The sequence below is a fragment of the Homo sapiens genome, chromosome 7, assembly GCF_000001405.40.
Source record: "Homo sapiens chromosome 7, GRCh38.p14 Primary Assembly".
Classification (NCBI taxonomy): domain Eukaryota; kingdom Metazoa; phylum Chordata; class Mammalia; order Primates; family Hominidae; genus Homo; species Homo sapiens.
Genome location: NC_000007.14, coordinates 124,259,803 through 124,403,981, shown reverse-complemented (window position 1 = coordinate 124,403,981; position 144,179 = coordinate 124,259,803). Strand labels below are relative to the sequence as shown.

The following is a 144,179-nucleotide window of genomic DNA, read 5'->3' as shown; positions in this document are numbered from 1 at the left end:
GCAGAAATTATAATCGCCAAATAAAGAATTTGGTAAGCCCAAACAACTAAATCCTTCATAGATGATGGAGAAAATGTCTCCATGATCCTTTGAATGATGTGACATATTCCATTTTTTAATCTACCAATCTACATAGATTTATTGGCCATCTGTTATGTGCACAGCACTATGCTGTCTCTTTTTGTTTGTTCAGTGGGTGTTGTATTTTCAGCACATATTCTGAAGAGAGAATATAATTTCATAGCTCCATTTTCTCAGCTGCCAATTAGTCATATATAGGCTCCCATTTGCCATATCCCTGTGAAACAGGAACATCCTGTTTTAATTAAAAAATAATGTTACCAGTTGCTTGCTACCTCATTAACTACCCTCCTTTCAATGGAGATATTCTAATTCTAAATAACCTTTTCCTCACATTGAACAGAAATATGCCCCTTTAATATCATGCTGTCTTTGAACTGATCCCTAGAGCCAGAGATAACATCTAGTTTGCTAAAATATGACAGTTCCTTCCAATATTATGGAATACTTTTGTCACTTCCCTGACCAGTTTAGTATTCTGAACATTAAACAGACATGACTTCCAGATACTTTGAACCTCGAGTCAGCATTACTTTACCTCTTCACCTCCCAAAACACTGCCAAACTCCAGATGTAGCTAGAAAATTAGAGCAATAATTCATATATGGATCATCTGATGGCTGCTTGGGCTAGGACAGTATCAGAAAGGTGGCAAGAAGTATTTGGCTCCAAACATAATATAATAACAGAAGCCATGGGATGCCTTTCATAGGTGGGAGTGTGACGTATGAAAGAGTAAAATAAAGAATGACACTACTATTTTCCTGGATGACTAAGAGAATGGAACAACCACTACTGAGTCAGGAAAGATAATGAGAACTGCACGTTTGAGAATGAAGTAGGAGAATTTAGAAACTCAGTTTTAAAAATATTAACTTTGAGAAGCCTACTCAACATACAATCAGAGATGTTGGGTATGGCATTGAATGTATGTTTGGTATTTAGTGGTGAAAATTTTTTGATAAGACTAGAGAAATAATTTTGAGTCAATCACCCCAATAGATGATATTTTTGAGCCATGAAACTGACAAATATACTGAGTAAAGGGAGTTGACAAATTTTAAGTGTTTAAGTACATACGTAAGTAGTAAATTCATAGCAAAGTACACACATAAACAGTTATCTATGCTTATTGAAAAAAGAGACTTTGGTTATATTGATTCTGACTTGTAACAAATTCATTCATACTTACAGTCCAGATAAGCTCAGCTAACTCTATCATACCCAAATTTACCTTAACCTGCTTCTGAATTCATTTGGAACTGAAAATAATTTAGCTGCTCCTTAAAAAATAGAGCAGAATTTGGTTGTCCTGAGTACTCAAGGTAGTTGGATAGGGAAAACAATGGAATGCTCTTCATCTGGGAACATAATCTAAAAGAAGCCAAAAATAGTTTTGGGATCATAAATTATTGTATATTCAGGCCTTGAGATTTTAACAGTTAATGTTGCCACATTAAAGTGATCTGTTTTCTGTTACTTTACAAATAAGTACATTTAGCTGTTGTTATAAAGAAACAAGACAGGGAATTCGGAATGAAAGGTCAGGATAATAAATCTGCTTACACGAACCCAGTCTATCCCGGTACTATTGATTTTGTCGTCTGTATCTGCTCCAAACATTTCCTGTAACAACTTTAAAGCTCATCAATCAAAGTTACCCTATACATAAAACATGTACAAGCCAAAGTGAATAGGAAATCCTTACTCTTTTCAGAACTTACAGTCCTGCCTACTTAGCAGTATTTTGTAATTGGTGACATATTTCACATATGAGGGCTAGTACACGATCTGGAAAATGACTATTCTGAATCTGGTCATACAATTTTGATCATTGTGTCTTCAGTGCTGAGCTAGCTCTACCCATGAAATAACAGCATGAGCTATTTCCATGGATTCTATTAAAAATTAAATTACTAATGACCTTAAACCAAATCAGACAAGAAAAAACACAAAGATTTTAAGCAGAAAAGATTAATTAATTCAATTATATCACATTGAAAAAGCTTAAAGTAATATCATAAACAAAGCTAAAACTAGGTACTAAAGATATTTGAAAAATGTATAGCAGACAAAAACCAATATTGAGAACATACTTATAGTACTACATTATATATATATGAAAACAGTTCATAGTAAATGTATATAAACCGGAAATTCACATAAGATAATGCATGAATGGTCAATTAACAAATAGTAAGATGCTCAATTTCACTAATAATCAGGGAAATGCAAATTAAGAATGAGATACAATATCTTCCCAATAAAACTGGCAAATGTATTAGTTTAACAATCCCAAGTGTAGACAAAGTATTGGTAAATAGGTATTCTCAAACTTTGCTGGTTGGAGTAGAAATTGGTATTATCTCTTTTCACAGCAATTTAGCAGTAAATTTTCCAACAAGTAAAGTTGGAAATTTCCATACCCTACAACACATCATTTCTCTTCTAAGTATATCAGCCTTGAGAAACTTTTGAACATATGTTCAGGGAGACATATTCGCAAATATTCATCGTGGCATTTTTGGGATTTTAAAAACTAAAAGCGATCTACTTGTTATCAACAGATGAATGGGTAAATAAATTATGATGTATTTATATGATGGAATAGATATATCAAGTATAATGCTAACTGAAAAGAAGTTAGTTCTATGTTGGCAAGTAAAAATAATATAATTTTGATAATGTGATAAAAATGTATCACATTAAATTTTAAAACTCACAAAATAATATTATCTCCTTTCATGGACATATACCTATGTTAAAACATAAAAAATGTAAATACGAATAATAAATAAACTTCATGATAGTGATTGCCTCTAGAAAGGAAATAAGAGAAATGGGTCTGGCAAAATATAGATCAGAGTATTGCTGAGTTTTCTTAGTTAAAATATGATCAGAAGCAAATTCTATGAAATGCTAATATTATTAATTTCAGATGGTAGTATAGGCAAGTTTATCATATTCATACACTTTCTGAGTAGGTTGAAATTGTTCACAATTAAGTCTTTTCTTTACAAAGGAAATTATACTTATGTACTTCCATTAAATGTGAATTTAGGAATTAGTTATATTACACATACATTTATAACTATGTGTGTTTATAACAGTATTTAGCTCTGGTATTATTTATCCGTCTTAAAAAAGTTACAGCAGAACTATCCATTTACTGGTCATGTTTTAAAGCCAGTATCAAAAATTTCCAGCTGATATGCATTTTGCCTAAATTCTACGTGTTTCTGGTAACTTTGACCTGCCTCTGGCCTGCATGTCTTGTTTCGTAGCTCCGCACACTCACAGTACAATCCTTACCCCTCTCTGACATTCACAGCCTTTCTATCCCTCTCTGGGATTCTGGCCTAACCATCAGAACTTTGTCATCACTCCATTTATTCCTGTTTACTTTTTATTCTTTGACAGACCTAAGAGAGAAGGCAGATGCTCCCTGGCTGTCTCTTATAACTAGAAATCCATGCCCACAAACTTCTGCATATCTCATATTTAAACATAGGTCCCATCTCTTCCCAACTCTTAAAATCCATTCTGGACAAGAACCTCTAGAACTCAAAATTGGTTGTCAGCAAATTTCTCCATGTTCTCTACCAATTCTTTGCAAGTTCAATTCACCTTCTTTCTTTAATTGAAATCTGCCCCTCTCCTGGATATATGCATTCTTCTGTAACCTTTTCAAATGGTGGCTTTCTCACCCATGCCTTATTTGGCACGCCCTCCTTGCTTTTAATTTCTATCTCTAGACAGTTACTCCTCCCTCTTCCTGGAAATCCCCAGCATATGTGAAGCTCATGTTGCATAGTCTATTGTTCTTACCCTTCTCATTGCAGGTGTTTAGATGCCAGTGGGTGACTTCCCTCCATACCTTGGAGATTCTAGCTGTTGACTCACTGTCACTCAAAAAATTCTTCTTGTATCTTTCTTGATTAATTTAATATCCTCATGAATGGTTCTTTGAATCCTCTGCCCCCCTCAGTTTTTGGATTTATTACCTCCAATATCCTTGTTCTTCAGCAACTCCTGTACCCCTCCATAGCCTGATTTCCCATTTTCTCACCATCATCTCTTATTCTCTGACTTCAAAATATTTTACTCCTACCTGACTCTAACATCCATTGTTTCAATTCAACTATTTTCCCTATCCCTTACCATCTCCTATCTCTACTTCTCTCAATATCCACATAAGGTATTGGAATCTATCATAAAATTACTCCCCTGCTTATATCATCAAGCTTTTGTCCCTCTCTCTTTTCTTACAGAGTCATGTAGTGCACAACAATGTTTAGGTCAAAGACCAGTGATGACCAATACAATGGTAGCCCATAGATTATAAAAATTTATTTTTACTGTACCTTTTTGATGCTTAGATATATTTAGGTACACAAATACTTACCATTGTGTTACAATTGCCTACAGTATTCATTATAGTAACATGAAGTGGAGGCTGGCAGCCTAGGAGTAATAGACTATACCATATAGCATAGGTGTGTAGTAAGCTATACCATCTAGGTTTGTGTAAGTATACTTTATGATGTTTGCACAATGACCAAATGACCTAATGATACATTTCTCAGAGTATATCCCATTATCAAGCAGCACATGACTGTACATCTCTGGTAAAACTCCAAACTTGGTTAAATCTAACTTTCCACAGATTTTGCACATAGGCTGCTAGACTTTTCTGGGAAAAACAAATAACGAGGTTGTTTCCCACTTTGTATTGATGACCATTCATTTTAAGTGGCTCCATAGTGCTGACAAGGCATTTGTGGTAGGAAGAAAAATGGTCCCTCAAAGATATCTCTATACTTATCCCTGGAACCAGTAAATATATTGCCTTACAGGGCGAAAAGGACTTCACAGATGTGATTAAGGACCTTAAGGTAGGGAGATCATTTTGGATTACCTAGTTGTACTCAATCTAATCCATCAGTTCTTAAAAATGAAAGAGAAAGGAAGAAGAGTGGGTCAGAGAGATGTGATCTGAAAACTTGACCCCACCCACCATTGTTGGCTTTGAAGATGGAGGAAGAGGGCCAGGCACAAAGAAATGCAGGTGACCTCTAGGAGATTGAAAAGACAGGGAAAGGGAATTTACACTAAAACCTTCAGAAAGAAAACCAGCTCTGCTAGCACCTTGATCTTAACCAAGTGAGACCTGTGTTGAACTTCTGGCCTACATAGAACTGTAAGATAATAAATTTGTGTTGTTTTAAGCCACTAAGTTTATGGTAATTTTTAATGACAGTAATAGAAAATGAATACAGTATCATATAAGATTTCCCTTTTCCATTTATTTTCCCACGTTTCTTTTTTTTCTTTTTTTTTTTCCTTCCCTTCGTTCCCTTCCTTCCTTCTTTCTTTCTTTTCTTTCTCTTTCTTTCTTTTCTTTCTTTTTCTCTTTCTTCTCTTTCTTTTTTTGACAGAGTCTTGCTCTGTCACCCAGGCTGGAGTGCAGTGGTGCTATCTTGGCTCACTGCAACCTCCACTTTCCGGGTTCAAGAGATTCTCTTTTCTCCTGCCTGAGCCTCCCGAGTAACTGGGATTACAGGTGCGCACCACCATGCCCAGCTAATTTTTGTATTTTTAGTAGAGATGGGGTTTTGCCATGTTGGCCAAGCTGGTCTTGAACTCCTGGCCTCATGGGATCCGCCCGCCTCGGCCTCCCAAAGTGCTGGGATTACAGACGTGAGTCACTGCACCTGGTCTATTTTCCACACTTCTTTCTTTCTTTTTTTTCTTTTTTTTTTTTTTTTTGAGACGGAGTCTCGCTCTGTCGCGCAGGCTGGAATGCAGTGGCGCGATCTCGGCTCACTGCAAGCTCCGCCTCTTGGGTTCACGCCATTCTCCTGCCTCAGCCTCCCGAGTAGATGCGACTACAGGCGCCCGCCACCACACCCAGCTAATTGTTTGCATTTTTAGTACAGAAGGGGTTTCACTGTGTTAGCCAGGATGGTCTATTTTCCCAGATTTCTAAGCTGTCTTCTTCAAATTTTAATCTTCCATGTACTCACAAAAATTAAAAATTTTAAATTAAAAAAAGAAAAAAACCTTTAATCTTCTGCCTTCATAGTCATGCCAGCAAGGAGTCTACTTCCTGCGTCAGTGAGAATTAAAAAGAAAGAAGAGAGAAGTTCCTCATGCTCCCACAACCACATGTACCAATCTATCTGCCTATGCACCTGAATACCTGACATTCTCTCCTGTTACTATAAATAAATTGTGATATTACTTAAGGATATTACTCCAGCAATTGCCCTCTCCCCTAAAGGAAACAGTTTTTCCTACTAGACCATTAGAAAAGAAAGATATAATTCCAGTTATTTAAAAAAAAAGTCTCCTCATCACACATTCCTTTAAAGTTCACAAGCACTCACTGTGAAAAAAAAGAAGTTCCCTTTCTCATTGGCTCTTCTTCTCAGTTCCTTTGTAAATTCCTTCTGACCGCTCAGACCACTGACTTTAGAATGCCCCAAGTAGGTTTTCTCGGACCTCATTCCTTTTGTAATTGCATTCACTTTCTAGGATCTCATCCTGTCACGTGATTTGATGTATCATCTGTAAGTGACAACTACTCACCGTCAAACTCAATCCCATATCTCTCTCCTAAAGTGAAATTAATAATACTAACTCCTTCCTCAGAATTTCCTTGTGTGTATCTAATTGGCTTCTCAAACATAACTGATCTGGAATTGACTTCAATTTCCCATTTTCCCCAAACCTGCTCCTTCCTCAGCCTTACTTATTTTACAAATGGCAACTTCGTTTCTCCGTTGTTCATACCAAATAACTTGGATTATCCTTGACTTCTTTCTTTCATATGCAATCCATTAGCAAATGCTGTCAGCTGGCTCTAGCTCTTTCTTCTAAATGTATCTAAAACCTGATTCCTTCTCACTCACCCTTCCATTCTCCCTTATTCATTCAACCTCCATTTAACTCCTAGATTATTGCAACGATCTTGCAATTAATCTCACTTTTTCTGCCTTATCCATCTAAAGTCAGCTGTTTCTACAACCAACACATTTCACTTTTAAAACCTAAATCTGATAAGATTCCTCTGCTCATAAACCTTCAGTAGCCTATCTCACTCCCAGCAAAAGCTAAAATTCTTACAATAACATACAGGGTTTAGCGTAATCTTCCCCTACATTACCGTTCTCACCTCCTATGATTCTTCCTCTGGTTCAGTTGGTCTATATACACTGGGCTCCTTGCTGTCTTTCATACACCTAAGCATTCTCTCACCTTGTGGCCTCTGCATTTGTTCTCCTCACCTTCTGAAACTTTTCTCCTGACATCAGCATGGCTCACTCCCTTATTTACTTCAGGTTCCCTGTTTACCTACATAAAATAACCACTCTTCTCCCCACCTACCAGCCCTCCCCATTTCCTGTATCCTGCTTTATACTTCTCCATAGGACTAATCATTATCTGACAAACTAGATATTCACTTGTCTGTTTAATTATGGTTTGCCTCCAACACAAGGCAATATGCTCTTTGAGAGAAGAGACTTTTTCTCTTTTGATTATTCCTATATTCTTAGCATTCAGAAAAGTGCTTGGAAAATAGCAGCGCTCAATAATTTTTTGAATGAATGAATAAGTAATATTCCCTTTCAACGGTGCATATTCTCTTTGCAAAATGTATTAACAATTATTGTGTATTCAGGAACATTGACAACACCAAGAGGATGTCTATTTCTCAAGTAATGGCTTTCAAAATTTGGGAGTAGGTGGTGAGAAAGGGTGTGATACCATCCTTACACTGAAACTTCTATTCAGCTTGTATATATTCACAAACAACCAAAAACTATCAAAATCTCTTTGAGCCTTCCTCTTTGAATATTGAGAAAAGTCTTAGACTTGCTATTAATATTTCACAAGCCAGATGGCATTAGCAAAATGATGGTTGCTCTGGACCAAATTGTGTCTCCCCCAAAACTCAGATGTTGAAGCCTTAACCCTCAATATGACGGTATTTGGATGTGGGCCCTTTGGGAGATAATTAAGGTTGAATGAGGTAATGAGAATAGGGCTGTCATGATAGGATTAGTGGCTTATGAAGAAAAAGAAGGAGTAGAAGGAAGAATTGGAGTAGGAGAAGATATTTCTCTGCCTTGCAAGGACACGGCAAAAAGGCAGAAATATATAAGCCAGAAAAGAGAGGCAGGAACAGAATTGGCCAGCACCTTGATCTTGGACTTCCCAACCTCCAGAACTGTGAGAAATAAAGGTCTGTTATTTAAGCCACCCAGTCTATGGTATTAACATTTTGTTACAGCAACCCAAGCAGCCTAATACAATGATCATGGCTAACTACTGGGTTGTTAAAGGGTTGCCATGTAACAATAGTTTAAAGACAGCCAGGCAGAAAAACATAGTTTTAATCTTGTCCTTACCATATCTTAATAATTCATAGATTGAGTAATTCTGGATTAGATTATTATACATTTGGATATTCATTGTACACTTTATATATTTTATTATCAGCTGAATAAAAGTGCTTGTCCTAACCTTAGGCATTATTTTGCATAAGCCTCTAGATACATATTCACACAGAAGGACTAGATGCAGAGACTATAGTATTGACTATTTCTATTTTGCTGTTCCGAAATAAGCAAAATGCCATTCATTGATTTTACTGAAAATTTCTTGGTCCCAGATGTCATTAATCTTGTACTTCCTAATACTTTCTCCTAAGCTAATGCTGGTTTTCACTGAATTAGTATTGTATAAATATCTGTTGAATAATGGACAAATGAATGGATCACATGAAAACAAAAGATTTACTTTTTGTAACTATTTTTTAAAATATAATACACATCTTTTTATCATTATATAATCTCTGTTTCCATAATGTAAAATACATAATTAGTGGTTTTTTTTTAAAAAATCTCATCTAGTTCATTAAAGGGAAATATTTCCTGTTCCAGTAATTTTTTAATGTCATTCACTCACAAAAGCTCCCACTGGGATTTGGGTAACATACCATAATTTAGAATAAAATAGGACAGAACAAAATGAAAGCCTTCTTTGTAAAATTTGCTTTTTACTTTGTAAAAATTGCTTTGTTTAACCTTCTGATGAATCACAAATATTAATCTCATGCTAGAGAAGAAGAAATTGAGGCTTTGAGGAAGTAACTTGCCCCAAATGGTAAGAAAGAGTATCCAAATTAAGGATCATCTGACTTCATTTTCCTTTCACAACAGCAAGCTGCCTCCCAGGCCTTACTTCTCTCCTTTTCTGACATAGATACAAATATAGATACGTATGAAGTCTCTTCCAGAATTTTCCTCAGATAGGGAGGAGAGGAAAGTTATGCTCAAACATATCTTCTCCTGGAAATATCTCTAATTTAATCCACATGATCTTATTTTAGTTTCCATTTAAAATAAGCTTCACTATTTCTGAGCTGAATTTTCACTCTATTCCACAATATTGTCACATATCCATCCATGTTTTACTTGGTTCCAAGTTCCTCATTGACGTGGTCTCCTCACATTTTAAACTTTAAAACACAATATATATTCCATATATGTGGAATATATGTGATATATATTATACAATATATGTTAATTACATATATATGTAATTATTTCTTTCTGATTAAAAGAAAACATGTTCCTTAAAGATAAAGAAAAGCACAATCAGAAAAACTAAATTCACTTGTCATCCAACTACCCAGAAATAAACAGTATCAACATTTTGGTGTTTTCAGTCTCATATTCTATACATATATTTGCACATTAATATACACTTTTATTTCCAAAATTGTTTCATAGTTTCATACTCTATGTATTTTATATCTGTCTCTATATTTGATTATGTCATGCTATTAAATTCATCTTGTCATCTTATTTAATGGTCCATCTGTACGAATGAAGGAGATAAATCTGGTGTCTCTATGCATCTGTGTTTTTATGTGTCTGTGAATATGCATGTGTGTATATATGTGTGTATGCATGTGTGCATATGTTTGTGTATGTGCAGCAGTGTGCTGGAACTGGCTTGTGCCAGTGAGAACTGTGTGAGAACTACTTGTGAGTATTTTTTTCCTTAATTCACTTTCAATTAAGTCATGTGGGTAGTTTGAAAACCACGGTGGGAAATAGCCACAACTGGAAAATATGCAGTTGCTATAAATCAGGGGTTTTAAGTTCCTTAAATTCCAGAGAATCACCTTTTCAGCACACAGCTAGGTTTGAGTGTGAAGGGTATGCTAACATAATAAAATAAAAGAAGATTCCTATACTTTCATGTTCTGGAAACGTATACATGGCACATACATTATCTATTGCCTGATACTGAGAAACAGGACCTCTTATACATTGCTGATGGTAATGTAAAATGGTACACCCACTCTAAAAAACAATATAACACTTTTAAAGTAAACATTCACTTAACATTTGACTCGGCAATTGTACCCTTGGGATTTTTTTTCCAGAGAAATGGAGACATATTTCTGTATAAAAACTTATATATAAATGTGAGCGTCAGCTTTAGTCATAATAGCTTCAAACTGTAAACAACTGTAATATCCTAGTAAGTGGTTAAGGAACCTGTAGTGCATCCATATCATGGACTACTACTCCGCAATAAGAAGGAATGAGTTATTGTTGCACACAATAACTTGGCTGAATTTCAAGAGAATTATTCTGAGTGAAAATAGTCCCAAAAGTTCACTTAATTTTGATTCTCATTATATGGCATTCTTGAAATAACAGGGTTGTAGAGATGGAGAACAGATTAATGGTTGTGAGGGGTTAGGGATGAGCTAGAGAAAGAGGTAAGAATGAGTATAAAGAGACAGCATGAAGGAGCCTCTGGTGATGGAATGATTCTGGATTTTCTCTATGGTAGTGGTAACATGGGTCTACACATGCAAGAAAATTGCATAGAACAAACTAATACATGTAAAACTGGTTAAATTTTAACAAGATATGTGGAATGTATCAACATCATTTTCCTAGTAGTTATATAAGATGTTACTATAAGGGAAACTGAGTCAAGAGTAAATAGGACCATCCTGTATATCTTTTTTATTATTTGTTGTAGAACTATAATTTTTCAAAATAAAGAGTTTTTTTAAAAAGGAAACCTGCTGTATTTACAGAGATTTTGTATGCATTTGTTTGCTAATAGGGTTATTTTGCTAAGATTGCCATAAGAAAATACCATAGTCTTGGCAGCTTAAGCAACAGAATTTTATTTTCTCGCAGCTTTGGAGACTGGAATTCCAAGATCAAGGTGCTAGTACGTTTGATTTCTTCTGAGGCTTCTCTTCTTGGCTTGCAGCTAGTCACCTTCTTGTTGTGTCTTCATATGATCTTCTTCTGTGTGCTTCTGGTGTCTTTCCGAGCACCCAGATTTTCCCCTGTATATGAGAACACCATTAAAATTAAATTAGGGCCCACCTTCATTGCCTCATTTTCACTTAATTGCCTCTTTAAAGGCCCTGTTCCCAGTAATATCACATTCTGAAGTACTGAAGGTTAGTGTTTCAGCACGTTAACTTTGGGGAGAAGAGACACAGTTTGGCCCACACTACTAAAAAACCATAGAGAAATAGATTCCCTATTTCTCACAATAGATTCACAAAAGATGAATGTCTTATATTGTCATCAAATGTCAGTTTGAATCTGGAGCAACACTGGAGGCTGGGCCTGGAGATTAAGCCATTTATGGTCAGTGGTTTTTCTCTTTTTTCTTTTTTTTTTCTTTTTTGCTTGTGTGTTGCTCAGAAGAAAAATCCTAAAGTTACCTCCTTAAAAAATAATTCATATTGATGCTATTTTTCTGTTCTACTCAATGAGACAACTAACCCAAGATTATAGGTGAAAGTCTGGCCAGTGTTGGGGTGATGCCTTTCTTGTAGCCATCCACTCTTATCAGGAAAATTGCCCACTCACCCAAGAATTCATGGTTTTCTGGATAATCTCATGGAAGTGTATGGGAGCCCACAACCCAGATGTTTGATGCTCACTGTCTCCTTTGTTACTATTGCAGATTCCAGTGAGAAACCACTTTCATGTACGTGTTCCTTCTTTGAGTTATTAAAACATCATTTTATTTTTCTTTTCAACAGTATGCTTTGTCTTACATGTCATGTTGAAAGAGGAAAAATGGATGCTCCCTGATATTTTTAAGTAAATAAAATTTGTGGCCTGGCTTTAGCTTGCATCTCTTTCAGCTGCGTTTTGTTAAAATTCTCTTCTCAGGAATTGATGGGCACAATCTCAGTTCAGACCTCTTTCATTTGAGAATGCATCATTTGTTTGCCTTCAGCATTTGTTCTTAGAACTGTTTCTCCAAGAATGACATGGACGCAGTTAGATCCCCATAATCCTAATCCTAATCCCACGATTTCTACACACTTGCTTTCCAGGCAACACACATACATATGTGTGTGTGTGTATGTGTCTGTGTGAGTACATATGTATATATGTACATATATCTACAAAAGTAAGAAAGGGGAAAAGGCAAACATTATTTTGACCACCTTACAGATCTGTACTTTATCTCCCAACATCTAAAATTGTATATTTATCAGAATATCTGTAGCCAAAAGATATTCCTTGAAATATCAGGTCATGCAGTTTCCTCAAAGCTTCATAGCTCTCCATTCAGCAAACATGTTGAGTGTTTACTGTATGTCTGTCATTTTCTTGGTATGGACAGATGCTGACCATAAGAATAAAAACATTTTTGACATCCTTTGTCCAAAATATAGCTGGTGAATCTTGTATTCAATGACATGGTTTATAGTTAGAAAAGATAATTGTTAAGCATTTAAGAAACAGCTTAATTGAAAAATTATTTTGGCTTATCTTCACCTAGTTTTAATATCAGTGAAAGACATCTCTCTTTTTCTGTGCACTGTGATTTACATATACACATGCGCACATAATATGGTATTTATCTTGCTTCTTCTGTGAAGAAATGTAAACAACACCATTCTCAGCTTAAGTTTTCCAGCCATTTAACTTGATGGTCATTCCATGTTGAAGAAACACCAAGCATGCCAAATTTAATGTTTTGACAGAAATACAACATTTGCCATTTGTTGGTGTGATCATCTATCTGAAATTTGAAGTATCTTTTCTACATATAAAGAAATTATGTAAGCATCATCAACATTATAGTAGGGATACATACATACATAAATGGCCTGTGATCTAGAACATACAGTGTTCCATTCTTACTCCATTTCTGATTCTCTGAAAACCTGCATTTGTTGTGGCTTATAACTATTGCAACAAATTAAAACCCACACTAAACAATAGATTCACAAGAGATGAATGTCTTATATTGTCATCAAATGTTAGTTTGAATCTGGAGCAACACTAGAGGCTGTGCCTGGAGATTAAGCCATTTGTGCTCAGTGATTCATTGTTCTTGTCTAAGAAACAATGACATATTGAAAAATGAACTGATTCTCTCTCTCTCTGTTTCTTTGATTCGTTGTACTAGCATTTTGTCTCTCCTTCATATTTAATTAGTTACATTGCAAGAAGCAGAGAATGAACTTGATTCTTCTAGCAATTTTGTTCTATTTGTCAGTCTACTTAGTGTGTATTTAAAAGATATAGATTCCAGTATAAGAATCATCTCAAAACCATTTAGCATTTAATCAGTTTATCAAATACATATCAAATACTTTTTCTAACTGCAAAATATGTACAGATCGGGCCAAACTGACTCTGGAAAAAGGAAATAGAAACAAATTATTTTTTAATAAATGAAAAGATAAAGAATTTGTGTTTTAGAATATTTCATACAGTATTTTTCCATAACATTATACTTAAGAATTTAAAAAATAATGTTGATGTTTTTAATAAATACTTTAAAAAGAACAATTTAAAAGATAATTAAATCTCTTCACAAAAAAATGTATCGTTTAGAAGTGTCTTTAAGACCACAACTTAATGAAAAATAATATAGCAATAATATTTTATATTCACTAGCACTTGTCAAATTTTAAAACATATTTATAATCATTTCCATTCAAGTAGAAGACAGTCATTGCACCCTACAATTTTCAAAAAAATTAAGTGTGTGGTTTCTCAACATCATATGCAATTTAAATTCAACCTAATGACATCAACCAGAAAAAAAAAAAATGTCCGTCTGATTTTCCTTCATATCTTCTTCACTATTGAGCAAGAACCATCATATTCTTTAACACTGGCAATATTTCAGACTCACTGAAGTAGAAAAAACTAAAAGCAAAGTTACTAATAACCCATAAATGCATCGGTTAATACTGGTTTATCGATCCTTATTTTAAAGAGAACCCTAAAATTCTGAAAGGACATTCCTTACCTACCATTTCACCTTTAGGTCCTAAACTCCAAACATCACTGCTACCAAGTCAGATGGAATAACTGGATTTAGATGGTAGTTTCTTTTTTCTGGAATATGGATTTAAAATACTGTATTAGAGATTATTTTAAGGGTAACGTCATAATGCTATATGTTGCTTAAATGTTTGTGTGTTTTATTTAGGAAGTTTACTGTTGAAATGAATACAGTATATGTAGTTCACACTGGAACCAACCAAATGCATTAACACAATGCATTATACCATAAAATCCTTGTGTTTTATTAAATATACACTTGAGCACATATTTCACATATTGTCAGTGTAGCCCAAATGTCTGCCAGTTGGTGCAGTTGCTAAATGTAAAGCTTATCTATTTGATCTCTAAATTTGTTTAATAATTAAAGATTATGTTTTGTTCATTTTATAACAAGGATAGACTATGAAATAAATTGTTTGTAATTTTGTAAAACCTAAACATCATTGCTTATAAAAATAATTCACTCTTGACTAGGTGATCCTAGTTTGTACTCTTCTAATATATCAGCAATTGTTTTATTAATGACTCACGTTTAGAGTCCTTACAGAGCATTTAACTTAGCTTTCTTGAACTGGGGTTAAAAATCAACCATCCCTTGCTATTTATAAATTCCACTTGTGAGAGGAGACACATCCAGGAAGTCTGAGGAGTGGCCAAGGACATTAAATATCATCACATATATGCTTAGTGTTGGTATATATTAGACAGTGAATATGTATTAGTTCTCCTTCATTCTTGGACCTAAGTGTTTACTGGTGAAAACATCACAACACTCTCCTAAGTTTAATTTATATCCGCACCATTTTACAGACTAGGATACAAACAACCAATTTTGGAAGTCGATATAAACGCTAGATACAGAAAAATAAAAACCTCGCGTTTCTAGCTCTCCAAGTGTTATCTTGCCATCAGGTAGCCTTAGGTTTTTTGGTTTTGATTTGTGTACTTTTGTGTCTTCACATGTGAAGCAAGTTATTTGTTGAACTTCTACTTACAAGATAATTTTGATGAAAGGATTTATTTAATCAATGGTCTTATAATCCACAAAGAACAAGGCGAAGCTGGACATTCAGGTTCAGGATGCTGGTATTATTTCATCTCCCTTCTCCCTTCATCACACATGGGTGCATACACAATAGAATGAATTAACCAATATTCCCAGGTAATAATTTTAGGTATTTTCTGATCAAATGTAGTATACACATATTCAATTCTGATTACTAAATATCTTCCTTATAAAACCATTAACTTTTTCTTGTATGTAAACAATAGTGAACAAAAGTAAACTTTCTCAGGGGAATTATTGTAATGATTTGTAACTAGTTATGTATCTAAGTATAATCTTGGGCATAATTTTTACTGATCACAAAGTAAAACATGTTTTTTTATTAAAAGACATTAGTTTTAAGAGAAGTTTTAGGTTCACAGCAAAATTAAGAGGAAGACATAGAGATTTCCCACATATTGCCTACCCCACATATGCGCAGCCTCCCCTCTTAACAACAACCCCCATTAAGAGTGGTATGTAGGAGACTCCATCTCAAAAAAAAAAAAAAAAAAGAGTGGTATATTTGTTACAATCAACAAACCTACACTGATATTTCATAATCACCTGAAGTCCATAGTTTACATAGGGCTGACTATTGATCTTGTACCGTTCATGGGTTTGGGCAAATGTATAATGACATGTATCCAGCAATACAGTATCTTATAAAACAGTTTCCTTGCCCTGGAACTCCACTGTGTTTCATCTATTTATCGCTTCCTCCTCCCATACCCTGGCAACCACTGCTTCCCAAGGCTATAAACCTCCCTGTGCAGTGGATCCCTCTGTGTGGATGTAAGTTTTCAACTCCTTTGGGTAAATACAAAGGAGTTCAATTGCTGGGTTATATAACATGATTTTTTTTAAACCAAATAGTCTATGGTTTCAGAAATTTTCTGTTTCATAAAAAAATTTGGTTCAGAAAAATAATACTGTATTTTATGTATATACCTGTTTTAAGAACTGATATCACAAATATGCATCATATGTGATTTAATGTCCTGGTTTGTGACGGTCTTTAATTAGTTAACTGATTTTTAAATAAATTTGAAAGCCCTTTTTGATAGTTATGGAATTCAATAATGCTTACACTTTAATAAAAACAGAATTAAATCTCATTTTAAATAGAATGACAAACCCCAATAGCTTAATGAAAACTTGGATGCAAGTTTTAGCCTTCTGGTGGAATTCTGCCAGCAAAGCTTTCACTAGATAACAATCACTGTAATTATAATAGCAACTGACAATGGCTTAAACATGACCCACACACATCCTTCTAAAATCACAAAGCTCTTAAACGATAACATGGTCAATGACAGGGTTACGGGCACGATTGTAAAAAGCCAGGGCGACAAGAAAGGGAAAAGCAGGTGGCTCATACAAAGAAGACCACCAAACCTGCTGGGATAATTTAGATAATTAATTTTGTCCTTGAACTGAAAACATTCTTTTACATCTGATGTATTTTCCACTCTTTTTAATTTTACTTATAATTTTAGAAAACTTGAGTGATATAACTGATTTGAAATGACGCATAAGTGGTGTTTTGATGTGGCCCCTTCCTTTATATTCCTTCAGTTTATATTATTAAAAACTAGCAATCAACTGAAATATTTTAAAAGAAATTTTACAATTCCAGTAGTAGATGCTCTATTAAACTAATGTATAGATGTAGTTATTTTTCTTACTAAATTTAAATCATATTCACTATATATATACATGTGTACACATGTATATAGTATGTGTATATGTGTGCATGGCATGTATCATACACATGTATACACTCATACATGTGTATATAGTATGTGTATATGTGCGCATGACATGTATCTTACACATGTATACACTCATGCATGTACGTAAATACATATACATGTATACACATATACATAACATAAATACATATATATGTATTGAGTGTAACCAAACATCTATGTTGCTTGGGAATTTGAATAAGTATGGAGAGTGAATAATTGGACATAAAAAATGTAAATTAATGGAAACACAAATGTTGACTACACAAAGTCCAAGGTAAGAATTTCAGCAGGTGAGCTGTTTAGGTGTTTGTAAGTTGTCCAAGACGACAAATTGAATCATTGGTGTTTCTGGGAGGAAACATAGCTTTTTGCTGTGGTATAGAATAATGTTCTGAATTTGTCATTTAATAATCAGATAATACTTGCTAAAAATCCTATGTTCAAATATTTCTATAAAATAGGAAACTAGAGTGAAAAAGTCAAGAATGGAAGCAATGCCCACAGTTAAGCAGTTAAATCACTCAAAAGGTCTAGTTAGTATGATCAAGACCCTGCTTTTTTAGTATGTCTTATTAAAATAAATGAAAAACATCAAAGTAAAGGAAAAATCAACTTTATACAAAGGAGAAATAATTGAATTCTACCTACTCTTTAGACCTTAGTAATTGAAACATTGCTTCACTTTCTAACTTGGATAACCTCATTAACTCTTTTCTACCTTATGTCTTTTCATGTTCCATGAGCTCTTCGTCAAATACAATCCTATCTTTTCTGGCATTCTATAGTTTTCAACATAATTTTTAAATCGCCACATAAAAATGCCTTCCCAATTAATTTTGCCCCATTCTGATGTCTCACTTAATTCAGCATTTACATTCCATGTTACTTTACATATACTAATGTGTTTTTAAATTGTTCTTAATTAGAAAATCTACTAAATCACTAAAGAATTATTTTTTATTATTTACTATTTAAAACACACATGCTTATTAATAATTTGTATCAGTTTGTTTTCACGCTGCTGATAAAAACATACCTGAAACTGGGAACAAAAAGTTTAATTGGACTTACAGTTCCACATGGCTGGGGGCCTCAGAATCATGGCAGGAGGTGAAAGGCAATTCTTACATGGCGACAGCAAGGGAAAATGAGGAAGAAGCAAAAGCAGAAACCCCTGATAAACCGATCAGATCTCGTAAGACTTATTCACTATAACGAGAATAGCACAGGAAAGACTGGCCCCCATGATTCAATTACCTCCCCCGGGTCCCTCCCACAACATGTGGGAATTCTGGGAGATACAACTATAGTTGAGATTTGGGTGAGACGCAGTCAAAGCATATCATAATTATTTAGTATTATAAAACAAAGGCATTGCATCTAAAAATGAGTTAATTTTTCTTTCTGCTAGAAATGTTAGAATAAATTCTATCTTAACAGCGACACAATTTTGATGATCAGCTTTTCTAGAATTTAAGGATAATTATTTCTAACATAGAAGTACTTCTTGAAAGAACAGAACCAATTTTGAAAACTAGGTTTAAACATACTAAACTTGGCGGTTAAATTTTTTTTCTGGAAACATCTCAAACTGCTTCTATTAGTATCAATATGTTTATATATGTTTGCAAGTAAAGCCAAAGTTAGACCTTATAGTAGTCTTCTCAACTAAGATGTCAAGAACATCATTAGCTAAAAGATAGTCTGTTCAATAAATGATGCTGGGAAAGCTGGATATTTATATGCAGAAGAATGAGACTAGACCACGATCTCTCACCATACACAAAAATCAAATCAAAATGGATTAAAGACCTAAATCTAAGACCTCAAACTATAAAATTACTACAAGAAAACATTGAGAAAATTCTCCAGGACACTGGAGTGGGCAAATATTTCTACTACTGCAATTTCTTTTGGCATCTTTGTCATGAAATCTTTGCTTGTGCCTATGTCCTGAATGGTATTGCCTAGGTTGTCTTCCAGGGTCTTTACAGTTTTGGGTTTTACATTTAAGTCTTTAATCCATCTTGAGTTGATTTTTGTATATAGTGTAAGGAAGCGGTCCACTTTCAATCTTCTGCATATGACTAGCCAGTTATCACAGCACCATTTATTGAATAAGGAATCATTTCCTCATTGCTTGTTTTTGTCAGGTTTGTTGAAGATCAGATGGTTGTAGGTGTGTGGCCTCATTTCTGGGTCCTTTATTCTATTCCATTGTTCTATGTGTCTGTTCTTGTACCAGTACCATGCTGAATGGGCAAAAGCTGGAAGCATTCCCCTTAAAAGCTGGCACAAGAAGAGGATGTTGAATTTCATCAACATCCCTTCACAATAAAAATACTTTTTCAAGCATTTTGTTGCCTTCATTCTGTGGATAATGATGTATCACCTTCACTATTTGTGTATGTTGAATCATGCTTGCATTTCAGGAGCAAATCCCACTTGGTTATGATGAATGATCTTTTTATTGTTGAATTTGGTTTGCTAGTATTTTTCTGAGTATTTTTGCATCAATGTTCATCAAATATAGTGGCCTTTTTTTTTGTATTTTTGATGTGTCTGTCTCATTTTAGTATCTGGGTAATACTGGCCTCATAGAATGAGTTTGGAAGTATTCCTTCCTTCCCTGTTTTTCAGAACAGTTTCAGTAGGATCGATATTAGTTTTTTAAATTTTTGATGAAATTCAGCAGTGAAGCCATCAGGTCCTGAGCTTTTCTTTGCTGGAAGACTTTTTATTTGATCTCATTACTTGCTATTGGTCTATTCAAGTTTTGAAATTATTCATGGTTCAATGTTTGTAGGTTGTATATGTCTGAGAATTTATCCATTTCCTCTAGATTTTCCAATTTCTTGGCATGTAGTTGTTCATAGTAGCCTCTAATGATCCTTTGGATTTCTGCAGTATTTGTTGTAATGTCTCTTTTTTCATCTCTCGTTTCATTTACTTGGGTCTTCTTTTTTTTTTTCTTAGTTAAGTCTGGCTAAATGTCAATTTTGTTGATGTTTTCAGAAAACAAACTTTTCATGTCATTAATCTTTTGTATTGTTCTCTTCATTTCAATTTTATTTATTTCTACTCTGATCTTTATTATTTCTTTTTTTCTACTAACTTTGGGTTGATTTATTTGCTCTTGCTTTTCTAGTTCTTTAAGATGCATCATTAGGTTGTTTATTTTTAGTACAACTTTTTCTACTTTTTAAATGTAGGTTCTTATACCTATAATTTTTCCTATTAATAACTGCTTCTGCTGTATTACATTGGTTGTGGTATGTTCTGTCCATTGTTTTGTTCCACAAAATTTTTTAATTTCTCCCTTTTTCTCTTCATTGACTCATCAGTCATTCAGGAGCATATTTATAATTTCCATGTGTTTGTATCATTTCCAAAATTCCTCTTGTTATTGATTTCTACTTTTATTTTACTGTAGTTAGAGAACATATTTAATATAATTTATTTTGAGCTTTTTCAGACATGTTTTGTGGCATAATATATGGTCTATTATTGAGAACGATCTATGTGCTTAGGAGAAGAATGTGCATTCTGCAGCTGTTGAATGAAATGTTCTGTAAATATCTGTTAGGTCCATTTAGTCTATGGGCCAGATTAAGTCCAATTTTTTTTGGTTGATTTTCTGTCTGGATGATCTGCCCAATGCTGAAAGTGGAGTGTTGAAATCTCCAGCTATTATTGGAGTCTGTCTCTTTAGTCCTAGTAATATTTGCTTATGTATCTAGGGGCTTTAGTGTGGGGTGCATATATATTTACAGTTGTCATATCCTCTTGCTGAATTGACCCCTTTATCATTACATAATGGCCATCTTTGTCTCTTTTTATAGTTTTCATTTTGAAATCTATTTTGGCTGATATAAATATAGCTATTCCTGCATCTATGTCTGTCTTCATAGGTGAAGTGTTTTTCTTGCAGGCAACAGATCACTGGGTCTTGTAATTTTAGCAATTCAGTCACTCTGTCTTTTCACTGGAGTGTTCAGTTCATTTACATTCAATGTTATTGCTGATACGTAAGGACTTACTCCTACCATTTTGTAATTTGTTTTCTGGTTGCTTTGTTGTCTTCTTTCTTTTCTTCCTTCCTATCTTCCTTTCAGAGAAGGTGATTTTCTCTTGTGGTATGTTTTCATTTCTTGCTTTTTATTTTCTCTGTATCTGTCATAAGTTATTTTGATTTCAGATTGCCATGAGGCTTGCAAACAATATCTTATAACCCATTATTTTAAGCTGATGATAATTTAGCATTGATTGCATAAACAAACAAACAAAGAGAAAACTAATAAAAATTTTATGTTTTAAAATCGTTCCCCTGCTTTTTAACTTTTTTCTATTTATACTTTATTATACTCTCTATATCTCAAAAATTTGTTGTAGTCATTATTTTTATCAGTTCACCTTTCAGTCTTCCTACTCAAAATATATGAGTAGTTCACAAACCACAATTATGGTGTTATCATATTCTGTGTTTTTCTGTGTACTTGCTCTTACCAGTGAGTACTGTACTTTCTGATGAGTTCTAGCCGCTTATTAACATCCTTTGCTTTCAGATTGAAGTGGTCCCTTTAGCATTTCTTGTAGGACAGTTCTGGTGTTGATAAAATCCGTCAGCTTTTGTTTGTCTAGAAAAATATTTATTTTTTTCTTTATGTTTGAAGGATATTTTTGCTGGATATGCTATTCTAGGGTAAACGTTTTTCTTTTTTTTTCCTTCAGCACTTTAAATATGTCATGCCATTCTCTCCTGACCTGTAAGGTTACTGCTGAGAAGTCTACCGTCAGACATATTGGAGCTCCATTTGGTGTAATTTATTTATTTTCTCTTGCTGCTTTTAGGATTCTTTCTTTGTCCTTGAATTTTGAGAGATCATTTAATGTCTTGAGGTAGTCTTATCTGGATTAAATCCACTTGGTGTTCTATAACCTTCTTGTACTTAAATATTAATATCCTTCTTTAGGTTTGTACATTTCTCTGTTATTATCTCTTTGAATAAACTTTCTCTCCCATCTGTCTCTCTATCTCCTCTTTAAGGCAAATACCTTTTAGATTTGTCCTTTTGAGGCTGTTTTCTATATCTTATAGGCATCCTTTATTATTTTTTTATTTTGTCTCCTCTGACTATATATTTTCAAATATCCTGTCTTCAGGCTCACTGATTCTTTCCTCTGCTTCATCAGTTCTGATGTTGAGACTCTGATGTATTATTCTTTATTAAGTCAGTTGCACTTTTCAACTCCATAATTTCTGTTTGATTTTTTTCAATTATTTCAATCTCTTGTTAAACTTTTCCAATAGGATTCTGATTTCTTTCTAACTGTGTTATCTTGAATTTGAATAAGTTTCCTCAAAATAGCTATTTTGAATTTTTTGTCTGAACAGTCACATATCTCTGTCTCTCCTGGACTAGTCACTGGTGTTTTATTCAGTTTTTTTGGTCAGGTCTTGTTTTCCTGGATGGTCTTGATGTTTGCAAATGTTCATTGGTGGCTGGGCATTGAGAAGTTAAGTATTTATTGTAGTCTTTGCACACTGGGCTTGTTTGTACACATCTTTATCAGGAAGAATTTCCCGGTATTTGAAGGACTTGAGTGTTGTGATCTAAGTTTTTGGTCACTGCAGCCATATCCACACTAGTGGACACCCCAAGTCCAGTTACACTGTGGCTCTTGCAGACTCATAGAAGTATTGCCCATGGTGGTCTTAGATAAGATATGGAAGAACTATCTGGATTACCAGTCAGAGACTCTTGTTCTCTTCCCTTACTTTCACCCCCAAATGGAGTCTCTGTCCCTGTGTTGAGCTGCCTGAAGGTGGGGAAGGGGTGACACAAGCTCCCTTGTGGCCACTACCACTATGACTACACTGTGTCAAACCTGAAGCCAGCACAGCACTGGATGTCCCCCATGCCCTGTTGTAACCACTACCTGGCTACCCTCTATGTTCACTCAAGGCTCTGGGGCTCTACAATCAGCAGGTGGTGAAGCCAGCCAGCCTTGTGTCCTTCCCTGCAGGCTTCAAGTTCCCTTCAATCCCAGGTTCATCCAGAGATGCAGTCCAGGAGCCAGAGCTTGGAGGAAGAAAACTTAGGAATCTACTTTGTGCTCTATTCTACTGTGGCCTAGCTGGCACTCAAGTGACAAGATAAAGTGCTTTCCCCCGGTTCCCTTCCTCCACTTTCCACAAGCAGAGGCGTCTTCCCTTATAAGCACCACTACCTCAGGCCCATGGCAAATACTGCCTGGATGCTGCTGATGCTTATTCAAGGTCCAAGGGCTCTTTAGTTAGCTTCTGGTGAATGCTGCCAGGCTTGGGACTGTTACTTCAGGGAAATGGACTTCACTCTGGCCCAGGGCAGGTCCAGCAATGACATCTAAGAACGATGGCCTTGAATTTGTGACCCCAAGAGCCTACTTTGTGCTCTACTCCACTGTGTCTGAACTGGTACCTAAGCTGCAAGATAAAGTCATCTTTATGCTTCCTTCTCCTTTTCTCAAGCAAAAGGAGTCCATCTTACAGCCACCACAGTTGGGTGGAAGCCACCACAGTTGGGAATATGCTTCATCACACTTGAAGCCAGTATGTTTATGAGTCTCACCCAAGACCCACAGCAAGAACTGCCTAGGTACCCACACTGATTATTAAGGACCCAAGGGTTCATTAGTCAGCAGATAATGAATCCTGCCGAAATTAGGTCCATCCTTTCAAGACAGTGGGTGCCCTTCTGGCCCATGGTGTATCTAGAAATGTTGTAAAGGAGTTGGACCTCTGGACTCTGTCTAGTACCCTATTCTACTATGGCTGAGCTGGTATCCCAGTTGCAAGACAAAGTCCTCTTTACCCTCCTCTCTCCTCTTCCCAGGTGGAGAGAAGTGTCTCTCAGTGCCATGGCTGTGCTGCCTGTGGCTGGGGAAGGAGTGGCTGTCGCAGCTGGTGTCTCATTAGGTCGTGTGTTCCTCCAAGTCCATTGGCTCTGAGCTCAGCACAGCACCAGGATTTGCCCAGGAATTGCAGTCTTTGTGGCTTATACTGCCTTTTAAGCTTATTTAGAACTCCAGAGCTGTTTGACCTGTGGTGCTGAGGCTTCCTGGAACTTAGGTTCTGACTGCTGGGATGGGCAATTCCCATCTGGCTAGGGATGGTCTGAATGCTCCCTTCTGGCTACCATCTGAGTTCTGCCCAGTGTATCTTGCTGTTATGACAGAGAAGCAACACTAAGTCCCAATGCAAGGTCCCATGATCACTGTGGTCTCACTCCCCAAAGTGCACAGATTATCTCTCCAGGCCACACAGCCTCTGCTGGGGGTGGGGAGGTATGGTGTCAGCAGTTCATGACTGTGTTTCCTACCCGCTTCAGTGCAGCTTTCAGTGATGTGCAGTGAAAACCAAGTACTGTGATCACTCACCCAGTGTTTTGTTCTTGTGAAAATGTTTTTGTGTGTGGTTGCTCAATTTGGTGTTTTTGAGAGGCAGACGATCAGTGAAAGCTTCTATTTAACCATTTGGCTCCACCTCCACCCCCCTTCCTGGTTTTAATACACTTCTCAGGCTAATTCTAAATGAAAGTTTCTCAGCAAAAGTAGTACTTTGTTCCTAGGGGGTATTGTGGAAATTTATGTTTTTTGGTTGTCACAATGATTAGGGAAGCAACACTTAATTAATGGGAGAATGCCAAAGGTGCTAAATAATGAATAGCACATCATAGTATTTAAAATAAATAAATAGATATAAAAAGATTATCACACACCAGCACCTATACACAACCTTAAAATATCCCACTGAGCTTTAACATATATGTAAAACCTGCTCAGAATTTTGGCCACTTACAATATATCTTTGTTTAACATATAACGCAAAGATTTTCTACATGACTTTAATTAATAGTAAATTTTCTAAGAACAGGAACTCTTTCCAACTTGAAGGAAGATTTTTGGTATTTTGTTTGAAACTTTATTAGGTGTTATTCAATGTGTTGGAAAACCACATTACGAACCACACCACCAATCTATATTTGAGTCACTAATGAAATGTTTACTCTCTCACTCTGTCTTCGTAGCCATCACATTCTGTTAATTTTGTATATCATAAGAGTCTAACTGCTTTGTTGTCTCTTCTTGTGTTGTCATGCCTGAACACTAACATACACACATATATCATTTTGTAATAAATAATTGCTTCTATATTTTTCTATTTTATTATTCTTGTACAATTTTAAAAATTATTCATGCATGTTCATTATATTGTCCATAAGTTTTATTTTAGGAGAGTAAAGCACTACAAAATATTTGTTATATGAGCAGGACATTGGGCCTAATAAGGTCAAGAGTCACTAAATACAATGACAATGGAAGGATTGAACCTTCTTGGAGCTTATGAGGTCAACATTTTGCCCTCACAGTTATGACTTTTCTAACACAGGGATAACCCGGAAAGCTTGTGTTGCATGTGGTGGCTAAGGAGAATAGGAATCTAAGGTATGATTATTGTTAGTCCTGGTAGTTTCTATAGGGAATGTGGATATAAATACAAATTATAAGCTTACAGGGTTGATCTTTCAGCAAGTTAGCAATGGGGGTCTGGTAGTATTGGGAAAAAAATAGAGTGTATTGACAGAAGCACCACAAGCTCTCTGGGTTTCTTATACAGACCTTTTAAGGGCGGTAAGGAGGTAGAGTAAAAGAGCCACAAAAATTATATCTAACGTCTCTTCTGTCGTTTTGTTCATGCTTTATAGTTTTCAGAATTTCCTATTACTGTCTGCTTATTGTTCTTTGTTTGTTTATTATCCATCTAGCTAGCTAGCTAGATGGTTTTGCTGTTAACTTTTCCAGCAATAGTCTCAGTACAAAATATTTTTTAAATTGACGTATCCACTTTTTAAGATATTTTTGTGTTATGTGACTGGAATCACATTTTGAAGGCAAGTCTTAAAAAATCTTTTAAAAGTAGCATGTAGGTGGTATACTTTACAGTCTACATATCAAAGGTGTCTGTTTTCTTTACTCATAAAAGACAACTTAGTAGATATAAAATTCTTAAGATACAAACTTAAAAATACAAGCATTAAGATGTATTTACATGCATCTCCACTGACTTAAGATATGTATTTGGGGAAAAGATGTGTTTGATGGATAATTCTGATTTTATTTAACCTTAGAATTTAATGTTTAATATGAGATGTGCCAGGATGCTTTTGATGAGATTGTCTCGAATGTTCTCAATATTTTTGATATATTTTTACTTCAGAAAAATGTATTTGAATTATATTTTGTTGTTCTTTCCCTATTGCTCAAAAAGTCTACTTTAAACCAATCTATAATGCTGAAGTTGTATTTTCATTTTCCGTTTTTCTCATATCTTATGTTTTCCCTCTTTCTTTTTTTTTTTTTTTTTTTGAGAGAGAGTCTCACTCTGTCACCAAGGCTGGAGTGCAGTGGCAACATGTTAGCTCACTGCAACCTCTATCTCCTGGGTTCAAGTGATTCTAATGCCTCAGACTCCTGAGCAGCTGGGGTTACAGATGTGCACCACCATGCCTGGGTAAGTTTTGTATTTTCAGTGGAGTTGGGGTTTCACCATGTTGGCCAGGCTGGTCTTGAACTCCTGGCCTCATGTTATCCGCTGCCTAGGCCTCCCAAAGTGTTGGGATTACAGGCGTGAGCCACTGTGTCCAGCCAGATCATAAATTTTATCTTTTGAACTTTTCTTCTGCGTTCTAGAACAGCTCCTCAGATCTCATCCTGTTACTCTCCATGTCAATTCTAATTTGTATGTCTCTGATACAGATTTTTAAATTCTGTCATTATGATTTTATTTTCCTTGTCATTCTTATTTATTGTTTCTTTATTGTTATTCTTCTTTATTTACCTTGCATAACTTTATTTCTCATGCTCTTGTCCATTTTTCTCAGCCTTGAGAATTTCTGCCACTATTTAATAAAAAGCTTCATTGTTTTTCATTGGTAACAATCAACAACTTTTCTAAGCTTTCTTTTGAACCCTGAGATCATTATTTCCTGGGGATTGCTTTTTCTCTGATGTTTGATGATACTTTAACTTCTTTGTTTGGGAGCATTCTTCTTTGCTCTTTTTCTTTTTCTGTTGTGTCTTTGGATTTTCCTTACTGCCAAGGTGGTGCTTTCTGGATCCCTCTTTTAGATATATAAAAGCATACATGTAAATAGTTTCTATTTTAATTCCTAATGTCTGGAAAGCTTTCATTTACTACTTGAGATCATTTTCTACACGTTTCCTAGTGCTTTGACACCACAAAAGATACAATACATGAAACTCTTGTTTCCTCAAAACTCACCACTTACAGAGCAACCTCTTGGGTGTCAGGCAGTATGCTACTTCAATTACAACATACTTCTCGCACACTCGTTTTCTGGAAAGAGAGAGAGATGCACAGATGATGAACAGCCCTCTAACTACCCACAGAAACCTTCATCATGCAATAGAAGAAAGGCTGCCAAGTTTTCTATTTCGAACAGTCCTTTTTTCTTTTTCTTATTTAAGAGTCAGACAGTGGCCCAGAGATGATAAAAAGTACATTTCTATGGCCAGGTTTTCTCTATTCTAGACAAAAAATATGAATGGACCACTGAGTGGATATTTCATTTCTATCCAATCAGCCATAATTAGTAAAAATCCTACCACATTTTCACAATAACTTTAATGTCACTCAATGTTATATCACTCAATTTGTCAATGAAATTTTCAATGTAGTAAATTTGCATTTTTTGTTTTTATAGGAAAAGTGTTAAAGCAGTGAATACAGGATATTATTGCACAAATGCCAGAGGTCATAAGGGTCTGGGTACAGGCTGTGGCTATATACCTTTTGTTGTTGAAGATGGGAGATAGTGATTTAGATTTTCACATGCAAACTTTGAGGTCTTATGAAAACCAGCTAAAAGATTAGGCAGTTTGATCTATGTGACTATACCAGAGGAAATGCTGACATTGGAGTTGTGGAGTTAGAAGTTTTGGTGTGTATGTCACATTTAAATCTCTAGGGCTAAGTACAAAAAGCCCGTGACGTACAAATCTTTAATTTATCAAGAAGAAAGTGGAAACAGAAGCAAGAGTAAGTTGTGTGATATAATCTAAGATAAAAGATATCTTCAGAAAGAACATATTTTCAACAAAGTCAAGAGCTGAAGAGAGGTGAAACAAGGATGAACCCGAGAGGGCTGACCTTTTAAAAATCTCAGTAATGTTTTAGAGATGAGTATAAGAGGAGAAGCGGATTCTAAGCCCATAAATCCATAATGCAGTGAACTGATGAGTGAATGAAAAGTGAGGCCATGACTGTTAAATACAATTGCAAAAAATATGTCTTTGATGGAGGAGGACGAATAGGGTAGAAGTTTGTAGGGGAAGGATTGTCAAGAGGCTTTTTTAAAAACATAAAAAAACCTTCACAGTTCATAAAATTGAATTCACCCAAAAGGTTGAAAAGTAAAATAATTGAGTCTATTGTTCTTAAAGTCTGTTTTTCCTATTAAAGGAAACAAAGCCTTTGGCAGAATTAATTTGTTATATTGCAGTGTTTCTGTTATTTAACAATTTAAGTTAAGAGATGCATAGCTGTGGAAATGTATAGTTGGCAAAACAGTGAAGTAGTTTGGAGCATGGACTCAGGAGCTAGAGGGCCTGCATTTGCATCCTGGCTCGGCCACACACTAGCTGTGTGAACACATCTTTCCACCACAAAACTCTGCTAAGCTATCTGCATTTGAAGGGATATACATTGCATTTCTTCCTGTGGCAATGCATGAGCTCTTCCTCCTGCACGATCATCTGCCCCTCATCATCTTCTCTTTATTGGATTATTCATATCAGTGGACAAACATGTTATAAAATCTCCCGTCTACTGAACATAACAAAATGTGACCCCTGCCACAGCACCATTTTTCTGCTTTCTTATACAAAATCCTCAGAGAGTGTTGTCTGTTCCTGCTACTAACATTTCTGTCTCCTGTGTTCTCTCATGAACTTAGCCCTACATGGCTTTGCCTCCACGTCTCTACCCAAATTGATTTTCATTTTTTTATTTGTGAAAAATATAAGGACTCAAACAGAGTAAATTACTCTTTTAAGACAAGAGAAAGATTCTCTGGGTTAGCAAAATGTATTTATTGCTTTAAAAAACACATATAGGGCCAGATGCGGTGGCTCATGCCTGTAATCCCAGCAATTTGGGGCGCCAAAGCAGGCGGATCACTTGAGGTCAGGAGTTCAAACCCAGCCTGGCCAATATGGCGAAACCCCGTCACTACTAAAAATACAAAAATTAGCTGGGCATGGTGGCACGCGTCTATAATCCCACTTACTTGGGAGACTGAGGCAGGAGAATGGCTTGAACTCAGGAGGTGGAGGTTGCAGTGAGCCGAGATCGCATCACTGGACTCCAGCCTGACTGAAAGAGCCAGATTCCATCTCAAACAACAAAAATTAAAAAAAAATAAAAACACATATGAATTAAAAGCAATAGAACCTTGTTCACAAGAATGCAAAATAATATGGCCGTCTTGGAAAACAATTTGGCACTTTCTTATAAAATTATACATATACCTGCCATGTGACCCAGTAATTGCACTTATAGGTATCAAGAAAAATGAAAACACATGAGGCAGACAGAATCCACAATGTCTGCTCCATGAACTTCACCCCTGGAATTCACGTATTTATAGAACTCTTTCCTTAAGTGAAGGCAGAGCCCATGACTGGCTTCTAACCAATGGGACATGGCAAAGGTGACAGGATGTCAATCACTTGTGATTGTGTAACATTATCTAAGACTCCACCCTATTTCTACCCTACTCATGCTAGAGGCTCTCCTTGCTGGCATGATGAAGTAAATGGCCATTTTGGAGAAGCATATTATGCAGCAAGGAACTTCAGGTTCAGCTCCTTAGGATCTAAAGGCAGCCTTTTGTTATTGAACAGCAAGAAGTCAGGGCCCTCAGTTTCAAAACTGCAAAGAAATACTGCTACTCCTTGAGTAAGCTTGGAAACAGATTCTTCCCAAGTTGGGCATAGTAATGAGTACCCAGTTTTGGCCATCACCTTGATTATAGCGTAGCATGGGACCCCCAGCTAAGTCATGCCAGGATTCCTGACCTAGAGAATTTGTGAAATAATAAGTGAGTGCTTTTTACAACTTATACATTTGTGGTAATTTGTTATAAAGCAATCTAAAATGAATGCAACATATACCACTCGGAAACTGACAAGCAAATATTTGTATCAGCATTATTCTTAAAAGTCAAACCTGGAAATAGCACAGATATTTTAAATCTAATGAATAGATAAATTGTGACATATCCATTCAGTGGAATACTACCCAACAAAAAACAGAAACAGACTACTAAATACAGAACAACATGGAGAATCTCCATGATATCATGCTTATCAAAAGAAGCCAGACATAAAGGAGTACCTGAGGTATGAGTCTGTTTGTGTGTAATTCCAGAAAAGGCCAAAATATAGTGACAGAATGAAGATCAGTGATTACCTGAGGCTAGGGGTGAGGGTAGGGAATTGACTGCAAAACGGAACAGTAGAACATTCGAGGGTTGATGAAAATATTCTGTTTCAGCACTGTCCAATAGAACATTTTGATGGACATATTCCATAATCTTCTCTGTCCTATCTGGGAGCTACTAGTCACATATAATGGCTATTGAGCATTTGAAATGTAACTAGTTAAAATAAGAAAATGAATTTTTAATTTTAACTAGTTTTAATTAACTTTCAATATGCACATGGGACAATATGGTGCTGTATCATTTGACTGTGGTTGTGGTTACGTGACTGCACACATTTGCAAAACTCGTTGAACTGCACACTGAAAATGAGTGAATCTTGTTGTATGCAAATTATACTTCAATTAAGCTGTTTAAAAAATAACAATGGAAACAACAGAAATATTTGGTAGTTACAATAATTACATCAGCTTCCTCTTTGCCCTTTTCCTAACCTCTTTGCCCTTTTCCTAACCTCTTTGCCTTCTGTATTTATTTCCTAGGGCTGTCATAGCAAAAAATGACAAATCTGGGGGCTTAAAACAACAGAAATTTTTTCTCTTACAGTTCAGGAGGCTACAAGTCTGAAATTAAATTGTCAATGGGTCAGTGCCTTCTGGAACCTCTGTTCCAGAGGGAGAATACGTTCCCTGCCTCTCTCTGGCTTCCGTTGTTGCCGGTAATCCTTGGCATTCCTTTGCCAGTAGCTTCATCACTCTGATCTCTGCCTCCATCTTCATGTAGAGATTATCAAAGATAATCACTGATAATAGAACAAATTGAATTCATGTGTCACCTAACAGAACGCAGCAAGAGCAAAACTGCACTTTTCTGTGATTCTCCTGCCAAAGATACAAAACCTGAATATAATTATGTGAAAACATCAGACAAAGCCCCAAATAACTGGCCTATAATTTTGTTGAATGTTGATGTCTTGAAGTCAAGAAAAGACAGGAACTCTTTGATATTCAAAGAAACTAAAAATATAAAAAAGAAAATGTGTTATGTGAAACTGAGTTTGATCTTTTGTTATTTAAAAAACATTATTTTAACATCTGATAAAATTTTAATGGGTTCTGAACATTAGGTGATAGTAATACAGCAATGTTAATTCCATGATTCTGAAGGTTTTATTGTGGCTATAGTGGGCAAATGGCCTTTTGGGAGGAAATACACACTAAAGAATACGGGAGTGATGAGGCATCGTATCAACAAAATACTCTCAAATGATTCAGGAAGAAAAAAGTTATTTGTACTGTACTTGCAACTTCTGTGTTCAAGATTGTTTCAAAATAAACCAAATTTTGATTATTTCATAACTTATTTAATTTATTATTTGCAAGTTGTACTTGCAACTTTTGTATTCAAGACTATTTCAAAATAAACCAAATAAGTTATGAATATAAGATAGGCCATACATTGCTTGTGTGTTGAATACTACCATAAAATACATAGGAAAACTGCTAGAAATATATAAGTTTAAAATATTGTATTTTTTAAACAAACTTATTAGAGCTCTAACAGACTTTAACAAAAAAGACCAAAATATAAAGTCATAAAGATGTATATTATCATTAAGCAGGAGTAGTAATAGCTATATTAAGCCATGGTAAGCAATAAAAAATAATATTTTGTAAGAATTAACAAAATATTATAAAAATTATTCATACATTACTTTGCATAAAAATTCCAGATGAATCCAAAATGGTGACATTATAGCAGCCAGATTCTTTCAAGCAATCCAATGCAACTAGAATTAATTTAAAGATATTTTGAAAACCATAAAAGGTGACAAATATTTCAAAGTTTGAAAAGAAATGCTAAATAAAAATGTGGTGAATTACATTAGAACTGTAATTATAGTCTATGTAGGAAATAATAACAGAATATGAAATATCAAAAGGTATAATAAGTAGCCAAATTATAGTTAGGTCAAATTCATGGTCAAAAACTTTCTTTCTTCAATGTAAATTTAATAAATGAGTTAAGCTTTCAACCCCAGAAGCACAACAATAACAATGAAAATCTCTTAGGAAAACAATAAGTAAATCAAGTAAAGATAAAGATAGAAACTAATTAAAAACATATAATGACTAATAATGAGTATATACAAGAAGTGTCTTTGAAAAATAAAGTAGCAATTTATCAAATTTAACAAAGAAAAAAGGAGCAAAATTAGGAATTAAACAATGGATAGAACAAGATTTAGAGAATATGAGACCCAGATAAAGTGTTTTCATGTTTTAAACTATTCATTTTGAAAATATTAAATTGTTGATTTTCTGGTTCAAGAGTTTAAAATTTGAATAGATGGAGAACAATGTAAGTATGTTAAAAGTTATCAATAAATTCACTAAAAAAAACTAAGCCCAGTTGGATACATAAGCAAAGCCTTTAACATTTTTAAGAGACAAGTTTATTGATATGAAAGGTGAACTGGAACATAAAAAAATGGAACATAAAAAGTAGAAAGAAATATTTTTTCAGTATGTTGTTATAAATTAAAATATCAAAGCTATACAAAAATTACATATGCACAAATAATATAAAATATTAAGCATACTTACATATGATTTAAAATAATAAACCACAATTAAATAAAATCCATCAAAATAAAGAAAGAACACTTTAATATTTTATATTATAACTATAACATGAATAGATTAGAAAAGAGAATAATATCAAAAATTATTATAATATTTGAGAAAAAGCCTGTTACCCACTCTTGATATTTTCTCTCATTTGAAGATAATTCAGTTAATATAATATTTGGATTCTCTTTCATTCACTCCACCTAAGGAAAGGATGAGGAGTTTCTCTGGTGAATCTGGGAAAAATAACATTGGCGTGCCTAGCTCAAATCTGGCGTACATCTTCTTGAGACTGGGCCTATTTGAATGCAAAATTGTTCAGAAAATTCTTGCCAATGCAATAATCCGAGAGTGAGAAAGAAGGTAAAATTATAAGAGAAGAGCACAATATTACTCACTATCAAACAATGTCTCCTAATATTCATGATACATTTATATTTTTATATTATATGTTATGTTTATATAGTACAAATAAACTAATTTATATACTTACTGTAATATTTAAGAAAACTTACCAAAAATAAAGACAACAAAAAGAAAAGCACCTTCCACCGGGAAGAATAGTAAAAAACAGGATACAGATGCTGTAAAATCAACAACTTCAATATGGAGAATTCATAAATATTCAAATATGAAAAGAAAAAGATTCCATGCACACTAGAAACAAAGTTCATAAAGTAGCTAGAAAATAGAATAACAAGAAATACTTAAGATCACATAAAGAAAACCACAAAAAGTTATTATGAAAGAGTAAATTTGATTTTTAACGGGAAGACTGAATAACAGAAGTATGCTAATTGTTTCCATATTGAATTTTAAGGTTAATAAAAATCTCAATGTGTTTTTGAAAGATGAAACAACATAGTTATAAAGCTTTCTACTGGGAAAATTCATAGGTGGGAATAGTGAAGAAAAAAGTTATTGTAAAAAAAAATTCCTATCAGTGAATGGTAAGGAAAAGAGTGTCCTGCTAATGGACCATCAGGAACCAAAGGGAAAGCCAGTGAGTCAGAAAAGAAAACTGAAAACACAGACCCCAGTAGACAGAATAGATCTCAGCATGTGCTGACAAAGCACAGCCAGCTATGGGGGAAGGGAGAAATGGCGCAACAGCAATATTGGAACTTGACTATTTTGAAAAAGAAAAAAAAGTATACTATGTATCACCTTGTCCCTGACCATAAAATAAACCTCAAATGAATGAATTTCATTTTTAAATGAAACCTTAAAAGTCAAATTAACTCTTAGTTGAATATAGCTAATTAGATAAAAATGGCAAGGGAAACCAATTCACAACAGAATAAATATAAATACTCCATGAAGATGTGGGAGGCAGAAACTTAACTGGCTAGGAATCAAACATTTGCAAATTACAACAAACACTATTTTTGCACATCAAATTCACAAAGATATTTTAAATATGTTATATAAAAATCAAAGCTGAAGTTATAAATAGATAAAATCCTTCAGGAAAATAATTTTTAAATGTATACCAAGACCCTTAAAGAGTGTATATTTTTGAGCCAGAACTTCTATACACAAGAGGAATTTAATTATTTATTTAAATGAAGTTCACAATGCTATCTATAAGAACATTTTAAAAAATGAAAATGACGTAAATATCCTGTAATGAAGTATAGTTCTATTATGATATGTCCAAAAATGGAATTCTATGCTGTTATAAAAAATTATGTTTGAAAAACACATAATGACATATGAAAAAATATATGTAGGAAAGCAGAAATTCATTTTAATAAAAGGCTATTTTATGTATTCATTTCCTATTAAAGATATTATAATTGTTTAATTAAAGTGATTAAAGCCATCCTATATTGTTATGCAAATATTATTAACAGGTCTAGGCTCAGGTGAAAGTCAGGGAAAATGTCAAAAATACAAATCATCATCAGAGTTTGAGGAAACCCCCATTTAAAAAGTTATAAAATTTTAAATGAAACATATAAAAGAAAAATTGTAAAACATTCCATAATCAAGGAATGTCACAAATTTATCAATGACCTACACTTAGGCCAGGGTTTGTATAATACTGTCTGGTAGACCCAGGAATGAGAACCCTTATATGTTACAGTTTCAATAGTTACAGTATTGCGCTGTGAATTTGCCAAGCTCACTCCATTGCCCATACTGCTTCCCCATGGGTACTAGCTCTGTCACCCAGATGCCTCTAGTGATTCTGCGCTTCCCTTTCTTGAGGAGCAGTTCTTTTATGGTGCCACTTTCTCCCCCTTGCTTCATTTGAGGATACAAGTTCAAGGAGGAGCTACATCTGAGTGACTGGGGATCTTGGTTTCTTTCATGGAGCCAAACACGTCTGTAAATGCTACTCCCACACTAGAATCACATGAATCTTTCCTATGGTTGACTGAATTCAGCCTTCCTAAAAATTACAGAGCTTATCCCTCAAATAACATTTTGGGGATGAAGCCCAACCACACCTACTGATGATGCTTTATACCTGGAAAAAAATAAGCAAAAGCAGTAATCTTTTCTACTTCTCCAACATAATTTTTTATACACAGAAATAGCCATATTGTGTTCATAGAAAATGTGATCATTATAGTTTTTTTTAAAGTTTTTTGTTTGAAGTAATTCCAAATTTACAATGATAGTATTTTGCAAGAAGAGTATGAATTTTTTCTTTCTGCATCTTTCGGAGTAATTTGCCAACATTATGCCGAGTTAACTCTGGCTACCTTTGTGCAGTTTTCCTATAAGTGAGGACATGCATCCATCTAAGTCCAGGGCATCCATCAAAATAAAGTGATTAACATTAAAACAGCAAAGTTTAATTTTTACAATTTCTTCTGTATCTATTAGTTGGCATCATACTATAAAAAAGAGCTGTTTCTTCTCAACTATTGAATTATTTACATCACTACAGACTCATGGATTCCTGTTCTAGTCAATGGATTATAAAAATTTACGGTTATTTATTGTAATGGTCAAATTTTCCCCAATGTGGCCAGTGGTGACCCCTTCAAGCTGGTTTTGTGTTCTTTTAACATATCTCCATCATTCTTAGTTCACTGTCTCACTTCCCAACACAACAGATTCTGGGCATTTTGTATTTTTCCTCCCACTACCCTGAAGTTAGCCATTTCTCCAAGAAGCTCTGATTTCTCTTAGTGGAGAATGATCTTTAGAAGCCAAGATCTGGCACTACGTGTGCTCATTGTGATTGAAATGTCAATGCTACCAGGCCCTTTTAGTGAGCCACGCTAGAAAACACACACACACCTATGCTTTTCTACACTTATCTATACATATTAAAATTATATGTTCCCTCTGACGCTTTCAACTCCAATATAGCACAGAATGCTTATTGTATTTTTTCATCTTTCCATATTTATAACTTTTTCTCTGTCAGTGAGAAACCTAACTCCCACTGTTCTAAACACATGTACCAATTTTATCAATATCACTTATGTAACCAATCTTTTGACCTCACTAGGCTACAACCCAAGATGACCACTTTCCTCACTTGGGCTTCAACCCCTGGCACTTCCCTTGCTCGAGCTCTAAACTCTGACAGGAGAGCCACCCACCGTACTTGGAAATCTACCTTCCTTGGCCTCATCATCAGGCTTTTAGACTAAATTATTCGAAAGAAATGAATAAAAAAGAGGAATAATGAAAAAAAGAAGGCAAGCATACAGGCAGGAAGCCCAGGCAATGTGCTGTTAACATGGGCTTCAAGTTCAAAAATTAAAATGCAAAGAACGTATCTATCTCTAAGAAATTACACTACTAAGAGTAAAAAACACTCTTAATAAATCAAACAGTTAAAATGCCAGGGCACACCAAATTTTGACACCATTTGATAATATGTATTTGATCTTAGTTGTACAGTCTATTGCCTTTATAATTTATAACAAAAAGTATCTGCAATAACACTTTACATTTTTTATGTTTGACATTTTTGCTAAAGTGACTTAAATACATGGATAATCAGCCACAGATAAGTTAGATATATATTTATATTAAACAAATGAGAGGATTTGCATGTGATAACTACTTCCAGCATTCTCTTAGTTTTCTCTTAGTAAATCATCCCTGTACTGTGCAAGAAATTTTTTGATTGCCCTTGCCTAGCTCTGAACTTACTATAAATAAATTATTGAGTCTTTCCATCTCTGTAAAGCACCAAAGAGCTCCTGGGTAAGATGCATTTTTAAAATTAAAAAAAAATCAATTTCTTTTTATGACAGATTGCTAATAGCTTTCACCCATCCATTTAGGGTGTACACATCTCTACCAACACAGGAAGTGAGAGGAAAATTGACAGAATGGTGCCAGGTCACTGGATATTTTTATGCTCAACTTGAATTAGCAATTTCGAAAACTAATTTCCTTCTCTTTTTCCTTCTGTGTTATGCATGCTACAAATGTATTGTTGCAACACACATATTCCTGTGAGGTAACTCCAGAGATTTTTAGAAAGACAGCTTAAAAAGTGTTTTCTAAATTAACAAGACAAAATCTCAGCTGATTTTTTATTTTATTAATTTCTTTAAGCTTAGGAATTCCCTAAGAATTCCCTAAGAAACTTTGGCTTTCAAATAATCAGCATTATCACTTGTAATGCTGATTACAAATAATCAGCATATCATCAACCTTATTACCAAATTTCTGATAGCTTAGGAACTTACTACTGTCCAGACAAATGTACTATAAATCTACAGGCATCAATCAGTGCTTCATCTCTAAACACAATTTTAGCCTAATTCCTCTTTAAAACAGGTTTTTAAACAATGCTAGAGAAAAGTCAACATATTTTTTTCTCATGTAGTAATAGTGCAATGAACTGAATACTTACGTCCTCCTAAAATTCATATGTTGAAATCCTAACCTCCAAGGTGATAGTATTAGGAGGTGGAGACTCTGGGAGAAGATTAACTCAATCGGGTGGAACTCTCATGAGTGGGATTAGTGGCCATATAGAAGAGGCCCCAGAAAAATCCCTAGCTCCTCCCACTATGTGAGTAGACAGTGGAAAGAGCGGAAAGTTTCTACCTTTGAACCAGAAATCTGGCCTGCAGCTGACAGTCTCGCTGGTCCCTTGATCTTGGACTTAGCCTCCAGAACGGTGAGAAATAAATTTCTCTTGTTTATAAGGCACCCAGTTTATCATGTTTACTTATAGCAGCCTGAATGAACTAAAACACACACCAATACTTTTATCTTCCTGTATGTAAAAGCTTATGGTGGCTCGTGCCTGTAATCACAGCACTTTGGGAGGCCGAGGCAGGCGGATCACCTGAGGTGGGGAGTTCGAGACCAGCCTGATCAACATGGAGGAACCCTGTCTCTACTAGCCGAGTATGGTGGTGCGTGCCTGTAATCCCAGCTACTTGGGAGGCTGAGGCAGGAGAATAGTTTGAACCCAGGAGGTAGAGGTTGCAGTGAGCCGAGATCACGCCATTGTACTCCAGCCTGGGCAACAAGAGTGAAACTCCGTCTCAAAAAAAAAAAAATTCCTAAACTCTAACCACAAGCTCATCTGGTTTCAGTGTTTCAGTGCTTCACTCAGGATACTTTGATTTTTGACCACAAATCGCAAATCCCTTGGTCCTTCCCTCTCCTCAGTATACCTCTTGTCTTACTTTCCTCCCTACCCTGTTTAGACTCCATAATTGATCATGTAAAGTAAGAATATGCCCTATCTCCCTTGCCCATTTGCCCCATATTACCGCAAAGAACTCCACATTTCCCTACCCTGATCTGCTTAAGTGCGGCAGGAAAAAGGTCACACAACCTTCAGATTGGTGCAAATACCAATGAGTGTTTTCCAACTTCCTTTGGTTTCTCAACACCTGTGTTTCATTTTATCTTACTTCTATTATATCATCTCCTGTCTCGCTAAAATATTCGAAAACTCCGAGGCTGCCCTTATCAACATTAGTAAATGTCCTTGCAAATTATTTCACTGAGGAAACAGGAGCCAGATAGAGAACACCCTTAACTTCAAATGATCTCCATCCTGCATATCTTATGGTTCCTCTTTCACTCCATTTTCCTCTATTCATAACTTATCTCCCTCTCTATGCCCTGATTGCATGTTTCCTGTCTTCAACACTCTGCTGCGGTTCTCACTTGCAACACTTTACTACTTGTTTGCTCCTCCCCTCTGACTACAGAGATACTTAACCTCTCTTCTAACAAATAAGAAAACAAGTAATACAACTACAATAAACTTCTGTGAGTAAATCCCCTCTATGGAAAACAGTATGGAGATTCCTTAAACAGCTAAAAGTAGAGCTACCATTTGATCCAGCAATCTAACTGTTGGGTATCTACCCGAAGGATAAGATGTTATTATATGAAAAAGACATTTGCACACTTATATTTATAGCAGCACGATGACAATTGCAAAGATGTGGAACCAACCTAAGTGCCCATCGACGAATGAATGAATAAAGAAAATGTGTTTATATCCACCATAGAATACTACTTAGCCATTGAAAAGGAACAAAAGAATGTCTTCTAGAGCCATTTGGATGGTGCTAGAGGCCATTATTCTAAGTAAAGTAACATAGACGTGGAAAGCCAAATATCCTACGTTCTCATTTATAAGTGGAAGATAAGCTATGAATAAGCAAAGGTACACAGTGTCACACAATGAACATTAGAGACTCATAAGGGGGAGGGGAGCTAGAAATTAAAAAAAAACTTTACACATTAGGTATAATGTACACTACATGAGTGAAGGGTGCACTAAAAATCTCATAATTATAGCAGCACAATTCACCACTATATAATTGATCCATGTAACCAAAAAAAACACGTGTACCCAAAAAGCTATTGAAATAAAAATTGTTCAAAAACTGTAAAAAAAATCCCCTTCTGGACATTGATTTCTGTTTCTTTTTTTCTCTGATATACTTCTTCTCTTTTTTATTAATACGTAATAGTTGAACATATTTATGAAGTACATGGGATATTTTGATTATTACACATACACATACATACAATGCATAATAATCAAATTAGGGTAATTAGGATATCCATCATCACCTCAAAAATTTATCATTTCCTTATGTAGAAACATTCCAAACCTCTAGCTATTTTGAAATATACCATAAATTAGTGTTAATCATAGTCCCCACGCTATGCTATCAGACACTAGAAATTATTCCTTCTATCAAACTGTATTTTTATAGCCATTAACCAACTCCTCTTCATTTCCTCCTCCTCAGAACTCTTCCCAGCCTCTGTCAACTATCATTCTATTTACTACCTTCATGAGATCAATTTTTTAGTGAGTGAGAACATGCAATGTTTGTTTTTTTGTGCCTGGCTAACTTCACTTAACATAAGGTCCTCTCATTCCATTCATGCTGCTGACAATGATAGGGTGCCATTCTTTTTTATGACAAAATACTATTTCATTGAGTATAAATAAATTTTCTTCATTTATTCATCCCTTGATGGACACAGGTTGACTCCATATCTTAGCTTTTGTAAATAGTGCTGCAATAAACATAGTGCTGATATCACTTCAATATATTTATTTTTTATATTGTGTATATATATCTAATCGTGGAATTGCTGAATCATATGGCAGTTCTATTTTTAGTTTTTTCAGGAACCTCCATACTGTCTTCCACAGTGGCACACTGTATTAGTTCGTTCTCACACTGCTATGAAGAAATACCTGAGACTGGGTAATTTATAAAGGAAAGATGTTTAATTGACTCACAGTTCTGCAGGGCCAGGGAGGTCTCAGGAAACTTACAATCATGGCAGAAAGGGAAGCAAACATGTCGTTCTTCACATGGCAGTAGCAAAGAGAAGTGCAGAGCAAAGGGGGAGGGGAGAATCCCCTCATAAAACCATCAGCTCTCATGAGAATTTGCTCGCTATCAGGAGAACAGCATGAGGGTAACCACCCCCATGATTCAATTACCTTCCAGTGGGTCCCTTCCACAACACTTGGGGATTATAGAAACTACAATTCAAGATGAGGTTTGGGTGAGGACACAGCCAAACCATATCATGTACTTATTTACATACCCGCCAACTGTGTACAAGGGATCCCCTTTCTCTACATCCTTGCTAGCATTTGTTATTTTCTGTGTTTGTAATAACAGCCATTTTAATTAGGATGAGATATCTCATTGTGGTTTTAATATGCATTTCCGCGATTAGTGATGTTGAGCATTTTTTCATATACCCTTGGCCATGTCTTCTTGTGAGAAAAATCTATTCAGATCATTTGCCCATATTAATCCCTTGTATGAATAGATTGCAATTATTTTTTCTATTCTATATATTGTCTCTTCACTTTATTGATTGTTTGCTGTGCAGAAGCTTTTAACTTGATATAATCTCATTTGTCTATTTTTGCTTTTGTCACCATTGCTTTTGAGGTCTTGCCCAAAAAGTTTTTGCCTAGGCCAATGTCCTGAAGTTCTTTCCTAATGTTTTCTCTAGTAGTTTCACAGTTTAAGGTTTTACATTTAAGGCTTTAATCCATTTTAGTTTGACTCCCATATATGGTGAAAGATATGCTGTAGTTTCATTCTTCTACATTTATGAATATCCAGTTTTCCCACCACTTATTGAAGGATGTGTTTTGGTGCCTTTATAAAAAATAAGTTGGCTGTAAATCCATGGATCACTTTCTGGGTTCTGTATTCTGTTCCATTGTTCTATGTGCCTGTTTTTATGCCAGTACCATGCTGTTTTGGTTACTATACCTTTGTAGTATATTTTGAAGTCAGATAGTGTGATGCCACCAGTTTTTTTGTTGTTGTTGTTCAGGACTGTGTTGGCTATCTAGAATCATTTGTTGTTTCCTACAAATTTTAGGATTTTTTTTCCATTTTTGTGAAGAATGTAATTGGTATTTTGATAGAGATCATTTTGATAACATTAATTCTTCCAATCCATAACCATGAAATACCTTTTTATCTTTTTTTGAAAGAAAACTGTATATTTCTTCACTTTCTATTCACTTCACTGAAGTCTGAGGACCTTCCTTCATTTTATCTACCAAATTATTATGCAAAAAATGTCATCGATTTCCTGTTTATTTCCAAACGCATTGGACAAGTCTCAGCCTTCATTTTCCGAGATTATTTGAGGATGCTGGAGCTTTGCATTACTTTCTCCTTTGTTTTTAACTATTTTCTTATCTAGCATGACACAACTCTCTCCTATGACCTCCTTTTTTTACCCTCTTTTTTCTAATTTTGTGATTTCTTTTCATACTCTCTTTCTTTAACCACCCTTTCTATGCTGTCATATCAAGTTACCTTTAGTTAATGTCTTTATGTTCTGTGGAGGACCAGAGGTTAAGCAGACATGCATCGGGGTGAGGTTTACACCTGGTGTTTACATGAGATTACTTTAAAATAACACATTAAGCTGTTCCTTTATATTTTATGCATTTTTTCTGAGTTACTATGCACATTTCTTTTAAACAAGGCAATATTTTAATTGTGAAACAAACTTGAGGCGGGGTGGGCAGGGCAGGGCGGGGCAGGGCAGGGCTGTACTGACCAGGCAGTACCCTGATTCTTTAGGCCATGGTTGTATCCCTGGTGCCATGGTGTCACCTCCCAGAACAGAGACCATCTGTTTCCAGGTGGGGACACGGGTTAGAGTGTTACACAATGACAACATAAATAGCGTCTAGAAAAGAAGCAGTGGTCCAGGGGCAATTGTTATTTGCTGCAGAAATTGAGACTCCAGTATCTGTCTCCCCATCCGGCCACAGAGAAGATATGCAGCTGGACCTTTGGAGTGTACATGCATGCATGCATCTATGTCCACACACACACACACATGCACACCTCTTTTTTTTTTTTTTTTTTTTTTTGAGGTGGAATCTCACTCTGTTGCCCAGGTTGGAGTGCAGTGGCACAATCTCAGCTCACTGCAACCTCTGTCTCCCAGGTTCAAGTAATTCTCCTGCCTTAGCCTCCCAAGTAGCTGGGATTACAGGCGTGTGCCACTATGCTCAGCTAATTTTTGTATTTTTAGTAGAGACAGAGTTACACCATGTTGCCCAGGCTGGTTTCAAACTCCTGACCTCAAGTGATCCACCAGCCTCAGCCTCAGCCTCGCAAAGTGTTGGGATTACAGGCATGAGCCACCACACCCAGCCCACACTTATTTTATAGTGTTATCTCCACTGACAGTGACTTTAACTGCAGATTTCCAGTGATGGGAGGGCTGCCTGTCCTTCTTGAAGACAGAAGAACACAGGAGAGGGTCTGTCTCAGAAGTATGGGTGGGCTCTTGGGACCCCCACTTGCTTCCATGAATCCAAGTGTTTTTCCCAAAGTCACAGTTCAGTAGTACCTACCCCTCTAACCTCTAGCAAGGAATGCAGTGCCACATGGAGTTACTGTGCACATACTTTTTTTTTTAGGGAGGTGGAGAGTTGACCTCCTACTGGCCTCTGTGGGGCTGGGTGGCCCAAGAGATTCTTAGGCTCGAGAACAGGTCACTGTAAAAAAAAAGCAGAAAATAGAATAAAACAAAATTCACCATACCAATCACCCAAGATGGCAAAACAGAAAAATATCATTGAGGAAAATTACTGGTAAATGCAAATATAACAAAAAAAGTGTACAAAAATATATATATGATTACTTAGGAAGAATTGTAAAATATGTTTAGGTAAAAAAAGAAGATTAAAAATAGTACATACAGATGGATTCCATTTTTATAATTATACATTTAATTTGTATATAATAAGATAGTCATGAGAATAATTGGTTATTTTCCCTGGATAAAAGAAAAAATGATATCTTATTTTCTAATTTTTGTTCACATGTGTGTTTTTTAACTGAATGTTTATGTCTCCCCCAAATTCATATGTTGAAACCCTAATCCCTAGTGTGATGGTGTTTGGAGACAGGGCCCTTAGAAGGTAATTAGATCACCAGGGTAGAGGTTTCATGATGAATTTGGTGCCCTTTTAAGAGAAACACAAGAGAGGTTGCTTCTCTCTCTCTCTCTTTCTCTCTCTCTCTCTCTCTTCATCCATGTGAAGATACAGCAAGGAGTTGTCCATCTACAAATCAGGAAGTGCACCCTCACCAGACCAAAGCTATCAGAGCCTTGATCTTGGATTTCTCACCCTCCACAACTGTGAAAAGTAAATGTCCATTGTTTAAGCCACTCCATCTATGGTGTTTGTTATAGCAACCCAAACTGAGCAAGACAAGCACATGTGCTGAAAAACATGTGAGTTTAATTTTAAGGATTACACCCACAACATTTCCCTGAAATATGATCTATAAAGATGTATAAAATAGTACATCTACAAAGAAACTCTCCAGGTTAAAAACAAAATCAACAAATCATCATTTATCGATGTGGCAAAGGAAAAGTGTTCTGATTTTTACTTCAAACATAAAATTGGATAAGGAAAACAGTAACAAAGTTATCAAGAAAGAATACTTCCATCTTTTAATTCATGCTACTTCTGAAGCAAAAATGAATCAGTTATTTCTTTCCCTGGCCTAAAATACATATCAAATAAAGGGAAGGCTTTGTGTTAAGATTAGGAAAGCTCATTCAATTCTCTATATTCTCTAAAGAAAATTGCTGCATTACCTTATTTATTTTCTTCCTTTCCATGTCAACTACAATCAGACAAATTAATAGCAGTCTCTCATTTTTTTTATTAGTAGCCAGGTGGTATAAGAAAAATGCTATATTTGGAGTTTTGCAACAGTGAAGTTTTGCACAGATATTTTACTGAACCTGTTTGCTCATCTATAATATGACAATAATGATGAGTTCTACCTCATAGAATTGCTTAAAGGCTAAAATAAAACATTGCGGTGGGCAAAAACTATTTTTAAATGGTTAAAATGCTGGAATTTGTTTGCTATAATTATTCAAGTTATGGCAGTCTGATATTCAATAGAATAATTACTTCTGAATCAAAAAATGAATTTCCTGTGTATGGAAACTCCAAATACAATCATTTGTTGCCCATTCTCCACCAATTTTTTTCTCTGGCCTTTAGGGGAAATTGGAAGGATCATAGCAGCCAGAGAAAGTTAGCAAAGAAAAAAGTAAGATTTGATGAAACATTAGAGGCAAAGTCTGAATGCTTTTGCCTCTACTCTGCTCTGGTTCAGTGGAATCAGAAAGATCGCTGTATAAAAATTACAGTTATTACAGTCCTTACTGTTTGCAGAAGAGGAAACCCTGGCCTGAGGAGATAAATCGACCAGGCCGAAGTTACTTTTATGGCAAGTGGTTGATTTTCTATCCTCTAAACTCAGAATCTGAGAGGTTAACAACCAACTTTCATGTACAGAACAGAAAAATAAGAAGTAGACATGCCAGAAGGCACAGATAGTTAATTATTAAGTCAGAATTTCTCATCTATAAAGCAGAAATAGTATTCCTCAAAGAGGAATAAACATATCAAAGAGTTGTTAACATAATTAAATAGAATTATTTAAATAAAAATACTTGAAGCAATGTGTGGTTCATAGAAGTTGCTCAGTTAATGTTCCTAACCTTAATTACAGGCAATTGGTGCCAGGGCTATAAATACAACATCTAATTTACCCTGGCAAAAATAAACTTTTATCTATATTTACTAAGTAAGAAATACTACTTTCCTGTTTTGTGCCCACCGAGCGCCAAAATTCAAATAGTATTCAGGAAAGTATCTAAATGTGGCAAAGTTATAACAATTATGAATTCTTTATCTTGGAATTTGATGAAAAGGAATAAATGATTTATTGAAAATAAATGAACCTACAACTTGGGAGTTTTGAAAACAGTTCATAACATAAAAAACACTAACATATAGTGCTCTGAATATTCTGATATCAGCTTTTGATTGTTTTTTACTAAAAAGTAGGTAATACATTTAGTCTATGTATTTCCCTAAAATGGTTATAAGCAGAACAAGAAGAAGATGAAGGGGAGAGATTTGCAGATTCGCTAAGGGAAAGCATTCCAGGCAGTGCAACAGCCTTGAAGTAGGAGCATGACTGTTAGATGTAAAACAGATTGTGCCCAATGCATAAAAAGGAGAAAGCATACAAGGTCAGGGACACAAAAGGATTCTAAAACATGAAGGGCCTTGTAGGCCAAAGAAGAACTTAAATTTTTACTGTGAGTGAAATAGGCGGAGGAGTGACATGATTTTAGGTTTTATGGAAATCATCCTGACTCCTATGCTGAAAATAAGCTATGGGGAGTATGGGGCAAAGGGTATAAGGAGACAGCTCAGTTAGAAAACTATTACAGCAGTTCAGGCAATAGAAGCTCATACAGAAAATGAAAATGCTTCCAAAAATAACAGTGGAGCAGAAAAAAATAAAGAATAAAGGAGAGTGTAAATATGTGAGCAAATCTAAAAGAATACTGACTTTTTAAAACAACAGTAATAGAGGGGTTTAAATAAATTGAGAAATAAAATGTATGGCAGTAACATCATAAAAGGTGAGAGAGCTTCTAAGGTCCTAGCATTGCTGGTAGGTTATAAAAGTATTAGTATGTTAGACTTTAATTCAAGAAGACTTTAAGTCAAGAAGACACGCTTTTTTGAGTGGTCAGTAAACAAATAGTAAAGCGATATGTAATTAATAACCAATAGACGAGAAAAGTAAAATAAATATTATTAACTCAAAGAAACATAGAAAAAGTCTATGAAATATAGAAAACAAATAAGATAGCAAATTCATACCAATAGATTAGTAATTATCTTAGTCTACACATTCTGAGTGAAACACAAATAATCCAATTAGAAGACTTTGTTAGTCTGCTAAGGCTGCCATGACAAAGCGCCACAGACTGGGTGGTTTGTACAATACAAATTTATTTCTCACAGTTCTGGCGGCTAGAAGTCCAAGATCAAGATACAAGCTATGGAGAGAGGCTTAGACTTAGACTTCTAAGGCCTCTCTCTGCAGCCGGTAGACAGTTACCTTCTCTCTATGTCTTCACATGGTCTTCCCTTTGTCTGTGCCCAGATTTTCTCTTATTATAGGTGCACAAGTCATATTGGATTAAGGCCCAGCCTAATAACCTCATTTTGACTTAATTACCTTTTTAAAGACCCTTCTCCAAATACAATCACATTTTGAGGTACTGGGGGTTAGGGCTTCAACATGAATTTTTTTAAGAGACAATTCAGCCCATTACAAAGACAAACACCATAAAAGCCCTCAGCTTTGTTTATGAGGTATACACCTTTAGTGATAAAAAATGATATACTGTGCAAATACTAACCACAAGCAAACAACAAAAAATGCTGGCCTAGCTATACTTGCATCAAAGAAGAATTCAAAGCAAAAATTGTTATGAAAAGCAATAAAAACCTTTCATAATGATGAAGTCATCAGTCAGCCAGAAAATTATCACACAGTTCTAATTATATTAAAATTTGAAAGCATTAAGAAAAAATAATAGACAAAACCATAATCATAAAGGAAAATGATAACATGCTTTTTATCAGTAACTGATAGAATATGCAGACAAAAAAATCAGTAAGAATATAAATCAGTTTTGATCTAACCTACATTAAACCTTTAAATGCTCAAAGACTACATTACACAATCTTTTCAAGAAATCACTTAAGAAAATTGGAAAGAAAAAAGCAAGTATCAACAGATTTCCAAGAGTTAACTAAAAAGGTTTTGTTCTCTGGCTATGTTAGAATTAAGCTCAAACTCAATATAACTAGCTAGAAAATAGCCAATGGTTTATAATTTAAAATGTATATCTAAATATACATGGATAAAAAATGGGAAATTTTAAAACTGAATCAAAACCTGTGGATGCAGCTAAGTCTGTGCTCAGAGGAATTTTTCTAGACTTAAATATATATATTAGTAAAGAAGAAAGGGTGTAATGGAATGTTCTATGTATTTGTCTCAAAAATTGAAAGTATAGCAACAAATTTAATTCAAAGAAAATGGAAGGAAATAACAACTAAAGTTAATGAATTATTAATAAACATACAATAGAAAGAATCAAAGTAAATTTTGATTATTTGAAAAGACTCATAACAGTGATACACTACTGGTGAAACTAATAAAGAAAAAAGAAGTAGAACAAAGTAAACTGATACAGATGCTTCGGTATTAAAAAATCACAAGTTATTATGTACAACTTCACATTAATATATTTTATATGTTAAATAAGATAGATAAAGTCCTCAGTTAGCCTTATTTTATGTTTTTGTTTGTTTGAGGTGGAGTTTTGCTCTTGTCGCCCAGGCTGGAGTGCAATGGCACTACCTCATCTCACTGGAAGCTCTGCCTCCTGGGTTCAAATGTTTCTCCTGCCTCAGTCTCCCACGTAGCTGGGATTACAGGTGCCCACCACCACACCCAGCTAATTTTTGTATTTTTAGTAGAGACAGGGTTTCGCTATGTTGGCCAGGCTGGTCTTGGACTCCTGACCTCAGGTGATCCACCCACCTTGGCCTCCCAAAGTGTTGGGATTACAGTATTTTAATGCACTAACAATGACACTGCCTTTAGACTGGATAGTTTATCAGCTGTACGAATTGGAAAAATCAAATATGGGAATACAGAAGATTTTCATTTTTCTTCTCTTCTGGTTTCTTTTCCTAGACTTGTCATGTTTTCAATGATTGTTAGGTCCTCTTTGCCTGCTGGGAGATGTTCATTTATTTGATAATGTGTTTTTGTTACCAAGTTTTGGATTTAATTAACAACTACTTAATAAATATTTGTTTATTACCTTTATGTGTCAAATGGTGTGCTAGGAGCTAGAGCAGCTATTACAAACAAGATATAATCCTGTTGGGCTCCCAAATTCTAACTGGAGTAAAAGCAAATGGAGAAAGAGAGGCATATGTAATATGCTGTTGGGAGGAGTTGAGAAGATTGCTCCAAAAAAAAAAAAAATCAGGGAAGAATGCATGATGCTTGACATAAGTTCTAAAGGAAAAATTAGAACAATACAAAAATTATGTAGAGAACAGAACTTTGGATCCAGGAGTGAGAGCAAATCTGAAGGTCTGAAGACATATGTGCATGCAGGTAAAATTTAAGTACATATCTTACAACTCTCCTCCTCTCTGCTATGCTTATTAAATATTGGATTTTGCTTTACTGTTGAGCTAGGAATGGGTTTTGACTATTTACTGGTCCTTGTAGCTGGATGGCTTCCTCCAGCCTGTGTTCTCTTTGACATCTGTGATTTTTTTTTTTTTTTATTTGTGGCATATGGTGGAGAAGGAAACAGATTTACACTTTTGTCTTTGGCAGAAAAAGTCATTTTCTTTTTTGATTCTAAACTGAAAATATTATGCCATGGCACCTCCTGTTTAAATATAATTTTAAAATGTCCCTTTTATCATCCTTGACCCTACACTTTCATGCCACTTAGGTTTACTTAACAATGACTATCACTTGAGGTGCACAAGAAGAATTCAGACTTTTCACCTTTTTCTTCAGAGAAATTTCATAGCTCACAGCTTTATACATTCAATCAGTGAAGCATCTATTGACTTTCTTTTATGTGACAAACAGGACATCACAAATGTGAGTAAAACAGCCTTTACCTCGAAGAACTGCATCCATGATCTTGCAATACTCACACTGTCTTCTTCACCTTCAGGAATTAGTTGTATCTAGAAAAAGTTCCTAGGCAGTTTAGCTAATGTATAAAGTCAATGTGGTTTTAGAGTATTTGCAATGTACAGAAAGGCTGTCAAGTTTTATAGAAACTATTAAAGAAGCAAAACTCACTGGTTTGATGCCTTGCCACTGCTACTGTTAAGAAGTCTGGAGTCTGAAAATGAAATTCTGTCATTGCACTTGTTACAATATTAATATCTTTACCCATGTTGACAAGTGGGCAGAACACATTTATGTTATGCAAGCCTTTTCTGTAATTTAATTGATCTTTCAAAATTTACTACATTGGCCTTGGGTTGCCACTCAGAAAAATTACCCTAAAACTTACATTCCACTGCCAAACATAAGACCTTCCAGGTAACCTAATGATATAATAGAGATTGACAGTACTATTGCCCCCATATAAAAGAGTATGAATGAAAGAAAAATCTGCCCGGTTTCCTCATATCATCTTTTACAGGAAATATGGAGTCTCACAGACTTTTCTTTATGGGGAACCTATCTGTCATTGCTTGTCATCCTATGATAGAGCAATTCAGTCTGTAATCAAATAAGCCTGGAAGTCATTTTTATTTATGTTTCAAATGGTAAAATATGGCTGTCTTAGGGCATAGAAGAATGAAAAATCACAATCTTCAGCTGGTGATCTTTAAGAACTCTGTTCTTGCATGTATCCAGTCTTTTATCTTAAGTCTTATTTTCAGAGTCTTGATTACCAGGAGATAATTCTTCTGCCTTCTTCCTACTAAGTCAGCTGTGTCCTTCTTCAAATTAGCCCTATTTGGTGAGTGTCCTTATTTCCCTCTGTAAATGCTTCTAAGAAAAACAATCACACAGTCAAAAAAGAAACTAAGACATACACAGGAAAATAAAATGACATGATTTTTCTGAACCATCATTTGTTTTTTCATCATATTTATCACTGACGTTTAGCTAAAATCTCAAAGAAAAATGAAAACTTCAATGTGATAAATAAAAATACCAATATATTTATTATTAAATTTCCTTTTTGATAGTGTTAGCAGCTTACAACTACTTGGGAAAAAAAAACGTGTTTTGGTCAAAATTCATGCCATCCAAACAAAGAAAGCTAATGAGATGAGGAACAATATTACCTCATGAAAACAGCAGTCTGTTTCATTTCCTATGACCTGTAATGCAAAAGAAGTAAACGTTTGTCAAGTTTTTAAAGAAATAAAATAGAAAGTTATTTCAGATAAGCCCAAAGATTTTTCCAAACAATAGATTCTATACCATTTTCAAACACTGAAATATTTATTTGAATATTTTATCATTTTACTCTTATTGAATGCTAAATCAATAAGATTTTCTCTTCTTATGTCACTAAAAATGCATATCATCAGAAAATAGAACAGGGCAATGGTTCATTTGGCTCTGCATAAGCATCTCCTTCTATAGAAAAATGAAATGTTCTTCCTTAGATTACAGGAACAAGTATAAAAGGGAATTAAAGGGGAAGAAAAGGTAATCAACAAAAAAGCAACAGGCCGATCTTTATCTGAGCTAGTAAACTTCGACACCTTCTAGAATCCAACCACTTTTCACTGTATATAGCATATGTTCAAGTCTGAACAAGAGCCAGAAACTGGAAACTCAGATATGCCCGCAAAAAACGTATGTGTGGAAAGTCTGAGGTCTACAGAGGTGCATAGGGTGTTCTATCAGCCTGATTTTCAGAAAAGCTGGTGAATCCATCACTGGCTTCCTCTTATCATGGCTGCATGCTAAAAATGGAGGTGATTAATATGCTAAGTAGGAAAACCTTGGCTGTCAGTCGCCTGCATTCAGCTGCCAGAACCTTGAAATTAGGTCATGGCCGCCAGGGAAAATTCCTTCTCAGATGGCAGGCTGCGTGAACATGCGAACAGACCCAGACGGTAGGAAACACCTCCCAAAGTACCCAAAGTGATGGGAATGATATGCACTATTAAAATTACATCAACCTGTGATTCCAAGACCTTTCATTATGGAACCGAAACACAGCTGTAAACTTCACACCTCAGTTTTCATTCTGCCCTTGAAAAGGAACAGAAAGAAACAAATCTCTTTTCCAATTTTTCCAGCTATTTCCTCAATAGCTTGAAGATTTAGCATTGTAAGTATTGGATTTCTCTCAATGAGCACAATTCCTAATAGTTTTAAAAAATATTAAATGTTAGGACTCCATCTTCACATAAGTCATGGCCATCCTGAAAGATGTGTGTCTGTGAGTGTGTAGATATATGTGTGTATGTGTATGCATACCCACATTTATATGCATCTTTATGTAAGGGATGGCATTCCTGAAAGATGTGTTTGTAGGGGTGTGTGTGTGTGTGTGTGTGTGTGTGTAGGGGTGTGTGTGTATATGTATATATATGCAAGAAATTGCTGTTGAAGTCACAAATATTCATGAGGAATCATTTATAATAACTATGCTTTACCATCTTCAAAATAATGAATTATATTTTCAAGTAGTCAAGCTGAAATATTGTTAGGATGTTTTGCTAAAATGCCATAGACTTTGGAGATTAAATAAAGCCTTTTATTCCTAAGTTAATAATATTGGAAAAACTTGAGGCTAAAAGGTACTTTTATTTCCAGAAAGGGAATCAGTGTATAATAGGAGAAAGACCATCAGTAAAAAGTTCAAGAACAAGAGTGTAAGTTCTGCCTTTATTATTCATTTGCTTTTTTTTTTTTTTTTTTTTTTTTGAGACGGAGTCTTGCTCTGTGGCCCAGGCTGGAGTGCAGTGGCACGATCTCGGCTCACTGCAAGCTCCACCTCCCAGGTTCACGCCATTCTCCTGCCTCAGCCTCCCCAGTAGCTGGGACTACAGGCACTCGCCACCATGCCTGGCTAATTTTTTGTTTTTTAGTAGAGATGGGGTTTCACCATGTTAGCCAGGATGGTCTCAATCTCCTGACCTCGTGATCCACCCGCCTCAGCCTCCCAAAGTGCTGGGATTACAGGCGTGAGCCACCGTGCCCGGCCTATTCATTTGCTTTTTAACCATAGGCCTCACTCTATTTATCTGTAAAATAATTAGTTAGAAATAGTTAAAAATAGATTATTTCTATATCTACTTATACCTATAAGCCCTCAAGATTATTTTATTTGAATAACAAACACTCAGGAGAAAAAAATTGAAGCTCCTAGTATTTGCATACACTGTTAATTCATAAAGGGTTACATGTCATCACTTATATTGTATACTAAGGTAATAACAACTGCAATGACAGTTGAATATGGGCTTGCAAAATTTAGAAGGCATCAAGATATCAAATTGGGCTTTAGATTTCAACACCCTTTCTTTAGCAGAAATAATTTATTGTACATGTTTCCCACCCACAACAGTAGAGCCACCTATTGCAGGGGGAAAAATTGTCCCTTTGGCTCAGTTAAGGGTCTCTGCATCCATCAGAGGTGAGCTGTTGAATGCATAGGTATTTACAATGATTAGGTCTACAAATTGTAAATCTGAAAATTCTCATGATGAACATGTTGAAGTATAAAATTCCAGTTCAGATTGTTAAGTGACTACAGTTTCATAATTTGACATGTTTTAGTTTGAGAAGTCCAGGGTTTGCAGGACTGTAGCAACAACCTAAATCCAATCATTCCAAATGCCAACTCACTATGCAGTTTTATTGGAGTAACAGCAGAGCAGCTCTCAATTCTACAAAGAAGACTTGAGAGTCTTTAGGGTCAGTTATATATAGTTAACAAAACAAAACAAAACACCTTAACATTCAGTATTACTTATTGGGCACCAGTAAACGGTGCCCACTCAGAAAACGGTGACTTGGTTACCTGTGAAATAACTAATCTATATACAGGCTGAGGTCTGAAATCTGAGACTGTTTCTCAGCCTGGGAAGAATTTCCAAACTCCCCCAAATGGATTTTCATTTTATAATTCTTCAGATTTTTCCCTTAACAAAATTTCTAGTGGTGGATAGGAGGCAGGACTAGCTTGAAGCTCTGGCTTGGACAGACAAAACAATGTGTAGTGACTTACATGGTGAACTTTTGCTCTAAGAACTTCTGCAGGATGATACCAGGAAAGCTGAGATAAACCACAGGCCATTTGAAGGAACTGGATTGCCGCTGCAGGCTCCCTGAGATGCTGAAAACTGTGAGTCTGTTTGCTTTCTCAGTGGAGAGGCTGGTGGTCTGGGGCTAGTTCTCAGCCCTGATCACTGGCTGCCTGGTAATAGAGTCAGTGCTCTTTGTGGGGCATGGTGGGAATGAGACTGGCTTTTAGGATTGTGGGCTGTGTGGGAGTGGGATGAGGCCTGTGACTGGCAGCTTTCCCGCAATTCCCTGGTGACCTGTATGACTCAGCAGAGGCAGCCATAATCCCTCTGGGAATATAACTCCATTGGCCTGGGAACCACACCCCCATCCTCCATAGCAGCCATAGCAAGACCCTCCAAAGGAGAATCTGAGCTCAGACAAGCCTATCCCTGCCCCAACCTCGTGGTTTTTCTCTACCAGCCCTGGTTACCAAAGATAAAGGACATATCTCTTGGGAGCTCTATGGCCCTGCCCACTGCCTGAGAAACATGAATACTTAACTGGATGACCCTAGGAAAAGTTTGAAACCTTCCTAGAGTACCACAGCTGATGCACTCTTGAAAGTACCACATCTTGGTTGGAGGCCAACTAATACAAAACCAGCACACTGAACAAAAATACAACCAAGGATCCCCACAGAGTCCATTTCACTCCCTTGCTGCCTCCACCATAGCAGGTGCTGGTATCCATGGCTGAAAGACCTGAAGACAGAGCATATCATAGGACTCCTTGCAGACACTCCCCAATACAAGCACAGAGCCAGGGAGCTTCACTGAGTGGCTAGACCCAGAAGAGCAAAAACAATCACTGCAGTTTGGCTCTCAGGAAGCCCCATTCCTAGGGGAAAGGGGAGAACACCACATCAAGGGAGCACCTGTAGGACAAAAGAATCTGAACAGGAGCCATTGAGTCCCAGATCTTTTCTCTGACATAGTCTACCCAAATGAGAAGAAACCAGAAAAATAATTCTGGTAACATGACAAAACAAGGTTCTTTAACACCCCCAAAGATCACACCAGTTCACCAGCAATGGAGCCAAACCAAGGTGAAACCTCTGAATTGCCAGAAAAAGAATTCAGAAGGTTGATTATTAAGCTAATCAAGGAGACACCAGAGAAAAGTGAACTCCAACTCAAAGAAATAAAAAAAACATGATTTAGGATAAAAAAGAAAAAATCTTCAGTGAAACAGATAGCATAAATAAAAAACAATCACAACTTCTGGAAATTAACGACACACTTAGAGATGTCCAATGCAAAATGCACTGGAAAGTCTCAACAATAGAATCAAATAATAAGAAGAAAAAACTTCAGAGCTTGAAGACAAGGCTTTCTAATTAACCCAATCTGTCAAAGACAAAGACAAAATAATTTTTTAAAAAATGAACAAAGCCTCCAAGAAGTTTAGGACTACGTTAAATGTCCAAACCTAAGAATAATTGGTGTTTCTGAGGAAGAAGAGAAATCTACAAGCTTGGAAAACATATTTGAGGGAATAATTAAGGAAAACTTTCCCAGCCTTGCTAGAGATCTAGACCTTCAAATACAAGAAGCTCAAAGAACACCTGGGAAATTCATCACAGGAAGATCATTGCCTAGGTAAATGGTCATCAGGTTATCTGAAGTCTAGATGAATGAAATAATCTTAAAAGCTATGATGCAAAAGCATCAGGTAAACTATAAAGGAAAGTCTATCAAAGTAACAGCAGATTCATCAGCATAAACCCTGCAGCTAGAAGGGATTAGGGTCCTATTTTTAGCCTTCTTAAAGGAAACAATTATTATCAGCCAAGAATTTCATGTCCAGCAAAACTAAGCTTCATAAATGCAGGAAAGACACAGTCTTTTCCAGACAAATAAATGTTAAGAGAATTCACCACTACCAAGCCAACAGTACAAGAACTGCCAAAAGGAGCTCTAAATCTTAAAACAAATCCCTGAAATACACCAAAATAGAACCTCCTCAAAGCATAAGTAAGTCTCACAGGACCTATGTAACAATAACAATGAAAAAAAACACAAATAAGGTGTTCAGGCAACAAACAGCATGATGAATAGAATACTACCTCACATCTCATTACTAACATTGAATGTGAATGGCCTAAATGTTCCACTTAAAAGTTACAGAATGGCAGAATGATAAGAATTCACCAACTAAGTGTCTGCTCTTTAGGATACTCACTTAACACATAAAGACTCACATGAACTTAAGTTAAAGGTGTGGAAAAAAGTATTCCCTGCAAATAGACACCAAACGTGAGCAGAAATAGCTATTCTTATGTCAGACAAAATAAACTTTAAAGCACCAGCAGTTAAAAAAGACAAAGAGGGTCATTATATAATAATAAAAGGACTAGTCCAACAGGAAAATATCACATTCCTAAATGTATATGCGCCTGTATTAGTCCATTTTCACACTGCTGATAAAGACATACCTGAGACTGGTGAGAAAAAGAGGTTTAATGGACTCACAGTTCCACATGGCTGGGTTGACCTCACAATCACAGCAGAAGGTGAAAGCCATATCTAACACGGCAGCAGACAAGAGAAGAAGAATTTGTGCAGGGAAACACCCATTTTTAAAACCATCAGATCTCATGAGACTCATTCACTATCATGAGAACAGCACAGGAAAGACCCACTCCCACAATTCAATCATCTCCCACTGAGTTCCTCACATGACATGTGGGAACCATGGGAGTTACAATTCAAGATGAGATTTGGGTGGGGACACAACCAAGCCATATCAGCACCTAACACTGGAGCTCACAAATTCATAAAACAATTACTATGAGACCTAAGAAATGAGAATGATGGCAACAAATAATAGTGGGGGACTTTAATACTCCACTGAAAGCACTAGACACATCATCAAGACAGAAAGTCAACAAAGAAACAATGAATTTAACTTATACCCTATGACAAATGGACTTAACAGATATTTACAGATATTCTACCCAATAACTGCAGAATATACATTCTATTCATCAGCACATTGAACGTTCTCCAAGATAGACCACGTGATAGGCCACAAAACAAGTCTCAGTAAATTTAAGAAAATTGAAATTATATAAAGTACTCTCTCAGATCATAGTGGAATAATATTGGAAATCAACTCAAAAAGGAACCCCCAAAACCGTGGAAATGAAATAACCTGCTCCTGAATGATCACTGAGCCAACAATGAATCAAGATGGAAATTTAAAAATTATTTGAACTAAATGATAATAGTGACACATCTATCAAAACCTCTGGGATACTGCAAAAGCATTTCTAAGAGGAAAGTTCATAGCATTAAATGCCTATATCAAAAAGTCTGAAAGAGCACAAATAAACAATCTAAGCTCACACCTCACAGAGCTGGAGGAAAAAGAACAATCCAAACCCAAACCCAGCAGAAGAACAGAAATAATCAAGACAAGAACAGAACTAAATGAAACTGAAACAATAACAACAAAAAAATACAAAAGGTAAATGAAACAAAAAGCTGGTTCTTTGAAGAGATAAATAAAGTTGATAAACCATTAGTGAGATTAACCAGGAAAAGAAGAAAGACGATCCAAATAAGCTCAATTAGAAACAAAATGGGAGATATTACAACTGATACAACAGAAATACAAAAAATTATGCAAGGCTACCATGAACACCTTTACACACATAAACTAGAAAACCTAGAGGAGATGCAACAGTTCCTGGAAATATACAACTCTCCTAGATTAAACCAGGAAGATAGAGAATCTCTGAACAGACCAATAACAAGCAATGAGATTTAAATGGTAATTAAAAAATTGCCAACCAAAAAAATCCAGGACCAGATGGATTCACAGCTGAATTCTGTCAGGCATTCAGAGAATTGGTACCAATTCTGTTGGCACTATTCTACATGATAGAGAAAGACAAAATCCTCCCTAAATCATTATATGAAGCCAGTATCACCATAGTACCAAAACCAGGGAAGGAGATAACAAAAAGTGAAAACTGCAGGCCAATATCCCGGATGAATATAGATCCAAAAATCCTCAACAAAATACTAGCTAACCAATCCAACAGCATATAAAAAAGATAATGCACCATGATTAAGTGGGTTTCATACCAGGGATGCAGGGATGGTTTAACATTTACAAGTCAATAAATGTGATATACCACATAAACAGAATTAAAAACAAAAATTACATGATCATCTCAATAATCACAGAAAAAGCATTTGACAAAATTCAGCATCCCTTCATGATTAAAACCCCAGAAAAATCGGCATAGAAGAGACAAACTTTAAGTAATAAAAGCCATCTATGAAAAACCCACAGCCAACATTATACTGAACAGGGAAAAGTTAAAAGCATTCCCCCTCAGAACTGGAACAAGACAAGGACACCCACTTTCACCACTTTTATTCAACACAGTACTGGAAGTTCTAGGCAGAGCAATCAGACAAGGGAAGGAGATAAAGAGCATCCAAATCAGTAAAGAGAAAGTCAAACTGTCGCTGTTTGCTGATGACGTGATTGTCTACCTAGAAAACCTAAAGAAGCCTCCAAAAAGCTCCTAGAACTGGTAAATGAATTCAGAAAACTTTCAGAATACAAAATTAATGTACACAAATCAGTAGCTCTGCTATACACCAACAGCAACTAAGCTGAGAATCAAATCAAGAACACAACCCCTTTTACAATAGCTGCAAAATAATAATAATAAAATACGTAGGAATATACCTAACCAAGGAAGTGAAAGATCTCTAAAAGGAAAACTACAAAACACTGCTGAAAGAAATCATTGATGACACAAACAAATGGAAATACATTCCATGCCCATGGATGAGTAGAATCAATATTGTGAAAATGACCATATTGCCAAAAGCAATTTACAAATTCAATGTAATTCCCATTAAAATACCACCATTATTCTTCACAGAACTGGAAAAAACAATCCTAAAAATCATATGAAACCCAAAAAGAGCCAAAGCAAGATCAAGCAAAAAGAACAAATCTGCAGGCATCACATTACCCGACTTCAAACTACACATGGTACTGGTACAAAACAACATGGTACTGGTACAAAAATAGACATATAGACCAATGCAACAGAATAGAGAATCCAGAAATAAACCCAAATACTAACAGACAACTGATCTTCAACAAAGCAAACAAAAACATAAAGTGGGGAAAAAGACACCCTATTCAACAAATATTGCTGGGCTAATTGGCATGTCATGTGTAGAGGAATGAAACCAGATTCTGATCTCTCTCCTTACACAAAAATCAACTCAAGATGCGTCAAAGACTTAAATCTAAGACCTAAAACCATAAAAATTCTAGAAGATAACATAAAAAAACCCTTCTAGGCATTGGCTTAGGCAAAGACTTCATGACAAAGAACCCAACAGCAAATGCAACACAAAGAAAGATAAATAGATGGGATTTAATTAAACTAAAAAGCTTCTGCACAGCAAAAGAAATAGCAGAATTAATATACAACACACAGAGTTGGAGAAAGTCTTCACAATCTATACATCAAACAAAGGACTAGTATTCAGAATCTACAACGAATTCAAACAAATCAGTAAGAAAAAACAAACAATCCCATCAAAAAGTGGGCTAAAGACATGAACAGACAATTCTCAAAACAAGATATACAAATGGCCACCAAGCATCTAGAAAAATACTCAACATTACTAATGATCAGGGAAACGCAAATAAAAACCACAATGTGATACCACCTTACTCCTGAAAGAATGGCCATAATAAAAAAAATAGATGTTGGTGTGGATGTGGTGAAAAGGGAACATTTTTAATACTGCTGGTGAAAATGTGAACTAGTACAACCACTATGGAAAACAGTGTGGAGATTTCTTAAAGAACTAAAAGTAGAGCTACCATTTGATGCGTCAATCCCACTACTAGTTGATCTACAAAATGCCCATCAGTCAATGAATGGATAAAGAAAATGTGGTGTGTATATATATGTGTATATACATGTGTGTTTATATATAATGGAATACTACTCAGCCATAAAAAGGAATAAAATAATGGAATTCACAGCAACTTGGATGAAATTGGAGACTATTATTCTAAGTAAAGTAACTCAGGAATGGAAAATGAAACATCATAGGTTCTCATTCATAAGTGGGCGCTAAGCTATGAGGATGCAAAGGCATAAGAATGATACAATGGACTTTGGGCACTCGGGGGAAAGGGTGGAAGGGTGGTGAGGGAGAAAAGAATACACATTGGGTACAATGTACACTACTTGAGTGATAGGTGCACCAGAATCTCAGAAGTCACCACTAAAGAACTTATTCATGTAATCAAATACCACCTGTTCCCTAAAAACCTATTGAAATAAAAATAAATTTTAAAAAAGTACTAAATGTCAACCATGGTTGACATGGTGCTTTCATATTCTTCCAAAACATCTTCATAAAATTAGAAAACAAAGAGTGGAAACCTATCATATCTCTACTGGAACATACAAATCTAAAGAGTTTTTCTAAATTTCTAATATTTTCATGTTATATTTGTTAGAGAGTTACTGTGAATCCCTCCACATTCTCTAGTGTATCCAGTCGCTATTGAGGGGGTTTTAAATCTTCTCCTCATCCTGCTCTCTCTTCCCTGAGTATACTTGCCCAAACTCTCCTTCCAGATAAACAGAGTCCTGGAAGACCTAAAGCAAGCTCTGTTTCCAGGGGTAATGGTGGGGGTGGCCATGGGCTAACACTGACCCCACAGTGTGTGGTGAAGAGGGAGAACTGAAAGGATCATCTGAGAGTAAAACCAGAGCCAGAAACCTCATAGAAATAAATTCTTATTATTGGCTTTGGGTAGAGGCTGACTGTCTTGTAAGGGGCTAATGCAACTCGTGATTTTAAGTCAGAGCCAATGCTCATTTACCATCCTGAAAATTCACCATAAGATTACCCAGTATACATGCATTCTGAATGCTGAGTAAAAGGTGAAACCTGAAAAAATAAAAAATAAAATAAAATAAAAAAACAAGGACGTGGTCGGGAAGATGTTAGTCAAAGGATACAACACTTCGGTTAAATAAGAAAAATAAATTCAAAAGATTTATTGTACAATATAATGACTATACTTGATAACAATGTATTTTATTCTTGAAAATCACTAAGAGAGTAGATTTTAAGTGTTCTCACCACAAAAATATAAGTATGTAAGCTAATGAATATGTTAATTAACTCAATTTAGCCATTCCACAATGTATATGTATTTCAAAACATCAAGTTGTACATGATAAGTATATATAATTTTTTTGTCAATTAAAATACAAGCATGCCTCCATTTATCACCCTTTGGTTTCTTGTGTTTTGCAGGTATTGTATTATTTTACAAATTAAACATATGTGGCAACCAGCATCAAGCAAACTATTGGCACCGTTTTCCAACAGCGTTGGTATCTCCGTGTCACATTTTGGTAATTCTTGAACTATTTCAACTGATTCCTTATTATTATATGTTATGGGATCAGTCATTTTTGATGTTATTATTGTAATTTATTTGGGGTGCCAGGAACCATGCCCATATAAGACAGTGAACTTGATAAATGTGTGCATTCTGATGGATCCACGAGCTGGGCATTCCTCCATCTCTCTCCCTAATTTTTTTGGGCTAATCTATTCCTTAAGACACAATGATATTGAAGTTAGCCCAATTAATAACCCTACAATGGCCTCTAAGTGTTCAAGTGAAAGAAAGAGTTGCATACCTCTCACCTTAAATCAAAAGCTAGAAATGATTAAGCTTAGTGAGGCACGGTGAAAGCTGAGGTATGCCATCAACATAGAGGCAAGACCCTTCATTAGCAGAAAAAATTATGATTCACTGAAGGCTTAGATGACCATTAGCATTTTTTAGCAATAAAGTATTTCCTAATTAATACCAGTTGTGAATGCAAAGGAAAAGTTCTTGAAGGAAATTAAAAGCACTACTTCAGGGGACACATGAATGATTAAGCAAAATAGCCTTATTGGCGATATGAAGAAAGCTTTGTGGTCTGGATAGAAGATCAAACCAGCCACAACATTCCCTTAAGCCAAAATCTAATCCAGATGAGATTAGGCTATGAAGGCTGAGAAAGGGAGGAAGCTGCAGAAGAAAAGCTCAAAGCTAGCAGATGTTGGTTCATGAGTTTAAGGAAAGAGGCCATCTTCATAACATGAAAGTGCAAGGTGAAGCAGTTAAGTGTTACGTAGAAGCTGCAGCAAGTTATTCAGAAGCTCTAACTAAGATCATTGATGAAGGTAGCTACACTAAACAACAGATTTTCAATGTAGACCATATAGCCTTCTATTGGAAGAAGATGCCATCTAGGACTTTTCTCGCTAGAGAGAAGCCAATGACTGGCTTCAAAGCTTCCAAGGACAGGCTGACTCTCTTGTAAGGGGCTAATGCAGCTGGTGACTTTAAGCCGAAGCCAATTCTCATTTGCCATCCTGAAAATCCCAGGTCCCTTCAGAATTATGCAGAATCAACTCTGGGCTCTATAAATGGAACAACAAAGCCTGGATGACAGCACATTTGTTTACAGCATGGCTTATTGTATATTTTAAGCCCACTGATGAGACCTACTTCTCAGAAGATTCCTTTCAAAATATTACTGGTCGTTGATGATGTGCCTAGTCACCCAAGGGCTTTGATAGAGATGTGCAAAGAGATTAATGTTGTTTTCATGCTTGCTAACATAACATCCAGTCTGCAGCCCATGTATTAAGTAGTAATTTTGACACTCAAGCCTTATTATTTAAGAAATACATTTTGTAAGGCTATTGTTACTATAGATACTGATTCCTCTGATTGATGTGAGCAAGGTAAATTGACAACCTTCTGGAAAGTATATGGCATCACCAGTCTAGATGCCATTAAAATTAATCATGATTCTTGGGGGAAAGTCAAAATGTCAATATTAACAGGAGTTTGAAAGAAGTAGATTGCAACCCTCATGGATAATTTTTGGAGGACTTCAAAACTTTAGTGGAGGAAGTAACTGCAGATGTGATGAAAACAGCAAAAAAACTAGAATTAAAAGTGAAGCCTGAAGATATGAATAAATGGCTTCAATTTCATGATCAAACCCAAAAGGATGAGTAGCTGCTTCTTACAGATGAGCAAAGAAAATAGTTTCTTGAGATAGAATGTACTCCCGGTGAAGATGCTGTGAATGTTATTAAAATGACAACAAAGGATTTAGAATATATCATAAACTTAGTTGATAAATAAAAGGCAGGGTTTGAGAGGATTACTTCTAATTTTGAAAGAGCATCTACTGTGGGTAGAATGCTATCAAACAGCATTGCTAGCTACAGAGAAATCTTTTGTGAAAGGAAGAGTCAATCGATGTGGCAAACTCCATTGTTTTATTTTTAAAAATGGCTACAGCCATCTCAGCCTTCAGCAGCCACCACCCTGATCAGTCAGCAGCCATCGACATAGAGGCAAGACCCTTCATCAGCGGAAAAGATTATGTTTCACTGAAGGCTTAGATGACCATTAGCGTTTTTTTAAAATAAAGTATTTTTTAATTAAGGTAGGTGCATTTTTTAGACATAATGCTATTGCACACTTAATAGATGACAGTGTAGTGTAAACATAGTTTTTATATGCTTTGAGAAATTTTAAAAAGTATGTGATTTCATTATAATGCTGTGATCTGGAACTAACTTGCAATATCTCCAAGGTATGCCTGTGTTCTGTCCTTGAAAATTGCTAAAAGAGTAGATTTTACATGTTTTCACTACAAAAAAATGATGTTTGTGAGGTCATCCATGTGTCAGTTATGTAAATTTAGCCATTCCATTGTATTTCACCATATTTCAAAACGCCATGTTATACCTGATAAATACATGCACTCTTTTGGACAATCAAAAATTAAATTAAAAGAACAAGGCTATGGAGAGAGAGGTAGAAGCTTTTATTCTCTTTCTCTCATTTTTTAAATGAAAGACTGCATCACCCACAGATAGAGATGCACCATTAAGGACAGAGTCATATTGGGTAATTTTCTAATTTGTCACTTTCTAGGAATGAACAATTAGCAGGGACTTTAGTAGACTTTTTAAGCCTTATTTTCCATGTCATTTATATACTTTCACATCCTATAATTTGTCTGCTGTGACCAGCGATGCCAACATCTATTCGTGCCAGGCTACACTGCTAACTAGTTTCAAAGTTGGAGCCAATCCCTCCTCTTAACCGCTGCTGCTGCTATGTCTGACAGCTTACTGCAGAGAAAATTAATATAGTTATTAATATTTTATTTGTGAACATCTCCTCTGGTGGGTTTAAGAACAAACTGCAGAAGTAAGCAGTTGATAGTACAGTTATTTAAGTTCATAAATGGCAGAATGGCCATGAGCTAAGACTCCTGTTTAGTGGGTCCTTCCCAACTGTTCAAATATTCTGTAGCCTACGCTAGACTCTTTTGTCACTTTCGTCAATATCTCAGTGTGACGTACCAAATCCGACTCAAACGACTCACATGTTACATTAGAGAATCAAGTTACGGAAAAGCAAATAAAATGTTTATGAACTGAATTAAATGAACAGAATAAATGTAATGGGGATAAATATAAATTTTATATCTAACTACCAAAATTGTTTTGCAAATTAGCAGATCAAAATATATACTGTAGAGCAGAACGTATTTTTAAAGCTGAATATTTCAGCTAATTATCCACCATATTATTTTATGGCTCCCCCAAGAAATTAAAGTTTACCTATTTTACAAATATGACTTTATTCCTCTGCTTAAAACTGTGTGCTAAGCAATGAATGGTTAAGACAATAAAGAAATGTTCCCAGGCGATTATATAAAGAATGAATAATTTATGAGTCAAGAGTCTTCCTTGTAAAACTGAAGTTATCCTTAGTGACATCAAAGCATTCCAAAAGTCAGGGGAAGAGAATACATGCATTTTCTGTGCAATTTGAGAGAGAATAAATAGTACATTGTGATCAATTAAGACCTTTTGCAATTAACTCTACTTGGTATCTAATACACCAAATAATATTCATATTAATTGACACCCTGAATACTCCATGGTGCCAGTGAGCCACAGCAGTGTGTGAAATTATGTGTGTGACTCTTTCTCTCTCTCTTTCCTGATGTTTTTCTCCTTGCCCATCTCCTCCTTCTAAAACTTCTGAAATTGAAAAAAAAAAAAATTACATCTAAGAATACAGATGAAAGAAATATCCTACTTTGTTTTTTCTTCCTCTATTCAAACTCTTTGAAGACTCTAAAGAGATAGAACAAAAATAAAAAAGGAAAAAGAAAAAGAGAGCTAGTTTCTGTTTCCTTCCTTATAAATTGTAACAATAGCAATAAACTTCACAAAGGTACAGTGATGACCCAGATTAGGTCTGTGTGGTTGAGGATGAATCTGATTACTCCCCAAATTGCCATAATTTAGCATTAGTTGAGTCACAGACCAGAAAACTGAGAAAACATATCTTAGTAATTACAGAAGTGTACAAAACACCTGAAATAATTATACGCACGTTTTAAAATTTGAGCTTCATCTGATTGTGATTGCAAAGGTTTGAAAATACTTTGGCTGATTGCAGTGGTTCACGCCTCTAATCTCAGCACTCTGAGAGGCCAGTGTGGGAGGATCACTGGAGCCCAGGAGTTCGAGACCACCCTGGGCAATATAGTGAAACCTTGTCTCTACAAAAAATAAATGAAATTAACCCATGTGATGGTCTGTGCCTAAAGCTCCAGCTACGTGTGACCAATGGGAGCATCACTCGAGCTGGGGAGGTCTAGGCTGCAGTGAGCTGTGATTATGCCATTGCACTGCAGCCTAAGTGACACAACGAGACCCTGTCTCAAAATAAGTAAATAAATAAATGAAAAGAAAAAGAAAATACTTTGAAATACATTATGCCATTCCATTCTCTTTTTTTCGGTATTCCTAATTTTTAATTGTAACTGAAAAGGTTGTTCTTTCATTCTAAAAATTTGAAAGAAAAGCATCTAAGAATTACATGTACCTGCTACATACATACATAAGTTGCTGTTGCTTTTCTCTACTTTGTTCCACCAAAATTCTTAAAAGAATGTTTATTCACCGTATAATCACATACATTTTCCTTATAGTCAGCTTGCCACTTACTACTCTCAGTTGTCTTCAAACTCCACACCACTCTATTGAAAACATTTTGCTCCAGCCACAGACTCTTTAGAGCCATATCCAAAAATATTTTTAGTAGTGCTCATTTGGCATAACTTCTCAGCACCAATGAATAATATTGATTAATCTTACTTGCTTCTCACCCTCAGTTTTTATAAAAAGTATTCTCTTAACTGCTGTATAACTTTACTTTCCTTATTCTGCTTTTATCTAATGGCTTATTTCCTTCATTTATTCATTCAGTATTGAAGACATGCTAGAAACTGTGCAACTCCCTGTCCACAAGGAATTCACTGTCAAGTAATAAGCACATAATTATTCCACTACTTGCCATGTCTTAAATAAAACTGTGTTCCAGAGTCTGCCCGTGACTCCCTTGTATTTTTCTTTGTAATGTCTCTATTGTTAATCTTAGCTACTGCAATGGTTTTAACATGTCATTTTACAGAATCGCTTTCCCACACATGTAATTAGCATGTGGCTATCTTCATCAGCATTCATGCTTGAACCTAACGTGTATCAGATCTGCACTTCATCCTGTGCTTCTTATTCATGCTCTGTAATGAGCAGCACTAGAGATATAATAAGGTAAAATGAAATATTAAGCAAGGATATATAATTTATTTGTTCAGAAAACTAATGACAGTGACATTTCTGAAAGGTGAAACTCATTTCTCTTGCCTTTACCTGGACAGCAGCATGTTTATTCTCTTGCCCAAAGTTGCAGTCATTGTGGCTATTGAGCATCATCGCACACACAGAAATGGCAAACTTAACCCATTTGACCTAGTCTATTCTTAGCCATTAGGTTGAACTGAAGTAATACACAGAATTAATGAACATGAGAGTAAGTGGAAATTGATGTCAAGAGAACTTCCAATGAATAATAAGTTGTGTGACCATGAAATGTAGTATTAAGCTATTGTTAGCCAGAGAGCTATGTTCAAATCTCTATAAATTTGGAGTAAAGCAAATAACTAGCTATATAATACTTTCTTCTTGTAGGCAGTTATATTTAGTGGAATGGAAGAAATTTTAAAATTGATAGCTAAAAGTCTAATTTTGATTGCTTCTTGAGTTGCCTTTTTGGAAAAGGAAAGGGAGAACACTGCTTATTAAGCTTTTACTTTCTCAGGTTACCAAATAAATTATTACACAGGACAATGAGTTATAAAAACCAACACTATAGAGTTTTTTATATTGAAACATTGAAAATTAAGTTCTTGGAGCAGGAATTACCAAACAAGTACTCATTCTAGAAGTGTGATAGAGAATATATTTCATCAGCTGAAACAGCAACCCTGGAGTGTTTTGGTCTTAGAGCCCCTTCATATTTTTAAAATTACTGAGAAGCCCAAAGAACTTTGTTTTTATGTATTACCTATACACCTATATTTGCCATATTAGAAATTATAACTGAGAAAATTTAAAAACATTATTAATTTAAAATAGTAATAAACCAAAATATGTTAATAAAACGATATGTTTATAAAGATAATTTTCTAAGACAAAATACTAGTGCAAGAATGGCACTGTTTTATGTTTTTACAAATTCCTTTAATATCTGTCTTTATAAAAGACAGCTGTATCCTTATATCTGCTTTTGTATTCAATCTGCTGCAATATCTTATTCTTTGGAGTCTCTGGAATTGCGTGAGAGAAGAGAGAGAAAGGTGAATAATGTCTTAGTATTACTATAAAAATAGTTTTGACTTCATACAACTCACTAAAATTTCTCAGGGATTTCAGGGAGCTTGGTCACACTTTAAGAATCGCTAGTGTTAAAAGTCATGAATGTGCCCATGTTTTCAAGCATTAGAATCTATTTTTAAAAATTCTTATAACATTTTAAAAACATATTTAAACATTAGAATACTAAACAACAAACATTGTAACAAATATCAAGAGTTTGCTATAATTCCTTCAGAAGTACATAGCAAAATGGTGCTATGAATTATGTAATGTTTTAAGAAATGAATTTTATTCATCATAATATGATTTCTGTACCATTGAAAAACTACATATGAAAAAGATATTAATATTTGTTTCTTAGGCAATGTGCCAAGCAGAGAAGTATTTGTGGACACTATGCACTAATTTTATAGTTTCCTAGGATTCCATGGTCTCTGTGTTAGAAGCAATAAAATTATCTCTAACATATATTTCAGAACATACCCCCATACACACACACACACACACACACACACACACACACACACACATACATATACAGAGATGGATTATTATGTCTATATATAGAGAAACATATGTATATATAATGGATTATTTTATATATATATAAAATCCCTGATATTAATTTTAATCCTTAAAAGCTAAAACTGTGTATAAAACTATACAGATTATATATATAGCTATAGATATATATATCTTTCTATCCTGTTTATAATATTATATATAATATATAGAGCTTTTATAGTTTTATATCCAGCTATATATATAAGCTAAAACTGTATATAAAAGATATATATTTTAGATAGATGATAGATAGATAGATAGATAGATAGATAGATAGATAGATAGATAATCCCTGATATTAATTTTAATCCTGAAAATCTAAAACTGCCTCTGGCATTATGAGGCAAATTAAAAGGGGTATAAATCATCTGGAAGAGCATTATAAGGTAGTATCACCAATTCACAGTTTTTGAATTCATAAACTAAGTGATCTTTCCAACATTGGTGGCCTCATTTCATATCTCAACAGAGAATTTACCAAAAAGCTAAAAAAAATATACTAAAGTGCATCATTAATATAGGAAATTAATGAAAGAGGATAGAAAGATAATTATAGCAATACTGTAGTTTATGCCCCAACATAGAAAAATAGATTAGTGGAGACTTTCTTGTCCGATAAAGTTGAATCTCTTTTTATCAATTTGTAAATACCATTAAGACTAAATACCATAAGACTCTCCTTGTCATTATCGTTACCAGATTTTGGACCCAAATCTTTCCTTTGTCATTAGCAAATACAAATTCTAAACATATTTTCCAGTTTTACATTTACTACAAAAGAAGGAATAAAAAAGACACATAATAATGTCTATAGAATTACAACAAAATATGCCCCAGCCTTATGATTTCAGGTATGTAGATACAGCTACAGACAAATTTTATTACACAAAAGCAAGAGCCTCCTATGTGTACCACAATTGGTTAGGTGCTTGCTATGCTTCGAATATTTGTGTTCCTTACGAAATTTATATTGAAAGTTAATCCCCAACACAATGTTATTAACAGTGGGGCCTTTCAGAGGTAATTAGGTGGAGGCTTCATAGATGAGATTAGTACCTTATAAAAGGGCTAGAGGGAACTAGCAAGGCTCTTTTTACCCTTCTCTTCTTTTGGCCATGTGAAGACACAGGGTTCAACACCTTAAAGGATGTAGCAATAAGGCACCATCTGGAAGCTGACAGCAGCTCTCACAGACACTGGATCTGCTGGCACCTTGTTCTTCTGCTTCCCAACATCCAGAACTGTGAGAATAAAATTTCCGTTTATTATAAATTACCCAGTCGCAGATGGGCATAGCTGGAACTAGTCTGCTAAAACAGCACAAAAAGACTAAGACGGTGTTACTGGAAATATAAAATGGCATGTAAGTTTTCCCTGCATTCAAGGAATTTAAAGTACAGTTAAGGAGATAGGATAAACATAAACAATAATTAAAGATCATTTATAACTTACATAAGATTAATTACAATGCAATATAATTTATTCTGTATAATACTAAATAATTTATTGTTTATAAGATAACTTATAATAATACAAGGACCATTTATAAGAATATAAATTAGTACATAAATAAAACCCAAATAAATCATTCAGCAATTACAAAAGAAATCAGAGCAAAGAGGGTGATCACAGTACCAAATGGTGAGAAAGACTTCAAGGAAGTGCTGGAGGGCTCTTCTGCTGTTGCTCAGTGCATGAGTACTATCTGGGTAGTGAGAGAAGATGAGAAAGGCATTTTCTGTAAATGGAACACCTGTGATGAATGAGGAGCGCCTTCACACAAGTCACTTCTCTTAAGAGAGAAGTGTTCACCACAGGTGTTCCATTTACAGAAGGCAAATGCATTTGGTGCTGGACTGTAAGTGTTCAAAAGCAAATTGTGTTAATGCAACTATATTGCCAGATACTTGCAGGTGCCAGATCTCTTCAGTCAGAAGGCAGAGGTGATCCACGGCTGTTTTCTGCAAGGTCCATACTGCTAAGTGTACATACAAATCTACATCTTCCTTCAGTTTTTTTACTTGGGAAGTTCAGAAACAGCTCATTCCTTCATTCAACAAGTAGTGAAAGAGCACTAATATGCCTGTAAAATGATGTGGATAGAACAATAAGCCAAATAGATCGAATCCCAAGTCTCAGTGTTAGGTCTGGTAAAGGAATTGGACATTACATGGACAAATAAGTAAATAAACTGTAAATTGTATTATATGTTCCAGGAAAAGAACAGTGCACTGTGAGAGACAATAATAAGATGAAAGGCATCTAGTCAATGTTTTATTAAACTTCATTTTAAAAAATTAGCCATTCAGGAAAGTTGCAAGAACATTACAATAAATACTCATATACCATTCACCTATATTTCCACATTGTTAATATTTTGTCACTGTATTAGTCCATTTTCATACCACTATGAAGAAATACCTGAGACTGGGTAATTTATAAAGAAAAATAGGCTTAGTGGGTTTACAATTCTACATGGCAGGGGAGGAATCACAATCATGGCAGAAGGTGAAGGAGGAGCAAAGGCACGTCTTACATGGTGGCAAGGTCTTACATGGAGACCACTTCAGCCTGGACTTTGTTGTTCATATCACTATCAGCATGTGGGTCAAAGCCATTCAACAAGTCTCTAGGAAGTTCCAAACTTTCCCACATTTTCTTATCTTCTTCTGAGCACCCACCCAAACTGTTTCAGTCTCTAATTGTTACCCAGTTACAAAGTCACTTCCACATTTTTGCATGTCTTTACAGCAGCACCCCACTCTCTGCGTATCAATTTACTGTATTCATTCATTTTCATACTCTGTGAAGAAATACTTGAGACTGGGTAGTTTATAAAGAAAAAGAGGTTTAATGGACTCACAGTTCCACATGGCTGGGGAGGCCTCACAATCATGGCAGAAGATGAAGGGGGAGCAAAGGCACATCTTACATGGTGGCAGAAAAGAGAGCATATGCAGGGGAACCACCCTTTATAAAACCATCATATCCTGTGAGACTTACTCACTCTCACAAGAACAAAATGGGAAAATCATGCCCTCATAATTCAATTTCCTCCCACCGAGTCCCTCTCATGACACTTGAAGATTATGGGAGCTACAATTCAAGATGAGATTTGGGTGAGGACATAGCCAAACCATATCAGTCACATTGTTGTCGCTTCTACTCCTCTTCTCAGTAGCAAGAGGACTCCTACTGAGTCCTCTCCTCTCCTCTCCTCTCTCCTTCTCTTCCCTCTCTTTTCCTGTTCTCCCCACTCTTCTCCTCTCCTGTTCTCTCTCTGTGTGTGTATATATATATAAAATATACACATATATGTTTAAATATCTTTAAACATATATTAAACTTAAATACTATGATAGTTATTTGATACTAATTTAATTGTGCCCCTCCTCATAACCCCCAATGTGATGGTATTTAGACATGGGGCCTCTAGAAGGTAATTAGATTTTGATAAAGTCATGCAGGTGGGGCTTTCATGGTGATATTAGTATCTTTATTAAAAAGAGAAACACCAAAGCTCTGCCTCTACCATATGAGGACATAGTGAGCATGTGGCTCTCTGCACTCCAAGAAGAAAGCCTTCACCAGAGCCTGACTATGCTAGCATCCTGCCCTCAGATTTCTAGCCTCCAGATCTAAATTTCTATTTCTTCAGCCACCTAGCCTATGGTATTTGTTATGGCCGCCTGAGCAGACTAATGTATTATTTTTATTCGTGTTTATGAAACACTGAGAGTAGGTTTTTAAACCATTGAAAGTAAGAGATCATAATCCTTCATCATTACATACTTCAGCATGTATCCCCTAAGAAAAAAAGGCGTTCTCTTAATCACACTATAATTTCAAATTTCAGGAATTTTACCTTTGATATAATATTATGATCTAGCAAAGAGTTCATATGATAACTGTTTCAATAATGTCCTTTATAGAATTTTTTTTCTTTAGGATCATGCATTGAATTTAGTTGTACAGTGTCTTTAGTATCCTTTAATCTTGAACTATTCCTTAGACTTTCGTTGTCTTTTGTGCCATTGACATTTTTGAAGAGATTGTCTTCAACCTGGGTTTGTTTTGTAATGGTTAGATTTGAATTAGGTATTTTAAAATAAATATTACATAAGTAATACTGTGTCCTCAGTGTGTCAAATCATGAATCATATAATAGTTTTTCTCATTTTTCGATGATATTAACTTTGATCACTTGGTTAAATGGATACTGCCCAGATTTTGTTTAACTGCAGTAATTTTTTTCCTGTGTAATTATTAACTGTTCTGTGCAGACAATCTGTGAGACTATGTAAATATTTTACTGCTAACCAACTCTCATCAAATGGTTTTGGCTTCCACTGATGATTATTACCTAAATTAATTATTAGTACAATGATTTTAGAATGGTACTTTTCTAACTATACCACCCCTTCTACATTTATTTGTTTACATTCTTGGAAAGAGGAGTGCTCTCCTTATTTATTTTGGAGCTCAAATTGTAGGATTACTTTAAATAGAGCAGAAGAAGCTTATGTAAGAAGATGATAATTCCGCTGTGAACTGAAGGATGAAAATAATCCAGGAAAGGGCATCCTGGCATATAAAGCTGAGAGTGTGAACATTCTCTTAGGTCCAAAATTTTGCAACAGAGCTCTAATTGAACCATCTGTAAATTAAACACTTCAGAAAGAAGCCGTAGACACCAAAAAGCTTTCTTTAAATAGCTGATCAATTGAAAGCAAATTAATTTTTCTGTGTTCACAATCTGCATTCCTTTTTTCCAGGACAGTCCCAAGTTATATCTATTTTCCTGGCCTCATAATTAATAGAAGACCCTTTTCAGTCCACAAAGTGTCAGTTTGAGTGATAAATACCATGATTACCCTCAATTATAAACTCTAATAAATAAACAAATTATAAGTCAGCCCAGGGAAGAGAAGACTTGGTTGTACCTTTAAGACATGAGTCCATACAAAACCGCATTTGACTAAATGTATTTCTTTTTCAGATTCTGAAAATTGAATAATTCTCTTCCTCCTTTAGCTGCTCATTGCATTATTTGCTAACTGCAACAATAAAGAAGTGTGCATTAACCCAACTGTTATTTTTATTGTTACATATTATATCAATCTTATCTTGGTGAATAAATATGGCCACTGTACTATATACAAGATTCATTTATGTGTGTGACTTCTCTACTAACTACAAATATGGTCATGGTTATTTTGTAGCAAAAGAAAACAAACAAACACACAAACTCTACGTTGTAAAAAAGATGAGAGAATTAGTCTGAAATCATTTACTATAAAAAATAGCCTATGAGACATGGTAAAATGTTTCTCTTTAGAACGGAGTTCTCTGAGTTTTATCTGGACATAATGTAAAAATACTAGACAGCTATACGAGTTGCTTTACAGTGCATTCTAACTGCCATGGAACAATTGTGATTTAATCTTTTATTACTGATTTACATTAATGGTCAGTATAAGGAATGGCTATATAAACATGGTTGTATGAATGATTTTCTACATATGTAATAATACGATTAAACATACTTTATATGATGACATCTCTCTTAGACATCAGACTCAGCACATCATGTAGACATCAGAATCAGCAAAAATGTTGGCCTTTGTAGTGAGTTGGCATGCTTCCTTTTAATATCTAATGAGATTATTATGATTTTATGTCACTTCTCTTTTAATTTGACTACCACAAAATTCAGAGGATTTTGTGTATTTTTTTTTAAGTTCTGAAAATTGAATAATTCTCTTCCCCTGTTAATTGCTCTTTGCTTTTCAAGGCCAGTGTTTTTTAGTATGGCTCTCTTCTTTCTTCTATCTACATCACACCTTCCTCACTGTATGTCTCTGGATATTGCTGTATTTGTCATTCAAATCCTTCCTGTAAATAATCAGGTATGTGAATGATAGCCAAAAAATAATTCTAATACAACCTTTTTGATGAACTAATTATAACTAAGATGGGAATATCTTTAGAATGTTGCTATTCAATAGACTATATATATATAAATTTAATGGACATTATTAATATACAGGTAAGGATGAATATTTGGATAATATCAAATTATCAAATTTTGAGTTAATATTTTGTTTTGAAATTGGCATATAACTGAGACAGGAAACATCAGAGAAATTCAATTTAATAAACTACTTCATAGTACTTAGAAATTGATATATGTAAATGCATGATGCTTTGAAATCTAATAAAAACTTGGAAGTGCAAATGAGCAGGAACTTTAAGAAACACTCTTGAAGAGCTTTACCATTACGTTATCTAATGCCACCTCAAGGAAACAGTTGTTTTGTCTATTTAGGACACTTAAAGTGTGCATTAAGACTTGGGGACCTACGCCAGAGGTTGGTAAACAAAATAACTTCATGTAAATGAAGCATATGAGGTAGCTACTGTGAGTAAATTGCAAAGGATAGAAGCAGTTGCTGTTGGTAATCTTTACCTAATTGAATGACACCAAGTGGAGGAAGTCACTCCACAAGCATGTCCCTGGACTTTAGTCACTTTTGCAAGGATTACAAGAGGTAGAACCAAATCAGACAATTTGAGCAGGGAGGAAATCATGCAAAAACATTCGCGTTTAGGACAATCAGTTCAAATAAGTAGCTTAAGGCTATTCAAATAAGGAAGGAAAAACAAAAGCAACAGTCAGGGTTCATTGAAGCCACCTCACTGCAATGTGCCTGATCATAATCTTCAGCCTCAAAAGTTTTCCTTAGCCTGGATAAGGAAAATTAAAGAGCCAGTGTAAATATAAACTATTAATATATGGAGTGTAGTCAAAATAATACAGTCAGTATTTTTAAAGAATCTTATTACAGAATAGCAGTTCCCAAATTATGCTGCACTTTGGAGTCACCTAGTATACTTTAAAAAGATACTAATACCAGCCTTCTACCCCAGATGTTCTCATATAATTGGTATTGAATGAGACCGGGCATTGGGATATTTAAAAAGCTCCCGAGATGTTTCTAAGGTGTGGAAAAGTTTGGGAAGCACTATTTTTGGTTAGCATAAAAACATTCACCTGCTTTATTGTTGGCAATTACCCTGCCCTCCCAGTGTTCCTCCCAGCTGCCCTGCAGCTTTTTCTTTGGGATTTTAGGGGCTCATCCATACTTTTACTTAGGAAGAAACTCTGATTTCCCCATCATGCTGCCACACTTACTATGACAGCAAATCTTCCTTTATCTAACTTTAACTTTTGTCTTAGATTTCTTAAGGACAGAAGTATCAGCTGAAAGAAAAGCTTTGTTATTGTTTGTTAATAAACTTGGAAGATATACATGAAAGAAAAAAATCAATTCCACAACAATGAACAAAGATTTTGATATATGCAAATATGGAAGAATAAGAGTGTAGGGGAAGAATAACCCCCATATGTTCTTAGATGGAACAGCCCCCTAACAAAAAACAGAATAATAAGAGAAAAACAAACAAGATTTATTAATACATATATTACATATATACATGTGAGGCACCAGGGAATGAATAATTCTGAAAGAGGCAGCTTGGAAATCCAGCTTATACAGCATCTTCAACAAAGAACAGTAAATTTTTAGAGAAGTGACAATACAAAGGAAAATAACTTTGAGCTTCTATAGGATAGCATCTTGGGGAAAGACAAATAATGACAGATAAAGGCTAGTTAGTCAAGTTTGTTAATATAAACTCCTCTGGTACCATCTCCAGGCCAGTAAAGGTCCTAAGTCGTCCTCACTGGTTAACTGTTTTTCTCCCTGATAGAAGTGGGGCTGGGGCACATTTTGTCTTTATAAATCGATATCCTGTTTTTAGGCAAATAGAGGTAAAGCAGAGAACTTTCTTGCATCTGCTGCTTCTAGTCTTCAGCTCAACAATCCTTTCTATTTTAAGGCAGCATTTCAGGTCTTCCGGAAGTACTTGTAAAAAAATAGTTAAATGAATTAGCAGAATGTTATCTATATTGAAAATGCATTATCTTCATGAACCCAAGATACAAATACTCTTAAAGAAAAAAACACCCTTAGGTTTGAAATCATATGTAAGCACTCAAGTGCCATAACAAAAATCAACATGTTTCTAATTTTCCTGTCAAAAAAATCTGAAAAATATTGGATTGAGCAAAGTTTCACAGGTTTGTTTACAGTAACAACTTCTTAGAGTAACAGTGATGCTCCTAATTTTTCTCATTCTTAAGCAATATATTGGTTTATAACAAACTCTCCAAAGGAAATATGTACAACAAAGAACAAAAGCAAAATGTCTTTTCATGGCAAACTACTGAGCTGTTTAATAACTTAGCATGTTCCTCAACGTGGTTCCAGTATCTTCTGCAAAATTCGTTTAAACTTAATGGAAGCCATTTCTTTGCCAGCCAAGTATATCAAATACTATTGCAAGATTATGTCTATCTGGGGTACACTTTCTTGCCACTTAACTTCCCCTGTGCCCAGACATTCTTTCACTCAAATCACCTGAGCTCTTACAGACACCTTCAGTGTGGCTACACAGAACCTCTTCAATTGTCTTAGCCTCCCAACATCACTGCACACCATATAACTTTCTCCTTACTGTGAAGGTCAAGAACCTGCACAATTAACTCACTCAACTTCTCTCCATCTATTTTTATCTTGTATCAGAGTAATTCCTTTCAAGGATACTCCCTTGACCCCCTTTTTATAATAAATTTCCTATGTTTTTCTCTGTCCTGATATAACCATTTACATTTTTTCTTTTTAAAACAGATAGTCCCTCCTTATCTACTTCCTCAGATTTATTGACACAGTGCTATGTCTAGCCTGTTCTAAAACTCTACCTTTGCAAACTTTCATAACACTATTACATAACTTATGTTCCCATTTACTTCAGTGACAATTTTCTCACTTGCTCTATTCACTACCAAATCATTCTTTTGATGCTTATAATGTAAATTCTGTTCTTATTTCTCCTGTTTTTTTTTTTTTTTACTGTCTTGTAACCATGTTCACACTGGGTTTTATGACACAAACAATCTGAATCTTCTCTCATCTGTAACTCCTCCTCTTCTATATAGGGCTGGCTCCATTTTCTCCCTAAACAAAAACACTCTCAAGCATTTATTTGTTCCTTTTTCACCAGAGTCTCTCCTTTCCTTTAGTATTTCATTACATTCTAAAGAATTGACTATTACTTCTTTGAAAAAAATTTTATGGGTACATAATAGCTACATATAATTGTAAGGTAATGTGATATTTTGATACAAGCACACAATATGTAATGATAAAATATGGGTAGTTGGGATATCTATCGCCTCAAACATTTATCGTTACTTCATGTTGGGAACACTCCAAATCTACTCTTCTAGTTACTTTGGAATATACAATAAATTATGGTTAACTATAGTTGCTCTATTGTGCTACTGGAAACTGGATCTTATTCCTTCTGTCTAACTGTATTTCGTATTTATTAACCAACCCTTCTTTATCCACTCCTCCTCCATTATGGCTTTCCTGGCCTCTGGTAACAACCATTTTATTCACTACCTCTATGAAATCCATTTTTTTAAGCTTCTCTATATGAGTGAGAATATGCTACATTTGTTGTTCTGTTCCTGGCTTATTTCATTTAACATAATGTCCTGAAGTTTTATCCATGTTGTTAAAAATAACATTTTCATTTTTTACAGCTGAATAATATTCCATTGTGTATACGTACCACACTTCCTTTATCCATCCATCTGTTGATGGACACAGGCTGATTTCATATCTTGGCTAATGTGAATAGTGCTGCAGGAAACATGACAGTGCAAATATCTCTTCAATATACTCATTTCCTTTCTTTTGCATATATACCCAGCAGTGGGATTGCTGGATAATATGGTAGTCCATATGACTATTAATTCTTTAAACATGATTTTCAAATCTGAATCTTTAACACCTTCCTAGCATTCTATTTGTTTTTCTAACTATGCTGTGTACTTCTGTGCTGTTTGTTAGTATTATAAATCTGACATCTTTCCTCTTCTCTTCAATCTACCCTCTCTTTCTGATTTTAATGTTTCTGATAATGGCAAAATTCTCTACCTAAATTAGATGTGAAAAATTAAAGTCTCTTAAATTTTTTTTTCTTCTTGTCTCCATCACAATTTCCTATTGGTTACTAAGTCTTAACAATTCTACCACTATTAGATATTTTCATACATATCCTCATTTCTCGTCACATTGCCACCACTTTAGTTTAGGCCCTTATTATCTCTTGTTACAGATTTAGCAATTATCTAATGAGTTACTTTCAGTCTATCCTATATATTTCTTTTTTTTTTCTTTTGAGACGGAATCTCTGTCACCCAGGCTGGAGTGCAGTGCCATGATCTCCAGGCTGACTGCAACCTCCGCCTCCCAGTTTCAAGCGACGCTCCTGCCTCAGCCTCTCAAGTAGCTGTAGCTGAGATTACAGGCCGTGTGCCACCACACCTGGCTAATTTTTTGTACTTTTAGTAGAGACAGGACTTTACTATGTTGGTCAGGCTGGTGTCGAACTCCTGACATCAAATGATCCACTTGCCTTGGCGTCCCAAAGTACTGGGATTACAGACTATGCTATATATTTCTTTAAGATCGATTTTTAAAAACAATATTTTGTCCTGTTACTCTACTGCTCAAAAACCTCCCTAGGCTCACCCCCCCACCCATATCCTAGTGAGTAATGGGTAAAGGACTTCTACAAAGTGACTTCAATCTACTTTCCATCCTAATCATGTATAATTTGTATTTAATCTGAATTAATTGTTTCTATACTATATCTTATGGTTTTCTCTAATGTAGCTTAAAGTATACTACTTACTCTACCTGTAGTACCTCCTCTTTCTTCCTCTGCAAGTCAGGATACAGCTTAAACTACCTTGTCAAATAATTACATTTTAATTATTTCATTCAACTATGCCTGGAGCTTTGAAAGTTTATAGCCTATTCATTCTATTGGAATTCACTTTTTCCTTTGAATTTCTGTAACATATTATTTCTTACCCATGGTGCTTACTCCATAAAGAATTTTATTATAGTTATTTGTATATGAGTCAGAGAATTATTCAACAAATGGCTTTTACAATATTTTTTAAGCAGTGGCTATCCAAGAAATGTTTGTTAAATGATTAATTTATCAGATAAATTACAAATAAACTATATTCCACCTCCATTTATTTTTTACAATTTGGCAAAGCCTTTTATTAGCTTGACTCTCAAGTATATAGATATGTTCTTCTTAAATAACTAAAGAAATTAAATTATTTCTGGTTTTCTAAATTTTTTCCCTGATGTGCTGTGAATTTCACTAAAACTTTCATTTATTAATACAGATGTGTTAAATATAAAATTTTCTGGTCACAAGCAAATGTACATCTGACCTACACATTTTATTTGCCAATCTCCAGTGTCCTTCAAGGTCTCCCAAGAAATGTTACTTTCCTGATTTCTTAATGCTGCAAAATTAGGTACTGAATTGTTAATAAGTCTAAGGACTCAAAAGAAAAAAGCAGTCAATTATTAACAAGTCTTCTATTTTTTAATGGTCAGGGTTGAGAATACACAGTATTTTTTAAAATTATCCTATGTAGAGCCATTGTTTTCTCACAAGAAACACCCTTACAAGATCCATTAAGGTGGTTTTAAAAACAGAATTGAAAACAGGATCTCAAAGAGATATTTGCATACCCATGTTCACTGCAGCATTATTTATGACAACCAAAAGGTGGCAACAACATAAACGTCCATTAACAGATGAATAAGTGAATAAAATATGGTATACTCATACAATGACATGTTATTCAATCTTAAAAAATAATCTTGTCATATGCTACAACCTGGATGAAACTTGAGAACATTATGCTAAGTGAAGTAAGCCAGAAGGACATAACATTGCATTATTCTGCTTACGTGAGGTATCTAAAGTAGTCAAGTGTGTAGAAGCAGAAAGTATAATGGTGGTTGCCAGGGCTGGGGAGAGGCAGAAATGGGGAGAGATCTGCAGTACATGTATGTAAGTAGATCCCATGTTATGTGTGTTTTACCACAATAAAAACATACTTCTGACTAGACTGTTACTGCTTGAAAGAAAAGGATGTTTTCTGATTTACTTACTTTTAAACTTTTTAAAATTCAGGCAGAGTATAGGGGTCATTGGCTTCCCTAGCCCAAAGGGGAGCTTGCATAAGACAAGTTCAAGTTGGAAGTGTGTGTTGGGGAGAAAAATAAAACCTAGGGAAAAGAGAAAGTTAGGCAGAGAAATTGTGAGAAATAAATGGAAAGAAGGGAAGTGAATCTTAGAGATTTTCCAAGAGGATGTGACATAGTGTATTTTAAGGCACTTGGTAGAAAACCTTCCCAATAATACTATAGTATAATATTGCTGACCAACCAGCTACAAATGTTTTATCCTCATTATCTTTTGTTCATTCAACTATTATTTAATTAATTTATATTAAAATGAATCAGGTAAATTCCTAACTTCACATAGACTATAATCCAGAGAAGAGAAGTCAATAAAGTAAAGGGAAGAATATAATAAATGCATTTTAAATGTAAAAATTAAGGATAATTTCAGAGGTAAAAATAATCACTTGTCTCCGAATTAATTGGACAAATGCCATTAAAACAAGCATCTAGAAATTTGGCCTTGAATATAGGCAAAATTTCCCTAGGCAAAGATGAGGAGTAGAGGCTACTAATTACAGGAAAATAAAACAGGCAGGGCAGGGTAAAGAAAATGAGTCATGGTTGTAGGAATGTAGTTCAGTCATAATAGTGTTCCCAATGAGAATAAGTAAAATTTAAGATAGTTGGATAAAATTGTGAATAACTTTAAATATTAGGCCAGATATTTTGATCAAATTTGGTTTTTATAATTATTTTTTCTTAAATAATCAACATGAACAGAGCTGTTCTCTAGGAGAATTAATCTTACTGAATGTAAAATAGTTTGGAAGGAAAAAAGCTAAGGTTACAGTAATGATCTGGCTAAAACAGTATCTAATTGTGCATTAGTTCATTAATTTAGTCAACATATATTCTCTTTAAATTCTATTCTCTTAAAATTTTTAAAAATAGATGCATAATTGATGTACATAATTTCAGGGCACATGGGGTAAATTAATATATTCATATGATTTGTAAAGATCAAATCAGTGTACATGGGATATCCATCCCCTTAAATGTTTGTGTCTTCTTTATTATGCTAGAACCACTCCAGTTCTCCTCTTCTAGCTATTTTGAAATATACAATAGATTATTGTAAACTACAGTCGTTCTAGTGATCTAACTTTAAGTTTTATTTCTTCCATCAAACCATATATTTGTACACATTATTCATTTCTTTTCAGTACCGCTTCCTTCCTATTCTTCCCAATCTCTAGCAATCCCCAATCTACTCTTTATCTTCCTGAGAGCCTCTTTGTAAGCATATGTGATATTTGTCTTCCTGTGCTTGGCTTATTTCACTCAATATAATGACTTCCAGTTCCATCCATGTTGCTGTAAATGACAGGATTTTATTCTTTTTTAATAGCTGAACGATATTCCATTGTGGAATAGCACAGCCATAAAATATGGTATATAGATAGATTAGATAGATAAATAGATAAATGATAGATAGATGTAGATATAGATATTACATTTTCAAATCTATTCATGTGTTGATGGGCAGTTAGGTTGATTCCATGTTGTGGCTATTGTGAATAGTGCTGCAATAAACATGGGAGACAAATGTCTTTTCAATATATTGATTTCCTTTCTTTTGGATATACATCCAGTGGTGGAGTTGTTGGATCATATGGTAGTTCTATTTTTAGTTTTTTTGAGGAACCTTCCTATGGTTCTCCATAGTGGCTGTACTAACTTACATTCCCACCAACAGTGCACAAGGGTTCCCCCTTTTCCACATCCTGGCCAGCATCTGTTATTGCCTATCTTTTTATAAAAGCCAATTTAACTGGGGAGAGATGATATCTCATTGTAGCTTTGATTTGCAATTCTCTGATGATTAATGATGCTCAACATTTTTTCATATACTTGTTTGCCATTTGTATGTCTTCTTTTGAGAAATGTATTATTTTGTCCATTAATTTTTTTTTTTTTTTTTTTTTTTTTTTTTTTGCTGTCAAGTTGTTTGAGCTCCTTATATAGTCTGGCTATTAATTCTTTGTCAGATGGGTAGTTTGAAAATATTTTCTCCCATTATGTGGGTTGTCTCTTCACTTAGTTGATTGTTTTATTTGCTGCGAAAACAGCAGAACACGGGAAGCTTTTAGGCTTGGTGTTATCCCACTTGTTCATTTTTAATTTGGTTGCCTGTGCTTTTGAGGTCTTACACACATAAAATCTTTGTCTAGACCAGTGTCCTGGAGCATTTCTCCAGTGTTTTTTTTCTAGTAGGTTCATATTTTAATCTCTTAGATTTAAGGCTTTAATCCATTTTGATTTGATTTTTGTGTATAGTAAGAGATAGGGATTTTGTGACATTCTTCTGCATAATCTAGTTTTCCCAGCACCATTTATTGAAGAGACTCCCTTTTTCCATTATGTGTTCTTGGAACCTTTGTCAAAGATGAGTTGGCTGTACATGTATGTATTTATATCTGAGTTCTCTATTCTTTTTCATTGATCTATATTTTTTTTATGCTAGTACCATGTTGATATGGTATCTTCAGCTTTGTTCTTTTTCCTCCAGATTTCTTTGACTATTTGGGGTCTTTTTGGTTCCATATAAATTTTAGGATTGTTTTTCCTATTTCTGTGAAGAATGTCATTGGTATTTAGATAAGGGTTCCATAGAATCTGTAGATTGCTTTGGGTAGTATTGTCATTTTCACAATATTAATTCTTTCAACCATGGGCATGGAATACTTTCTATTTGTTTGTGTCATCTTCAACTTCTTTTATCAGTGTTTTATAGTTTTCCTCATACAAATCTTTCACTTCCTTGGTAAAATAGATTCCTAGCTATTTCATATTCTTTAAATGGGATTGCTTACTTGGTTTCTTTTGCAGATGATTCCTGTTGGCAAATAGAAATGCTACAAAGTTTTGTATGTTGATTTTTGTATCCTGAGACTTTGCTGAATTTGTTTATCTGGTCCTAACAGTTTTTGTGTGGAGTCTTCAGGTTTTTATAAGATCATGTCCTCTGCCATTAGGCTAATTTGATTTCTTCCTTTCCAATTTGGGTGCCCTTCATTTATTTCTGTTGCCTAATTGCTCTGGCTAGGACTCCCAGTACTACATTGAGCAGAAGTGGTGGAAAATGGGCATGCTTGTCTTGTTCCAGATCTAAGAGAAAACGCCTTCAATTTTTTTCCCAGTCAGTACAATGTTAGCTGTGGTTTTCTCATATATGACTTTTATTATATTGAGGTATGTTCCTTCTATACCTATTTCGATAAAGGTTTTTATCACAAAAGGATGTTGAACCTTATTTATTTTATTTTACTTTAATTTCTAGGATATATGTACAGAACATGCAGGTTTGTTACATAAGTATACGTGTGCCATGTGGTTTGCTGCACCTATCAACCCATCCTCTAAGTTCCCTCCCCTCACTCCCTGCTCCCTATTAAACCCCGATGTGTGTTGTTCCCCTCCCTATGTCCATGTATTCTTATTGTTCAGGGATGTGGAATTTTATTGAATGCTTTTTCTGCATCAATTGCAATAATCATATATATTTTTGTTTTGGTTCTGTTCATGTGATGTATCAAATTTATTGACTTGTGAATGTTGAGCCATCCTTGCACCCCCCATGATGAATCCCTCCTGATGATGGTGAATAATCTTTTTAATATGTTGTTGAATTCATTTTGCTAGTATTTTTGTTGAGAATTTTTAAATCTATGTTCATCAGTGATATTGACATGCAGTTTTCCTTTTTTCTTTCTGTACTTGTCTGATTTTGGTATCAAGGTATTGCTGGTCTTGTAGAAGAAGCTTAGAAATGTTCCCTCCTCTTCATATCTTTGAACATTTTGTGTAGAATTGGTGTTAGTTCTTTGTTAAATGCTTTATAGAATTCAGCAGTGAAGCCATCCAGTCCCAGCCTTTCCATTGATGGGAGACGTTTTATTACAACTTTGAACTCATTACTTGTTATTGGTTTACTGAGGTTTTATATTTCTTCATGGTTCAATCTTGATGGGTTATATGTGTCCAAGATTTTATCCATTTCTTATAGCTTTTCCAGCTGTTGGCATATTGTTGTTTATAATAGTCTCTGATGAGTCTTTGTATTTCTGTGGTCTCCGTTGTTATGTCTTTTTATTTGTGATGTCATATATTTGGATCGTCTCTCTTTTCTCAGTCTAGCCAAAGGTTTGTTGATTCTTTTTATCTTTTCAAAAAAACGATTTTTCATTTTTTCAATCTTCTGTATTTTTTTGGTTTCAATTTTATTTCTGTTCCGATTTTTATTATTTCTTTCCTCCTACTAATTTTGTGTTTGATTTACTAGCTCCTTGAGTGCATCATTGTTTATCTGAAGTCCTTCTACATTTTTGGCACAAGTATTCATTGCTATAAACTTCCCTCTTGGTACTTATTTTGCTGTACTGCTTTGGCCTTGGCTTGATTCCTTAGTGACTACAACATTCTTGTTTGTAGATACATTTTTATTGAATCTATAAAGTGAATTTAAATTATCTTCTCACAGTTCTTGTTTGATTTTAAAGAAAGTAACATTTCAAGGAGCCTCCCAAGTATTATAATAATACTTTTTTTTACAAGTATGTATTTAGCAGAAGGAATGTAATGTCTTGCTGCCCTACTTCAATGATGTTTACAATAACTGTTGGGTTCAGATGATATCTATATGTTATATCTAGTATGAAGTTTTCTACCAGTTGTTCACCTAACAGTGTTATCAGCCATTGATGATAGTTGTTTAGATCCATTATTTATTAGTGGTGAAATCCAGAATAAAAGAAATACTACAGGACAAATTACCTGGTTGCTATAAAAACTAAATAGCATGAAAAAGAAAGGAGGGATAATTTTTATACTTTAAATGAAACTATGAATCATATAAACCAAATCTAGTGGGTAGAACTTGTATTAATCCTAATTCAAATAATCAAACTTTAAAAATACTTTTGTGAGACAATTGAGAAAAAATGAAAACGGAATGAGTATTATGTAATATTTAAACACTACTATTAATTTTGTTGTGTTGGGTAGTGGTACCATGGCTGTGTTTTAAGTAATTACTAACAAATAGAGATAAAAAGAATTCTTAACCAGTAAAGCAACATATGGAAGTATCTGCAAATGAAATAATATAAGGTCTTATATTTGCTTTAAATTATGTCAAGAAAAAAAAGTGAGGTGATAATAGATGAAGCAAAAAGGTTGAAAGTTAATGGTTGTTGAAGTTGGGTGATGAGCTACCAGGGTTCCTTTGACTTGTATCATTAGCTTTGCATATGCTTTCATTTTTTTAAGTAAGTTCTTTAAAAAAATTAACAGACTGCAAATGAATGATTTCCAGGTACAACCATGAAAATAGTAGTAATAAATAGTATTTTATATCACTGTTTAATTACAAAGTGCTCCAAAAACTATTACTTCATTTGCTATTCACAGTATCTTCTCAGGCTAATAAAATTAAGACGTCTACTTCAGGTCAGAGAGACCACAAAACTCACCTGAGACAACTGAGCTATTAAGAAGTGGAGGTGAGCTCATATTTTACTCTTCTTATGCCAAATTCTGTAATTATTCTCCACATAGGGAGCCCTGGGATTATATAAAGGATTCAGAGGTCAGTTTTGGATTCTGGCATGGACATTACAATCATGGACATTTGTTAAGTCCCTTTTTTTTTTACTGCATACCAAGTTAATTATATTTTAAAGAAATAATGTTTGATCTTTGAACATTCATCTCCTTCAAAGATGAAGAATTAGTTTCTTTTTCCATACTGCTTTTGACCACCTTATGCATTCATTTACTAAATAAGATCTTGAAATATTATTGGCTGAAAGGAATTACTGACTTTACATATCAGCACCCCCCAGCCCCCCGCTCCAAAAAAAAAAAAAATCAGCAGTGCTTCTTAAACTTTAGAGTTTATAAGAATCACCTTAAGAAATTGTGGAGTAGCTTGGTTGGATTAGCCCTCTAACAAATAACAATTATAAGCTTCTGTACCCTAAATTTAAAAGAAGTATTTGAATCCACTGGACCAGGGCCTAAAGCAGGCAGAAACTTGAAGGGAGTCACCCTTGAAAGAGGAAAATTGCGCTGACTGACACACATTTATTAGCTTTTCACTTGAGTGAGGGCTTTCCTCAGTCTGTGCAACTAAAAAGCTGAAAGTCAAATAGAAAGCTGCAGTCTTATGTGTTTGGCAAATATAGTCTTCCAGCCTGTGGTCTGTTTATGCATTTTATAATGGTGTTGTTTATAATGAACAAAAGTTTTGGGTTGCTGAATTTATTTTTTTATGCTGATTGCCTAGATAAAACATAAAACATCTCCAGTATGTACGCTGAATGTCAAAAGAAAAAAGAACAGCATAAAAGCTAGGTCTATCCCTAAGTTGTGAATATATATTATTGTATTTCTGATAGAAACATTATTGTTATAGCTTTTGTGTTTAAGTCTATGATCCATCACAATTTAATTTTTGTATATGATGTGAGATAGTGGTTGACGTTCATTTTATCTCCATGAGTATCCAGTGGTTGAAATAGTTCCACAATAGTATTTTTATTAAATACCAATTGACTATGTAAGTGTAGGACTTTTTTTGAATTTTTAAATATTATTGATCAATTATCTACCCTAACGGAATACCACACTAAATACTGAAAAGCACTGATCTATAGACTAAATTTATTATTGCATCAATCTAAATATTGAAAAGTATATATGGGGATAAGTTTTCTTCAGTGTCTCATGGAATCGCCTCAACTGAGCTAACTCTGGCCTCATGACATTGGCCTTCATGAAGGTGCAGTTTTTTGAAACTTACTATTATATTTATTTTGGAAATGCTGAGGGCATCATACTATTTCTCCTTTATAAGAAGTCACAGGAGAAATGTTTTACAAATTTCAATGCCAGAAGACTAATATGTCTCCTCAGTAATCCATTACATTCATCTTACGTAGTCTTGACCACTAAGAAGATGAGAGATAATAATAGTTAATTTTATGCATCAACTTGACTAGATCATATGATGCCCATGTATCTGGTTAAATATTCTTTCTGGGTATGTCTCTGAGGGTTTTGCCAGAAGAGATGAACATTTGCATTGGTAGACAGGGTAAGTGGATTGCCTTTCCCAATATAGGTGGGTATTTTTCAGTCTATTGAAGGCCTGAATAGAACAAAATGGTGGAGAAAATGAGGATTTGATGACTCTCTGATGACTGCTTGAGCTGGGATGTCAACCTTCTCTTGTTCTTGGTGCTCCTGGTTCTCAGGCCTCCAAACTTGGACTGAAATCTGTACCATCACCTCTCTGGCTCTCAAGTCTTTAAATAACACCATGAGGTTTCCTGGGCCTCCATCTTGCAGACTGCTGATTATGGAATTTCTAGCTTTCGTAATTACATGAGTCAATGAACTTCTTCATATATTTATAGTTGGTTCTGTTTCTCTGCACAACCCTGACTACTTTATTGGTCAACTTTAACAATTCTGTAGACAACCTTATTGTGAGATGAGTAGGTTGTGAAAATTTTATCCAGAATCTACAATGAACTCAAATTTACAAGAAAAAAACAAACAACCCCATCAAAAAGTGGGTGAAGGACATGAACAGACACTTCTCAAAAGAAGATATTTATGCAGCCAAAAAACACATGAAAAAATGCTCACCATCACTGGCCATCAGAGAAATGCAAATCAAAATCACAATGAGATACCATCTCACACCAGTTAGAATGGCAATCATTAAAAAGTCAGGAAACAACAGGTGCTGGAGAGGATGTGGAGAAATAGGAACACTTTTACACTGTTGGTGGGACTGTAAACTAGTTCAACCATTGTGGAAGTCAGTGTGGCGATTCCTCAGGGATCTAGAACTAGAAATACCATTTGATCCAGCCATCTCATTACTGGGTATATACCCAAAGGACTATAAATCATGCTTCTATAAAGACACATGCACACGTATGTTTATTGCGGCACTATTCACAATAGCAAAGACTTGGAACCAACCCAAATGTCCAACAATGATAGACTGGATTAAGAAAATGTGGCACATATACACCATGGAATACTGTGCAGCCATAAAAAATGATGAGTTCATGTCCTTTGTAGGGACATGGATGAAATTGGAAATCATCATCTCAGTAAACTATCGCAAGGACAAAAAACCAAATACCGCATGTTCTCACTCATAGGTGAGAATTGAACATTGAGAACACATGGACACAGGAAGGGGAACATCACACTCTGGGGACTGTTGTGGGGTGGGGGGAGTGGGGAGGGATAGCATTAGGAGATATACCTAATGCTAAATGACGAGTTAATGGGTGCAGCACACCAGCATGGCACATGTATACATATGTAACTAACCTGCACATTGTGCACATGTACCCTAAAACTTAAAGTATAATAATAATAAAATAAAATAAAATAAAATAAAAAAGAAAAAGAAAACCTTATTGTATGTTCCTATTCTTTACATGGGGACTGTCCTTACTCTAGATTGCACCTTATTTTTTAAACTTCATTGTCAATTTTCTTTTAGTTTACCACACATGATATATTTATATTGTTGTATTATATATACATAGGCACTCCAAATTCAACTCCTTTTTGGAATGATTTAGAATTTAAATAAAACTTTACGTTCAGTGTGTCTTTGGAAATAAATTTTACTATTGAAAACCATAGCACTTGCATTTGGTTTAAATTTATCACATATCTAAATGGTAGTATCTGTCTTTTCTCCTGCCATATCATGAATTGATTAAGAGATGGAGCAAGAGCTTAGTAGGTTCATGTGTGAGTTCATGTCCAATTCACCCTTTTCTCCTTGTCTCCACCACCCAGCTATGGTCCCTTCTTGCCTCCAGTGTGCAGATGAGCAGCATTTAAAGAAAAAAATGATATGTGGCCCTGATCTTATACCGTTAATTCTGAGAAGAATCACCAAAGTTAAAAGATGCTTAATGAGACCTCGAGGATATTTACACTATGCTTTTTGTAAGAGGAGGAAGAAAAAACAAGATGAGCTATAGCACCATTGAGACACATCAGGAAGTACCAGGGAGTTCATAGTGTCCCTGCTGTTTCCAACTTTGCCTGGCAGGAGGGGTGACATGGAGTGTAGTAAATATCATCTGTCTCCTGTCTCCCAGCTCATATAGGGTACCAACATTCAGAAATAAGACATTTGACTCATATTCTCAGAAATATCAGCTGCAGGCTTGCTTCTAATATAATGCCTATTTCTCTTTCAGGCACTACTGCTCTTTCTTTCATTTGAAAAGTTATTGATTATCTTCTGTGTTCTTTGGCATTGCTCTATGTGTTGCGGGTGAAAAAATAAATAAGATATGGATCCAGAGATGAAAGTGCCTGACTCTGAATAGCAGCAGTCATCAGCCATCATAATCCCATCGTCCCTACTCTTTACCCCTGCAGATCAGTCATTTTGCTTTTGATAACTACCACTCATCTCAGGTACCAGACAGGTAAAAGGTGATCTGCACAATGAAATGAAATAACTTAATTAGGTAAGCTTCCCCTAACTCTGTAAAGAAAGAAATGCAAAGCCACGCGAGAAGAAAAAAAATAGTTCATTGAATTATAATCTTTCTTAAACCAACGGAAACAAATTAAAGAAATAACTTCAAGCACAGATACATCAAAGAAACACCAAGGGGACAAAGGCAAGGTTTTGAAACTCTGAAATCCAAGAAGCAATATTCTTTCATATTACATTTCTCTTAATTCCAATCAGCAGAATAATACAGTATGAAAGAATACAATTAGAAATTTCCATGTACTATTCAATAATTGAGTAAGCTGGGTTGTTTATTCAGGCATTGACTGCAAATTGTTTCTTAAGTGACAAAAATCCAAAGTTTGAGGAAGAATGTGCTGCAATGCCATAGATATCTTCAGCTGCAACCCATACTTTCTGCTGCATCTCACCTCATCATCAGTGGTGCATAGCGATTTCCTGGCTGCCATCTCAGGGAAGCTGGCTTGACAGAGATAAGTTATATTGGAATCTAACTGTCAGAGATAGAGAACACAGTGCATCTCAATGGCAACAACAACTCTAAAAGAAGAAAACACATGGAGTTATAGCTATTTATCTCAAAATTTTACAGGCCACCAAATCTAAAATTATCCAGTGACAAAGGGAAGTGATTATCTTTTACTAACTAGATTATTGAAAATGCTTTTGTTTGTAATTGATGCATCAAAATTTCTTCAGGATACTTGAGTATTCTACTTTGTTTTGAGAGATTCAATTCTGATTGCTTGCAAAACAAAGAAAGAAAACTTAAAATTTAAGCCCAACGATCTCACTTTTTGCTTTTTATTTCAAATACCACCTCAAACCAGATTATCTCACTTTTTAAAAAGATGACTTCACCAAGACCAACCATATCACAGAAAAGAAACTTAAAATGGAACAAATATTTGGGATAATGAAAAGAATGAGTTATTGGTAACATGAAAGTATAAAAATATATGTGAAATCTATTTAATATTTAACTATTTTAGAACTTACTGGTTTTGGTGGAAAATAAAACTAAAAATATACAGAAAGAAGCTATCATGAGAAAGCAATTCAATACACATAGCCATATCACAAATTTTGGAAAAGAGCCTGCTATCTTCCCATCACTACCAACCCACTCACATACCTATGGATTCAACAATTGGTATGTGTAGAATAGCACAATAATGAACATTTTAAATATAAATAATACTACAAAAATAAATAGTAGAAACATAAAGCAAAATAATCAGACAACATCAAATTTTCCTCTGTCTATTCTTTATTCATGCCTTCCCTTTCCTCCTTTAGGTTGGAACTATTCTTTGTAAAAGCATCTTGAGTAACAGGTGAATCAGGAACAATGACATAAATATCAATATTAATATTTTCATATTAATATTCACCAAAAAATAGCAATGAATTATCTAAAGTTATCTGGAGTCTTAGCAGAAGCATAGTATACAACAATTGCTTGTTAACTTTAATAGTCAATCCAAAACAGAAAATTTCAAAACATTGTTATATCATAATGAAATGTCTTTGATTTCAGAGGATATTAACCCCTCGAGCGACTCTAGTGGAAAACATTTCAAGTAATTTTTATGCACTGGTAATGAAAAAATACCCTATGAGTCCAAGGGAAAGCAGTTTTCATTCAATTTTTCTGAGGAAAATTCAGGTAACTAAAATCAGAGCATATTTTTCAAATAGGGAAAGTAATAAAAATGAAAATAGTGCACCTTCTTGGTTGACTAATGGTATAATTTCATTAATTTGTAAGCATTAATTGCTAAATTACTATGTGCCAAGAACATTCCTAAGAACTGGAGATTTAACAATAAGCAAGATACTTTGCCATCAAGTGATTTAGAGGGTAGTAAAAGGCACAGACGGGTACTTAGGAAACTACACTGAAAAATAAGGATGCTGCATACATAATGCTTTGGGAACACCATGGAGGATCACAAACCAACTTTACAGAATCAGGAGAGACTTCTCCTCAACTTTCACACTTAAGCTGAGACCTGAAGAAAGGGAGAGTTAAGAAGGTTTAAAAGCAGAAGAATCAGTCAATTTTCTCAATTAACAAATGCCAAGCACCACGATCCTCAGAGACAACGTGCAAAATAATAGAGTATATATAAACACTATTAGACATCTTAGTGTTTCCATATATTCAATAGCTGGGTACAGTGATGCTGAGTATGGTATGTGTACTTCATGAAATAGTTCATAGGCCTTAAAATAAAGATGAACTTTGTGAATTGTGTCCACTTAGGCAGGATTTGTATTTCCCAGAATTCCCTACCCCGCACAGTTTTAAGTTAGAGTGCCAGAAAAAGACATTTTGTATGAGATTGAGATTTGGAAGGTAAAGTGAAGTCACAGAAGGCATATTCTTTCTTCAAGAGGAAGGACAGAGCAGAGTTCTGCAAGTGTCATAGCTCCTGATTCTCCTCCTTGATCTGCTGGCTTCCTGTGTTGGCCTGGATCAGCAGCCAGGCCATAGCTCCTACAGTGCCTGGTAGTTCCCTTTCATCAGCTGCTTCACCTCCTGGGCCTGGAATGTGTTTTGCTTGAGGTGGCTGTCAACTTCTCTGTCCTGGTCATCCCTGTTATCAAAGTTGGAGGCTTGGAGGCCATCAGAAACCAGTGTGTGATCCAGTCCTGCCTCATAGGTCCCAGCTTATCCTTGTAGATTAGATTCCAGCTTACCCTTACCCCATCTGTACTTTACTACTATCCTTCCTTCTCAACTACTCACCCAGATGACTTCAGCCTCTTGCATCAGACACAGAGCAGTAGCTTCATATAGACTGTTTATCCTGCTTTCTCAATTGCATAAGATCACATCGTTGTAACTGGCTTCTCAATATATAAGATACATATAATATGGTTGAACTATATTATATATGGTTTATATATAATGTAAATATATGGTTTATATATAATATAGTATATTATATAATACATAAATATATTTATAGATCATATAAAGAACCAGATATATGTGTGTGCATATGTATATATGGTTCTTCTTCCTTGATTCAGCTCTGAATGCTGCAATGATGTTTATACATCCTGTATGATTATATTGAAAAAGGATTATGGCATAATATTACATTTTAAAAGCCTGTATGCAAAACTGATGTAAATTTTAATTTCAATAGGTTAAACATAAATGGATTTAAAATTCACCAAAATATTAATTGTGATATTGTTTGGATCAGTGGGACAATGTGTGAATTTTTGTCTTCCTTTTATCCTTCAGTGTTTTCAACTTTTAAAAAATGAGCATGCATTAATTTTATCATTTAGATCAGCAGAAAACATAGCCTTGCTTTTGTGACAATAAATCTTTAGAATAAAAAAAGACAGTCACCTAACCGTGTGATTTTAGGTGCTCTTAATGCAGATAAATGCATCCTTGGGGGCTTTCTAAATGCTGATATTAAAAAACATAGTAGTAGAAAAGGTTGTAAACAATCAGAGCTACATTTTCAATATGTTCTGCTAAGACTTAGTCACCAAACCTCATGAATGTTAATTTGAAAAACTGGGTCATATTCTTTCACATAATTTTATCTTTTTCTGTAATGAAAGTACAGATTTAAGAGACATTTAGTCCAATTTGTTAAAACTGTCTATTAAAAATATATAAATTAAAGCTCCTTGTAAATATATACACATCTGTCTTATGCCATATACCCGCGAACACACATGCATTCAAAGAAATTTCTACTTCCATACTTAATTCCAAATTTCGAATTCATGTAATAACCACTTAAAAAGCGTACATATATACCCACAATTTTTGATCTTTAAAGTCGATATTTTATTTAAATAATGATCCTAGCCTTTATAATCCTTTATATGGTTCTAGCATGTCATCATTTAGAAAGAATCTCCATGAAATCATGAGACAGACATTTTTGTTTTTCAGTCGTTGAAGACACTAAGGCCCAAAGGGATTAAAGAATGAGGTTTGGGTCTTCATCTTAATTTATCGCCATCATTATTGACTTTTTAAAACATCCTCACCTGATAATTTTCAAAAATGAGCTTCCTAGACTCCTTAAAAATTAGAGTGAGCATGTAAAAGCAACCATGAACAGTCAAACATCTGGCAACATATTGGTTTTATGCTGTCAGACAAACTTATTATTATAGTTATTTAATACATAGATGTAAATTATTCAACATGTTTAATGACAAACGAATTGGGACTTAAGCCTTTGTAAATCAAAAAATTATACATTAAGTATCCTTAGAAAATATGGACGGTAAAAATATTTAACTTTCTATCAGATTATGAGTATAAAACATATAAAAAAATTGACTTAATTATATTTTGCCAAAGAATTACTTTTTCAAATAGTCATTAATATACTGAGCTGTTAGTTTTAGTGTGAGAGTTTGGGAATATTCTTTTTAGGGAAGGACCAGAATACCTTTGTATGAGTGAGATACAACAACATCACAGTATGTCAATTTTTTTCAATTCAGTCACCTGGTGCAGGGGCCAGCCCATGGGCCAAATCCAGCCTACTACCTGTGTTTGTATGGTAGATGAGCTAAGAACTTTTTTTCCAAAGAGTTGAAAAAACACTTTAAAAATAATATTTATGACACATGAAAATTATATGATATTCAAAATTCAATACCCCTAAGTAAAGCTTTATTGAGACACAGCCCTATTCTTTTGTAATGTATTGTTTCTCACAGGAACAATGTAGGACAGAGTAACAGCTTCTCCAAGTCACAGGGTTCTTCTGTAGATAAGAGGCAAAAGTAAACTAGACATAAAAATGCTGCATTTAGTATTTCTGATAAAATCCAAAAATATTTTGTCTCATGGGAAAAAATGTTTCCACAAGACTTTTATTCACATGTGGAGGGGAAAAATACTCATTCACATATAATATATTTTACTTAGATTGTTAATCTTGAGGGTACAATGACGTGTTTTTATTGCGAAGTTAAATTGGATCCACTAGGCTTCCCATTCCTTCCAAATATTTGGAAATCTTTCTTTTCTACAGGCTAGAAATATGATAGCCCTTCCTACTCCAGCTTGTGACCCAGGTAAGATTGGAAAGGTGACACATTCTGAAGGTCCCTATGTAAAGCATGCCAAAGAAAAAGAAATAGATCAATGATAAGAAAATTACCCCTTTTGTAAGGTGCTGAGTGGACTGAAAACAACTATGAGTGCTTGGAACTGTGGTCATGACAACCAGTAAAGTCAATCTTAGTCAATGATACCAGTTTGAAGTGGTATCACTACTGAGCTGAAATAAAATGCTAAACTTGATGAATTCCTTTTTTCCATATATCAACAGTTATTTATTTATAATTCATTGCTATAGCTATTGTGTTATGTGGTTCCTCTCACATCATGGCTTTACAGAAGGTTCCAGACCAAACAATTACAAGTGGGTCAAAATTTTATGTAAGTACCTGGATTTTATTAAAAATGATTTCACAATTAATACTCCCAATTTATAACCCTTATTAGAATCGGGAAGATTTAAGCAAAGATGTAAGGAAATGGACATTTTGAGTCCTTACTTTCCTTGTCAGTATAAAGTTCATTAATAATAAGCAACTGCAATTGTGCTTGTATTGATACTTTTATTTCCAATTTAAAGATTGTTTTACATTTTTATTTTTTTAGAGACAGTGTCTCGCTCTTTTGCCTAGGTAGGGTGCAGTGGTTTGATCATAGCTCACGACAGCCTCAAACTCCTGTCTCAGCCTCCTGAGTAGTCATAGGTGCACACCACCATTCCTGCTAATTTTTAAAATTTTTGTAGAGACAGGGTCTCGTTGTGTTGTCCAGGTTGGTCTCAAACTCCTGGCCTCAAGCAATCTTCCTACTTCAACCTCCCAAAATACTGAGACTACAGGCATGAGCCCCTGCACTCAGCCCCATTTATTTTTTAAATGATGGTAAATGCATTTATGGATGATTGCCAACTCATCAAAATATGTTTTTTAGACACAGCATGGTGATAAATTATGACTTACTTTTTAATTTTTTGCTAATAATAGGTGCATTGTTTTAAGCAGTTTTTAAATGGTTAAAGTTGACGATAGGTACTAAGACTTATAGCTAATATTTTTGTAAGCTTACTATCTACTATACACTGTTAAGCATTTAATTTTCATTATCTCATTTATAACTTAAACAATCTTACAATCTAGGTACCATTATTATTCCCATTCTACATATGAGAAAACAGAGCCTCACAGAAGCTAGTTCAGTTTAATACTCTAATGCATATTAGAGGGAAAGTAATTAATAGATATTAGAGTCAAGATTGAAATTCGTGCTTGCCTGACCACCAAAATTGCATTTATCTACCATTATGCCATCCTGCTTCCCATGCATGGAGAAAAACAAGTTAGAAAAAATTACTCACATAGATTTATTCTACTATTTGTCTGTATATTCATAAATATCACCAATAGTTACAAGTCTGGCAGGGTAAGATGTTTTGTGAAAAGAAGAGAGGCTTTGGAATGAGGCTCACTGGGTTTTGATCCTGTAATCCTCAGCTTGTGTCCCATTTACCCATATGAGGTAAATCCTCCTAATTTACCAGGTGCTGTAAATTATGATACTTGCCCTCTGTAATGCCCACTTACTTCTCCATAAAATAGAGGTGATGTAACTTCCTTGAGGGTTTTTGTGTAAAATAAAATAATGTATGCACAGTAGCTAGCAAAAATAGGCACAAAGTAATTATTTTTCCTTCTGTTTTTATATTTTTCTACTGTGCATAACTTTCTGCGGAAAGGGTGAACTCATGTCTTAGTCATCCCTAAATCCCTAAATATGAACAACTCAGGTCCAACCTTAAATTTTGGCATAGTTTTTTGATATTTATCACAAGTTCATTAAGCACCATAGTAAAATTAGGGTTTCATTTTTTAAAAAATCACAAAAAATTGACCTGAAAATACTTTCAAGTGGTAAAGCTCAGCCCAACTCATCTGGATGTTTATTACAATCAGTAACAATTTCAGCAAAGGGAATCTTGAGGGAAAGAAACTCAGTGCAAGGACCTAAGGGCAAACTGATGTGCCAGACACATAGGGGAGTGGAAGGTAGGAAGAGTCAATGCAATCCTCAAAGAACTGTTCAAAATCAGCCCAGGGAAGAACACATACCTCTCCCATGCATTTCTGATGTTGAAGCATCTCCTTGTCCTGTATTGATGTGTTACTTTCCTGGATCTTGGAGTGGGAAGAATATCCTGATAACTTTCAATATCCTATGGGTGCCTGCACTCAAAATGAAAAACAAAATCCAAAATATTTCATATGAAGTTTATAATGGTAGTCAACTGTTTCATTGTCAAATGTAGTTTTAGATCTAGGAAATATTAAGGTTTACAACATAGCAAACAAATAGTAGTGTTGGAATTGATTGATTTTTAAATAATTATTTGAAATACTAAAAAAAGTGACTATGCAAAGGTGTAATGCTAATGTGAAAAAGGTAGATTTCAACATTAATTGTATTTTTAAAGATTTAAAATTAATCAGACATTCTGGCTAATATTGACACTGTTCAGATATTGGCCTTTGCAATAGCACGTATTCCAAACCAAGTAAATAATTTGATTTTTGTTAACATTTTTCATGGTGAAAGAAACTTAAATATTCCAAGAAATAAAGTCAATATTACTTATTAAAATAGTTAGGTTTCCTGAAATCTCCTTAGTTTTGTATTATAAATCCTTAGTTTTTTGGGAGGCTGAGGTGGGCAAATCACGAGTTCAGGAGTTTGAGACTAGCCTGGCCAACATGGTGAAACCCTGTCTCTACTAAAAATACAAAAAATTAGCTGGACGTGGTGGCTGGCTCCTGTAATCCCAGCTACTCGGAAGGCTGAGGCAGGAGGATCTCTTTAATACAGGAAATGGAGATTGCAGTGAGCTGAGATTGCACCACTGCATTCCAGCCCAGGCAACAGTACGAGACTCCGTCTCAAAAAAAAAAAAAGAAAAAAAAAGTAATCCTTACTTTTATATTAAAATTTTTTATCTAAGAAGGCATTTAAAATAAGTATTTATGACTTACTGGCTTTTTAATTACAATGTCTTAAAAGAGAGAAAGGAGGGGTCAGGGCCAAGAAGGCTGACTAGAAGCAGCTACCTTGTGCAGCACTCAGGAGAGGAATGAAAGGGGCAGGTAAATACAGCATCTTTAACTGAAATATCCAGGTACTCACATTGGAACTGATCAGGGAAACAACTCAATCCATGCAGAACAGAGAAAAGCAGGGCAGGGCGCCTGCCCACCCAGGAGTGACACTGAGCCAAGGGAACCCCCACCCCTAACCAAGGAAAGCTGTGGGCAGAAACCCTATAAGTCAGAAGAGATTTGGGGCCAACATTCAACATTCTTAAAGAAAAGAAATTCCAACTAAGAGTTTTATATCCAGACGATCTAAGCTTCATTAGCAAAGGAGAAATAAGATCCTCAAGCAAATGCTGAGGAAATTTGTTACCACCAGCCCTGCCTTACAAGAGTTCCTGAAGGAAGCACTAAATATGGAAAGGAAAACCTATTACCAGCCACTGCAAAAACACACTGAAGTACACAGACCAGTGACACTATGAAGCACCCACATAAACAAGTCTGCAAAATAACCAGCTAGCATTATGATGACAGGATTAAATCCACAAATAGAAATACTAACATTAAATGTAAATGGGCTAAATGCCCCAATTAAAAGACGTAGAGTGGCGAGCTGGATAAAGAACCATGACCCACTGGTATACTAACTTTAAGAGATGCAGCTCACATCGCAAAGACACACATAGACTCAAAATAAAGGGATGGAGGAAAATTTACCAGGCAAATGAAAAACCAAAAAAAGCAGGGGTTGCAATCCTAGTTACTGGCAAAACAGACTTTAACAAAGATAAAAAAGGACAAAGGGGGCACTACATAATGGTAAAGGGTTCAATTCAAAGAGAAGATCTAACTATCCTAAATATATTTGCATCCAATCTAGGAACACTCAGATTTATAAAGCAAGTTCTTAGAGACCTTCAGAGACTTAGACTTCCACACAATAATAGTGGGAGACTGTATTAGTCGGTTTTCACACAGCTATAAAGATACTATCTGAGATTCGGTAATTTATAGAGAAAGGAGGGTTTATTGACTCACATTTCCATATGGCTGAGGAGGCCACAGGAAAATTACAATCATGGCAGAAGGTAAATGGGAAGCAAGGTACATTTTACATGGTGGAGGAGAGACAGAGAGTGCAGGGGAAATGCTAGACATTTATTGAACAACCAGATCTTGTCAGAACACCCTCACTATCATGGGAACATCATGAGGAAAACTGCCTCCATCATCCAATCACCTCCCACCAGTTCCCTCTCTCAACATGTGGGGATTACAATTTGAGATGAGATTTGGGTGGGGACACAGAGCCAAACCATATCATTCTGCCCCTGGCCCCTCCAAAATCTCATGTCCTTTTCACATTTAAAAATCAATAATGCCTTCTCAACAGTTCCCCAAAGTCTTAACTCATTCCATTATTAACTCAAAAGTCCAAGTCCAAACTCTTATCTGAGACAAGTCAAGTCCCTTCTGCCTATGAGCCTGTAAAGTCAAAATCAAGTTAGTTACCTCCAAGATACAATGAGGGTACAGCCAATGGGTAAATGTTTCCATTCCAAATGGGAGAAATCAAGTAAAGTCAAAATCAAGTTAGTTACCTCCAAGATACAATGAGGGTACAGCCAATGGGTAAATATTTCCATTCCAAATGGGAGAAATTGGCCAAAAAAAAAAGGGGTCACAGGCCCCACAGAAGTCTGAAATCCTGCTGGGCAGTCATTAAATCTTAAAGCTTCAACATTTCCTTTGACTCCATGTCTCACATCCAGGGCACACTGATGCAAGTGAGTAGGCTTCCACAGCCCTGGGCAGCTCTGTCCCTGTGGTTTAGCAGGGTACACCCCCTGCAGCTGCTTCGATGTGCTGAAGTTGAGTGCCTGTGGCTTTTCGAGGTGCACAGTGGAGGTTGTTTGTGGATCTATCATTCTGGGGTCTGGAAGACGGTGGCCCTCTTCTCACAGCTCCATTAGGCAGTGCCCAGTGGGACTCTGTGTGGGAATTCTGACCCCACATTTCCCTTCCATGCTGTCCTAGCAGAGGTTCTACAAGGGGGCTCTGCCCCTGCAGCAGACTTCTGCCTGGATATCAGGGCATTTCCATACATCTTCTGAAATCTAGGCAGAAGGTTCCCAAAGCTCAACTATTGTCTTCTGCACACCGGCAGACCCAACATCATGTGGAAGCCACTGAGCCGTGGGGCCCGCAATCTCTGAAGCAATGACCTGAGCTGTACATTGGCCCCTTTTAGCCAAGGCTGGAGCTAAAGCAGCTAGGATGCAGGGCACCAAGTCCCTAAGCTGCACAGAGCAGTGAAGCTGTGGGCGCAGTCCACAAAACTATTTTTCCCTCCTAGGCTTCTAAGTCTGTGATGGAAGGGGCTGCTTTAAAGATCTCTGATATTCCCTGGAGACATTTTCCCCATTATCTTGGCTATTACCATTTGGCTCCTCATTGCTTGTGCAAATTTCTGCAACCAGCTTGAATTTCTCCCCAGAAAATGGGTTTTTCTTTTTGACCACATAGTCAAGCTGAAAATTTCCCAAACTTTTATGATCTGCTTGCTTTTAAACTTAAGTTCTAATTTTAAACCATCTCTCTCAAGTTCAAAATTCAACAGATCTCTAGGGCAGGGGCAAAATGCTACCAGTCTCTTTGCTAAAGCATAGCAATAATGACCTTTGTTCCAGTTCCCAATAAGTTCCTTATCTCCATCTGAGACCACCTCAGCCTGGACTTCATTGTCCATATCACTATCAGCATTTTGGTCAAAACCGTTCAACAAGGCTCTAGGAAGTTCCAAACTTTCCCTCATCTTCCTGTCTTCTTCTGAGCCCTCCAAACTATTCCAACCACTGACTGTTATCCAGTTTCAAAGTTGCTTCCACATTTTCAGGTTATCATTATAGCAATGCCCCACTATCTTGGTACCAATTGTCTGTATTAATTCATTATTATACTGCTATAAAAATACTATCTGAGACTGACTAATTTATAAAGAAAGAGGCTTAATTGAATCACAGTTCTTTATAAATCACTAATTTATAAAGAAAGGAGACTGGGGGGGCCTCAGGAAAATTACAGTCATGGCAAAAGTTGACTGGGAAGCAAGGCACATTTTATATGGTGGCAGGAGAGAGTGCAAAGGGGAAAGTGCCACTTTTAAAATCCTCAGATCTCATGAGAACTCCTACACTATCATGAGAAAGCATGGAGGAAACTGCCCTCATGATCCAGTCACCTCCCACCAAGTTCTTCCCTTGACGTGTGGAAATTACAATTCGAGATGAAATTTGGATGGGGAAACAATCAAACCGTATCAGAGACTTTAACACCCAACTGACAATATTATATCATCAAGACAGAAAATTAACAAATACATTCCAGCACCTGAACTTGGCTCTGGATCAAGTGTACCTGATAGAATCTACAGAAATCTCCACCCTAAAACCAAGAATATACATTCTTCTTATTGCCACATGGCATTTACTCTAAATTTGATCACAGAATCGGAAGTAAAACACTCCTCGGCAAATGCAAAATAACTGAAATAATAACAGACAGCCTCTTGGACCACAGCACAACCAAATTGGAACTCAAGATTAAGAAATTCACTCAAAATGTTAGAACAACATGGAAATTGAACAACTTGCTCCTGAATGACTTTTGGGTAAGTAATGAAATTAAGGAAGAATCAAGTTCTTTGAAATGAATAAGAACAAAGAGGCAATGTACCAGAATATCTGGGACACAGCTAACATTGTGTTAAGAGGGAAATTTATTGCACTAAATGCCCACATCAAAAAGCTAGAAGTATCTCAAGTTAACAACCTAGCATTACAACTAAAAGGACTAGAGAACAAAGAGCAAGAAAACTCCAAAGCTAGCAGAAGATAAGCAATAACCAAGATCAGAACTGAACTGAAGGAGATAGACACAAAAATAGCCCTTCAAAAGATCAATGAATCCAGGAGCTGGTTTTTGAAAAAATTAATAAAATAGACTGCTGGCTAGACTAATAAAAGAAGAAAAGAGAGAAGCTTCAAATAAACACAATCAGAAATAATAAGGGAGATATTACCATTGACCTTACAGAAATACAAACAACCATCAGGTAATATTATAAACACCACTATGCACATAAACTGGAAAATCTAGAAGAAATGGATAAATACCTGGACACATACACCCTCCCAATACTGAACTAGGAAGAAATTGAATACCTGAATAGACCAATGATGAGTTCTAAAATTGAGGCAGTAAAATAGTCTACCAACCAAAAAAAGCCCAGGACCAGACAGATTCACAGCTGAATTCCACTAGAGGTACAAAGAAGAGCTGATAGCATTCCTACTGAAACGGTTCCAAAAATTTCAGTAGGAGGGACTCCTCCCTAACTCATTCTATGAGGCGAGCATCATCCTGACACTAAAACCTGGCAGAGATACAATAAAAAAAGAAAACCTCAGGTGAATATCCTTGATGAATATCAGTGCAAAAATCCTCAACTAAATACTGGCAAACCAAATCCAGAAACACATCAAAAGCTTATCCATTGCAATCAAGTAGGCTTCATCCCCAGAATGCCATGTTGGTTCAAAATATGCAAATCAACAAATGTGATTCATCACATAAACAGAACTAAGACAAAAACCTCATGATTATCTCAATAGATGCAGAAAAGACCACTGATAAAATTCAACATCCCTTCATGTTAAGAACTCTCAATGAACTAGGTATTGAAGGAACATACCTCAAAATAATGAGCCATATATGACAAACCCACAGCCAATATCATACTGAATGGGCAAAAGCTGGAAGCATTCCCCTTGAAAACCAGCACAAGGCAAGGATGTCCTCTCTCACCACTCCTATTCAAAATAGTATTGGAACTTCTGGCCAAGGAAATTATGCAAGAGAAAGAAATAAAGGGTATTCAGTTAGGAAGTGAGGAAGTAAAATTATCTTAGTTTGAAGATGATATAATCCTGTATCTAGAAAACCCCATCATCTCGCCCCAAAAGCTTTTTAAGCTTATAAGCAACTTCAAAAAGTCTCAGGATACAAAATCAATGTGTAAAAATCACCAGCATTTTCTTATACACCAACATCAGGCAAGCTGAGAGCCAACTCACAAATGTATTCCCGTTCACGACTGCCACAGAAAGAATAAAATACCTAGGAATACAGCTAACAAGGGAAGTGAAAGACTTATTCAAGGAGAACTATAAACCACTGCTAAAAGAAATCAGAAATGACACAAACAAGTGGAGAATCATTCCATGCTCATGGGTAGGAAGAATCAATATCATTAAAATGGCCATACTGCCCAGAGCAATTTATAGATTCAGTGGTATTCCTATCAAACCACCAATGACATTCTTCACAGAGCTAGAAAAAACTATTTTAAAATTCGTATAGAACCAAAATAGGGCACAAATGGGAAAGGCAATTCTAAGTAAAAAGAACAAAGCTGGAGGCGCCACACTACCTGATTTCAAACTATACTACAAGGCTAAAGTAATTAAAACAGCATGGTACTGGCACAAGAACAGACACATAGACCAATGGAGTGGAATAGAATAGACAACCCATAAATAAGACCACACACTTACAACCATCTGCTCTTTGACAAACCTGACAAAAACAAGTAATGGGGAAAGGATTCTCTATTTAATATACGGTGCTAGGAGAACTGGCTAGCCATATGGAGAAAATTGAAACTGGACCCCTTCCTTACACCATATAAAAAAATCAACTCAAGATGCATTCAAGACTTAAATGTAAAACTCAAAACTATAAAAACCCTAGAAGAAAATCTAGGCAATACCATTCATGAGATAGGCACTGGCGAAGATTTCATGATAAAGATGCCAAAGGCAAATGGAACAAAAGCAAAAATTGACAAATGAGATCTAATTAAACTAAAGAGCTTCTGCACAGCAAAAGAAACTGTCAACAGTGTGAACAGATAACCTACAGAATGGGAGAAAATTTTTGCAATCCATCCATCTGACAAAGGTCTAATGTCCAGAATCTACAAGGAACTTAAACAAATTTTTTTAAAAAAGACCTCATTAAAAAGCAGATAAAGGTCATGAACAGATACTTTTCAAAAGAAGACATACAAGTGGCCAAAAAACATATGGAAAAAAAAAACTCAGCATCACTGATCATTAGAGAAATGCAAATCAAAACCACAATGAGATACCATCTCACACCAGTCAGAAAGACTTTTATTAAAAAGTCATAAATAACAGATGCTGGTGAGGTTGTGGAGAAAAGGGAATGCTTTCACACTGTTGGTGGAAGTGTACATTAGTTCAATCATTGTGGAAGACAGTGTGGCAATTCCTCAAAGACCTAGAGACAGAAATATCATTCAACCCAGCAATACCATTACTAGGTATGGGAATATAAATAATTCTATTATAAAGATGCATGCATATGTATGTTCATTGCAGCACTATTCACAATAGCAAAGGCATGGAATAAGCCTAGATCCCCATAAATGATAGAATGGATAAAGAAAATGTGGTACACATATATCATGGAATATTATGCAGCCATAAAAAGGAATGAGATCATGTCTTTTTCAGGGACATGAATGGAGCTGGAGATCATTATCCTTAACAAACTAATGCAGGAACAGAAAACCAAATACCACACATTCTCACTTACAAGTGGGAGCTAAATTATGAGAACACATGGATGCATGTGTTCAACACACACTAGGGCTGTTGAAGATGGGGGGTGAGAGGGAGGAGGGAGAAGATCAGGAAAAATAGCTAGTGGATTCTGGGCTTAATACCTGAATGATGGGATAATCTGTGCAGCAAAGCATCACGGCACAGTTTTACCTATGTAACAAACTTGCACATCCTGCACATGTACCCCTAAACTTAAAATAAAAGTTGGAAATAAAAAATAGAAACGGAAAGAAAATACATTCTAAATCTTATATGTGTACACTTGACAGTATACATATATATAAATATATACAATGAAAGGGGAAAACATTCCAAATTATATGTATATGTACATGTTATAGGTATACACACATATTTTATACATATTTATGTACATGTTTGCACATCTCTGCATGTGTATGTGTGTACAGACACATAGGTTTTCTGATGGGATGAATTTGTAAAATGATAGTTAAATATTCTTAGAGAAAGAAACAGTCATTTGTTAACTAAAATTATAAAATTTATTACCTTTATGATTATTTTGTATCTTTTTTATATTTAAAAAGTGGATGTAAGCAATCACTAACAAGAAAGACCATGGGATCCTCTGAAAATTGTACAGACTTTAGAATTAAATAAACTGGGTCATACTGCTTTCTTTAGCTTCCTACATCTGTGAACCTGACCTTGACCATGTAGCTTGACTTATTTCTCTCTCCCTCTCTTTTTTTCTTCTCTTATCCTCTCTCTCTCTCATGTAAAATTCTTTGAAGAGAAAATGAGAGAAGGTTTATGAAATGCCTAGCACACAAAAGGCACCAAATACCAAATGCTTATAAAATTATATGTTCTCAAATTTAAATGTGTACAATAAACTAGAGATCTTGTTATGCAGGGTTTTTTTTGTTTTTGTTTTTGTTTTTGTTTTTGTTTTGCAGAAGATCTGGAATAAAGTCTGAGTTGCTGAATTTAAAAAAATTATATGTGAGGGTGCTTTTTCCCTAGGGCCCTTGATGAAGCTAGAATAGAAGATGGAAAGGCAAAGGCAAGGAAGCAAAACATAGGGTCTGATCCTCATTAACCAGAGGAAAAGCTAGGTGAATCATATATGAAGCAAGGAGTGAGATTACAGATTTACATCATATCAATAACTATATTGAATGTAAAGGTATGAAATGTCCCAAATTAAAAGAATACAATATCACTGTGTCATAGTGATACAATAATAAAACTCAGCCCTGTGTTACTTATAAGAAGGTTGGCAAGGATATGAGTGATGGAAACTCTCCTACCCTGTAGTAGGAGTGTAAAATTAAACAACCAATGTTGCAATATGGTTTGGTATTATGTTTTAAAACTGAATCTAAACCTGCACTGTGAAGCAGCAAATCCCATTTCCTAGTATATACCAACAAAAATGTGAGTAGACACTTATTCATGGAGCCAAACACTAGGGAAAAACAGACTATGATATTAGAAATCATTATCATGTGTACCTTGGAGACAGTTAAATGAGAATACTTTCTTCATGATGAATTATTGAGATGTATATTCACAGTGTTTTCTTTTTCTACATGTCTGTTATTCTTCAATGAAACAACTTCAGAAATAGAACATAATGATTAAACTGATGGCTTCATCAAATAATGCAGAAATAAGGTAAAAATAGTATTGGTAAGTCAGGGCCTATATTTTGAGTTGCCTGGTGAGAGTGGGGGTGGTGATTCTTCTTTGTTTTATTTAGTTTCTTTTGTTTCCAAACAGAGATTCTCTTGCCCAAATCAACATAACACATATGGACAAGAGTTAAATTGGGTTAAAGGTATGGAGGATGGCTCTATGCAGCTATGCTTTGTTTGTTTAGAGCTACGTGATTTGGAGGAATGAAGTGATGAGCTAGATCTCATTAGTAGTACACTAAAACCAAAAGAGCTAAATAGGCTGGACAGTAATTACCAATGAGTGTACACCTGGTCAGCGGTATTATACGTATCGCATATGTCTAGCATATTGAAAAGCTACATATAAGGCTGGCCCCATGTTACAGGAACACCTGTAAAGCATGCATTGCAAGGAGAAATATTTTCACATGAGCACTTAAAATGAGAACTCATATATACTTAATTTTTTGGCATGAATAAATCATGTACTTAAAAAGTTAAATCGTTTTATTTTATTGAAAAAGGTACTTTTAACTATCTGTTTTAAAAACCAGATCTTTTTCCTACAGAAATATTTTAGCTCCTCTTTTACAGAAATAGGCATGTCACTTTTATTTTAAATATGTATCTGTTCCCATAGCATTCCACAAAAAGCCTCCGGCTTACAGATGCTCTTAATAAACCTTAAATGGCTATTTCACTGCTGAAAACCATTAAAATGTTCACTCCTTAAAACAGAAAACAGAAAAAAAAAAGCTGTGAAATCTGTGACCACTAATAAGGATCTCACCAACAGTCATTGCAGAGTTAGCACAAATCTTTGAGTTAAGAAGTTACATGTGCAGAGTGGCCCAATGCTTACACAAAGTCAGAACTTCCTGGTCTTCTTCTCATGCCACCCCACTTAAGAAATGTACATTGGTTTTAAAACCCCGTAGGTCATGGATTCAATTCTCTGGGTTTAAACTATTAATCTAATAGTTACTTTGGTCTTGGGGAAATCATTTAACTTTATATCTTTGGGTTCTTTCACCTTTAAAATAAAAATACATATCTTAAAATTCATTGTGAAATTTAAATAAGAGAATTCATAAAAAGTATTTAATACAGAGTCTGGCACTTAGTAAATGCTAAATAAAATGTTGACTGTTATTATGCTTTTATTATCTTATCTTTCTCTATGGATTGTTATTTTGTGGCAGGTTCAATTCACCAAAATTGGTATTTTATTCTGCACTTGTAGATTAACAAAATCTTTGAATACTTTTCCCGAATTGGATATTTCAACTTATCAATTAAGATATGTCAGTTGTTTGGCTGATAAGCAAATCAATATTTCCCTGAACTGCACATTCTGATAAGATGAGCACTGTGTTACAGAGTTTGCCTTCATTTATTCATTATTAATAGATTATTACCATAAATGACAAGGAATTTAGGAATAAAAATAGCATCAATTATATTCAAAGGATCTTGCAATCTAGAGGGAGAATCAAAATGCTGAACTGAATTAATGGGGGTTGTATGGTGATTCAAACTGATTCAAAAACTGTAAATAGTATCCGATGAGTCTCCCATTTTACGGATGCAGAAAGAGAATCTAAAAGTAAAACACATTATTCACAAAAGCCCTCTTGATCCTTCTGTAAAATCCATGGTCCCTCTGCTTCTGATTGCCAGAACTCTCCTCCTGACTTGGTTTTTTAGCTTTTGCAACTACCTCAAGCCTACATCCTGCTTTGGAGCTATGGTATAGACAGCATTTGCTACTTTTGCTTATTCAGCATCTATTTCTCTTACTTTCTGGCAATGGCTTCCATTATAATGAAAAAGTAGAAATGTAAATTGCCTAAAAATCTAGTCAGAAAAGGAAGCCAACTAAAGTGACTCAGTTTCCAAAGTATAATTGGAACTTCTATATTAATTATTTTTTATGTTAATAGAATATTTTATTGTGGTAAAGTATACATAACATAATATATACTATTTTAATCATTTAAGTGCACAGTTCTATGGCAAGAAGTATGTTTACATTGTTGTGCAACCATTACCACTTTGTAACTTTTTTATCTTCCCCCGTGAAAACTCTGTACCCATTAAACACTAGTTTTCCCTTCCTTCCCCTTCCCTCAAGCATTCTACATTCTGCATTCTGTCTCTATGAATTTGATTACTCTAGGTACCTGATATAACTGAAGTATTATAGTAAATGTCCTTTTGTGACTGGCTTATTTTACTTAGGATGTCTTCAGGGTTCACCCATGTTGTAGCATCTGTCATAATTTACTTACTTTTAAAGACTGAATATTGTATATACATCACATTTTGTTCCACTGCATATACATTACATTTTGTTTTTTCATTCATCTCTCAATGAACATTTGGGTTGCTTCCACATTTCGGTTATTGTGAATAATGCTCCTATGAACCTTGGTCTACAAATATCTGTTTGAATCTCTGCCTGTATTTATTTTGAGTATACACCGAGACGTAGAATTGCTAGATCATGTGGTAATTCTATATACCACTTTTTTATGAATTGCCAATCCATTTTCCACAGTGGCTGTGCCATTTTATATTACTCCCAGCAGTGCGCAAGGGTTCCAATTTCTCCCCATCCTCACCAACACTTTTTTCTTCTTTTTTTACAATAACCATCCTAATGTGTATCTAATAAAATATTTTCAGTGCAGGCAGAGACACAGTGTAATTTTTACATCAGATATGTAGATATAGAATATACATGCATGATGACATAAATATAACAAAAATCAGTAAATCTACTTACTACTTTATATTATATGCTAATGTTTTGACATGTTTATGATTTGGTGTTTGGTTGCTAATGTTATTTTATATATTTGATCTTATTTTTCATTAAAGGTATAAAATAGAGTCATAGTCCCTTTCTTATTTCATGGAATGCTAGAACAAGACAGACCTTCAAATGTATCTCTTGCTAATCCAATATGTTCACCTTACAAATCTGTGGTTTTTAAATACCTGGGACAAGAAAAGGTGGCAGCAAAAAGAGGCTTCTTAGTCTTCTCCTTGGGGCTTTTGCTCTTTACCATGACTGACTCTGAACATTTACAACACATAATTAAGTACAGATGGAGGTATGTAGGTTCGAGAATAAAGAAAACAAATCTAATTTTGTTCACGTGTTATTTTGCAAATATTTCTATCAACAGAAAGAAAAACTTAATGTGTAATGAGATCTTTACCTTCATGGAACACACAGGCATAAACCTGAAATTTGGAATGCTTGCAGCTGTGCAGAAGTTCATGGAGGTAATGCACATCCAATTGGCTTGAAAGGTTTTTATTAAAATACTGACTGGACTCATCTATGAGGCTGTGGCTATAACACAAGTAAGAGTAAGATTCCTGAGATCAATCCCATTATAACATAGATTTTAGTTCATAAATTCGCAACTCTTTTTTAGACCACCCCCCAAAGGTTGTCTTTCATTTTCTCACTAAATTCACTGCAGTGACACTAAACCACCCCATTCATCTATCACCTGTCTCACCACTGATATGATAAACCTCCACTTCCCTTCTGAGACTTTGACACATGGTAGACCTCCCTTTTCCACAATTATAATGTTCTTTTGGACTCTTATGATTAGAATTTCTGATTATGCCCAATCTATGCAGCAAAACCCACATAACAACATACTAACTATTTTTAACCTCATTATAAATGGGACCTGCTTTAAGAAATGACTTTAAATGGGCATCATCTTGGAAAGGCAATGCCACATTCTTTTGATGTTGACAACACACTGTTCCCTTTTCCAGATCATGCCCATTTATATTAAAAAGTTGTTTTAACCCCAGAAAGGTAGACTTGTCTTTGAAATGCTGTTTGCCTTGAAATCTAAAAGGCTTCATAAAGCTTCCCTAGGGTTATTCTATACGTGTCTTGATTCTAAAACACCAAATATGGTGATTATAGCAATCCACATTCAAAATTTAGAGATTAAGTAAAAATGTGGTTTTCTACAGGGAAATAATGTCAACTTGAAATATAAGTTATTTGTCTCTTATATTTTATGAGAAAAACAAAGGTTACCTCAGTCTTGAGGACCTAAGTGCACATGCTGGTAACAAGGCCAATAAAAGAATAGAGGAGAATGGGATGTTTGGTCTCAAAATGATAGTTTTCCCCAAGTACTATAAGTTTTTATTTATTTTTATTGTTTTTATATAACTTGTTTGTATGACTGCTGTCTGCTCTATTACATTTTTTATAGAAATATTTCACCTTAACTAATGTGAATATCCTAGAGAAAAAAATAAATGATAATGCTAATAAGCATCATGCCAGAATTCTACAAAGTACATTTGTGACTCTATGTTTAAACCAGCGTTAAGACTGAATATAGATACTCCAATTGACTTGATTGTAATCCATATTCAGAAGTACTTTTAAAGTATTACATTACTAAAACAAAGATAATTTTAAAAAGAAACACCTTTTAATTTCTTGAAGAGATCAAGTTGCTTTACTTAAACAAGGTGGTTTTCTCTGCCCACAGGAAAAAGAGCCTGTTATTTGAAATGTATCTATTTTACAAGAAAGATCCTTTCCCTAGCCTTGAACCCATAGTACTAACCAACATTCAATTTCCTTGAAGATAAAGATTCTTAATATTTGAGAATAGTCCCTGACCTATACTAATCAGAATATCTGAAGTAATCAATGCTAGATGAAGGAAAAAGACAAAAAAAATCCCACTTTTTCTCAAAATCCCCAGATTGTAAGTACACGTTAAGAAGCGCTCTCATACACACAGGACACAGCTGATTATAGAACAGTGCCTTCAAAGCGTCATTGCTAATCACAGAAAGGCTCTCACAGACCAGGTAAGACAGAACCAGAAATATAACTCTAGAACTACGGAGACTAAGCATGTTGTGAGACATTAGGATACGCAAGTCAATGACACATTCTCTGCTCTCATGGATCTTACAGTCTTGCAGTATTGCACTAGGTTTGGAAAGTCTAGGGCATTTGGAGATATTTGTACCTAGAATCATGATCCTGGGTCAGAAATATCATTAAATAAATATCATGCCTCACATGCTAGTCTCATTGCAGTCATGGTGAATTATGAATCATGCCTCTGAAAACACATATACATTTACATCTTCATGCTTTTAAACATGATTTTATATAACATACTACTTTTATCTCATCTTACCCACCTAATTATCCTTTAAAGCAAAGCTAATTATATGTTCAGCATTGTAAAGAACCTAGTAATTGCAATCATCATATTATATCCTAATTACAAGTAATACTTCTCTGTGATCCTCTCCTTTAAAAATTGTCTGCCCATGAAAACAGACATGTAGACTAATAGAACAGAATAGATAGCCCAGAAATAAATCTACACATTTATGGTCAATTGATGTTCTATAAAGGTGCCAATAATGCACAATGTGGGAAAAAGGCAGTCTCCTCAACAAATAGTGTTGGGGAAACTGGCTATCCACAATGCAGAAGGATAAAGTTGGACCTTTATCTCATGTTATTAGTATATACAAAAATAAATTCAAACGGATTAAAGACTTAAGTGTAGGACCTAAAACTCCTGGAAAAAAACATAAGGAAAAGTTTCTTGTCATTGGTCTGAGTAATGATTTTTCTTAATACAACCCCAAAAGCACAGGCAACAAAACCAAAAATAGACAAGAAGGACTGCATCAAATTAAAAGCATCTGCATTGCAAAGGAAGGAATGAACAGAATGAAGAGGCAACCTATAGAATGGAAGAAAAGGTTTACAAACCACATATGTGCTATGAAGTTAATATTCAAAATAGAGAAATAACTCAAACAACTCAATAGCAAGAAAATAACTAACTCAATTAGAAAATGGCCAAAGGACCTGAATAGACATTTCTCAAAAGAAGACATAGAAATAGCCAATAAATATTAATATATGAAAAATGCTTACCATCATTAATTATGATGGAAACGCAAATCAAAACTACAATCAGGCTGGGTGCAGTGGCTCACGTTTGTAACCACAGCACTTTGGGAGGCCAAGGTGGGCACATCACCTGAGGTCAGGAGTTTGCCCGGCCATTTCAAACCCCGTCTCTATTAAAATTACAAAAAAATTAGCCAGGAATGGTGGCATGTGTCTGTAGTCCCAGTTACTCGGGAGGCTGAGGCATGAGAATCGCTTGAACATAGGAGGTGGAGGTTGCTGTGAGCCAAGGTTGCACCACTGCACTCCAGCCTGGGCAACAAAATGAGACGCAGCCTAAAAAGAAACAAAAAAGAAACTACAATCAGATTTCACCTCACAGGCTGGAAGCGGTGGATCATGCTTGTAATCCCAGCACTTTGGGAAGCCAATGTGGGCAGATCACTTGAGGCCAGGAGGTCAAGACCAGCCTGGGCAATGTAGCAAAACCTTATCTCTACTAAACTTGCAAAAATTAGCCAGGCGTGGTGGTGCAGGCCTGTAATCCCAGCTACTCGGGAGGCTGAGGCATGAGAGTTGCTGGAACCCGGAAGCTCGAGGTTTCAGTGAGCCAAAATTGTGCCACTGCATTCCAGCCTGGGTGACAGAACAAGACTCTGTCTCAAAAAAACAAACCAAACAAAAATATCACCTCACACCTGTTGAATGGCTACTGCCAATAAGATGAAAGACAAGTGTTGGCAAGGATGTGGAGAAAACTCTTGCACACTCGTAGTGAGAGTATACATGAGCACAGCTATTATGAAAACAGTATGGAAGTTCCCCCCAAAATTAAAAAGAGGACTACCATATGATCCAGTAATTCCATTTCTAGGTACATATCTAAAGGAAATGAAATCAGGATGTCAAAGACTATCTGGACTCCCATGTTTATTGCAGCATTATTCACAATACTAAGATGTGGAATAATCCATCTCCATCAATTAATTAATGGATGAAGAACACAATGGAATACTATTCAGCCTTAAAAAAAGAAGGAAATTCTGTCATCTGTGACAACATAGAAGATCCTGGAGGACATTATGTTAAGTGAAATAAACTAGGCATAGAAGGATGAATACTACATGGGCTCACTTACATGTGGAATATAAAGATTCAAATTCACAAGACAAGTAGGTATAATGATGGTTGCCAGGGGATGGGGATGGGTAGGAAAGGGGGGAAACGGGAAGATGTTACTCAAAAGGTACAAAGTTTTAATTAGATGGGATGAATAAATCCTGGAGATCTACTCTACAGCATGGTGACTATAGCTAATAATAATGTATTGTATAGTTGAAAATTGCTAAAAGAGTAGTTCTTAAATGTACTCAGCACACACAAAAATATTCTGAGTGAGGTGACAGATAAGTTAATTACCTCGATTGTGGTAATCAATTTATAATGTATACATATATTATTGTATACATTGTATACAATGTATACAACATCACATTGTATACAATAAATATATACAATTTTTGTTTGTCAATTATACCTTAAAGCTGGAAAGAGAGTAAAAATAATAAAAATTGTCACTCACCACTCAACATGCAAACACTAAGCTCCATGAGAAAAGGAGTCCTAATCGTCTTTTTTCCTACCTAGCCAGTGCCTGCCATAATGCCTGATGCTGAGGAAGTCACCATTTTCTTTCGCCACTTTCTGTGGAAGCAAGGCCTGCTATTCATTCATCAAATCACATCAAGAACCTTGTAGAGGCTAGTTACCTTTAAGAAACACCAGGCTAGTGGTGGAGGCAGAAATATAAGAAGCTAATTATGATACTAGATGACAAATATTCATGGGAGAAAGGTGCTGAAAAATACTTAAAGAGGCAGAAATATGTGTAAGTTCTCAACCTAAGGAGGAGTGACTTTAACCTCGAGTGGTGGAATCAGTTGGTACTGACAGTGAAAGCTAGATGCCTACTTGGCTTCTATTGACGTTTTGTCAGCCTCCTCATCTGAGTTCTCTTCATAAATACTTCCTCCCATGTCATTCCTCCTCTCATACCCAGTGTCATCCCTTCTAACCACCCTGCATTCACCAGAGGAACTAGATTACCAAAACCAAGACACTAAGGAGAAATTTATTCATTAAAGAGATACTCTTAGAAGAAATAAAAATTAAGTCAATGGGAAGTGTCTTCAATATATATCCCATTGACTAGGGCAAAAGCAGAAAATGAGTAAAAGTGCATTCAAGGTCTAGGAAATGGTATATATGAAAGCATGGAAGTATAATTGTTCTTAAATCTGTAGTAGGTCATTTATGATGGGTGAAACAGAACACAAAAGGGAGTGTTAGAACACAAGGCTGGAAATACAAACATATGATAGAACAGGTGTTTGGGTTTCATTTGGTTGCCAGTGGGAACCGTTATAAAGCATAACTATGACAGTGCGGCAATCTGTGTTCTAAAAGAATGACTCTGGCAGTAGTGTGGAGGGTGGACTGGAAGGAGTATTTGCTGAAGGTAAGGAAAGAGTTCAGAAAGGTTTTGCAGGAATTCATGCAAAAAGTAATCCATTCCATATCCACTTGGTATATCCTGATATGTGGTAGGCGTTTAATAAATATTTTAACCAAATAAGTAAGCTAGAACATGAAGTTCCTCCACAACAAAGATCCATGCACTGCATTTATAGAATTTAAACAAACAACTTATAATCTTAAAAGGAGGAAAGTGTTATTCTTTTATATAAAGGTAGACAGAAACTGTGTTCTGTTTATTTTTCTTCTTTTATAAAACCTCAATGCAGAAAGAACATTCAATTATTGTCCACAAACCTGTTGCTTGTCTACTTTGGATTCCCTGACTAACATCTCACCTGGCATTTAGAATTGCCTATCATGTTCAGCATGCTGCCAAAATTTTTAGACAACCTTAAACTTCAAAGCTTCTGCTTATTTTCATGAGGTTTCAATAAATACATGTTTGCCAAATACCAGAAAATATCCTCATCTAGATACTGTTGTGCTGCATTCCTCTGCAAAACGGAAACGAGGGTATTAACTAAATTAAAATTGATTAAAATGCTGGGTATTATTACCAGGATATTATAAAGCAGATGGATGAGCATATGTGATTAATTTTAATTTTCTGAAGATAGTACCTAAATAAGATGCTTTAATGCTTTAAGCCAAAAGTTATTTTAAAATACCATTGAACATGTTTATGTGTTTTCCCTTAATATATAACACTTAATTCTACTCTGAATTTCCTATACTCTGCTGAGAAAGTTGATAAATTGTTGCAATATATATGTCATTAATGATTTAATCAAATAATCGTAGAATATCAGATTCAAATCCAACTACGTTTCCCATGTAGAAATCTCTCCTACCACCTCCCTGACAGGATCATCTGAACTCTGCTTAGAATAAAGAAATAAGAGATTCACTCTTTTGTGAGGTTGCTGGATGTTGAACACAGTGGTCTGCAGCACAGATCAGATGCCCATTCTTCTCGCTGCCCTGTGAGGCAACACAGGTCAGCCTGCTGCTTCTGTACCACAGCTCCTCAGATATTCAAAGAAAGGGGCTATGTTCTCCCTCAGTCTGGAAGCTGCTTAGGGGAGTATTTTATGGGAGTAAAGTCATTCCCAGAAGAATGAAAATGTGCCATCATGAAGAAGGAACAACTTTTTGTTCTCTTCCTGGATGTTGGGGTAAAGAGAGTTAAAGATACCCCAAAGCACAAAAGTCTACAATCCTGAGTGAGAAAAAAAGAATATACCATTATGATAGAGATAGGGGGTTGGAAGCAAGTTAGTATAATGGAACATTCTCTGTCTCAGAAGAAGGGAGAGAACATTCTATAAAACTCATTTTGCCCGTGACTCAACTGGCTGAGAAGCACTTTTGAAGTAGAAAACGGGAACTCACCAGGTTTCCAGTGCTCACTTGGTTGTGTTGTGCTGTGCCCAAAGTGTTGCTTCTTCTATGACCTGAATCAAGTGTTCTGCATTATTCCAATGTCAGACCTGCCAGAGGGCAAATTACCAAATCAACAGTCTCCTTGGATGATAAATCTCGAGCTCTTCAGCAGAACAGCAAAGTAAGCCTCCTGAGTTTGTGTTTCCATTTTAAAAATCAGTTAATAGACTTTTACTCAGGTTTTACATTTTCTAAATTCTAAAACATGCTTGATTTGCAATTTCTCAGACCTTTGAGAAACATGGTTTCCTGCCTAGAGAGTTTCACATATTACATTAATCAGCCTCCCTGGGTCAATATAATTAGGAAAATTAGTTGGTACATTTATTTCTTGGCCTCTTCCTCTAGAGTCGTTTTACTTTGAAGCTTATTGTGTTTGCTTCAGCATTAATATTTAAATAATAAATATGAAATTCCTAGGTGAATTCACTAAGACATGTCTACAAAGTATTTTTAAAAACCTATGATAAATGCAGTATACAGCACCATATGAGGAGAGAGGCATCTGGAGTCAGCAAGATTAGCTGAACCAGGCCCCGTCATCAATAGAGTGACAAACACACACAAAAGAAAAATGATTAAGCCATCTTAACACATCTAATAATGATCTTGCCAAATTTCTATTGTGCTAATAGTTAACAATAATGTACTGTACATTTAAAAATTTGTTAAGAGGGTAGATATCATGGTATGTATGTGTGTTTTTCTTTCCTTAAGTATAAGTCAAAAGTCCCATGCTGATTTTCAGGATCCCTTCTTAATATGTCTTATAGGGCTCTCCAATATTCTTGTGCCTCGCCTATCTCACCTATTGCCATTCCACATTGTACTATAGTCAAATTAACCTCTCTGGTTCTTCAAATGTTCCTTATTCTCACAGCCTGGCTCCACTTTAAGATACCGACTTTACTCACCCTCCTCACCGCACTCCTAAGCTCATTTGCTGTCTGTTACTCATCCTCCAGGTTTCAAGTTATATATCTTTTCTCCATGATGCTTCTCCTTGAATTCCTTTAAACCAGACTACCTATTGTTCCTGCTTTTTCTCTTATAACAATTCCAACATAATGGCAATAGCTCTGTACTACCATTGCTGCTTGACTTGTCTGCCTCCCACCCATCCTAGACTTGAAGTTAAGAATGTCTCTTTTCAGCCGGGTGCAGTGGCTCACGCATGTAATCCCAGGACTTTGGGAGGCTGAGGCAGGCGGATCACGAGGTCAGGAGATCAAGACCATCCTGGCTAACACGGTGAGGTTAACACATCCTGGCTAACAGGAGAACGGCCTGAATCCAGAAGGCGGAGCTTGCTGTGAGCCGAGATCGCACCACTGCACTCCAGCCTGGGGGACAGAACGAGACTCTGTCTCAAAAAAAAAAAGAATGTCTCTATTCATCTTTATACCCCAAGAATTTAGTCCAGCACCTGGCATAAAGTAGGGTTTCAATAAACATTTGTTTAATGAATGAATGAATTGATAGCAGAATGGCAATGAAAAAACACCTGTCTATGCTTTAGAAAACACAAATACTCTTCAATATTTTATTGAGTTTCAGGATAGCTCTCTGCCATGAGAAATCAAACTTTTTTCCTTACACAGGTATTAATTTATGTAGTGTCCTGTGCTGACATTTATTATTGAAATAGTTGAATCATGAAAAAAAAAAGCCATCTAATCACAATTTATAGAGAGGACCTATTAAATGCTTAAATCTGTGAATTAAAGAAGTTTTTCTGGCTCTAAGCCATTTAGAGTGCAGAACAGAAGTTGAATACTTGGAGCAATATTGCAATATCTTAAGGTTTACAAAACAGTGTAACAAGCTTAGTAGCAAAATATTAACTGTTTATCACAACGTCATTCTTCCCCAGTTCTAGCAACATATGTGTTTTCTGTTCCAATTATAAGTTTTCTTACCTTTTGAGATCCTCCTCCTTCCTCTACTTTCTTTGGTTTACCTCATTGCTTAAATAGGCAGAAGTCTAGTTTTTGGATGTTTTTTTTTCTGAAAAGTTGGTTTTATGACTCACATAGAATATCAAGGAAGTACATGACCAAGGTTCAAGTAATTTTATAGGACATCTGATACTATTCTAATTCAAGAATATGAGCCAAAACTTTGCATTCATCTATTTTCACACCCTATAAAGATACTACCTGAAACTGTGTAATTTACAAACAAAAAAGGTTTAACTGACTCACAGTTCCATATGGCTGGAGAGGCCTCAGGAAAGTTACAATCATGGTGAAGGTGAAAGGGAGTAAGGCACGTCTCACATGGTGGCAGAAGAGAGAGTGTGCAGGGGAAAATGCCACTTTTAAACCATCAGATCTCATGAGAACCCTCTCACTATCATGAGAACAGCATAGGGGAAACCACCTCCATGATCCAGTCACCCCCCAACAAGCCCCTCCTCTGACACATGGGGATTACAATTAGAGATGAGATTTGGGTGGAGTCACAGAGCCAAATCATATCAAACTTGAACTTTATTAATTATCAGAGTTGCAAGAGGAACTGGACAAGAGCTGTCCAATGAAAGATCTAAGGCATAATGCAGGAGAAGATGTTTTGTTAGTCCTAAATTACTTTGCAAATTTAAACATAATATATTCCTTAATTCTTAAAATATTCCCAAAGAGAATGATCTGTCCATGAATATCTCCCTATTATAGAAGAATGTGAGAATTTGAAATTGATTGAGTGAAGATAAGGATCAGTGAAGATAAGTAACAAATGGCAGTGTTAGGATGAAGGAAGGGGAAAGTATGTCAAGTAACCAAGAGATCAAGACGCTGTAAGGATTCTCTATGGGAATATTAAATTTCATTAAGGATTATGACAAACAAAATTGAAGAGAGTACCAATGAGCCTGGAAGTAATATCTTGATAGTGCAAGTCAGGTAGCCTAAGCTTCAGTGACATAGCTAGGAGGAGAAGTGGATGGCTTAGTTCTCAGGGAGAAGTAATGCCTTTAAATTTATTTGTATTTTATTATACCTAACAACTCATCTACATACATGTGAGAAATAATTCAGAGAAACACATCTATGAAGACAGTGTGTAGTCCATGTTTTGGGATTTATGCAATAATTTGGGGAGTCTATGCAATAACTAGTATGACGTATTTCCAAAAGGTAGAAAATAACTATACTGTATCAGCTCAGTTTGATATCCCAATTGAATTATGCATAGGAGATGACAGAAGGTGCCCCAAATTGTAGACCATTTGAGTTGATCTTTGAATAAGATTTAATTATATGTCTCTTCTTTCATAATTTTTAGGTATTCTTCTAAAATTTGAGTTTAAAAGATCTTCTTGTTTTTCATTTATTTAATGCTACTCTCTAGTTTTTCCTAAGTGGAATTATTTTCAAGATGTTCAGAATTTCATTTTTTTTAAATTTTGGTTCAATTGTCAGATGTTTCCATTCTGAAAATCACTCCATTTACCTGTACCTTTCTTCATTTAGGCCTTTCTATATGCCAGTCTTCTGATTATTTGCTTAGTTAACCTCTCCTCCTCCTCTTTCAAACCTCATCCCAAAATATGTCTTCCCTAACTTCGCAGTCTCCAACTAGGTCATCAGATTAAATGCACTTGCAGCATGTACCTTTCTTTCCAGCATTTGTCAGCACCAGAACTAAATGTTTAAGGGAGTAATTTGTTTGTTATGTTCTATATTGACTACCCTACCATCTTTCCAGGACCAAGCATAGTACTTTATATAGAGTAGGTGCTCAATGAACAATTACTGGATCAGTGAACAGATGCAAGAATGAATGAATAGCTTAACATAGGAAATACTATTTATCCATTAAGAATGATATCATTAAGTAAAAATAAAATTACAGAGCACCAATTTTCTTAATAAAAACAAAAATTAAATTCAAAATATCTATAAAATGTTAAAAATGATTATGACCAATAAAATTAAGACAATTCCAAATTTATAATTGTATAACTTTTTTAATACATTATTTTCAAGTTAAAATAAAATGACTTAATCTAAAAATATAAACTTTGATTTCTATTTTTAAAAGCCTTTTTCTTCATTTGATATCTATTATTTATTTGAATATTTGAAATGTTCTTTCTTTAAATCTGGCTTTAACTGCTACTATCATGTTATAGTGATATAAGGCTTTTCAGTTTCCAAAGTTTACTTATCTACCTTAGCTTATTTGACCTCCACAAAAACTATATGATATATGCAGGACAGGTCTTTTTCCCATTTTACAGATGAGTCTGTAAATACACCTTTATAGCAATGTTTACTAATGTCTTCCCTTTCTATTTCTATATTCCTCTAAGGTTTTTATTACTAAAGAGTACTTATTTATCATATCTATATCAATGAAGGCAAATGCTCATATTACTTCACCTACTCTTTAAGAAATGAGGTTGTCAGAAACGTAGGTCAAGATTTTATCCTATCCTCCTCTTTAAGCATCTTACAGGAACTATTCAGAGAGTTGAAATTCCCATAATTATTAAATTTTTCATTCATTCAATAAATGCTTACTGAGTACTTAAAATGTGTTAGGTACTGCAGTCATAATGATGAAACACTTACCCTGGCTTCATAGAATTTGCAGTTTAGAGTACGATAAACATATAAGGAAATAAATGATAACCAAATTTGAAGAAAACTAAAGTGGAAAAAACAGATTCAATGAAAGTGAATAATAATAAGGAGACTTTATTTAGATTGGGAGGCTGACTAAAGTCCTTTCTGAAGTATGAGTGAGAATTACCTAGGTGAAGAGTAAGGAGGGAGGGCATTTCAATCAGAGAGAACAGCATATACAAACACCCTGAGGCAAGAAAAAGCTTGGCCCATTTGAGGAACTGTAAGAAGGGGTTGCTGGAGCAGAGAGTAAGAGCAAGAGTGTCACAAGATGAAGCAGGGGAGAGAAAATAGAGCCTTCTCTTCCTGTTAGATGAGCTTTTGTTACTGCCTTAGTTTGTTTGTGCTACTATAACAGAATACCACAGACTGGGTAATTTATAAACAATAGAAAGGTATTTCTCACAGCTCTAGAGGCTAAGAAATACAAGATCAAGGCGTCGACAGGTCTGGTGTCTGGCGAGGGTTGCTTTGTGCTTCCAAGATGGTGCCTTGACTGCTACTTCCTCTGGAGAGGATGAAGGCTACGTCCTCACAAGGTAGAAGGAGCAGAAAGGCCAAAGAGGACAAATGCTGTCACCTCACATGGCAGAAGTGCAGAGGAGAATGAACCCACTCCCAGGTTCCTTTTCATAAGGGTCTCTAATTCCATGAGGGGTCTGCCCCCATGACTTAATCACCTTCTAAAGGCCCTACTTTTTAATACTATTACACGGGCAATTAGGGTTTAACATATAAACTTTGGGGGACATACTCAGACCTTAGCAGTTACATCCACAAGAATCAGCCTATGATGTCTCAGTCTTCACTATGATGCATTAGCCTTCATCATGAGCTCTTTCTGTCAATTTTCTGTAATAACTGTAAGAAATAAGTTAATTTCCTACATTTAAAAGGCAACTTCAAATTGTATACTATATTAATTCTGTGCACTGTATAGAAGAAAATATGGTTGTTAATATTGAGATGTAGGAGGGTACTTCTAAATTGACAAATTAAATTATTATTTATCTTAAATTTTTACAGTTTCCTAGAATCTTATCTATAATTCTACCTATAAAGTTGATAATAAGTGATTTCCTAATGAAGGAATCAGGTAACATGTTTACGACTAAATGATAGAAATTAATAATTGTCATAGAAATTCCATAGTTAAAGGATCCCATGGCAGATCTTTGGAATGTAAGAAATACTATCTGATTATTTCTTGTGAGTTTAAACATTTTTTATTGGACATCTCATCACATATCATCAATAAACCTTTGCTTGTTTATAACAGTGCAAAAGTGATTTGTGCTATAAGCACAAAATCATATGGCAAGCAGAATATATGGCACTTAAGAGAGTGTGGCTTATCAGGATGAATGAGCTAGAGAGAACAGTCATTTCTATACAACTGAATCCATATAGAAGATGAGAGTCCCGGGAGAGAATGCATCTAACCTAGGGGAGAAAGAACCTATTGCTTTCCCTTGCAAAATGAAGCCAGAAAAGAGAGAGGTACAAATACAATCACAGAAATAAGGTTATTGCCAGAGGCCTATGTGAAAGCTAAACTGAAAAGCAACAGACGTATCACAGAGAAAATGGTCAGCAGTGTTATACTCAATTCATGCATTTTTTTGTCCACATGTTAGTGGAGGAAAAAAAACTGAAAAATGCTTACTGAATTGAATTTAAAGATAATTTGGGGTGATCTTATAGGCATAACTTTATAATAAAAGAACTCAAAATTTAGACACACACATATTTGGATATTTATTTAACTGGACCAGTTACATAACTGACACATAGCAGTTCAACAGTTAACTGACTGTTACATAGCAGTTAACAGAATATTTACTTTTTCTGTAGACTGTAAAATGACTTTAGGATTCTGGATCCATCATCAATATGACATATTTAAAAAATTTCAGATTTCAAAAGCAACAACGTTAGGTTAAACAGGAGAATCTTGATGGCTCAAGCACCATAAGTCTTGCTTCAAGTATATTTGGTGTTGCTATTCATTATATTTGCAGTGTACAATTTTTCTTTTACAAGAAATGAGCACATTTCAAAGACCATTGTTGCATGTGAAGATTTATTCTCTAAGGACATAAAATTCATGCAATGTTCATAACACGCCTATTTGTTATTTGAGAATTAATTTTAGTTAAACTTTCTGAGTTTTGATAAGTCAATTTTGGTTACAATTTTGGAATGTTCTAATATTCTGTGATAAATGACCTCAACATAATTATTTTTAAGGAAGACTGTCTCCACAAATCTTACACAAATATCACATAGATCTTTTGGGTAAAGTTAGCTAAATTAATTCTACAATGCAATGACTGAAACTTAGATTTCCTTAATTATAAAATTAAAACGTATCTATTTATTTTAAAATTATTTCATACTAGACAATGCCCACATTATAAATAATTTTCTTAAAGAAATATGAGTGTAATTATGTGTACTTATATCAATATTCTGTATAATATCTATCTTATCTACTTTTGTTGATAATTTTTTTTTTTTTAGATGGAGTCTTGCTCTGTCGCCCAGGCTGGAGTGCAATGGCACAGTCTCAGTTCACTGCAACCTCTGCCTCCCGGGTTTAAGTGATTCTCCTGCCTCAGCCTCCCAAGTAGCTGGGACTACAGGCATGTACCACCACACCCGGCTATTTTTTTTTTTTTTGTATTTTTAGTAGAGATGGGGTTTCACCGTTTTAGCCAGGATGGTCTCGATCTCCTGACCTCATGATCCACCCGCCTCAGCCTCCCAAAGTGCTGGCATTACAGGTGTGAGCCACTGCACCCAGCCGATAATCCTTTTTAAGAAATCTTTCCAGCTGCTTCACATGCTTTCCCACTAAGACAATTAAGCTATTTATGAAGACAGTGAGTCCAAGGATGTATGCACAGGGCAGAGTCTTAGGGAAATCCCCAGAGCCAAGCATCTGTGTGGCACTGGCTCAACCTTCAGTGATGCCCTTGCACTCTAGGAAGAAAAGTTCACTTTGTTTTTTTAAAACATACTGGTCATTACCATTTCTGATTAGTGACAGCAGAAACTTATTTGCAAACATAAGAAACATAGGACTATGTATTAATAATTGTGAAATTTAAATAAGTTTATACTTATACTTCCTAATGCCCTACTTTTCTGTTCCTTAATTCAGAAAAGCCAAGTGCTCTTAGCAACTTTGCATGTAGTGTTCATGTCTGAAGTTACAAATTTTGATAGGATCTGTTTAACATCATTATGCCTTTTGAGATTGGTATTTTAATTAGTAAGCTATTTTTTTCCATGAATCCTAGTGAGATAGCCATGCAGACAAACCTTAGATCATTAGCCTCGCACACTCAGTTGATTAGAGAACACAGCTCTAATGTGAATAAGGTCTTTAAATTTCCCAGATGCCAGTTATCTCTGTTCTAAAGGCACAGCCTATACTAAAATAATAGCAAGTGTTCTCATTATGTGTACTTTTCGCTTTAAGGTAAACCCGTTGATAAAATGAGGATAAGAGAGCTCAAGCCTATCAGCATGTATTAAAAGGCAACTCAGCTCAAACATTCTTCCAACAATGGATGAGAATATTATCTTCACATAGATAAAAACGAGCCATCATTGGTGTCAGCCTCTTACAATTAGATCCATTAATTATCACCTGCTTCTGCTGGAACAGTTATATATCTATAAAATTATATTTGTGGGAGGCCAGGCACTGTGGCTCACACCTGTAATCCCAGCAATTTGGGAGGCTGAGGTGGGTGGATCATTTGAGGTCATGTGTTCAAAACCAGCCTGGCCAATATGGTTAAACCCCATCTCTACTAAAAGTATAAAAAATTAGCTGGGCATGGTGGCACGTGCCTGTACTCCCAGCTAGTCAAGAGGAGAATTGTTTGAACCCAGGAGGCAGAGGTTGCAGTGAGCCAAGATCACGCCACTGCACTCCAGCCTGAGTGACAGAGAGAGACTCCACCTCAAAAAAAAAAATTATCTTTGTGGGGAAGAGGGGTAGAAAAATGAGAAAGACACTGTATTAGGGAAAAGGACATGGTAAGGTTAGAATAGGATGAAACTTAAAAATCTTGTCTTCTCATTATACATAAGACTGCGGACTGGAAAAATGAGCTGAATGACTTATCCACTATCATTAGGATTACAGGATATATACATACATATATACACTTGGTTTCATATATATATGTTTCATATATGTTTCATATATATGTTTCATATATATAGTTTCATGTATATATGTTTCATATATATATATGTTTCATATATATATATATATATATATATATATATATATATGAAACCAAGTGTCTCTAATAGTTAATTTTGAGTGTCATCTAGGTTAGGCATGGTACCCAGATTACGTTGCCAAACATTATTTTGTATGTTTTTGTGAGGACATTTTGGATGAGACTGACATTTAAACTGGTGGACTCTGAGTAAAGCAGATTACTCTATGTAATGTGGGTGGGTTTCATTCAATCAATTGAATGTCCAGATTAAAAAAAAAAAAGAACTGTCCTACCCTCAACAAGAGTGGATGCTGCAGCAGAGTCCCTTTGGATTTGAATTGCAATATCATCTTTTCTTGAATCTCCCGCCTGACAGCCTTCAGACTGCCTCCCCATCTTGAAGAATTTGGACTTGCTGGTTTCCATAATTATGTGAGACAATTCCTTAAAATAAATCTATCTATATCTTCATCTATATCTATATCTATATCTATATATCTATATCCGTATCTATCTAGCTAGCTAGCTAGCTACCTACCTACCTATCTACACATTCTATTGTTTCTGTTTCTCTGAAGACCTTTGACAGTGTCATAAATTACATGTACTTACAAATGAAAAGAATGGGCAAAACATCAAATGTCTGCCTTTAAAAGTTTTTTTGTTCTTTGTAATGAATTAATTGTATTTATATCCTGATGTAGTCTCCTTCTGAATAGATAGTTGCATATGGATATAGAGAGATTTATTTCAATATTTTGGATTTCAAAAACCACAATAATATGCATTATACAAAGGATGAAATTTCCCATTACACCACTCTCCTGAGTTACGAACTAACTTGTTTTTCTTCTCTTACTGTGAAGTATTCAACTTGACATTCCAAAAACAGACTGCATAATTGTAAAGCCATTAATTTTCTAAGAACACACAAAAATATTGTCTTTTTATTACAATGAACAAGAGTCAGTGTCTTTAGCCTATATTGAGTGCTCAAATCACATAGATATATATGGTTATTCATCCCTCCTGCCTGTTCCTATTCTTAGTCAACTGCTCTTCCTTTGAAGCATATCTCAATCTTCACCTTGACCATGCCATTTTCCTATTGACTATAGTTCATGTTGGGATATCTCTTCAAAATCCTTTTTACATTAGTACTTTATTTCCCATTGCTTTCTAACTTTCTGAGCCACCCAATATAGTATTTAACCTTATAGGTTTTACTCTTTAAGATAAAGAGAGGTAGAAAACCTTAGAACATTGTATTAGTCCATTTTCACTCTGCCGATAAAGACATACCCGAGACTGGGCAATTTACAAAAGAAAGAGGTTCATTAGACTTACGATTCCACATGGCTGGGGAGGCCTCACAATCATGGTGGAAGGTGAAAGGCATGTCTCACATGATGGAAGACAAGAGAAGAGAGATGTACAGGGAAACTCTCCTTTTTTTAAAACCATCAGATCTCGTGAGACTTATTGACTATCATGAGAACAGTAGGGGAAAGACCTGCCCCCATGATTCAACTACCTCCCACTGGGTTCCTCCCATAACACGTGGGAATTCAAAATGAGATTTGGGTGGGGACACAGCCAACCCATATCAAGCATGTGCCTGAGTGACTTTGTCCTCCAGGAATTAACTGTACTATGAGTGGTCATTGTAGGACTCTGAGGACAGCAGAAACATGATTACAGAAACAACAAATCTGGGCTCTTTTCCTAAAGAACGTAATTGTATGCAAGACACAAGAAATCCAAAGATTTATGGGGGTAGTGGCATGTCCCTTATTCCAGCACCTGAAAGCACCATGTCTTAGAATGTGACGATAATCAGGGTTGAAATACTCCACACGGGCTTTCCCCTAAGCAATGTCTTAAATCTTGTACACAGAGGGAGGGATAAGAAAGCTGTAACATTAAAGGGCCTTGCCTTTTGAAGCAAGGAAATCTCAGGGAGCTGGGAAGAGATATCACTATCAAAATTTGTATGACTGTTTGAAGTCAGTTTTCCAAAGGAGAGTAAAAACAGAATACTTTTAAGGGGCTCATTAAGTCCTTGGAAGAGCAGACTGGCAGGGCAATATTTTTCAAGGCCGGGCAATTTTCAGTGCAGTGCAGATAGGAGCTCCAGTGGTCTCTTGAGGGTCCAGCAGAAAGCTAACGGGCAACCAACAAGGAACAGGATGTGAGTGGTGGAGTGGGAGGACATAGGGTGGAGGTGGGAAGGAGGCAATAGCAAGATCTCCCACTAGGGGCAACACTGAGCCACATATATTAAAGTAACTGTTGTATGAAGAATCAGTAGTGGCCAGTAGAATGCACTAGTATGGTGAATGATGGATTGTAAGGATCCAAATTGGGGAAAATATGATGTAAATTCAGACAAAAGTAGGAGAGAGAGAATGTTGATAAAATTTATAGGCTGGTCCCAAGCAACATGCAAAGAGCTCTTGGAGAGGTGAGGCAGCCCAAGGATTCCTGTGCAATAGATTTCACCCCAGTCCCCAGGCTTTTCTGTTCTTAAAAAGACTCCTTCTCTGGAAAGGCAAAAATATTTTAAGGCCTAACACTACCTTCCAGCTCTGCGATTCCAGATGTTTCAGGAAAAGTATTAGAAGAAAAGCATCAAACCCTTAATTAATCCAGTACTTTCTTTTCTTTTAGGAAAATGCAGCTCTTTTTATTTGCTGCTCTCTGTTTCTCCTTGAGAAAATGAGGCATGATTACTGAAGTGCTTCTGAAAGAATTCCATTGTCTTGCATTTAGAAATCCTGCGTGTGGAATTCAGTAAGGGTTATGCAAGAGAGAACTCAGTTTTCAAAGTGTGCCTTGTTTGCATGACATTCATGTAGATCACTTAGTATCAGTTATCCTATTACCCACAGCTGCTCACTTCACATTATCTCATTGCCATGTCAACATCCAATTCACAGCAACCTGCTTTCTGGTCTCGTTCTTTTTAGGATAATTTGTTCTGAAGTGATAAGTAAGTACCCCTGACAATGGTTCCGGCTCTTCATCAGTGTGTGGTTGTGGGACTCAATATTATGGCAGGAATAGAGTCAGTGCACACACCTCAAAGAGGGAAATGTGATTACCTTTAACATAAGACATTAAGCTTTGCTTAATGGCATCATCACATCTCCCATCAACTTCCTGTTTCTCCTTCGAATTTATGAAATATTCCATAGAACTTAGATATGTGAAGTGTAGAATATTTTAAAGACAAATAGTCATTAAGTTTCTGGACAGAAAAAAAGTCTAAAAATACAAAAAGTCTGAAAAGTTTTTAAACACAAAAATCACCTGAATCAGTATAACTGGTAAAACATTTCTCATGTTTAAGAGCTTAAATAATATTGATTATAAATGTATAGATTTTTTATATTTGTGAAATGGTGACTTCCATCTTGTTCATACTCCTTTGTGCTATCTTTCACTATGATGAAGCCAGCTGCTATTCTCTGAGCTGCCTCATGGAAGGGCCCAACTGGCAAGCAACTGAGACAAGCAATCGTCAGAGAAGAATGGATGTACCCCATCCAAAGTCCTGCAATGAACTTGAATGATCCTGCAATCTCAGAATTGAAAGAATCCTATCAAAAACAAAGAACTTATGAGCACATACTGTACAGTAGAACTTGAGATGACTGCAGCTCTTGTCTGCACCTTGAAGATTTGCAAGAGTCCCTGAACTGGAAGACCGCACTAAGCTATGCTCAGTTTCCTAACCCACTGTAACTGTAAGATAATAAATGTTATTCTTTTAAGCTTCTAAGTTTTAGGGCATTTATTACACAGCAATAGATAAATTATACACAGGCCATAAAATGTCCCTTGTGGATATTAATATCTTCCATCTCTGAATGATACCACTCGTTTTGTAAGTTAATCATTAATTGTCTTGCATTGTTTACTTAGTGTTAATTGGTCATGTTCAAATGATGTTCTACAGGGCCCTAAGGAATATATGTGTATGAATATGTTTGCTTTTTGTATGCAGTGTGAGTGTGTGATTGGGGTGAAAGTTTAAATAAAGAAGTTAGGTAGACAGGGCTCTGAGTGCATTTTTTCTACCTTAGCAAGAACAGTTTCTCTTTTATCTGCTAAATGTATTAGGTTGGTGCAACAGTAATTGTGATTTTTGCATTGTTGAAATTTGCAGATTGATATTGGAATATGTTCTTAAATAAATGTGGTTATGCTATACATCATTTTAATGTGCAGTTCTCGCTTTATGTTTTTTGGCTAATGACCTGTTACTTGCTGTTTATTTTACATTTATTTTAGACTATGGAAATGATGATAGACAAAAAGCAAAATCAAGTGATTTTCTTATTCAAGTTCAAAATGGATCATAAAGCAACAGAGACAACTCACATCAATAATGCATTTGGCCCAGGGACTGTAATGGGCATACAATGCAGTGGTAGTTCAGTAAGTTTTGCAAAGGAGTCGAGAGCTTTGAAGATAAGAAGCGTAGTAGCCGGACATCAGAAGTTGACAATGGTCAGTTGAGAGCAATCATTGAAGCTGATCCTCTTACAACTACACAAAAAGTTGCCAAAGAATTCAACGTCGACCATTCTATGGTTGTTTGGCATTTGAAGCAAATTGGAAAGGTGAAAAAGCTCAATAAGTGGGTGCCAATGAGCTGACCAAAAATTTTTTAAAAATTGTCATTTTAAGTGTTGTCTTCTCTTATTCTGTGCAACAACAACAAACCATTTCTCAATCAGATTGTGACATGCAACAAAAAATAGATTCTATACGACAACTGGTGATGACCAGCACAGTGGTTGGACCAAGAAGCTCCAAAGCACTTTCCAAAGCCAAATTTGCACCAAAATAAAGCCATGGTCACTGTTTGGTGGTTGGATGCCAGTCTGATCCACTACAGCTTTCTGAATCCCAGCAAAACCATTACATCTGAGAAGTATGCTCAGCAAATTGATGAGATGTGCTGAACACTGCAATGTCTGCACCCGGCACTGATCAACAGAAAGAGCTCAGTTCTTCTCCATGGCAACACCCAACTGCACATCGCACAAGCAATGCCTCAAAATTTGAATGAATTGGGCTGTGAAGTTTTGCCTCATCTGCTATATTCACCTGACCTTTCACCAACCAACTACCACTTCTTCAAGCATCTCAACAACTTTTTGCAGGGAAAATGCTTCCACAACCAGCAGGATGCAGAAAGTGCTCTCCAAGAGTTTGTTGAATCCCAAAGCGTGGATTTTTACACTACAGGGATAAACAAATTCATTTCTCATTGGCAAAAATGCATTGATTGTAATGGCTCCTATTTTAATTAATAAAGATGTGTTTGAGCCCAGATATAATGATTTAAAATTCACAGTCCAAAATCGCAATTACTTCTGCACCACTAGAATATGGCATAGTGCTTCACTGAGGAGAAAAGGTGCTATTGTAAAAACATTTTTAAATTACTGACTTAAATGTTTTGGGGCTTTATGTCTTATCCACCATTAAACTTAAGCATTTTAAGGACAAGGAGCTACTAAATACTTGTGGACAGTCTGAATTTCTGCTTCAGGTATCAAAATCTAGAACTCTTAAATCTCACTTTATAAAATATGCTCAGCCAAGTAAAATAAAACCAAATAGTCTGTAAATCACACAATAGTATTATCACTTTATAACTTGAGAACGTGATTAGAATGACCATAAATTTAGGGAACAAAATTGGTTCTATGCCTGAATGACTGCTTAAGCCATAAAATAATAGAATCTCAGAATTGAAAGAGATCATAGAGTTTATCACTACTAAATATACACACCAGATAATTTAACCTCCTTATAAGCCCTTTATCAGGTTGCTAGTCTATTCTTGAATAATTCCTGTGATACTAAACTGGAGGCTTAAAGAGAAAGTTTACAACTTAGGCTTCCACTGGAAATCTGTAATTTTGGCACCTACAACCTCAATAAAAACTCAGTAAGTATAATGTAACTGGTAAAGCTGCTGCCTCTGGAGGTAAAAGACTTTATAACTGTAATAGAGTGCAACATAGTATATTCGCTCATTCATTTATACTTTTATTTATTCTTCATTGCTCAAACAAATTTTCACAAATGTTGAATTTACCTATTCTCCACTTCCTTACCCTTTCCTGCATTGCTTTACGCTCTTCACTATGTCTTCCACTTACACCACTCCACTGAAACTCTCCTTGCTAAGGTCAACCATGGTTTTATACTATAATACTTATTCCTGAAACTATCATATGTTACAACATATGTTAAATCATATGTTAAAACAAATGTTTAGCATTTAGAAGGCCACATTTTCAAGATGCTATACTTTATTAGATACTGAAAGTAAGAGGAAATAAAGGCCAAAGATAATTCCCAAAAGTGTAACATTAATAACCTGATTACTATCTCTTATCCCTTTTTCCCAAGGACATTTCTAGAACATTTAGATTTTCACCTCTCCTTGCTATCTCTTATATTTTGTTGTGGTAATTGAAATACTTTGTAGGCAGAGAACAGAAAAAGAGAGAATGTTGTTAAGCAGAGAGGAAAACTAGCTGAAGCATAAGGAAAGAGTGAGAGAGGAAGGAAAAGGGGGAAGTTTTACTTGAAAGTTAAAAACAAAGAGTGACAAGAGAAAGATCTGAGCATAGTTATGGTATTTGAAAGACTTGACTAAGAGTTGGAACAATGGAAGTGATACTAAGTGTTGTGTGTTATCAATTAGATCTTCTTCAATGTTCTAAAATCACCAAAGAAACTTGAAAGATGAGAATACACATTGCTTCACCAGGTGTATTATATAGTTGACCCTTGAACAACAGGAGTTTGAACTGCATGGATCCACTAATACACAATTTTTTTCAGTAAATATATTGCAAATTTTGTTGGAGATATGAGACAATCTGAGAAAACTTTCTGATAAATCTTGTAGCCTAGAAATATTAGAAAACTTAAGAAAAAGTTGGGTGTGACTTGAATGGATAAATGTATGTAAAGACTAGTCTATTTTATCATTGACTAATATAAGATCTACAAAAATCTGTCATAAAAACTTACAATTTATCAGCACTGTGAACACAAACACTTGTAGTCCAAACAATGCACCATTTGCAGCTGAGAGAAATGTAAGCAAACATAAAGATACAGTATTAAATCATAACTGCATAAAATTAACTATAGTACATATTATACTACTGTAATAATTTTATAGCCACTCCCTGTTGCTATTTCCCTGAGCTCCAGCGTTACAAGTATCCACTCAAAACACCATGCAATGCTAGTCATCTCCTAGCCAGCAGTTTGTCTCTCTAGTAAATTGTCTCTTGCAGTAAAAAGTGATCTCTCATGGTTTTTGTGCATTTTACATCATGTTTAGTGCAATATCATAAACCTTAAGTAAAACCATGGGACCCATAGAAAGTGCCACTAGTGTTGCCAAAAGTGCTCCCAAAAAAGCAGAGAAAACTCATGACATTAAAATAAAAAGTTGAATTGCTTGATACGTACTTTAGATTGAGGACTGTAGCTGCAGTTGCCTTCCATTTCAAGATAAATGAATCCATTTAAAGAACCATTGTAAAAAAAATTATGAAATCATCACTGCAACTATGCTAACAGGGGCAATGTATTTCTATAAAGTTACACCTAGTGTCTGCCTCTCCTGCCTCCCCTTCAACCTCCACTTCTTTCATTTCTGCCATACCTGAGACAGTAAGACCAACCCCTCCTCTTCTTCCTCCTCCTCAGCCTACTCAACAAGAGTTGATTTTTAAAAGGTGAGTGCCAAGTTTCTACTTCATAAAATATTCATAATTCACTAAAAATGAAATGGATAAATTTGCTTATTGTTAATTTGTGAGGAAAATAATTCTACCTTTGGAAAAAATTAAAAGGCAATATACCTTTGGAACTGCCTAAGAGAAAGGCAAAGAATAAACCTGTTCAGGACATTTATTTGAAATTCTCCAGTAATGTTAAATTTTCAGTGTTTGTTGATTAATTTAATTTTCAGATATGGGCCAAAATTATTCAGTAACTGAAAAGTGAGGTGAGCATTTAAGCAGAATCATTTCATGTAAAAAAGGCAATGTGACTATTAAGCAATTAGTTAGATTTTATACGGCACAAAAGCCAATCCTGAGCTTGTTTCCAAAAGAGAAATTTTTAAAGCCTTTGCAAAATATCATTTTCATTAGTGTCAGCATATTCTTTCTTCAGATTGTGAGACTGACCACTCTCTACTGCACTGAGGAGGCAGGTAACATAAAGCAACTATTTTGAAGGGCTACATGTACATTTTGCTCATTTCAAAATTACTCCAGATGATTCCTGAATCAAAGTGTGCAAATATAGACAAACTCTACTCTTTTTAAAATTAAAAAAGACAATGAATTTTTACAAAATAAGAGCCCCTAGCTACCCACTGAGAGAATGCTAAGATGCAGGGTCATGAACTGCCATGAGTGTGGCAGGAAATGTCACTGAAGATTCCAGTGTGATAGCACAGAGCAGCAGGGAAGCTGAGAAAGAAGCAAAACCCACAACCACATGTCATTCCTCTTGTATATAACCCAGTCTCTTGATGAGGGGAGACTTCTGAATAAAAAGCTCAGAGAAGAAAAGGTGAAGGGACATTTTGTGACTTAAAGAACTTTGGATGAGATACAACAACTTATGAATGCCAAAAACTGAAGAAATAGATATATAACAAACAAATAAAATGACAAGAGTTCACATGTGTATGTTCTGATAAAACGCTGTGTAATGACCCAAATTACCCTTCTCTCTCCCACCCCAAATCCAGGCACTTCAGCAGCCAGCAGGCACTACAATGACAAAAATTTTATTATGATAAAAATAAGTCTACCTCTTCTTCAAAGCTGCTATCATGTTAAATGATCAAACACTTGAAACATACCTATTAAAAACAGAAAAAAGAACCCATAGCCATTATCTCCACTCTTGTTTAACATTTTTTTTTGGAAATAATAGCACAATTAGAAAAGATAAAGTATTAAGAGATATAGAAATTGAAAAAACTACAAATTATATATCTGGAAACCTTAAAAGAATAAGCTGAAACAATTAGAAATGGTAAGAAAATTCAATGGGGTGGATAGGTTAAAAATTAACATGCAGAAAACAATATTTGTCAGATGTGCAAACAAGAAATTTTAAAAATATATTGGAAAAAGATGCCATTACAATACCATCAAGAAAAGATAAATGTAGGAATAAACATAACAGTAAGTATAAGATCAATATGAATAAAATTTTAAAATGCTACACAAGAATATGAACAGAAGACTTGAACAAATGAGAAACATATCATGATATTGAAAAAGAACACTCAAGATCACAAAGATACCAGTTTCCCCAAAGTAAATTGAAAGTGTAATTTAGTCCCACTAAAAATGTAAGTAAGAATTTTGAATTATATGAGTTCATTCTAATATTAACATAAATAGAAACATAAAGACTACCCAGAAAACTCAAACTACATAGTAAGATGGAGGGGACTAGCCTTACCAGATATTAAAACATGGTAAAGCTAATCAAAACAGTGTGGTATTGGCACATAAATAGACAGACAGAAGAATGAAGCAGAAAGGATAGTGATGAGAATGAACAGGGGATCTACAGACCAGGAGAAAGTATTTGCAAAGCACTTATCAGACAAAAGACTTGTATACAGTATATATAAGGAAATCTCAAAACTCAACAAGAACAAACAACCAAATTTCAAAATGGGCAAAAGATTTGTACAGACCTACAACTAAAAAAATAAATGGATGGCAAATAAGCACATTAAAAAATGCACATTATTATTAGTCCTTAAGGAAACGCAAATTAATATGACAAGGAAATACCGCTGCATCCATACAGGAATGGCCCTAATTAAAGCCTGATACCAACTGTTAGCAACGATGTAAAAAAAACGAGAGGTTCATACACTGCTGGTAGAAATGTTAAATGATATAGCCACTTTCAAAAACAATTTAGCAATTTTTTAAAAGTTAAATGCATACCTCATATATGATTTATCCATTCAACTCCTAGGTTTTTATCCAAGAGAAATGAAAGCATATGTCCATACAAGAACTTGTGTATGACTGCTCATCACAGCTTTATTTGTAATAGCCCAAAACTGGAAACAGCACAAAATTCCATTAACAGGTGAACAGATAGGCAAAGTGTAATGTGTCCCTATACTGGAACATAAGTCAGAAATAAAAAGAAATTAACTTTCTACAAAGAACCTGACCCATGTTCTTCAAAACTGTAAAGGTAAAAAAAAAAAAATCAAGAAAAAACTAAGAATTGTCAGAGATGAGAAACAGCTAACAAAACATGAAGACTACATGAAGGTTCTTACCTAGTTTACTGGGTCTTACAAGCTCCAATTAAATTCCAATATTTATTTATTGGCAAAGCTTACCCTAAGAGATTAACATGAGATATACAAACCATTTTGAAGACCTTTAACACAAGATATTTTTCCCAACTAAGAAAAGAAAACAAACAAAGAAAAACATGGACAAGAATATTTGTGAAAGAATGCTCATCAGAAGAATAAGTTCAGGGATAATTTAAGATGACCATAACCAAGCATTTTATAGGAGATGCGGAATACTTTATTGAATATCTAATACCAAGGTGTGCTTTTTGACCGTTGTGGATTTAGAAAACTAATTGCGATTATACCAACTTGTTTTATTACCACATTATTTTGAAACTGTTTTTCAAGATTCTAACTCAGTCTTCAAATCTTAGTAGTTCACGATATTCCAGGAAACAGTTGCATGGAACATCAAAAGCCCGTGGTTTAGCCTATGGTCCCAATCTTTCTAAGATGACCCTCTCTGACAAGAGAAAATATACTGAAGAGTTGACAATGCAATAAACACTAACATACTCCAGGAAAGTTAAAAAAAAAAAAAAGCGGTCAGTAGAACCTCAATCAGAGAAATGGTAAAATACTTTCAAAGAAGTCACACTGTTTCAGCCATCTTGCTGAGGTGACATGTACTCTCCATCTAAAATTTGTTTTGAGTGTCAAGACTGATGATACCACATGTGCACCATGAGGGTGTGAATAAGGATTCCTTTAGTCAGGAGAGCAGATCAAAATCCCAAACAGGTTCCAAAATGTCTTGAGAGACAGCAGGGATAGGAAACTATCTAGCTTGGGTTTTTGTCGTAGTTGGAAGGGTGACTGGGATGATGGTTCCCTTGAATGAGCTAGGGTGTTCAGAGATTTGAATTTCCTGCCAGTGACAAAGGAAGGAACACTGGGCTTTCTTATCAGCTTTCCTAGATATAGAGGAAGAGAGAGAGTAGGGATATTGGGTCTTGTAAGCAGTGAGCAGTCACACGTCAAAAATAGAGTCAGATTCTTTCTTAGACATACAAACAAAGGAGGCAAAAACAGCAGCATGATAACGATTTTTAGAAAGATAATACAGAAGATGAAAAATGTGTGCATACATTAAGCAAAATTTGAATGTGAACATTGAAATAATTTGTAGCTTATATCCAGGAAAGGTAATAGAGCTCAACCCATGCCTAGTTATATTCTGATAATGTTGCTGCATTTCAAGGATAAGGAAAGAAGCACCCAGGAAGAAAAAGCATAGTACATTCAATAGGGGGAAAAATGAAGTTGACCTCATACTTCTCTGTAACAAATATAATGCCAGAAGATAGGGAGCAACATCCAGTGAGTTATAAGACAAAATAGTATGCCAAAGGAATTTATGTCCAGCCAAGTTGCCTTTCATATATAAAGGCAAAAGTGAATTTTTTCAAGCATAACAAAATTAGGAACTATACATGCTTGAGTATTTCTTTAAAAGACTACTGAACTATAAAATTTAGCCAATGGAGTGAAAAAATAAGGAATTTAAGGATGAAGAAACTGCAGAACAAGGTGAGGAGAACTGACACAGTTTAAGCATAGAATAAAATTTTCAGATTTTTATTCTATAGTTATGGAAGATAATATATACATTACAAACCTTGAGAAGATAAAAGTTATAATTAAAGGACCAAGAGGAGAGAGGGAAATGGGAATATAAGGGTGCCACTTTTATTACCTTTCATAGTAAATAATCAATATATACAGTATAAAGTTACAACCCATAGTTAATTAATGTAGGCTCTTTCTCAAAATCATTTTTTCTGGCTTTAGAAGTCTCTTTTAGGAACTAATAGGTTTGATGGTAAAATATCTTTATTTGAAATTCACCTTTTACTTCAAGTTTCACTTTGTTGTTTTCCTTTTTGGTTAAATTCAGGTAAAAATTAATATTAGAGTTTTAATTTTAAAAGGGTATATCAAGTATAATAATTTTCTAAAATCCTTATTCTATAGCTATTTATCCACTTGGTTTTATAACTAAGCATTTACAGAGATATCCATAAAAATGTCCACCAAATATTTAATGAAAACTATCCCTGAGTAGCAAGATTAGTGATATTTTAAATAACTGTTTTATTTTAGAATAGCTTTACATCCACAGAGAAATTGTGAAGATATTACAGAGTTCTAACACACCTCACAACCAATTCCCCCACTATGAACATCTTACATTAGTAGAGGAAATATATATTAGTATAATGTGATTATAATAATTTGTCACAAATAATGAGTCAATATCAGTACACTATTATTAACTAAAATCATGTTCTATTCATATTTTCTTAGTATTGATATAATATCACTTTTTCAAAGATCTCGTTTGGGATGCTATGTTACATTTAGTCATTATGTCTCTGGGCTCCTCTTGTCTATGACAGCGTGCACATCCTATTTTGTAGAAAGATCTTCAGTTAAGATTTGTATGGTGTTTTTCTAACGATTAAACTGGGACTATCAGTTTTTGGAAGGCAAGAGTGGTAAAATGTAATTCTCATCATATTATATCAAGAGTACATACTGTTAACAGGACATCACTGTTAATGTGAAACTTGGTCACTTCACTGAGATAGTACTTGTCAGTTTTCTTCACTGTAATGGTTACTCTTTTTTCCTCCTTTCCAAACTGTACTCTCTGAAAAAAAAAAAAAAAAAACCACCATGCACAGACTAAGGAGTAAAGAGTTAGGCTCCACTTCCTTGAGAGCAGAATATCTACATAAATTATTAGGTTGATGCAAACAAAATTGCAGTGTTTGTCATTAAAGGAATAGCAGAAACTTCAATTATTTTTGCACCAACCCAATATTTGTAATTTCTCTGCATGAAGGAGTTCTCCATTTCCCTCCCCCAACATAATTATCATTTATTTACATTTATCTCTAACAATATGGACTGACTTTATTTTATGTTTTGTATTATAACTGAATACTACTTTATTTTATTGCTCAAATTGTTCCAGCTTTGGTTTTTAGGAGCTCTTTCACTGGGATCCTGAGTTCCTTTGACCTACTCCCATCATTGTGGGTTTGAGGGTGTTTTTTTGGAGGGGTGCTGCATTACATTCTGACACTGCAAGGTGCTCTAGGCTCATCTTGTATAATTCCTGCCTCAGTCCTAGAATCATACAGTTCTCAAAGGAGTCTTGGTTCCTTTTATTGGAGAACTGCATTAGAAACCAATGTCTGGATACAAGGTGTGTTTACTGTTATTGGTACGGCAGTGCTTCTAGTTCCTCTCAGCTGAGAGAGCAAGAAAATACGTGTATATACTAACCATGTATATACTCATCTCTATAAATATTTCTGTATGTAACCATCTGAATCTATATTAAAACAAACACGAGCTCATAATGAAGTCTCCAACTCTATAGATCATTCTAGCTTTCTACTTTTGCTTACCTATAACTTCCCATTCCAACAGTAAAAAACTTAGTTTCCATCATTTGACATCCATTTGCCTAACTGCTCAGTTCCAATATACATACACATACAGTGGTTTCATACTTGTTAACTCATATCCCGCCCCCCGCAAGGAAAGCAAATTTATCAACTATAGTAAAGTTCTTATCCACATTTCTTTTTGCCATTAGTCTTTCAGATGCTATTCATTTACAAAGTTACTTAGGTGAGGCTCTTTTCCCCTATTCTCTTTAGTGACAATTTTATATATTTGTAATGCAGTTAGGTTATTTTGTCACAGTTGGCATTCCATCCTGTGATCTCTAAGCCTCCTACGTGACTTTTCATTTGCACACATTAAGGATCACTCTTTGTGCTACAAAATTCAATGGGTTTTGACAAATGCAGTGTCATGTATCATCTATGCTATTCGTACCACCACTATCAGGCAGAATGGCTTTACTACCCTAAAAAAAAATCCCTGTGCTTCACCTATTCAACCTCCTCCCCATTAGGTATCTTTTCTATGCTTGCTTCCTTTTAATTTTCTCTGTTTCTTGATTTTAAAAATTAGCATATATCATTTGCTTACAAATTTAAGTCATTAAACTTTTTAAATAAGAACTGTTTCTTTAAATTTACTTCATTAGGGAAGTTGCCGGAGTGAAACAGCATACTTAGAGAGAGTATACACTGTCTTTAAAACAAAAGGAATATGGCAGTACCTCAACATTAAAAGTTCTAAATTTAAAACATTGCCTCTGGGTAACCAAAACACCATTCTTTAAACACTGAAAATTTTAGCGAAACAAATAGATGACATTTAAAGTTATGGTATAACTATAAAAGACATATCTCTATGTCTCTTTATAAGATTAAGATTGGCTCAAGTGGCTAATAAGTGGCTAGAAGATTAAGAATAGCCACAGGCTCACTCAAACATCTTACAAGTCCTACACTATGTGTTGCCGAGCAAGATGATGCAACCTGGCCTGGGGATTTCCAGCCCTGGCCAGGAGATTACCAGGTCTCTATGACAATGGTCTCTATGACAAAAACCCTGGCTACTCTAGACACAAGGCCACCTTAGCACAGATGCAACTTCATGAACCTTAAAACAAAGCTTTCCCTTACAAGATGGCTTAAACTTTCTTTATGAAAAAAATAAAAAATAAAAACAAAACAAAACAAAAAAACACATGGCAACTAACCCAGACTGAATAGAAGTACACAAAAGAGGAAGAATCCCTCAAACTCTGAAAATGATATTGTAATGAAAGCCCTGTCACTCAGGCGGTCATCCTTCCCCTAACTGCATCTGGCCAGGGCTGCCAGCCTCCTCCTGCTGTTCATCCTGTAGAAGCGCTGCCAGAATAAGCTTCTTGAACATCACACAATGCCCAAGACGTATTTGTGATGTGAATCTAACTGGAAGGGAGGAAGTGGGTCAACCAGAACCACCTGAGAGCCCCCAAACTTGACGACCATCTGAGAGCTGTGAACGCAACAAAGGTTTACATCAGATTATTTTCCTGTACACGGTCCACAAAATTTACATAGAGGTGGTCATTACTGTCTGCCAAATATCTAAGGCAGATTGTAATATCATCAATATTGCCTTTTGTTTCCAAATGCCATGCTGCTTTTGTTTTAAAAATAATTTTAAAAGAACATTACTATCATTTTTAATGAAACTTTTTGAAACACCTTTTTTCCCCTCCTCTGTGTCGAAAATTTAGCTTTTCTTTTATTCTAACTTTAGCAGCAATAATAATAATAATAAACCTTCATAATTGAGGTTAGTACATTAACTGAAAAACTCATATCATCTGAAAACCGATCCTGTGGACATTTAACTTTCAGATTCCTTTTTTCCAAGTAAAAATGTGAATAATATTGTATTATAGGGGATTAATGAAATAAAAGAACAAAAACTTTAAAATTTCAATACTATCCTTCTTATTGCAAGGTTTATGATGTCACAGCACCTTTTGACTCTTAAAGGAAAATGACTACTCTATCTTGTATTACAAGTACTTTTACAAAAGCATTTAATTACACAAACATTACTGAGAACGTAATGCTTGCAACATATTTCATCTGGGAGCTGGAGATGTGCAAAGGTCCTAAGAAATGGTCTCCACAAGGAAGGAACATTTTATTTAGTTGGACAAATCCAGATACAATTTTTTAAAGTTCTTGGATTTAAAAATTTTAGAAAGGATTAAGAGAGGAAGGGCTGAAAAGGAAGTACTGATAGCTTATCTTACTCTCCTAAGTTTCTCACTTCATAATTACTATTCAATCCAATATAGTTATCTGCATCCATTCTGTTCCACTGAAAGTGCTCTCTAAGGTTGCCAGTATTCTCACATGCACTGTTAAAGAAAAAATCATGCCTAAGCAAACAGATATTGATTTTATTCTAATACTATCGCCAGCCATAGGGGAGGGAGCACAAACCACATCTGGATACTTAGCTCAGCTAAAGTAAAGGGCAGAGAGTTTTGCTTTGCTTTGACAAGCTGGTGTTGAGAGACTGTGTGGCATCTGTATTTGGGTAATTGGCTTTATCCAAATGAACAGTGAACTTTCCCCTCTCTTCATGACTGGGGGTAGTTTTACAGCCTATAGCATGGTGCCCACGGAAATTAGGCTCCTACCTTTCTACAAAGACTAGAAGGTAGGAGCTTTCTCTTTCTAGAAAATTACATTTCAATTGAAACAACCCTAGGTCCTTGCGAAAGACAGTCTTGAGTTGTAAAGCTGGCAAGAGGATTTTTACAAGATTTACATCTCAAGGAGGCAGACAAATGCTTTAAAAATTACACCTTTTTTTTTTTAAAGGAAATTCTTTAAGAGAGGTCAGTGCCTAGAAGCCTATCTAAAGTTAATTCAAGCTGTGGAAACCATCTAGTTTCCCTTGGTGGGTGCTAAAGCAAATAATGATTTTCAGATCCCATCTTAATCTGAAATTTTCATTTTTTCTTTTTCATGGGCAACTCTTTTATGTATCAACCGTATATTAGGCACTAATAATTCAAAAAGAACAGAATCTTATTGGGATCTACTTCAAGGAACATTTTGGCCAAAATTCAGTAGATATTTCATTCTTCTTAGTAAGTCCTAAGTTAATTAGCAGGCTATATTTATAAAGCAATTCAGAACTCTTAGAGAAAACCATCACTCAAATAGTTTGTGATGTTATTAATCGCTCTAAACAAACAGCCTGTTTATTTTCTACTGAAACTAACAATAAATAATGATCAACTATTACCATAATGGGTTCTTACCATGTAGCTATTGAAGTTTCTCAACATCAAAGATTCAAACAGAATCAGAGACTCCCAACTATCTGTCCTGTTTTGTAAAGGAGTTGTTATAATGAAATTAATTTTCTGTCACTCTCCATCAACAAAATCTTGGTCATTCTCACTCTTTCAGGAATACCATTTATCTCTTTTATATTTGGGATAACCAAGTAATTACAACTTTTTCTTTTTGCATTTTATGAATACCATAGTTTGAGCTTCCTCTACTTTCTAGCAGATATATGTAAAATAATTTTTATGAGTAAAAATTCTGTTTACGTATTTCAGAATACAAAAAAATGAAGAACACTTTTCCCTATTTTGTTAGAATGTATATAAATTTTCTCATGGACTTGCTCACAACTTGCTATTCCATGCTCTTAAGAAGGAAGCAACGTTATGGCATGGTTATCCAGGGATACTTTATTCCAATTTTTTACACTTCCCTGATTTTCCTCAACTTTTGATCGCCTATAAAATATAGCTGCTCTCCAAGATTCTATTTCATCACTGACCATCTTCTCTCCCGGAGAGATAAGCTGGGCAATCTACTTTAGTTTTCTATTCACACCTTTGACTTCCCGCTGTGTGCTGATGATTTCTTGTTCTATGTCTGTGTTAGTTCGTTCTCATTATGACTGGGTAATTTATAAAGACTGGGTAATTTATAAAGAAAAGAGGTTTAATTGACTCACAGTTTTGCATGGCTGGGGAGGCCTCAGGAAACTCACAGTCATGGTGGAAGGCACCTCTTTACAGGGCGGCAGGAGAGAGAATGAGTGCCAGCAGGGGAAATGCCAGACACTTACAAAACATCAGATCTCATGAGAATTCACTCACTATTACCAGAAGAGCATGGGGAAAATGGCCTCCATGATTTAATTACCTCCCACAACACATGGGGATTATGGAAACTACAATTTAAGGTGAGATATGGGTGGGGACACAGCCAAACCATATCAATGTCTTACCCACATCTCTCACCTGAAGTTTATATCCTGTTTCCAACTGTCTAGAGGGCATCATTAGATATCTCACAAATATCTCAAGCCAAGTTATTTGCTTTTCCCTCAAACCCACTTCTCCTTCTCTATTCACAATGTTGTTTGTTTATTGCCCCCCTCCAATCACCTAAACAAGTAACCTGAGAGAAGGCCTATCCCTAATATTTGTGGGGCCCTATCCCTCATGTTCAGTTTCTGCTCACTTGCTCCCAAACATCTGGCCTTTGTCTAGCTCTCAGATGAAAGGATATATACATAGCGGTCTGATTTATCCTCATGAGAAAGAGGCTGGCAAGAGGCCCACTTAGGCCCTGGCAGTAGTGTGAGAGTAGTTTGGATAGGGGATTCTCTGTCCCAGGTACTCAGAGCATAATTTGGAAGGGGAAGTGTGACCTCAGCTTGGATATGTCTTTTGTTCTGCAAATTTCACACCCTGTGGAAAGAGCCAGAGTAGGACTTCCTAAAGCTTGAGGTTAGGGCAAGGAACACTCTTGCCTGGATCTAAGGATG

At 35.3% G+C, this 144,179-nt stretch overlaps 4 long non-coding RNA genes across 5 annotated transcripts, besides 3 other annotated features; 2 read left to right on the top strand and 2 right to left on the bottom strand.

Annotated features, from left to right (window-relative positions):
- Positions 1–11,281: 11,281 nt before the first annotated feature.
- On the bottom strand, positions 11,282–18,384 carry LOC102724577 (uncharacterized). The gene is made up of 4 exons (XR_927926.3): positions 18,333–18,384; positions 15,455–15,568; positions 14,426–14,510; positions 11,282–11,473 (listed from the first exon to the last, which is right to left on the bottom strand). It is a non-coding gene; the product is annotated as an uncharacterized LOC102724577 (long non-coding RNA).
- Positions 29,940–30,140: a silencer, noted in NCBI's record as "peak6708 fragment used in MPRA reporter construct". NCBI's record gives its function as "represses an SCP1 promoter by STARR-seq MPRAs in K562 erythroleukemia cells {active_cell/tissue: K562}" and the evidence as "EXISTENCE:reporter gene assay evidence [ECO:0000049][PMID:32103011]".
- Positions 44,420–44,620: a silencer, noted in NCBI's record as "peak6707 fragment used in MPRA reporter construct". NCBI's record gives its function as "represses an SCP1 promoter by STARR-seq MPRAs in K562 erythroleukemia cells {active_cell/tissue: K562}" and the evidence as "EXISTENCE:reporter gene assay evidence [ECO:0000049][PMID:32103011]".
- On the bottom strand, positions 50,567–116,693 carry LOC107986841 (uncharacterized). Its single transcript, XR_002956584.2, has 4 exons — positions 116,596–116,693; positions 97,391–97,504; positions 51,131–51,166; positions 50,567–50,831 (listed from the first exon to the last, which is right to left on the bottom strand). It is a non-coding gene; the product is annotated as an uncharacterized LOC107986841 (long non-coding RNA).
- Positions 51,886–66,602, top strand: LOC101928211 (uncharacterized). The gene is made up of 4 exons (NR_110180.1): positions 51,886–52,131; positions 54,058–54,153; positions 61,421–61,521; positions 66,482–66,602. It is a non-coding gene; the product is annotated as an uncharacterized LOC101928211 (long non-coding RNA).
- LOC105375484 (uncharacterized) lies at positions 115,128–129,311 on the top strand. 2 transcript variants are annotated; one of them, NR_187948.1, is made up of 3 exons: positions 115,128–115,183; positions 116,069–116,767; positions 128,984–129,311. It is a non-coding gene; the product is annotated as an uncharacterized LOC105375484 (long non-coding RNA). The 2 variants fall into 2 exon arrangements; NR_187949.1 differs by lacking the exon at positions 116,069–116,767.
- Positions 140,256–140,435: an enhancer, noted in NCBI's record as "active region_26572". NCBI's record gives its function as "activates an Ori minimal core promoter by ATAC-STARR-seq in GM12878 lymphoblastoid cells {active_cell/tissue: GM12878}" and the evidence as "EXISTENCE:reporter gene assay evidence [ECO:0000049][PMID:35858748]".